The sequence below is a fragment of the Lissotriton vulgaris genome, chromosome 2_1 (genome assembly GCF_964263255.1).
Source record: "Lissotriton vulgaris chromosome 2_1, aLisVul1.2, whole genome shotgun sequence".
NCBI lineage: Eukaryota > Metazoa > Chordata > Amphibia > Caudata > Salamandridae > Lissotriton > Lissotriton vulgaris.
Window position 1 is genome coordinate 430,768,080 of NC_141687.1, and position 144,179 is coordinate 430,912,258.

Sequence of the window (144,179 nt, forward strand, 5' to 3'; positions counted from 1 at the left end):
AGGGCACGGACTCTGAGGAGCAGGGCACGGGGTCGGAGACGGGACTTTCGGAATATGGCAGAGCCAAGGGCCCTATAGTGACGCCTCAAACATCTGGGGAGATAGTCGAAGCATGACCCACTGGACTTGAGGAGCGGCCTGCTGGTCGGACACTGGGGCGCTGTGCCCGTGAGCGCAGTTTGCGACTGTGTGGGACTTCGTGAGTCTGTTATGGGGGGATCATGGGGCGGGATATGCGGGATTGATTTGTTTTAACGTACTCTCTCGGCATCGGCCCGCGCCCTACTGGCCCTTACGGTCATCGCTGTGGAGACTGCGAATAATAGTGCCTTTCTTTGAGGGGTTGGTTGGTTGTGATAGTTTGGATGGGTTTGCTTACAATTGCGGGGGGGCCTGTTCTGGGGGGGTGGGAACCGAGAGTGGTTGGGGATGCTCGGGCTGTTCTTGAGGGGTTGAGGGGTTCACTTGTTTGGAGTGGGAGGGGGGGACGGCACGTTGTTGGCAAAAGCGCATGGTCGATGACTCTTATTGTTCTATCTGTGTGTGCAAGAGGATATGGCTAATACGGGGGCTTTGAAATGTGTGACCTGGAATGTGCGGGGTCTCCATACTATGGTGCGTAGACACAAGGTTCACGCGTATCTAAAGCGTAGGGGAGTGCATATAGCTTTTCTGCAAGAGACGCACCTCACCAAGCAGGAGGGAATAGCGCTGCAAAGGAGGTGGAGGGGGCAGCTCTTTAACACAACGTATTCAGCCTTTGCGAGGGGGGCATTGATTTGGATACGGGCAGGGGTTCCTTTCCAGGTCACTAAAACGGTGGTGGACCCAGAGGGCAGGTTTGTGGCTGTAGAGGGGAGACTCAGGGGCCGGGTGGTATCTCTCTGCAGTGTATACGCCCCAAATGTAGATTTGCCCGCTTTCCTAACAGCTCTTTCGGGCAAACTGGCGAGTTACTTGGCAGGGCCGATGCTCATGGGGGGGGACTTTAACTCGGTGGTGGATACTGATTTGGATAGGTCTCATCCCCCACTGCACGCCTCCCCAGTACACAGGGTAGCGAAGCGCCGATTGGATTGGCAGGAGAGCTGGGACCTGGGGGACGCCTGGAGAGTACGACACCCCACCACGAGGGATTACTCCTTTCATTCAACTTTACACGACCTGCATGTTAGATTGGATGCGTTTCTGTGCTCGTCACATATGCTCCCAACAGTGGGTAGCGCGGAGTATTTGGCCCGCACGCTGTCGGACCACAACCCTTTGTTGTTGTCCCTGAACTGGATGGTGGAAATCAACTGTGTACCAACATGGCGGCTGCAACCTGATACCTTGGATGATTTGCTCTTTAGGGAGGCCTTGGGGGAGTGAGTAGCACATTACTTTGAGGAGAATAGTGGCTCCGCCTCTACCAGAGCTGTGGAGTGGGACGCGTTTAAGGTGGTGGTCAGAGGTCACTGTATTGGGAACACCGCAGGGGCTCGTAAAACTTTGCTGGATGATCTTGAGAGAGCAGAGAGACGATTGAGGGAGAAGGAGAGGGAACGCCCGAATCACCCTGAACAACAGGAGGGGGTTAGAGGCGCCAAGGAAGCGCTAGCGGTGGAGTTAGAGCGGCTGCGTAGCTTCGACCACAAGGCATACATGATGAAGGCACATGCGGAGGGTGATAAGGCGGGGTCGATGCTGGCGTGGCTTGCCAACCCGATCAGGCGGGGCGCTCCGATCATGGTGATTCAGGCGGAAGGTGGGGGGCTTTGCCACACCCAAGCCGGGATCCTGGATAGGTTTAGGGCGTATTATGAGGGTTTATATGAGAGCGGACAGACGGGCGGGGCGGAAGAATTGGGCACCTTTCTCGATGGGTTGCAGCTGCCACAATTAGAGGAATCGGAAGCAGAGGAGCTGGGTCGGCCTATAACGATCGGAGAGATAGGGAGTGCAGTGAAGCAGATGGCTAGAAATAAAACTCCAGGGCTTGACGGTCTCCCGATAGAGTTTTATAGCAAATACTTGGAATATCTGGCTCCGCAACTGCAATTGGTTTATAATGAGGCGCAATCACGAGGTAGACTCCTGAGTTCCATGTGCGAGGCCCTTATGATCCCGTTGCTAAAACCTGGCAGAGTGAGCGAGGCCCTTTCGTCCTACCGTCCGTTATCGATGCTCACGACGGATTACAAGATCCTGAGCAAAATCCTAGCAAATAGATTGTTGACTCACATGACGGGTCTGATTCATAAGGATCAATGCGGCTTTATCCCGACACGTAACACTACCCACAATATCCGCAGGCTGACGAGGCTGATGGGGGCTCAGTTGTCAGAAGCCACTACTCCATTCGTGCTCTCTATAGATATCGAGAAGGCCTTTGATAGTCTTGAATGGGACTATTTGTATGAGGTGATGAGGCGGTTCGGGCTAGGGGACGGTTATATCAACTGGACCAGAGTCCTATACACAGAAGCCACAGCTAGAGTCAGAGTGGGTTCATTGATCTCGAAGCAATATCCGATACGACGTGGCACTAGGCAGGGGTGCTCCCTTTCTCCCCTCTTGTTTGCTTTGGCAATGGAGCCTTTTGCAGCGGAAGCTAGGTCTGGCCGCCATTATAAGGGGCTGGTATACAGGGCCAGGCCGCATGTCATCTCATTATATGCGGATGACCTACTGATGTTCTTGGCCGATGCGGAAGCAGAGTTGCTGGGGGCGAGACGTTTGCTGGAATTGTTCGGGCAGCTATCGGGCTTGAAGGTCAATTGGCCCAAATCTTGCCTATACCCTTTGAGACAGCGAGAGCCGTGCCCGCTCACGGCGCAGGAACTTCGATGGGAACCGCATTGTCTGCACTATCTCGGCGTTTATATCTACCATTCCCCAGCGGATATGCTGGATGGCAAAATTAATCGCTGTATTACTGCCCTGAGAGGGTGTATGGACTTCTGGGCCACTCTCCCACTCTCGCTGGCTGGTCGGGTCTCCCTGCTTAAGATGGTGGCTCTGCCTAGGCTGTTATATTACTTTAGGACTCTTCCGATATGGGTTCCGGGCTCCGTCTTTCGGCGCCTGAGATCATTCTCCATAGCGTTTTTATGGGGCACGGGCAGGCGACGAATCGCGCTGGATACCCTCCTGCGACCCAAGGATGAGGGAGGCATGGCGGTGCCCGATTTCGAAGGCTATTATCTGGCGGCTCAACTGTAGACTTTCACTCAGGAGGTCGCGAGGGTGTATCGAGGCCCGGAGCATTCTAGAGATGAGGGCACCCCGCGGCATGTGCTGGCATACATCACGCTGCATCAGAAGCTATTGCTTAGAGATTTGACAGTAGAGGAACAGACGTTCCCGCTTTGTTGGAACCGGGCGCGCAAACGAGCGGGTGTCCGCCGCATGTATGCTCCGGAAATTCCGCTGGGAATGGTCACAGCCCTGCCTCATGGTGGGGACTGGTCGAGATTACTAGGCTGGGAAGATTCTGGGGTTCAAATGCTAGGCGACATATATGAGGATGGTGCATTGCTTCCGTTTCAGGAGTTGCAGGAGCGGTTCGACCTCCCACAAGGAGATTACTTGTTACATGCGGCGGTAACGAGCGCCATGCAAGACCACTGGGGAGAAGGATTGCAGGAACCTGCGACCTCCATGGCGTGCCGGGACCTTTAAGGCGGTAACCTGTTTGTACTCCAGAATGTTGCGGGAGGCCTTGCAGCTTCTCGCAGCTTTAAAAGCTAAATGGGAACTGGACCTCCAAATGGAGATCCCTGACGTGACTTGGGGTCAATTATTGCAGAGGGCGCGGAAGAGCTCAAGGAACGCTAGTTTCCAACTCATACACTTTTATATTATTCATCAGGCATACCTCACGCCAGGGAAAATACGGCAGTATTTTGGGGTGGAACAGGCGGCCTGTCCCAGATGCAACACAATTGGGGCGGATCTGGGTCACATGTTGTGGGATTGCCCCACCTTGGGGGAATACTGGCAGGAGGTTGGGAGGGCCCTGAATAATGCTACGGATAGGGACATACAGTACACCAAGGCAGTGGGGGTACTGCATTGGTTTCCACACACGTCCAAAAATAAGCATACCAGCCGTTTTATAGATCTGGGGCTGATCCTGGCAAAGAGGGAAATAACAAGGAATTGGAAATCGAAAGTGGGACCCACGTATAAACGATGGTATGGTGAATGTCTGAGGTGGGCAGCCTGTGAAAGCACTTTGAGGTACCAGATGGCTCGGAGGACAGATGATGAGAAAGCCATGGAAAGGGCGACAGCGTGGGAAATGATGGTACAGGCGCTCCGAGATGATAATGACGAGGAGGAAGGGGAGGATGAAGACCCGGTAGCAGCTGACCCCACTAGCACACCTAGGAGCACACCTTAGAGAATGTATAGGTCCTCCTTGCACACACCAGACCTTAATCTCACTGGGATTCTCAAACAGCGCTGCCACGGGTGGGGGGGGAGTTCAGAACTGTGGGAAGTTGGGGGGGGGGGTGTTTGCTAGGGGTGGGGGAGGGGTGAAAATTTCAAAAGCAGTCCACGTCTTCCTGTGAATGTGACTATGGACATTGAACTATGAAGCGGGGAATGGACTGAGTGCGATGGCTGCTTAGTCTTCTACCTGGAGACGTGCTTGGCATGGTGGGGGGAAAGAATTGATAATGTGCCTTCCTGCTATGTTTACTTGATATATCATACAAGTATTGTCTGTATAATTATTTTGGTGCTGCAATAAAAACGATGTTACAAAAAAAAAAATTGAACATGGGATCCGAGGATTTTTATATAGAAGGGAACAAATGTAGAAAATTGTTGGCTAATAAATTCAGAGCTCAGCATCAAGAAGCCACAGTAGAGTCCTTATTGACCACAAAGGGAATCCTTGTTGAAGGGGATGGACCTGTTGCTTCAAGGTTTGGAGAATTCTGTAAAGATCTTTACTCAGCACACACTCTCCCCGCACATAATCCAACTCACTACTTGAGAGGATCATGGGTGACTCGCCTGACTGCAGATCAGGCGTCTGGGCTAGACAGTCCGATTCAACTAGATGAAGTCATATCAGCTATCTCTAGACAAAAACCCCTTAAGTCGCCTGGCCCAGACAGTTTACTAGTGATTTTTATAAGGTTTTTTGCATTTTAATAGCTCCTCTCCACACTAGGGTTTTTAATCCAAGTACGAGTCCCGCTTTGATCCCATCCTCAATGAGGGAGGCTTCAATTGTGGTCATTGTAAAACCCAGCAGTATGGGTCCTACGGACCCATCTCCCTCCTAAATGTCGATGCCAAATTATCCACAGGTATTCTTGCAGCTCAACTTGCTCCCTTGATATGTGGATTGGTGGCCGCCAATCAGCCATGATTTTTCCTCCACAGGGAATGCGCAGACAATATCAAACAAATGTTGCATCTCATAGATAAAGCTAATAAAGCTAATAGCTCCCAGAGAGAAATTATGTTATTCTCCATTGACACCGAAAAGGTTTTCGACCGCGTTCTCTGACCTTACTTGGCCGAGACACTAGCTCATTTTGGCCTTGGGGAGCAGTTTTGTGCATGGATACTCAGCAACTAAGGAGACCCTAAAGCCTTTGTTAGAGTTAATGGTAGAAGTTCTGCCCTATTCCCCATACGTCGAGGTATGAGACAGGGGTGTCCCTTGTCACCCAAGTTTTTTGCGCTCTATATAGAGCCATTGCACAACGGGTGAGAGATAACCCAAAAATTACTGGAGTGTGTTTTGGGTGGGAGGAGCATGTTATCACATTGTATGCTGATGATGTTATTGTAGCACTAGATGATCGTCAAGAGGCTCTGCCAAGCTTTCTGCCAAGCTTTCTAGATGAAGTTAAACAATTTGGAGAAGTAGTAGACTTTCGTATGATTTGCTCTAAATCACAGGAACTTAGCCTTACCGTCTAATCCGCCTCCAGGGCCTACTTAGCCCACAACTATTCGATACAGTTGGCATTGTGGTCTATCCAGGGCCGGGCTGGCCGTAGCTGGCTCCGGGTATATCCGCGAAGGTTGGGGCTGGATTTGGGCCCCTTGGAGGCCGTTTTTGTTACTGGGGTCCAGCAATATTTGCCCCCTGTAACAAAATCGTCCCAAACAGGCCCTAGCAAAAAGCTCATCCGCACTCCCCAACCCCCTCCAGGGGGGCTGGCCGAGCAGTTTGCCAGGGCCGGTTTCTGTTCCCAGCCCAGCCCTGGGTCTATCCCTTACCTGGGTATTCAGCTGACATCAACCCTTGAAGGGGTTGATAATGTCAATTACCATCATTTGACTAAGAGAGTAAAGGCCGATCTAGCCCAATGGCAATTATATCCCTTGTCTTTGCTGGGCTGCGTTGCAGCCCTAAGAATTACTGGCCCACATGCATCATTGTGTCATTTTGCATTTCTTAATTTGCGAAAAATAAGGAATCGCAAATTAAGAAGTGCAAAATGCTATGCATCATTTTTTTCGGTATTTCTTTGTGATTCGGTAAAAATTGCAATTTTTACCGAATCCCAAAGAAATATCGAATTCTTAAGTTAATTTTCGCAATTCCCATTGATTCCTATGGGCCAAAAGGCCCATAGGAGTCAATGCAAATTGCGAGTGGCACTTAGAAAATTTCATGGGTGCAGGGGGGGGGTCCAAAGGACCCCCCCATGCACCCCTGAAATGTATTTTTCGCATCATGTTGCACACACACATGTCCTAAGGACATGTGTGTCCGTAACATGAATGTTGAAAAAAAAGCATTTTCAACATTTTAAACACTTTTTCCAAATTTACCGAGTGGTTCAACCACTCGGTAAATTTGGCCCCCTGTTTGCGAATTTTCACTTTTTAAAATAATGATGCATTGCTTTTAAGAAATCGCACATCTGCGACTTCTTAAAAGCACCCGCAATTTTAGAATTCGCAAACATGTTACGAATTCTAAAATTGCTTCATGCATCCCAAAAAGCACTTTTGCATTCGCAAACGGCCGATTTTAAGAAATCGCACCGTTTGCGACTACAAAAATGCTTGATGCATGTGGGCCACTATCCTTCCAAGAATTCTCTATTTCTTTCTAACCCTCCACTCGCAGCTCCTGTGGGGACGATACATTAATTGCAAGAAGTGGTACAGCACTTTGTGTGGGCAGGCAGAAGGGACCCTTTGAAACACGATCATAGCTGGCACCTTCCTATCGAAGGAGGCTTGGTAGTCCCAAGCTTGCTACATTATTTTCAGGCAACACAGCTCCATTACACGGTCAAGTGGTCTCGGCTGGAGTCGGAGAAGCCATGGTTATTTATGAACAGGGCAACAGCAGAACTTGTGCTGTGGAAGATTCCATTCTTACATCGCATTCATCACCTGGTGGGTCTCTATTTATCCCAGATCACTGTCCACCCTGAAAATATGGGATAGTCGGGCGACCTATAAAGCCTCACATTGTTACCTTCCCCCGTGGAGGAATGTCGATTCATAGGTCATTTCTTTGAGGAGGTAGGCCCCATACCTTTCGAAACTTTAGGTGCTGATTTCGATATCACAGGAAAGGTTTCATTATATACAGATTAGACATTGGCTCACGCAGCATTTGATTAAGGATGCTGCACAAAGACATCTGATGAAATTGTAAAAATTACTTCTTACCAAGACACAGATAAGCATCATATTACTGAGCTGTATGATATAAACTTCTCTTGAAAGGAGAACAATCTATTATTGAAGTAATGATTAGATACAAATAAAGTCCATAGGCAGTCTTGGATGTGTAGAAAACTCCGTAATTTATTTCAGAATCTTCCAGATTATTTAGATCCAAACTATAATAACACATATCAATCAGCTGATGCATTTCGTCCACACTTGGACAACATCAGGGCTGAAAGAAGAAAATGAATACATCAATACATATTTCCATGAATAATTCACTGGTTACTATAAATAAAGAGGGGGGGGGAGAAAGAAGAAGCAATGATCCTTTCAGCTTCCTTAGTAATATTTCAAAATCAATCGGTAATGGATCACTTGTATCTGCGACCAGGGTTCAGGTGGTTCTACCCGTCATTGCTTAAAAAACCCTCATTCACATAGGCAGGTTGGTAGGCGGTATATCTTGGTTCTCCGCCTTAGTCAGATACGTGACAGCATCATCATTGGGTGTCGTTTATGCTTCTTCCACCTGGAGGGAAACACTGGTTATTACAGTAGTGATCAGAAATCAAAAATAAGAAGTGAGGGTGCTCATGTGGAGTGAGTTAAAAACATGCCACCAAAACTAAGACTTTATTCAGTTTGGGGCATGGGTAAAATTAAAAACGATGTTGTGCATAGTTGGACATGTAATGAGTCCGCTGCAGTTGTCAGTCCAGAAAGGTGGTCAACATGTTTCAGCCCTGGGAGGGATCGGGGGGCCTTCGTCAGGACCTGTAAGTGATGAAGGAGATGGAAATTTTCCAAATCCAAAGTTTTTTAATTGAAGGTCAGAAGTACCTATGGTGTGTCATAAAAGAAACACAGAAGACCAATACAGTGATTCCTAAATTTGCAAAACCATGACTATAAGAATGCTGCTCAACTTGAACATGTCAAAAAGGTGTAAAATAAGCAAGTGGGAAAATGGCAAGTCTTTAAAATAAGCAAATAAAAAAATGGCAATTCTTTTATACCCTTAGAGGGGTTGATTCTGCATAAATGGTAAATACTAGGCTCTTAACTGGATGCCACTGGATGTGTTATGTGCAACTTAACTTGTCTGCCAAAAGGGCTGTTACCTTACTGTCTCTTGGAGGGCGCAAATATAATCATAAAAGTTGTTTTGCGAAATAGTGGGTTATTATTCTCATGCCACACATGTCTAAATTTGAATTTGAATTTAAAAGTATTTGTTAAGCGCACGTATACCAGGCGGTTTCTTGGCGCTGAAGGCTGCAGAACCTGAAGGCAGAGGTATGGGGATTAGGACGAGAAAGCTTGCAGGAAGAGAAAAGTTTTTAGCGCCTTGCGGAACTCAGAATACAAGGGTGTAGATCTGATAGTGGGGGGAGGGAGTTCCAGAAAGTGGGGCCAAGAACAGCAAATTTCATGCCCCCATTCTATTCTTCCTGAACCGCGGTACAGACAGGAGAGACTGGGTGGAAGAACGGAGTTCTCTAACAGGCCTGTAGTTTTTGATTTCAGAGTTAATAAAAGCTGGAGCAGTGCCGGCTCGGGCCTGAAACGTTGTGCATCCCAGCTTGAAAAGGGCCCGCTCTCTGATGGGGAGCCAATGCAAGGCCTTTAGTAGAGGAGTGACATGGTGCGACTTGGAAAGACCGTGGATGAGGCGGACAGCTTGGTTCTGGACCAATTGGAGGCGTCGGAGGGCATAGGCGGGAACGCATTGTACAAGATGTTACCATAATCTAGGCGTGATAACACCATTGCCATCAAAATGAGTTTTAAAGCAGAAAAGGAAAAAAATCTGGAGATCTTTCTAATGGTGCGAAGGGTAAAGAATCAAGATGATACCACCATACTGATCTGGGAGTGCAGTGTAAGATGTTGGTTCAGCATGATCCCAAGTGTTTTAACTGAGTGGGAAGGTGAGGGGGGGGGGGGACCAAGGGAAGGGGGTCAGAACGTGGGGGTCCAGGGATTGGATGTACCTCCAGTGAGAACTAACTCATTTTTGTCTGGGTTAAGTTTAAGGTGGTTAGAGTTCATCCAGTCCCAGATGAAAGTCATAACTGATTGAAAACTGTGAATGGTCTCAGGGGAGTGAGAGAGGTTAAAGATGAGCTGGAGGTCATCAGCATAGTTGAAGACCGTGACCTCCAGCTGCTGTAAAGCAAAAATGAGAGGGAAAATGTATAAATTAAACAAAAGGGGGGAGAGGGAGGAGCCCTGAGGGACACCGCACTGCACCTTGCGGGGGGAGGCAGAGAAGTCCGCCAGATGGGCGGCCTGAGTGCGGTCTCTCAGAAAAGATGCGAGCCAAGCCAGGGGGGCCCCCTGATGCCCACCGCCTCGACACGGGTGAGAAGAATGGAATGGTCAACCGTGTCAAAGGCGGCAGACAAATCAAGGAGGACCAAAGCCTGGGGCTGGTTGGCATCCATCTCCTCCCTGAGTTTGTCCATGACTGAAACCACGACTTTCTCTGTAGAGTGGAGCGGCCGAAAGCCAGCCTGGCAAGGGGCTAAACAGCCACTTTCCTCGACAAAAGAGCCAAGGACAGTGGTAATGTGGCACTCCAGGATTTTACCCAGGTATGGGAGAAGGGAAATGGGATGGTAGTTAGAGAGGGAAGAGGGATTGGCACCAGGTTTTTTCAAAATAGGAAGTATTGTTGCCGATTTATGGTGGTCAGGAACAATGCCTTGCTTGAGAGAATCATTGAGGAGAACCAAAGGGGGCATAGGGCAAGCTAGAAAGATCTCTGTCAATACAAAAGCCGGGCAGATATCAGAGGGGGAGCCGGATTTGACCCGGGCCAGCAGGGGAAAGAGGGTTCCCCTGGTCAGAGGAGGTATAGGATCTAAATGGGATCTGTTAGGCGGGAGCTCAGGGGCGACAAAGGAGGAGGAAGGCGGTGGTATGTTAGCCTTAATGACTGCAATTTTCTCACTAAAAAAGTTGTTTAGGGAGTCACAAAGAGATTGAGAGGGGGAAGGTTTGAGGGAAGCTCTATCTGACGAGGCCAACTCATAGACAGTGGAGAAAATTTCCCCAGGCTGATTTTCGGGCGAGAGTATTTTGCCTGAAAAGTAATTCGTCTTGGCAAGAAGGATAGCCTTTTTGTATATGTTAAGTGTGAGGGAATAGTGTGCTTTTTGAGTCGGGCAGTAGGCGCGCCTCCAGGCGCGCTCGGCCTGACGCACGACCAGGTCGCTGGTGAACAATCTGTTGGCATTATGGGCGCGTCTGACTGTGACGCGTCTCAAGGGAGCCACTTGGTCACACACCCTAGAGAGCCAATCATTGATGGCAGCTACCTGAGATGAGGGAGCAAGTCCTCTAGGGTGGGATAAGAATCCTGAAGGGAGGAGCGGAGGGAGGGCATGTCGACCTTATTCCAATTACGAGCCCAGGTGTTCTTAGGGAAGGAGGGGCGTTTAGCAAGGTTAAGGTCGAGGAGAAATGAGATCAGGAAATGATCAGACCAGAGACAAGGCGTGATGATTGGGGATGTGACCGGGACGTTGAGTGACCAGATTTGGTCCAGGATATGCCCCTGGACGTGGGTGGGTGTGTGAACGTGTGACACAAAATTTAAACTGTGGAGGAGGTCGGTAAAATCTTTGGACACCGCGTCTTCTGCGGGGTCAAATGGCCAGAAATTGAAGTCCCCAAGAACTAAGACAGAGGAATTGTTGACTGCTAGCGTGGCGAGCAATTCCTGAAAACCAGCAATAAAGTGGGGTGTTGATTGGGGGGGCCGGTAGACAAGGACGCAGGTAATAAGGATTTGAAAGGAGGCGGATCGCGTCACTAGACAGTCGACTGTCATGATGGGAAGCATGAAGAGAGCACTTGGAAGGGAAGGTCAGAACGGATGATCAGGGCGACACCATCACCTGCCTTGCCTGCCGGTCGGTCGGCCCGCAGGACATAGTAGGAGGAGGGGAGGGCTGCGAGTACATTGGGCAAGGAATATGGGCAGAACCAGGTTTCTGTCAGAAACAGGAGATCAGGCTTGTGGGAGTCAAGGAAGACAAATAATTCGAGGTGATGCTTGACTGCCGATCTGGTATTTAAAAGAAAGGCCGAAACAGTGGACGCCGATCTAGGCAGGAGGGGGGGTTCTAAGGGAGGGGGGGAGGGAAGTGAAGGAGAAGGCAAAGTAGCTGGGAGGGGGGGCAAGGTGAGGCCGGACAAGGCCGAGTTTGGAGATTCTGGCAGTGGTTTCAGGGCTGGTGATCCAAGGGCCCTGGTAAAGGTGGAGTCTTCTGAAGTATAGGTTATAAATTTGACATAGTGCCCCGGGCAGCCGCGGACGGGCGCAGATGGGCTTGCCTTTGGCGTGCCTTCGGCGCGCCGCTGGCGCGCCCGCTGCGCTTGCGCTTGCTCTCCGCCCTAAGTAGTCGGGGGCCGTCGAGAGACTGGAGCGCTACTTGCGGCATCCGCCGGAAGTGAGGATCTGTCTGCTCCCGGTATAGCCCTCCAATCAAACGGCACAGGCCGGGCTGGAACGGGGCCTCGGGGCACAGCAAGAACCAAAGATATTTTAGGTATTTGACTGATGATACAGATTTAAAAATACAGTGCAAGTGAATAAATTTTAAAATAACGTAAGTACAAGCAAGCGGCACCTCTTACATCAGGCAGCTCGCATCCACTTGTCTGCTCCGGTCTCTCCGCCCTAAGTAGTCTGGGGCCGTCGAGAGACTGGAGCGCTACTTGCGGCATCCGCCGGAAGTGAGGATCTGTCTGCTCCCGGTATAGCCCACCAGTCAAACGGCATAGGCCGGGCTGGAACGGGGCCTCGGGGATCAGCAAGAACCAAAGAGATTGCAGGTGTTTGACTGATGATACAGATTTAAAAATACAGTGCAGGTGAATACATTTTAAAATAACGTAAGTACAAGCAAGCGGCACCTCTTACATCAGGCAGCTTGCATCCACTTGTCTGCTCCGGTCTCGCCGCCCTAAGTAGTTTGGGGCCATTGAGAGACTGGAGCGCTACTTGCGGCATCCGCCGAAGTGAGGATCTGTCTGATCCTGGTATAGTCCTCCAGTCAAAAGGGAAAGGCGGGGCTGGAACGGGGTCTCGGGGCACAGCAAGAACCAAAGAGATTGCAGGTGTTTGACTGATGATACAGATTTAAAAATACAGTGCAAGTGAATAAATGTTAAAATAACGTAAATACAAGCAAGCGGCACCTCTTACATCAGGCAGCTCGCAGCTAAACAGTTTAATAAATGTGGTCAGCATATTTTCACGAGTTATTAACAATGGTGATTTGCTCTGAGGCATAGAGGAATAATTGCTGGATATGTTTCCTCAAATTGCTGAGCGTGGATTAATTAACCAGCGTCCGTTCTCGTAATGCGTGTTTGGAGTGTACTTGATACCGCCTTCGTGAAATAGTGTTCTTGTGCCACACATGTCTAAACAGTTTAGTAAATGTGTTCAGTATATTTTCACGTGTTAATAACAATTGTGATTTGCTCGGAGGCATAGAGGAATAATTGCTAGGTATGTTTCCTCAAAATGCTGAGCGCGGGTAAATTAACCAGCGTCTGTTCTTGTAATGGTTGTTTGGAGTGTACTTGATACCGCCTTCATTTATTCATATCAAGTGAAGGTTTGTGTGCGTTAGTCGTCATATTGAAAACGTGATGGTATGTATATGTCACTCTATAGGGGCACTGAACATTTAAAATGTAACACGTTTAGTAAGTGGCTGATTGGGAGGGTGGAGCGCCACGTAGTTGCGCGCTGTTTTAACCTGACATCGAGAGACTAAATTCACGAATTAGCGCACATACCTTCAAAGCCATAATCAGGGCTTCATCTGGAATTGGAGGTGTGAAGCATTACTGTAAGGTCCAAAGAAAGTGGGAGAATATAGTTCAGTTTGGCATAATAAAAAGTTACCTGTCTTCATGCTGTAGTGAAGAGTCAATCCTCATCATACTGAGTACTGTCGCTTTCCACAACTTGTGCTGACAATGCCTTCCGGGTCATGGGTTACCCAAGGCTGGGGCAGGCAGTCATTTCAATAGTGAAGAAAGACTACAGAATGAAGGCGTTTTAGAAACAGTAGGCTCATCATTCTAATTCGGGGGAGAATTTTTTGTGCCTACAATTATGTTGGTTGAGGGAGGGAAGAGCAGAAAAATTTGTTATAAGGCAAAGTTGTGAAACAGAGTTATTGTTCATTCTAGACTAGTGATGGTCGTCTTTGCTTGTGTTGGTATTCAGGTTATACTTAGCCACGGAATATTATCATTCAGTCCATAGGAATTGGTCTTTAAGCGGCACACCTAACTTTGTTCCTTTTCAAAAAGTATTTTTGCCGCATTGTGGGTGATTTCAGTTAAAGCTTCAATGATAATCCAACATAGGTCATCAATGGTGTGTCCCTGTTCAATATAGTGATTACTCATTTTGGTTGTTCCTCTCTTGCACTTCATATTGCTCCTATCCTCACAGATTCTTTGTTTTATTTTGTGGCGGGTCATGCCAACATACCTAAGTTGCAGGGGCATGTAATCATATATATAGATTACATGTGTAGAATTACAATTGGTATGTTGCTTTTTGGTCCATTTTAGTTCCGTTGTTAGGTTGATTTATTTGGTAATGGTGGTTTGTTTGAATACTGAGCAACCTCCACAAGGATAGTGACCTCTCACTGGTTGCATGTCCCAAAGGGTGTTGGTTGTTTCTCTCATTCTAGGTTCTCGCAGTTGTTTGTGGACCAGGATGTCTTTGTAATTTCTTGTTCCTCCTGTTTGTAAACCTTGGTTTTAGCCAGTCCAATGAAGCGGATTTTAGTATTCGCCAACTTTTATTCATAATCTTTTTTACTGTGTTACTTGTGATGCTGTATGTTGTTACGCAGGTTGGAGTCTCAGTCACAGGTGTCTTATGTGTTGTTTCTAGGAGACTTTCTCTGGGTTGGTTTGTGCCCTCTTCTGGCATTTTGCCTGTTTTTGCTGGGTAATCTCATCTGGATAATTTTGAGCTGAGTGTTGGTGGTTATTCACTTTACATCTTAAACCACATGATCATTAATGTCCCAACAATTATGACGTCAACTTCATTTCTAAACATGAAGCCTGCCTATATCCAATCTATCAATCCTCCCTAATACACAGGATGTGAAATATCGTCATCCCAACTTCACCACAATTCTTAATTATACATTCAGTACTGATGACTCTCATGTGAAAGTATACAATCCTCCCACCTTTTTATCATAGTTCCCAACATTTCAATTTCATAGAACAAACCACTTTCAAATCAATCCCCTGGTTCTGGATGAGTCAAATGTATTACATTACATCAAAACTCTATTCATTCCATAGGCAAAGTTACTTTTCCCTGAGCACTAAGACCCACTATACGTGTTAAAATTAAGAGACAAACCTGTTGCCGAATACGCCCCCAATGAAAACTATTGCCAACCAATAAGTTTATTCAAAAATAATTTTTTAAACAAAATAATTTTTTTAAACAAAATAATTTTTTCGTACTCCATCCTGACCAATAGAACCCATAGTGGATGATGATGAAGCCATCCTGCCCCTTAATTTATCACCACGCTCTCACCTGATCCTCAGCACGTTCCCATCTAATGCGTCTGTTTGTCTGGCCTGTTCGATAATTCCCACCATGGGCTAAAACACCCTCAACCTTCTTTTAAAAGACTATTGGACCAATCCGCAAGTGACATTTAAATTTCCCTCATCTACATATTCAATCGTGGTTCCCTCTATGGTCCTCCAAGCTACCAGCCAAGCCTGAGCCTTTCAGTGACTCGCCTCCTTACAGGCGTGGTCTCCGATGCCCTACATGTTTAAATGGTGTTTCCTATCTGGTCCTACCCCTTGACAACCAATCACATAGCCGGTTCAATAATTACCGCCATTGGCTAACCAACACCCTCAACCTTCTTTTAAAAGACTATTGGACCAATCCGCAATTGATATATAAATTCCCCTCATCTACATATTCAATTGTGGTTCCCTCTATGGTCCTTCAAACTACCAGCCAACCACGAGCGATTCAGTGACTAGCCTCATTCTAGGCATGGCCACTGATTGCTAACATGTTTAAACAGTGTTTCCTCTCTGGTTCTATACCTTAACAAACAATCACAGGTACCACCACTCCGTCCTTAGTATTTCCATTTGCCTAATCTGCCTGACCCACGGCATAACCAAGATTCAAGCTTTAATCTTTTGGGGTAAGCACAATGTTTTAACTTAAACAAAATCCTTTGAATCCCTCACTAGTGAAAAATTATTATTACTCATATTAAGGTGCCGCTGTGTAGCCATATCCTCTCTAGTTCTGGCTCAGTGGTATTTTGAATTTCCGTTGCCTGACCCTGGGTGTAACCAAAATTTAAGCTTCTTGTTAAAAATCTATTGGACTAATCCAATAGGGACATTTCAATTCCCCTCATCTACATATTCAATCGAGGTTCACTCTATAGTCCTCCAAGCTAGCAGCCAATCACAAGCTATTAAGTGACTCGTCTCACTCTAGGCATGGCATTCGATTCCTAACATGTTTAAACAGTGTTTCTACTCTGGTTCTAAACCTTAACAACCAATCACAGGTGCCTCCACTCCGTCCTTAGAATTTTCGTTTGCCTAATCTGCCTGACCCAGGGCGTAAACAAGATTCAAGCTTAAATCTTTTGGGGTAAGCGCAATGTTTTAACTTATTAACTTAAACAAAATCCTTTGAATCCCTCACCAGTGAAAAACTATTATTACTCATATTTAGGGGCCACTGTGTAGCCATAACCTCTCTAGTTCTGTCTCAGTGTTATTTTAATCAAATAATATCTCGAAAATATGTTATGTGTACATATTGTGCTCGGACCAAAAATGACATCCCAATTTCTTCAAACATCGTCCATAACCTTCCCATGGGGGAGAAAAATATGTAAAATAAAGTTCCAATATCATTCGGCAGAGTCTCCTAAGTCCCAAAATCCAAATCATTCATATTATATTGGTGCACATTATGTATAATTGCCTGAAAGGGACATCTTAATCATCATTATAGAAAGTAATGTAATTTGTTGTCACTGTTCAATCCATGTGCCACAGATCTACATCTACTGATCCACCTCACCTCCTCTTGCCTCCCTTTCAGTTCCCAGTCTCCCCTTCTTACATTGGGAGTAATTCCCTGGATCAGTGATCTAATATCACTATTTGAAATTGCTCGACAGTGTTCCTGAATCCTGATTTTAAGTGTTCTTTGCATGCTTCCTACATACATTTTGAAACACTCACATTTGATCAAATAAATGACCCCACAGCTATTGCAGTTGATGAACTCATTGATGTAGTACTGTTTACGTGTATTGTACTTAAAATATTTTATGCGATTTATATCCATCTCACAGACATTACATGATCCACAGACGTAAACACCCTTAGGTTGACCTGGAAGCCAGTTCCCCCCAAGGTTACGTATTGGTTCCAAATAATTCCTAGTTATTAGGTTCCTAATAGTGGGACTCCTCCTATAAGTTACCACTGGTTTGTCCGTAATACTATCGGTCAATGCAGGAAGTCCTTTCAGTAAATTCCAATTCCTGTTCAAAATCCTGTATTTCCTGTCATGTTGTTTACTAAAAGTAGAGACAAAGGCTACTCCTTCCCTGACCTGTACCTTCTATTCTTGCATCAATGTCTCTTCCCCTTTTCAGTGTGTGTACCCTTTTTCTCGCTCTCTCCAAACATCTTTCCGTATAACCTCTGGAAGACAATCTTTCCTGCAAATTTTCCAGTCCTTTTTTGAAGTCCCCATCCAAACTACAGTTCCTGCGAGTCTGCACAATCTCCCCAAAGGGAGTACCTCTAATTACTGCAGGAAGATGTGTACTGTCAGCTCTTAAAATGGAATTAGTCGCAGTTTTTTTCCTGAAGAGATTGCTGTGTATTCTAGTATTCACTACAAATAACTGAACATCTAGAAATTTGATCTGGTCACTGTGATGACACATCGTAAATCTAACTTTGTGCTCATTCGTATTAAAAAAATTCAAAATACTCTGCTAGTTCCTGGCCTGTTCCTCTCCAGATTTGTAAAATATCATCTATGAAGCGGCCCCAGAACAAAATTAAGGCCATCCATTTCACTGCATTCTTGCTCCAGGCATGCTCCTTCTCAAACCACCCCATGAAGAGGTTGGCATAAGAAGGAGCAAACCTGGAACCCATGGCCATACCCCTGGTCTGATGGTACCACTCACCCTCAAATAAAAAGAAATTATTCTTTAATATGAGGGCACTCATTTCCAGGGTCATGTTGGAATGCTCATGTAAACTGGCTCTATGACTCCCCATGAAGTGATTCATTGCCCGTTCTCCCCTCTTGTTTTCTATACAAGTGTATAATCCCACTACATCCAGTATCACAAAACTACTTCCACGTTCCCAAACTACGTCTTGTAATTTATTCGGTATGTCCACCGTATCTCTAATATACGAAGGTAGGTTAACAACGAACTCTGAAAGATGTTCAGTCAAACTCCCTTTACTTGAAACAATGGGTCTGCCTGGGGGATTCTGCATAGACTAATGAATCTTTGGCAAAGTGTATATAAAAGGAAAAGTGGGGCTAGTATTATTGAGATACCTAAATTCCTGTTCATCCAGTAACCCCTGCTCCCTTCATGTTTAAAGTTTCTCTGAAATGGATCTCCCTGCTGCTTTAGTGGGATTGCATCTCATTTTCTTATAGCAAGTAGCATCATCGAGCTGTCTCCTAATCTCCTTACTATAGCCTGATCTTCTCATTGCGACGATGTTCTCGCTTTTGTCTGCTTCCCTTATCACTATGTTTTTATCATTCCTAAGGTTTGCTAGGGCTATGGGTTCTTCCTTTGAAATATTCTCCTTTTTGGTGTAATTAGAGTTCCGTCCACCCCCTTGGTCTTCTAATTTATGCAATGCATTCATGGTTATCGTAACAAACAGATCTATTGCTGAAAATTGTTCCCCTTGTGGTACAAATTTAGAAGTGGGTTTCAAACCACTTGTGCAACCATAATCAGTGGGGATATCCAACATGACCGTAACATCTTCCACCCCATACTTTTCCCCCTCGGTCAAAGATACAAGTAATTGTACATTACACATATGTTCAATAGTTAAGTGAGATCCTTTAATTGCACTTTTTTGTACATTCACAGGTTTGTCAACAGTGGGAAAAAAGCTTTCCAGTTTCAATCGTCTTGCAAATTTGAATAAATCAATTTCCAAATCAGTGAAATCACACGTCTTATTCGGACAGAAGGAAAGCCCTCTCTTCAATACAGACAATTCATGCTGGCTCAAAAGCTTGTCAGATAAATTGATAACCTCTAAATCATTTCTTTCTGTTAGAGTTTCCGTGTGCCCCATATTCTCACCTATTTCTTGATCTTGTTCTGGCTGCGCGTACCGATTCTTATATTTTCTGTGCCTCCGCCTGCTCCTTCTTTATCTGTTAGAGCCTTTTTCTTCCCACTTCGCGTCCTTTGTATTTCCTTGGAAAAAGAACTAGTTGCTTTTCTGAGCCCCTCCATATTCGTGGCCCCCTGCTCCTCACTTGAATAAAGATCAGAGCTACTGTAATTAACAGAGCTCTGTTCCCCTTGGGCCTCTACCCCCTGGCGTTTTAGGTTTTTGTACTTCATCAAAACTTTTTCCAAAAGTGAACACCCTCTTTTGTCCCTCCTGATTTTACTAAATTTCTTGTCTTTAATCTGGAGCTGGTGCTTGCTAATCACTTCTTTCAAAATAACATAACCGATTCATATCCTTGATCTCTTTTTCTAGATCTGTAATCTTACCTTTCAATTCTCCACTTTTCTTTCCACCTTTTTTGGTCCAATAGTCTTCTAAAAGAAGGTGAGGGTGTTTGTTAGCCCATGGCGGGAATTATCGAACCGTCCAGGTGAACAGACATGTTAGATGGGAACGCGCTGCTGATCAAGTTAGAGCATGGTGCTGAATTAAGGGCCAGGATGGCTTTGTCTTCATCCACTATGGGTACTATTGGTCAGGATGGAGTATGAAAATATTATTTTGTTTAAAAAAATTCTTTGGTTTAAAAATTTTTTTTTGAATCAACTTATTGGTTGGCAATAGTTTTTATTGGGGGGTGTCTCTGGCAACAGGCTTCTCTCTTAATTTGAACACATATAGTGGGTCTTAGTGCTCAAGGATAAGTAACTTTGGATATGTTATGAATAGAGTGGTATTGTGTAAGGGTGTTGATACTCTCCTATGACTCATGGACGGGAATTACAAAGACATTGGTCTCTGTCACTTGGGAGGGGGATAATGAAATGAAATCCAGGGGTATGTTTTGATGTAATGTAATACATTTGACCAGAACCAGGGGATTGAATAGAAAGTGCTTTGTTCTATAAAATTGAAATGTTGGGAACTATGAAAAAAGGTGGGAGGATTGTGTACTTTCCCACGAGAGTCATCAGTACTGAATGTATAATTGGGAATTGTGGTGAAGTTGGGATGACGATATTTCACATCCTGTGTATTAGGGAGGATAAATAGATTGGATATAGGCAGGCTTCATGTTTAGAAATGAAGTTGACAACATAATTGTAGGGACATTATTGATCACGTGGTTTAAGTTGTACAGTGAATAACCAGTGAATTATTCATGGAAATATTTATTGATATATTCATTTTCTTTTTTTAGCCCTGATGATGTCCAAGTGTGGATGAAACGCGTCGACTGATTAATATGTGTTGTTATTGTTTGGACCTAAATAATCTGGAAGATTAGGAAATAAATTGCAGAGTTTTCTACACATCCAAGACTGCCTATGGACTTTGTTTGTATCTAATCATTACTTCAATAATAGATTGTTGAAATCTTGTGGAATAAGACGCTCCTTTCAAGAGAGGTTTATTTTGAGGATTGTGGCCCAGTGGCGGTGGGACCATTGAAAGTAGAGCGTGGAGTATTTTCTTTAATGGACTGACCTATACTTCACATCAGTGCGCATATCTTGTAGCCCTCACTGCCTTTTTAGTTGGAAGGAGCTGTATGATATGTTGCTCCATGAGGAGACCGGATCGAAAACCCCAGCACAAGTTAGATGGGAGTCAGAACTTGCTAAACAGCTAACCTCTAAGGAGTGGATATATATTATCAAGCATGACATATAGCCAGCAACACATCAAGCAGAGAGACTGCAACAAAAATTGTCATTTACTAGCATATGACCCGACCCACTTACACAGAGGTAGTACAATATGCAGCGATAAGAACTGGAAGCACTGTGTCTCCCTTGGAACCTTATTAAATGTCCTTTGGGAGGGCCCGAGCTTAACTCAATTTTGGGATGAGATTCTGACTGACATAGATACTTACTTAAAAACTCAGATTTCTAGATTGCCCACATACACCATTCTGGGACTCCCCAAAGCACTCATATATCCACTTAAATCACAAATCACAATATTTAAAAAGGAAATAGGTAACATCTAACTGCAGACATTACAAAAACAGAACAAGCTGAAATTATCTATTCATGATGTTTTGCTAGACAAATAAATCAAATCCATGTGAGCAAATAAAGTCCCTCTGGCCCTTCTAAACCATAAAGTGAAAAATTGAGATATTGCCAATATATTCTTTAGTTCAGACTATCTCTTAAATCAGGCTTTTTCGAGACAAGATGATCAAGAATTGAATGTATGTATGCTGTGCTAAACAATCAATGTTTTCAGAAGCTATCTAGAGATTTCAGAATAATCCCTCTGTTTTGTTGATATGTAATTACTTGCAATGCCAACATTTAAAATGGTGACCACATAACAAAATAAACGTAGTGCCTGATTCACCAAAGTAAAATTACACTTTTGTGTAAGTTTAAGATTGTTTTTTATTCACAAAGATATGTTACTAGCAGTATCTTTACGGCTGCAGATTCTCCGCATATACAAAGATAGGCTGGCCATATCTTACTTTTCCCAAAAAAAGCCCTAACAATTCAAGAGTGAAAAACGAATGTTAAAAGTGACAATATAGTTAGTTAAGGTAATAAGATCACTTTAAAAAAAATAAACAAATTCACTGACAGAAACACAGGTTAAAGTGATGGTATACCTAGGTGTTGTAATAATGTCAAAACACATGTCTTAAAACCAAAAAAACACTGACATTTCCAACTGTAGTTTACTGAGCTACCTGTAATATAAAGTATATCACTGGTGGGCCTGCACTCTAAGTTGATTTAGAACTCAGAGAATGACCTCAGATGCCTATGCTTCCAGTTTTATGAGTCACTTGACAATGTGCACCCTTCATCTCCAAGGCTGGGGCACTCTGAATGTGTAGCTGCTGCTTGGAGTTTCTAAGACTCTCATCATCAGATACACACATTTTAAGGGATAGACAAACACAAACTGTAAATCTGGTGGATAGCAATTCCCTCCAGTCACACTCACTTCATTCTGTTCACATGACCCTGAGACTCTTTGTCCTACCTGTGCTGGGCTATGCTTTATTGCTTCACTGGTCACTATAATCCATTCCCCTGGATCTCCTGTTTTTGCAGTATGGTGGAGGAGATATCCACTGCATTTCGACGGAGTACTGTGTTCCGCTGGTTCCACAGATTATGTGGTCTTAACTTTCCTTTGAACTGCACCAAACCCAATCACCTCTTGAAGGGGTACTAGTCTGCGATCTATCGCAACACGGAATTGTGCACTTGTTCAAAAGTCTGTTGTTAAGGTATTTGCCCCCCTCCCTGTCTGCTGATGACACTATACGCTGTCTTTAAATGTGTTTGAGTAGTCAATGTGCTACCTGTGGTTTCTGACTGTGCCATGCATGATGTATACATCCTCGGCGCAGCAACAGCAGTTTCAGCAGTAAACTGCTCAGTTCCCAAGCTTTACCCTGCCCCAGCTTTGTTTGGCTTCCGGTGCACTCTATTTTATCTTCTATCAGAGATTCTGAGTCTGTGAGCCAGAGATCCCTTGTGTGATTATTGCAGTACTCAGAGGGGTTCTCAACAAGCGTGAAGTGTTCTGTCACATGTTTAAAACCTGCAAAGTTACCCGAATTGTCCTCCACAAATTGTAGGACTTTCTGAAAGTTGTGGAGCTGAAACGTATTGCAGACTAATGTAGATAGAATTTGAAGTGTAAATCCACAAACAGGTAGTGTCTTTTAAACTCTGAAAAACTATCCAAGTCACATATGCCTGCTTCCACAATCCAAAAGAAACAGTTAATGGACGGAATACTGGACAATGCAAACATTCAACCCAGTCACAAGGATGTGGTTTAAATCCATCAATATTTTTCTCACCACACCACTCCAGTTTAGACCCAGCCATATGCAAATCAGTCTTGATCCTGTTTCCTTGTGGGACCAGTCCAGCCAGAACTGCCAAGCCAGGTCCTCCCTTGACCAGATGATGGATTTAGCCCAGATCTGTGACTGGGGGGGGGGGGGTGTCTGAAAAGTTTAATCTCTCCATCCATCATCTCCTCGTGTTTGCTTTGTTCACCCTAAATTGGCAGGGTATGCCCAGACGCGGGTCCCTTGCTCACTTTGCAACTGGATTCATGCTAGCCTCGCTGATGAAAGGTGTTACCCAGAAACCGGTCACAGGATGCTTGTTTCTGGTTCAGGGAAGACCTGGCTTGGTAGTTCGGGCTGGACTGTTCCCAGGAGGCACAGGGTCAGGACTGATTTGCATATAGCTTGGTCTGAACTGAGGTGGCGAAGTGAGCTAAAGAATGATGATGGATTTAACCCAGATCTGTGACTGGGTGTGAGTGTCTGAAAAGTTTCAGCGCTCAGTCCATCATCTCCTTGTGTTTTCTTTTTTTGCCCTAAGTTGGCGGGGTATACCCAGATGTGGGTCCCTTGCTCACTTTTCCACTGGATTCAAGCTAGCCTGGCTGATGAAGGGTGTTACCCAGAAACCAGTCCCATGATGCTTGTTACCAGTAGAGGGAAGACCTAGCTTGGCAGTTAGGGCTGGACTTTTTTGCATCTGTCACCCCGAGTGGGACCGGTATGCCCAAACGTGGTTCCTTGCTCTCCATGCCACTGAAGTCAAGCTATTCTGGCTGATGAGGGCTGAAAGCCCAAAACCGGTCCTCGGATGCTTGTTTCCAGTCCAGGGTGGACCTGGTCTTGCAGTTTGGGCAAGACTGTTCCCATTGGGCGCAGGGTCAAGGCTGATTTGCATATGGCTGGGTCCAAACTGGAATGGCATGGTGAGCAAAAAAACAATGGATTTAGGCCCATATCTCTGTACTGGGGTGAATGTATGACATTGTTCTGCATTCTGTCCATCAATTGTTCTTTTTGGACTGCTCCCATGAGGCACAGGGTCAAGACTGATTTACATGTAGCTGGGTCTGAACTGATGTGGCGAAGTCAGCTAAAAAATGATGATGAATTTAACCCAGATCTGTGAATGGGGGTGAGTGTCTGAAAAGTTTCAATGCTCCGTCCATCATCTCCTTGTGTTTGCCCTAAGTTGGCAGGGTATGTCCAGATGTGGTTCCCTTGCTCACTTTGCCACTGGACTCAAGCTAGCCTGGCTGATGAAAGGTGTTACCCAGAAACTAGTCCCAGGATGCTTGTTTCCGGTTCACGGAATACCTGGCTTGGCAGTACGGGCTGGACTGTTCCCATGAGGCACAGGGTCAAGACTGATTTGCATATAGCTGGGTCTGAACTGAGGTGGCGAACTGAGCTAAAGAATGATGGTGGATGTAACCCAGATCTGTGACTGGGGGTGAGTGTCTGAAAAGTTTCATTGCTCTGTGTGTTTGCTTTGTTCGCTTTAAGTTGGCAGGGTTTGCCCAGATGTGGGTCCCTTGATCACTTTGCCACTGGATTCAAGCTAGCCTGGCTGATGAAGTGTGTTACTCAGAAACGAGCCCCAGGATGCTTGTCTCTGGTTCAGGGAAGACCACGCTTGGCTGTTCGGACTCAACTGTTCCCAGTAGGCACAGGGTCAAGACTGATTTGATATAGCTGGGTCTAAACTGAGGTGGGGAAGTGAGCTAAAGAATGATGATGGATTTAACCCAGATTTGCGACTGGGGGTGAGTGTCTGGAAAGTTTCAGTGCTCTGTGTGTTTGCTTTGTTCGCCGTAAGTTGGCAGGGTATGCCCAGACGTGGGTCCCTTGATCACTTTGCCACTGGATTCAAGCTAGCCTGGCTGATGAAGTGTGTTACCCAGAAACGATCCCCAGGATGCTTGTCTCTGGTTAAGGGAAGACCATTCTTGGCAGTTCGGTCTGGACTGTTCCCAGGAGGCACAGGGTCAAGACTGATTTGCATATAGCTGGGTCTGAACTGATGTGGCGAAGTGAGCTACAGAATGATGATGGATTTGTCCCAGATCTGTTACTGGATGTGAGTTTCTGAAAAGTTTAAGCGCTCCGTCCATCATCTCCTTGTGCTTGCTTTGTTTGCCCTAAGTTGGCAGGGTATGCCCAGACGTGGGTCCCTTGCTCACTTTGCCACTGGATTCAAGCTAGCCTGGCTGATGAAGGGTGTTACCCAGAAACCGGTCCCAGGATGCTTGTTTCCGGTTCAGGGAATTCCTGGCTTGGCAGTTCGGGCTTGACTGTACCCATGAGGCACAGGGGCAAGGAAGACTGATTTTTTATAGCTGGGTCTGAACTGTGGTGGCGAAGTGAGCTAAAGAATGATGATGGATTTAACCCAGATCTTTGACTGGGGGTGAGTGTCTGAAAAGTGTCAGCACTCCGTCCATCACCTCCTTGTGTTTTCTTTGTTTGCACTAAGTTGGCAGCGTGTGCCAAGGCGTGGGTCCCTTGCTCACTTTGCCACTGGATTCAAGCTATCCTGGATGATGAAGGGTGTTACCCAGAAACCTGTCCCAGGATGCTTGATTCCGGTTCAGGGAAGACCTGGCTTGGCATTTCGGGCTGGACTGTTCCCATGAGGCACAGGGTCAAGACTGATTTGCATATAGCTGGGTCTGAACTGAGATGGCGAAGTGAGTTAAGAATGATGATGGATTTTTTTTTTTTAAATCTTTATTAACATGAAGGCATAAGGTGCATACACAATATTGCAGTCCAGAAACAATCACATTTTTCATGTAGGTACGTTGCATTAGGTCAGTATAGTCAATGTAAAGTCCAACGCATGCAAATGTTATCCTAACCATGACATGGTTGGTTGCTTCCAGTTGTCTTAATACAAGTGATGAAGCTCAGCATATTGTCTCACATTATATAAGGTATATCCCTCGTACCCTCATAACACAAATAGTAATATGTGAAGAATACAATTCAAAAACAAAGAAAAGTAAACTTAACTCGTGTCATCATTGTCCAGTTTGCCACACACGTCCATAGTCAACCAACATCACCCCCTATGGCCACTCTCTTGATCCATGATAAAGCTACAACAGTGCAACATTGTGTCGTAAACAGGCACCCATCACCCCACCGCCCATCCCCTTACTCATCCTCCTCTTCGGAATCTAGGTCTTCTTCTTCTGGCAAGGGTTCACAGATTTCCCCCTTGTAAATATTTCACGGTGTCCAGACCTTGTTCCATTTACGGGGGCAAGCCCTGAGGACATACACCGCCCTTTCCACCACCATCAGTAAGTCCATATTTCTAGTCCATCTAGCTGCTGTAGGCAGATCCGGAGCCCCCCATTTTTGCGCAATGTCTCGCTTAGCCACTGTTACTGCTAGTGTGGCCCATATCAATCCGTACCTATCCAGGTCATTGGGGTCCCAGATATTCAACAGGCACTTACGGGGTTCAGGTAGGATGGAGATCTTGAGGGTTTGGGAGACAGTGCGCATAACCTGCTTCCAGAATTCTTGAATCTTTGGGCAATCCCAAAGTGTGTGGAATAGCGTTCCCTCCTCCCCGCAACCCCTTAAGCAGAAGGGATGTGTTGCCCTTTGTATCCTGTGAAGTAGTGTTCTAGTCTAGTAAGTGCGGTGCAGAATTTTGAGTTGCACTAATCTAAATTTTGCCGAAATACCTACTTCTTTTGGGGAGGCAAGTGCTGCATTCCATTCTGATTCATCTAACTCACCTATCTCCCCCACCCACTTCTCTTTAAGTTTTAGTGTAGGGTCATCCAGATTATGTACCAGTTTTTTATATGTGAGAGAGGTCGCACTTTGCTGTATAAAGTCTGTTAATAGTCTGTCCTCTAGTGGCAAGGATTCCGGTAACATGGTGTCTGCCGGGATCGCTTGGAGCAGTGAATGACGTATCTGCACATATCTGAACGTCTCGGTGGGGCCTAGACCATATTGTGGTTGAAGTTGGGAAAACGCAACCACCGTGCCCTTGTCCCACAGGTCCCCTACCGTGGAGATCCCTATGCAGTCCCACTGCGCGAACCCTTTGCATGACCTGAGGTTACCTAGTGATTTCGCATCCCACAGCGGTGTCATTTTGGTGATTTTTCCTTTCCATCCCATTCGTGTTTGTGCTAAGTGCTACAGGGCCGCTGTGTGTTGTGTTGGGCCCATCAGTTTTTTGACTTGCGACTTGTTATACAAAACGGAGAGCATGCAATCCATCCCCAGTTGAGACCAGTCCGCCCTGTAAGCTGGGTCTGTTCGCGGGGTGTGGATCCATTGGTTAATAATTTTGAGTTGGGCCGCCCAATAGTATAATTGTACGTTTGGCAGTGCAATCCCCCCCTCATACCAACTTTTCACCAGTTTATCATGTGCGATACGCGCCTGGCCATTGCTCCAGAGTAGACTGGTGACCAGGGCTGTTATATGTTTGAAATATTGTGGCTGAACCATACACGGGGTATTTTCTAACACATAAAGGAATCTAGGGAGCGCCATTATTTTTTATAGAGCCGCTCGCCCAAGGAGGGTCAAGGGCAAGGTCGCCCAGTGTTTGACGTCCGCACGCAGGTGATCCAGAGGTGGCTACAAATTTTTTTCAAAACAGTCTGCGGCGTTTCCCGTGATGACAATACCTAAGTATTTAAAGGAGGTTGTCGTCAGTGCCAGAGGGCAATCCTCCTGCAACAACGGTTCTGGGCCTTTGAGCACGTATACCACCGACTTGGACCAGTTCAGGGTGTAACCTGATGACTTCCCGTGTGTGTTACAGAGATGCAATAAGGCAGGGATCCCGGTGGCAGGGTCAACCATATAGATGAGCATATCGTCTGCGTACAGGGAGATCTTATCTTCCCATCCCTCCTCCCATTTGATACCTCGAAACAGCGGTGTCGTTCTAATCAGGATCGCCAGTGGCTCCAGCACTAGGGCAAAGAGCAGGGGCGACAACGGGCACCCTTGTCTGGTCCCACGTCCCAGTGGGAATGGTGGTGAAATGTGGCCGTTCACCACTACTTGTGCTACTGGTGATGTGTATAAAAGTCTCACCCATGCAATATACTTTGGTCCAAAGCCCATACGTGCAAGTACTGCAAATAAATATTCCCATTCTACGAGATCAAATGCCATTTTGGCATCAAGGGAGAGGATCACTGCCTGTTCAGAGAGGAGGTGTGCACGTGCCATTTCCCCATGGACCCTTCTGAGATTCAGTGCTGTACTTCTGTGAGGCATAAAGCCCGACTGGTCAGGGTGTATCAGTGTGTGTAGGTGTTGCGTCAGGCGGCTAGCTAGGAGCTTCGCCAGGATTTTGGCTTCTACGTTTAGCAGGGAGATGGGGCGATACGAGGTGCTGGCAGTCGGTGGCCTATTTGGCTTTGGAATGGCCACGATCGTGGCTGTACGTTGATCACGCGGTAATTCCGCCTTCTCGAGGCTTTTGGTATACATATCTAGCAGCGGTCTACTCAGTGTCGAAGCCATTGCTTTGTACCATTCCACGGGCAGCCCATTGGGACCAAATGCTTTGCCGGATTGCAGTGCATGTATCGCCAGTTGAATCTCTTCTTCTGACAGATCAGTCTCTAGTTCCTGCTGTGCTTCCTGCGGGAGTCTGGGGATGGTAATGTTTTCGAGTGAGGTTGCCGCTGTCTGTGCAGTGACCTCCCGTTCCGAGGTATATATCTCCTGGAAGTGACGTGCCAGGGTGCGTACTATTTGTTCAGGGTGTGTCTGTAGCTGACCGTCGCGTGTGTAAAGTCTCTGTATACCTCTGCTACTGCCTCCTCTCCCTTCCAACCATGCCAGAATTTTCCCGGCCTTATCACCCACGTCATATATTCTATGTGTTGTGTTTGCGATATAGCCCTTAACGGTCGTTTTGAGGTGGGCCTGGTATTGCTGTTGACGGAGTTGTAGTAGGTGCGTCGTTTCCGGGGTGGGGTCCGACATGTGAGTGGTGTTTGCGCTGTGGAGTGCCAGTTCTAGTTCCGTGAGTTCGCGCCTCGAGTCCCGTTTATGCCCCGTTATCACTGCGATTGCCTACCCCCGGAGGACCGCTTTGTAAGCCTCCCATAGGACCGATGGCGAGGACACCGTCCCACCGTTTTCCTTAAAGTACTGTGTGGTTGCTAATTTAAGTTTCTTCCTGACCTTGGGGACTTTTAAATAGCTTGGATATAATGGGTATATTCTAGCGCATTTCCTTTCTTTGGTGGAGAGCAACAGGAATATTGGTGAGTGGTCAGACACGCCTCTGGGCAGGATATCTATCTTATCCACTGATCCCAGGCCTACTCCCAGAAACAAAAAGTAGTCTATTCGTGAAAGGCTGTTGTGTGTAGCGGAGTAGTACGTGTACTAGTTCGCCGTCGGGTTCAGCTGTCGCCACACGTCTGTAAGTCCCATGGCCTCCAGGAAGCCAGGGAGTGCGGCAGTACTCCTTGGGCGGTTTCTTATGGGAAAGGTGTCCAACGTGGGGTCCACTATTGCATTAAGATCCCCCCCTATGATTGTGTCACCCTCCGGGAGGTCTAGGAGGAATTTGCCTAGTGCCGGCAGTGCCGTTGAGTGGAGCGCCGGGGGAATGGACACAGAGACCACATTGAGAGGCCTCCCTTCCCATTGGCCATGGAGCGCAGCGAATCGACCCTGGTCGTCCGCCTTACGATGTTTGTGGTGATGTTTTTTTCATGAGTATCCCAGTCCCCCTGGAGCCCGTTGTGAATTCCGCATGCACTGCCATCATATACCCACGTCTATCAAGCGCTTTACATGTCGTCCCTGTGAGGTGTGTCTCTTGAATCATCACTAGGTCAGGTCCCTGGCGTTTGATGGCCTGCAGAACCAGCCCTCTCTTAATTTTATCCCCTAAGCCTCTAACGTTCCAAGTAAGCAGGCGCAGGGGGGGCACTTCCGTTGTCGTACGGGGCCCCTCAGTGGGTGCTGCGTGTAGTTGCTGGGCCATTGGATCGTGTTAACAGTGTTGTGGGTGATCGGCAGCCTATCTCAGTGCATATGCTGCCCCGTGTGTTGGTGCTACGGAACCATGTGATATGTGGCGTGTTTGTGTAGTTCGGTACATAAATGATGACAGTCAACAATAACATTAACATTGCAACTCCCCCCCCCAAACCTCCTCCCTGCTCCCCTGCTCCACGGACTGTTCCCCGCCCGCTTCCCCAACTTGGCAGAGTGCTTTTTCCCCCCAATTCGAACTATCTTACTTGCTCGTGGGGTTGGTGAGTCCCCTACAGGCACCGGCTAATGCCCACCCTACTCAGCTTCACCAGCTTCAAGTTCCCTCTTATCGCATTGGTCCTGGAGTAGAAAGAGCCACCTCTACTCCAGGTTTGGTTGTCCGGAGTCAAGTGGGTCCCGTTCCAGATCAGAGTCCACTCTCGCTGCATCCTCCTGGCTTGCAGGATGGCTGGTCGGCGTAGTCGTATGCCTGCTGTCACGATGGTGCGGTCGATCTCTGTGCGGACGTTGGTGTTGGCCCACCTGTCTCCATCCATCCAGCCAGTCCCGTGCAACTTCAGGCTTGTCAAAAAAACACGCTTTTCCATCGGCTACAATCCGTAACTTGGCAGGGAACAGCATAGCGTATGGCAGGCCTTTGTCTCGCAGTGCCTTTTTCACCTCAGTAAACGATTTCTGGCGCCTGGCCACTTCTGCTGTATAGTCCGGAAAGAAGGCTAGAGTTGAGTTCTGGAGCTTGACAGGTGGTGAGACTCTCGCTGCTTGCAAAACCGCGTCCCTGTCTCTAAAATTAAAAAGTCTAGCCAGGACAGGTCGCGGCGCAGCTCCTGGTTTCGGTGCTCCGCCAGGCACCCTGTGGGCCCGTTCTACTGAAAAGAAGTGCGAAAGGCCTTTAGGTTGAAGCTTATTTTTTATGAGGTCCTCAACATACAAGTCCATTGCCTCTTTTCCTTCTGTTTCTGGAAGACCAAGGATGCGTATGTTATTTCTTCGTGAACGCCCTTTCTGGTCATCCAGCTTTTCTTGTAGCATCCTGGTGACTTTCTCCATGGGTTCCATCGCCACTTGCAGTTCCGAGGTGTCCTCAATAAGGGACTTCATAACCACCTCAACCTGAGACACCCTTTCAGTCATTTTCTGAAAGTCCGCTCGCAGCAGAGTAACCTCGGAGGAGATGGAACCCACTGTCGTTTGTACTTCTGAGAGAGTCTTCATAATGTCCTCCAAGGTCACTTTCTTGGTCCCTTCCGTGTCCGGAGCAGCGCCTGTGGAATTACGCCCATTGACCTGGGACTGTCCGGGCTGGCTATATGCAAATTTGTCCAGCCTAGCTTGCGTCGAACCACTCCTGGTCCCTTTACCTGCCTTTTCTCGAGGCGTGCGGTGTTTGTACCCTGTCTCCGACAGCACCGTGGTCTGTACGTGGTGGGGGTCTGAGTGTCTGTGCCGTGGGTTAGGGGTCACGTGGTCTGGTAGAGGTGTCGCCTTTTCTCAGATCCCGGAGTGTGCTCTATGCCGGTAGGTCCAGTGTCCGTTGGTAGAGGTGTCTCGTCCCTCCGGCCTTCTCCGGCCCCCAACGCGTTTGTCGTAGCGCAGCCACTTATGCTCCTTCTCTCTTTCCCTGGTCTCGGAATACCTCTGCGGCGTGCCCCTGGTCAGTAGGTACTGGACTGTGGCTGTGGGGTATCAATTCGCTATGCAGCCCTCCTGCGTCTCACACGCAGCGTCGGTTTCAGTTGATGTATGTGGCCTTGACCCCACCATATGGTTCTTTTCGCTGACCGAATTGCCGCAGCGCCGGTTCTGCGCCACCGCCAGTCCCGCAGGCAGGCAGGTTCCACACGGCTACAGCGCTGGGAGGCTGCCCAGGAGTTCACCGGAGCGGTGGTTACTGGTGCTCTCTCTGTCAATCTGCTCCCGGGTATGGGCGACACTGCCAATGGCTCGGTTCACTATCCCTCTCCTGTGCCAGTATGGTATGTGAGTCTCTTTAGGGCTCCGGGGGCACTTTCCCGCACCGCCGGCCGCTCTGCGTATTGTCCCAAGGGCCGATGTCACATTGAGAGGGTATCTGCCAGGGGTCCCCCGCGTCTCTCACACCGATCAGGTTCAGTCTTTAATATGGCGGCCCCCTATAACATGAAGCGCCTCCCTGTGCTCGGAGACCTTCACCACGTAGCCTCCGCTGTGGCTCCTCCGCGGTATCTTACCGCCTCCGTTAGCTTTGTCCAGCGTCTCACACCTCTTTGACTCCGCAGGGGGCTCTCACTATCGCCGCCGCCGTCGTTGTGTGTCTTCCGCTTCGTCCCCACCAGGGGGCGGCAGCTGCCACCGGACCCCGGCCGGTCAGGCCGCACTTCCGCCGGGCCCGGCAGGTACGCAAGTCCGGTGCTGTCTGGGAGCCGCAGGCCCTTGTGCGTCAGTGGTGGAGTGTGCAGTTCTCGGCCCACGATTTCCACCGGAACTGGATCGGGTGGTGCCGCTTGGGTTCCCGAGCCGGTGCTGCTACTTCAGGCGGGCAATGGAACGGATTAGTTCGTCGGATTTCATGCAAGGCCGTTATGCCGTGGGGAGCTCCCGCTTTACACTGCCGCCATGCTTGGCTGCTAGCCACGCCCCCAATGATGATGGATTTTACCCAGATCTGTGACTGGGGGTGAGTGTCTGAAAAGTTTCATTTCTCCGTCCATCATCTCACTGTATTTGCTGTGTTTGTCCTAAGTTGGGAGAGTATGCCCAGACGAGGGTGTCCTGCTCATTTTGCCTTTTGAATCAAGCTAGCCTGGCTGATGAAAGGTGTTACACAGAAACCGGTCGCAGTTTGCTCGTTTCCGGTTCAGGGAAGACCTGGCTTGGCAGTTCAGGCTGGTCTGTTTCCATGAGGCAAATGATCAAGACTGATTTGCATATAGCTGGGTCTGAACTAAGGTGGCGAAGAGAGCTAAAGAATGATGATGGATTCAACCCAGATCTGTGACTGGGGGTGAGTGTCTGAAAAGTTTCAGCGCTCCGCCCATCATTTCCTTGTGTTTGCTTTGCTTCCACAATCAGACACTTTCAAAAATGTTGGTGTTGAAATATAATCCTGTTCATAGTGTTTGTTGTAGTGTTTGTTGTGCAAATCAACAAATATGCCTTGTTCTGTCACCTGCCTAAGAACCTGCAGAGATACACTCATCTGTCTTTTCAGCTAGTAACACTTCACAAAGGAGATGGTGAAAAGTAATGCTGACATACGCGCCCAAGGAAGCGCTTAGAGCACAAATCCATTGACAAGCAGCGTTCAGCGTATTGACCTGTGAAGTTCCACTCTTCTTCCTCCACAAGCAGTAACACTATCACAAAGTAGTGCTGCAGTGTAGTGTGATAGCATGATCCCTACGTAGTGCTCGTAGTGAAAATCCACAAGCACTAACACGTTTAAGACACGAGCAAACCCCACCTCTTCTAAAACTTGCACATTTCCTCCGAGGTGCTCAGGTAATCAGGTGACTGTAAAGTGTGTTCACTATGGTGTGAGTGGTGCAAAATCCAGAGGCAGATAAATTAAAATCTTTCAAACTTTCAAGAAACAGCATTCTGGTTCTATTCTCTACTCTTTGTCCCAGAGGCTAATCAGAAATTGCAGAAAGTGTGGCATCGAATAGTTTAAAATTAGCCTTTATGTACCCATCGACAGACTCCTTAAAATTTGATGGGGCTTTGTCAAAATCCGTTGCTAGGATGTCTGATGATAGGTGTTTCTGATGAATAATTGCACTCATACCTTGTAACTATGAGTCTCACCACCTTTGTAGAATGCATTTGTAACGAAGCCATTTTACAAACTCTGCCATCTCGTCGCATTAAACTAACAAGCGCCTCACTTACACTCTGTGGTAAAGAGGATGGAAACACCTGAAAAGAAAACAGGAACCACGAAAACACAGGAAGATTAAAAGAAGTTTGTGATGTGAGAAAACGTGTCTTCTCCATTGGTTTCAAGCCTCAAACATCCTCTGGCATAGTCGGATTGACGGATCCCACTTGAAAGGAGTGATTCAGGTGAGGGCTGCTCTCTCTCTCTGCCATGAGGCTCCATGCTCACATGTCACTACACTCCACCTCTACCCAGACTCACCACACCTTAGTTATGGATCCAGTGTGCAGCGCTGCACCACTTCGGTCTTATGATTAAGTCAACTGCAGTTATGTATTCCTCTGCAACTGTTTGTCTTCCAAAGCTTTGTTTTGTGTGGGGGAGGCTGCAGTGGACTCCTCCAAGACATATCGGACAGATGTTGGACAAATTATTACATCTGGACACATCATGTTGCATTTATATCAGGCACATACCTCAAAGACCACACCACTGCACAGACAGGTGAGACCTAAAGCAGACACCACAAGCACACTGAGAAATGTACTCCACATGCGAAATTGCTTTTTGAAGGAATATTAATTTATTGATTTAATAAATATATATTTTAGGGCATGAGAAAGTCAACAGTTTAATAAAAGTCAGCAATGCGCCTAAAAGAGCCGACCCTAGCACTCATGGCATTCCAGTCAGTAAAGCGCCTATACTCCCCGGTCTTCAGGTAGTACTGTCGCCCTCTGTAGTTTGGCTGCTCATAGAAGACCCAGTGGCCCTCCAGCACGTTGCAAGAGTTGATGTCATGGTAGTTGAACTCTTCCTTCACATGAGGACAATCCTCAGTGAACTCCATCATCTGGCCTCGGAAGTCCTCTCTCTCATAGATTCTGATCCGGAAGGAGCCGCGGTGCTGCTGCTGCGGTGGAAAGAGAGATACATAAATATTGTTATAATACTTTCTATGGCATGTCGAACGCTTTGACATTAAGGTCAAAACCAGTTAGACTTATGGGGAAGTTGAAAGAATTCCCAAGAGACATGGCTTTTTGAAAGAATAAGGTATATTAAACATAAAAAAATATACTTCTTCAAGCAGGTCTTGTGGGAAAAATTGGGGGCCAAAGACAAAGTTGTATTTTATCATTTCGTTGCTCTGCTTCTCCCCTAACAACAAGCCAATTTCTCCGACCATTTGTTGCAATTGAGCAAACTCATGTGTCCTTTTCTGTAGCACCCTACGGTATCCATAATGCCCTTAATATAACATTGACCTTCCTTCAAGTGCTTCTAATTTTACTTTTTTGATAGGTCGCAGACTCACTCACTGATCTATACGAAGAGGTTCACTTGAATGAGTATGTTAACGCTCATTGCCAAAAAAAATAAATCCTTTGAAGGCTACCATTGTACAACTTGTCTCAGTTAAAATAGAAATAACAGCTTCCACAAATGTTTTTATATAATCTTCTAGTATCCAATGTTCAAGATTGCATTAAAAAATGCAACAATCTGAGTACTCAGATCGTCGATGAAAAAAAGCTGACCAAGTGTAGACAGTTAATTTCGTGCCTCTCATGTTACTTGATCAACATATTAAATATTAATATATTTATTTATCAACGTCAAGGTTGTTCCCTCTACTCAAGAACTGGTGAAAATGCCTACCACCTATACCCTACCCTCTCTTCAGAGTTCATTACATTCAGCGGCAGAGAATGCTACAGTTGTGTGCCCAGTTAAACAATTTTGGTCACATGAATATTTTGGAATCATTTCCTGTAGTAACATTGGATGTCCTGGTATGAGATACTCACTATCATGTGCAAAGCACTCAAACATATGTTTAAATGATACCTGTATGGACATTTCTGTTTTACATAATCTTGCCACCAATGCAGCTGTAAGGCCTCTCAGATACAGTTGCATTTCTCCAATATTATTATTAATTTTATTACTCTGTATCATTTGCTTGGCTAAAGCAGAGACTTCATTTTTGTAACCTTTATAGCTCTGGAAATATATCTGATGTTAGAATTTGGGTTTCTGGTTGGCTAAGGTATACACCCAAGCGAAGCAGAACCCACCACTCTACACGGGGTAAGCTAGGTACAAACTGCGATAACCTGTGCTCACCCACTGGCAGCCTAGTGCAGAGCAGACAGGCTTATCAAAAGAGGCAATGTGTAAAGTATGTTTGACACTCACACAGATTAACATAATGAATACACCACAAAAAGACTCCACGGCACAGCGGTCTCAGGTCCCGGCGGCACTGAGTCAGGTGCACTTGTGGTGCCGCTTTGGTAGCGGCACGCCAGCTTCTCTCGGCGCTGTGGCATCATCCACTGAAACCAGGCACACACAGAATCCCAGTGGAGCAAAAAGGCACCCGATCTTTCTCCCGACCAAGTGCTTGATAGACCACAGCACATGCTGGTGATCAGTCACAGTCTGCTTGGCTAAAAATGTAGCTACTGGACTCATGATGGCAGAGTCCAACGGAGGTGAGGGGGAAAGCGAAGTCTATGATGGCCCTGAGACTTCAAGAAAAGGAGGCAAGCCAACAAGCTCTAGGAGAACGCTTTAGTTCAGCATAGCGCAGAGGTAGCAGCCACTATGCCAGCACAGCAAGGCAGGTGGCAAAGTGGCAGTCCCTACTGCAGCCTCACAAGCAGGAGGCCAACACTTCAGAGCTGTCAGCAGAATACCAGTCCCTCCTGGAAGCACAGAAGACCTTCTGGCATCGTGTAGATATAAGGCCAGCGATGTCTGGTTACAGGTCCAAAGTGTCTCATTAAATGGTGTCAGGGACCCAATACTTATATGAAAAAAAAATACATTTGATGTGGGGGGGAGGACTTCAAAGGAGTCCTCTGAAGTATACAATGATCCCTTTTAACCCAGTCCTGTCTGCCAGGGTATTGGTGGGGGTTAATCAGCATGGACAGGAAACTACCTATCGAAGTGTCCCGCTCATTCCTCCCTGTCTTTGAAGACCCATCAGCATGCAGATGAATGCAGATGCAGTTGACTTTCCTGTGTTGTGGCTGTTTAGAGGGAATGAACAAAGGTAACTGTCACCTAGCCCAAACATAGATTGGAGACAGTCTGTCAGGAATGTAGAGCAGTAAGTGCAGAGCAATGTCCACTTTCTAAAACTGTCATTTCTAAATCAGTAAGGTTAAATCCAGTAGGAAGGATTTATCGTTACCAATCCAAAGATATTAAACAGGAAAACGCTACTTCTCTCTGATCAGGAATTACCACTTAAACAGGTATAAGCAAATTCCCATGGCTAACCTAGAGAGGGGTAAGCCTCACAGTAGTGACAAATGAATTTAGCCTTCCAGGACATGCTAAACCTAACAGTACATTTGAAAAAAAAAAACTTTTATTGGTGACTGCATAATACAATATACATACTTCTTAAGTCGTTGCAATATCCCAGTCAGTTTTCTGTTTTCTCCCAACATACCTTTACCCTCTTCCGTCACGTCTCATGTGTCTCAGCTTCTTCATCAAGCTACATTTTCAAGTGCATGGAAATCTAAGAAATTTCCACTATTCTTCCAATGATAATCATTCTCTTATACATCACACACATGGGGTATTACAAACCACAAGTATATGCATTATTAAATTACTAAAACTTTACTTCTAACAGTCCCCCCTCCCGTAACCCACCCTCCCCTGGTCGCTTCTGGCTGGAACTAATAATATACGTAGGGCATATCTCCCAGCAGGCAATAAGCTGCTACTAAAGAACTACAGTATGCATGCAGCATTCTGTAGAGAGAGGGGGCAGTTCCTTGACCGTCTTCTACTATTCTAAGCAGACTATTGAGAATCATCCACTCGAGAGGCAATTAAATCTATTCCCTCCAGCTGCAATACCATCCCATCCCACTCCAATGCTATGGGTTGTTTCCTATGTCTTCCTATCTCCATAAAGCCGCTCCCTCCGCCTTACTCCATTGCAGTAGGTCTGATTGCAATCTAGAACTCCTGGGGCTTCTGGGGGATTTCCACCTCATTGTAATACAGCTAATCATCAAAACCAAGGCGAGGTCTAAGAATTAAATTTTGACCTTCAGTGCCTTAGATCTCCTACGTAATCCTACTAGACAGTACAGGGCGACGGTCGGAATGGTCATTTGAGTGATCGTATGTAGCGTCTGACATATCTCTACCCAATAACCTGCTAATCGAGGACAGGACCACAGCATGTGAATAAAGTTGGCTTCATCACTGTGGCAGCGTGGGCAGCAATGTGGGGAGTCAGGGAACATACGATGTAATCGTGTGGGCGTTAGATACGCTCTGTGAAGCACCATCGTCTGGATAAACCTGAATTTGGCGTTACGAGAGACTCTTCTTGGGTGCTCTAATAACAACTGCCAGGTCTTATCAGACATATCTCAGCTATGATCCTGTGTCCAGGTCGCCCTAAGGGCTGTAAGTGGTAGTGCAGCATGTTCCCTGATTTCGGTGTAAAGCCAATGTACCAAATGAGCCCCATCACCCATATATTACAACAAGTGAACTAATTCGTGTTGTGTGGGTTTTGTTCTTTGAGGTGCCCGTGTGTTTTTAATATAATATGAGACCGCGGCAATCAGTAAATACAATCTTGGTGGGGATCCTGTGATCTGTAGGATGGTGTTATGATCCAATAGTGTGTCATCTCCAAAAAAGGCCCCTATATCCTCTACCCCGTTGTCCGCCCAAGTCCGCAGCGCATTGCGTGTGAGTCGACCCTGCGGCGTCGGAATACCTAGCAATGGAATGTTCGCCGCATAAGGGAGTATCGTGGACGTGTAGACTATTGCTTTCTTCCAACGTTAAAGCCGTGTGTAAAAGGGAAGAGCAATGTGGGGGGATCCGAGTTTTTGGCAGCAACAAAGAGTGGAGGTCTCCCTGATCGAAGCGTTCCTTCGTGAAGGCAATCTCGTTCAGGTTCTTACCCGCTGTCCAATACGATAGCCATTGCAGTTGACTAGCGAAATAATAGCCCCTGAAATCCGGCACTCCTAGCCCACCCATCGAGCTACCCAGTTGAAGTTTCCGTAGACTGATACGTTGTTGCCCAGTGCCCCATATCAATATAATCAGGAGAGTGTTAATGGAGCTAAAAACCTGTTGAGGGAGAATCACAGGTGTGTTCACAAAATAATATAAGAGGCGAGGGAGCATCATTTTCGAGAGAGCGATTCTTGCCATTACAGATAATGGCAGTGAAGTCCAGAATCCTACGCTACCACGGAGTTGCGCAATCGCCCTCTTGATGTTCCCATCAATTTGAACCTCAGTCTGTCTATATATTTTTATACCCAAATATTTAAATGACACAGGGGCCACCAGGATCAAATATGTTCCAAAAGGGATATGGAAGGGGCGCAATCCTTCCTGAAAAAAGAATCCTACGATTTGTCCGGATTAATCGCCAGACCCGATAATGTCTCAAATTGCTGGAAGACCCGGTATATTGCCACGTGGCTCGCTTCTAAATCACTGAAATACAATAATATGTCATCAGCGTATATGGATATCAGATGGTATACTCCTCCCACCAGAATACCGGACTGTTCGAAGGCACCTCTGAGCGCTAGTGCAAGAGGTTCTAGTGCCAAAACAAATAAAATCGGGGATAAGGGGCACCCCTGTCGAGTGCCCCTATGCACTGTATAGCTGTCCGAAATATACCTGCCTGTGCGTGCCCGAGCCGTAGGGTTGGTATACAGTAAACGTATCCAACGCAAAAGGGCATCTGGAAAGCCGAAACGTTGCAGCGATGTAAACATGAAAGACCAGGACAAAGAGTCGAATGCCTGTTTCAAATCAAGCGCTATGCAGCCGGCCCTTGGAAGGTCCGGAAGCGACTCCGACATAAGGGCATGTAATCTACGCGTATTCGATGAGGTACTGCGCCCAGGGAGAAATCCGCACTGATCCGGATGAATCAGTGTCTTCGATTGGGGTTGAACACGCAAGGCTAAGGCTTTACTGAGGATCTTGTACTCCGTCAAAAGTAATGAGAGAGGTCGTAATTGGCCATGTCTAGAGTATCCCTAAGTATAGAGGGGACCAGTGCTTGCCTGGTAGAATCGGGTAGCTGCTCTTCCTCAAATGCTATTGTATATACCTTCTCAAGGACAGGTACTAGGATATCTGCATAGTTTGAATAAAATTCCACAGGTAACCCGTCTAAGCCGGGTGTTTTAATATGATTGAGACTCTTTATTGCCACACGTATCTCATGCTGTGTGATCGGGCCCTCCAGCAACTTTTGTGTGTCTTCCGACAATACTGGGAATACAAGATCATTCAAAAAGTCAGCTATTTGCACAGGGTCGTCGAGGCCCCTGGATGCAAAGAGGTCACGTAGGTGGGTATAAAAGGCATGATTTACTTCCGTTTGCGTGCGAACCAAGGCCCCGGTCGGGTCACGTATTTGAGTAATAGTTGGTGGATCTGACCGATCACACACCAATCTTGCCAAAAGCGCTCCAGACTTGTCCGCTTCCGTGTGCTGTTGATGTAAGTATTCTCTATAATCTATCGTCCGCAGTGTTTCCAGTACCTCTGCGTGGTCAATGTATCCTAATGGTAGGTCTTTCTTCCTTTCCGGATCCACGCCTGCTGCTTGCTCTAGGGTTTTTAAACGAGCCTCCACGTCGCATAACTTCTTATGAATCTCCCGTCTGGCTCCCCCCACTTGTCCTATGGCTACACACCTGATCACAACTTTCATAGCATCCCAGACCACACGATTGGAGGAGGCAGAGACCCAATTTAATCGGGAATAGTCAGCAAGGGCATCAGACAAAATTCCCCGAAATGGGGGATCTTCTAAAAGGGAAGGATTGAGTCTCCAGGTGGGAACCGGAGTCGGTAGTCTACCCCAGTGATGTGTAAGAGACAAGGGCCTGTGGTCCCAAAACGTCTTTGCTAAATATTCTGATCTCTCCACTTTAGTGATCAATGATCTGAAACATAGGAACCAGTCAATTCTAGTGTGCAGGTTATGAAGTGGTGAATAGAAAGAGTATTCCCTATGTGTGGGATATGGCTCCCGCCATAAATCGGACAACCTCCAACCCTCAACCCAGGAAGCAAAGAAGTCAGTCAATCTAGCAACTCCAGCAGCCTGTCCATGTCCAAATTTAAGACCGCATTCCAATCCCCTCCCAGCACCCAAGGTATCTCCGCCCAGTCCAATAACGCCGAGCCCAGCTTAAGCAAAAAACGTTCCTGATCAAAATTGGGCGCATACACACTACCCAACACTATCAAGCTCCTGTCCAGTGTTCCTTTAACTAAGATGTACCTGCCTTGGCCGTCTGTCTGAGTAATATGTGGAGTAGATCGACCCTCTCCATTTCCTCCTCAGTTTCTGTGATTCGGCAGTAGTGAGGTGAGACTCTTGTATAAAGGCGATCTGTGTGTGATTGCGAAGGAGGAATGAGTGGATTCGATGACGTTTTTGTACAGCCCCGAGCCCTCGCACATTCCAGGTGAGTAATTGGTACTTCCCCTTAATCTCAGCCATGTGTATCTTCTATCTCATGTAAGAGCAACCATTGCCCTATGGCGACATCTATTTCCATTGGCGACCAGGAGTCCCTATTCCCCAGAACTAACTCTAAAACCCAACTAAACTCGGCACAGCCATTGAACAGCGCTGGGCCCTACAATAAAACAATCAACATTTCAAACCAGTACATGGTGCATATGCCATTGGGGGGGTGGTTATCCCGTAGCACCATTGATGTAATAGTCCAATCAAGCTCCACCTGCTCGACAGCAGGTCTGCCCGGGGTACAATGATGTAGAATGTCCAACAGCGAAGGAACAGGGTAGAGGTCTTAGAGAATTTAAGTGACCCTAAAGGAAACCAACATGCATCTGTACTCGGTGGCTTTCGCTTAACAGCACCTAGGAAAGCAGTTCAAGGTGTATAATTTACCGCCACCCGCCCATAAACAATCAGCTTACATTGCATCATACCAATATCACCTTAAAGAACGTAAGTCCTTTTGATTAATAACAAAGAAAGGATACCACTGCTATTGTCGTCTCGTGTCCCATTCAAACTGAGTCTTCAATGTTCCTAATTATCAATAAAGTCATCAGCTGCTCTAGGTGTAACGGTGGGGAATAGCACCACACTGTGGTCTGAATCAGAATGTACCGTGCTGTCCTCTGAGTCCGTGCCAATCTTGTCTGTGTCCTCTCGGAAGGCTCCCACCGCCGCCAGCGCCCCCCCAGTTGGTCTTTCTTCTGTTGTTGTCATGATGGGCCAGGTCGAACGCTCCTTTCACCGAAGCCAAGGGATCTTCTCGCAGTCTGCTCAGGTCGTCCTCCGGCATCGGATCTGACTGCCCTTGGGCAGGGTCCAGGACATCTTCCAGATCCATCACATCTAGCCATTCCTCGACATCTGAAGGGCTTTCAAAAAGGTGTGTCTTTTGAGCGTGTATCACCTTCAAGCGCGCTGGGAATAAAAAAGCATATTTCAGGCTGGCCTTCCGCAGTCTTCTCTTCATGAGTTGGAATGACGAGCGTTGCTTTTGGACCAGAGCAGTATAATCCGGATACAGGGATATCTTGTGGTTTTCAAATAGAATGGTCGGTTTCTCACAAGCTTTTTGTAATAGGAAATCCCGATCCCTGTAATTCAGAATTCGTACTATCAGCGGCCGGGGTGGCCGGCCAGGCCGAGGTTGTCCGGACGGGATCCTGTACCCTCTCCACACAGAAGTACGGAGAGAGACCTTCAGTAGCCACATTGTCTGGGAACCAGCTCTCCATTAAATCCGCTGCACGATTCCCTTCACATCGTTCCGGAAGGCCTATCACCCATATGTTGTTGCGTCAGTTTCTTCCTTCTGCATCCTCCACTCAGTCTATCAACGAAGTCACTTGCGTCTGGAGCTGTTGAATGGAGGAAGAGTGGTCCGCCACTGTCGGCGTGAGCTCCGCAAGGACAAGCCCTTGGTCCTTAACCTTGTCTGCAAGCTTACCATGGTCGGCCTTCTGGAGGGACAAATTGGTAGTTAAGGCCCCTAGCTGCTGTTCCATCGCTGTTCTGGAGTCCCTTATTTCCTTTAAGATCAGGTCCAACTTATCTGTTGATAGTTCACCCCGGCGTCCATGGTCCCCGGTCGTCCTTTTCCAGCCCCCGTCTCAGTCTGCGTCATCTCCGGGCCACCAGGAGGTTCTAGACCCTTGGCCCCTTTCCGGACCATGCTGGAATCCCTCACTAGCTCGTGGCACTTCTCACCCTGCAACCAGCCTCGAGAATGCCCCACTAAGAAAGGGGAGATGTCCTGGTAATAGACACTGTGTTCCAGACAAAGAAGGATAGTCCCGTAATTCCAGGGTCCCCAGGGCGAATGTAGATACGCAGGAGAACGATCAGAGAAACTCCCCTCGGGAATCAACTAGGCTCAAGAATGCTGCACCAATGGATCTCGCTTGAATTCCTTGTCTAACAAAGGGGCATTTATTTATTTATTTATTTATTTTTAAGGTTTTATATAGCGCGAACAAGATCTTTGCAGATATCAGAGCACTTTACAGAAACAGTAGCTAGGGTAAACAAAACTCTTGAAACAATATAAAATTCAGTAGTCAGTGAGTTGCAAAATAGGGTAGCAATCACACAAGAGTATGCAGACTAATAACAATCAAGAAACAATAATATGGAAGCAGTACAATGTCTAATCGGGTAAGATTATAGCACCACAGAGGGTGAGTAAACACAATGTGAAAGCAGAGTAGTAGTCAGTAATGGGTGCGTTGCAAGTTAGTGAGGCACTCAAGTCATAGTGTACAACCCAATAGCCAAGTTGGAAACCAATAATATAGCATCCGTGCGATGATTTAGATCCGAAAGCAGTCAAAAAAGAGACTCGCATAGGTAAGCAATCAGAAGGCCGATAATGTAGGAGCCAAGTACTGTCATTGTTCCAGTATCATTAGTATTCAGGTGAATTTAGCCTGAAGGATGGCCTTCACCTCTTTCTTGAAGAGTACAGTGGAAGGGATAAGCCTAGTTTCTGGCGGGAGTGTATTCCAGATCCTAGGCGCCATTACTGAGAAGGAGCATTTGTATGTTTTTTCCTTCCGGAATCTCCGTGGTTTCAGGAGGAGGGTTTTTGTGCTTCTGTTGGATCTTGAGCCTCCTGAAATGGTCAGCTTTTGAGTGAGGTAGTTGGGTGACTTGTGGTGTATGGCCGAGTGCGTCATACAGGCAATTTTCAGCTGAATTCTGGCTTCAATAGGCAGCCAGTTTAGGGCTTTTAAGTCAGGGGATATATGCGAGTGTTTTCTTGAGCCAGTGATGAGTCTCGCGGCCGCGTTCAGGGAGGCTCTTAGGGGAGCCGTTGTTGTAAGGGGGAGCCCGCTGAGAGCCGCAATACCGTAGTCTATCCGAGGAATGACTAAGGCTTGAACAACAGTTTGGAAGTCCTTGGGTGGAAGAAAGGGTTTGAGTTTTCTCAGCGTGTTGATTTGGAAGTTGGCTCCTTTAGTTGCTTTGCTAATATGCTGCTGCATGTCGAGATTGCAGTCCAGTGTGATGCCACGGGATTTCGCGGAGTCCACGATGGTGGGCTGGACATTGAGTGCGGTTAGATGATTGAGCCATGTTTGGGTGATGGCCTTTTTCGTAGGAGGAGAGATCAGAAGGAACTCAGTTTTCAGAGCATTTAGTTTGAGGTGATTGTCGGCCAGCCAAGCTTGGGTATTCAACAGTTTGATGTCTTCAGGGGATTGAAGCTTGAGGTAGAGCTGAGTGTCATCGGCGTACATATGGAAGTGTACCTTTGAAGATTGAAGCAAGGTGGTGAGTGGTTCCATGACGAGGTTGAACAGTGTGGGGGATAGGGAGGAACCTTGTGGGACGCCTAGTGTTACTGGCACAGGCGAGGACAGAGCGTTGTTGATCTTGAACTTCTGAGACCGGTTGTGCAGAAAGGATGTGAACCATTTGAGAACAGTCCCGGATATGCCCATTCTGGTGTTTAGGAGCTCCAGTAGTTTCTCCTGTTTGACCGTATCAAATGCTGAGGAGAGGTCAAGAAGGATGAGGAGGCAAGACTCATTGTGATCAAGGATTTGGAGGGCGTCATCAATTATGTGTGTCATGGCCGTTTCCGTGTTATGCTTTGCTCTGAATCCTGATTGGTGAGAGTTGAGGAGCTCAAACTGCTCAATGTGTTTTGTCAGTTGGAGTTGTACGCATTTTTCTAACAGTTTTGCCAGAGTGGGGATATTGGTGATAGGACGATAGTTGTTTAGGTCGGTCGGGTCAGCTGTGGGTTTCTTGAGCATAGGCGTGACTTGCCCAATCTTGAGGGAGTCTGGGATGAGCCCTTGTTGCAAGGAACAGTTGATGATTTTAGTCCAGAGTGGGAGGAGCAGGGGGGTGAGGACTTTAACAGCATTGGCAGGTAGGGGGTCTGTGTGGTGATTGGCGGGTTTCAAGGTGACAAGCAGCTTGTGAATTGATTCTTCAGAATAGGTGTCGAAGGACGACCATGAAGCGTTGTTTTTAGGTTGAGTGTTAGTTATGCATATGGAGCCGGAGTATCGACTTACATCCTTGAGGACATCACTTCTTATAGTGTCGTTCTTTTGCTTGAAGAAAGCAGAAAAGTCTTCACAACTTGGAATAGCCTTTGTTGAGTTGTTAGGTTGTGGAGGTTGCGTTTTGGTTTGGGTTTTGACTAACTCGAACAGTTTTTTAGGTCAGTTTTTAGCTTGATCCAGCTGTTGGCTAAAGAAGACTGATTTCGAGCGTTTGATTTTTCTGAAGTAAGCGTTTCTCTTACTCTTAAGCGCTCTAAGGTGCAGTGCTGAGGGGTCAGATCTCCACGAGCGCTCAGCCATGCGCATAGCACGTCTGCCATCGTACCATGGGTTCGAGTTCTTGGTGGCTGCTCTCTTCAGTTGCAGGGGTGCGGCTTCATTGATTATGGCAGACATGGTGTCTAGGTAGTGGTCCGTCAATGAGTGCACATCAGAGACGCCCATCGGGGGAAGGAGGAGACTGCCTGTGTGGGCAGGCAAGGAGTTTGGGTTGAGATTCTTCATGTCCCTCTTCCAGATCTTGGTTTTGGCAGGTTGAGCTGGGTTAAGTTTGACCTTTCCGTTGATGAAGAAGGTGATGATGTGGTGGTCTGACCAGTCACATGGTTCGATTGCCAACAGCTGGGTAGAGTCTTCTTTGGCGATGATAAGGTCAAGGATAGAGCCTTTTTCATGTGTTTGACCGTTGCAGATTTGGATGAGGTCAGGCGCGTTGAGGAAACTCTTAAGGCTCTTCACCACTGCGTCTTTCTGGTCGTTCCAGTGGAGGTTGAAGTCTCCCAGGTAAATTTGATTGAGCTGTCGACCGGCGTTGGTGGATATCGTGTCCATTAGTTGTTGGGAGAAGGGGAAGTTGTCCCCGGGTGGGTGGTAAATAACATGAAGGGAGAACACAGGTTTGCCCTCACTAGTAATATCAAGGGAGATGAGTTCGCAGGAGGAGAGGGAGGGGGAGGGGCCTTCAGTGATAGCGAGGTTGCTCCTGTAGATGCATGCGATTCCCCCACCCGTCTTGCCATTCCTGTCGAGTCTAATAATGAGATAGTTCGGGGGGACTAATATGTCCATTATAGGTGTGGATGCTTCAGTTAGCCACGTTTCAGTCAGAATGGCTAGGTCAAGGTCCCTTGATAAGATGAGATCCGCGATGCCAGGGGAGTGTCTCCGGGCCGATCTGCAGTTGAGCAGGATACACTTTAGTCTAGGGGTGAGGAGAGTGGGTGAATGTTCTAAGGAGAGGGGGATTTTTTTGAGATTACAGGGGACAGAGCTTCTGTTGCTCAGTGTGGGGGGCCTGAGGGGATTTGTGGGAATCGTGGGTATGGGGAGGTGTGTGGTGGGTGGGCGTTTTGTGGGACCTGGGCCATATGAGCAGAGTAGATTGTGTAAGTCTCGGCCCGAGAGGGGGTTTGGGGTGCGACGGGGACGGCCGGTGGCCTTGCGATCAGGGATAGAGGGCCAGCGCGGGGAGAGATGCGTGGAATGGTTTGAGGGGCGAGTGGAGTCCTTGTTGGGCGGGGAAGTGTAGGGTAGGGGGTGCCTGGGGTGTGTGAGAAGAAGTTCTTTGATGGTATGGAGCTCTTCTTTGACTTGTAGGAGGGTGGAGATGATCATGTCCAGAGTTGGGTTGGGGATGGAATTGGAGGTGAGAGCAGTGGGTGCGTGTTTGAGTAAGGTAATGGGGTTGGCACTGGATCGAATGGGGCAGGAAGTGCGCGCGATGGAGCAAGGCTCTGAGGTCCTAGTAGGTGGGATAGCATTCGATGGAAGAGAGAGTTTGTGAGCCAGGGGCGAGGATGAGGACAAGGGGAGGTTGATAGTGTGGGTGATGGCGCTTGTGGAATGCGGAGCAAGTGAGTTGAGGGATGAGTGTAGGCTGGAGAAGGAAGTAGTGACAATAGGATGGTGGGGGCTAAGAATGGGAGGGGATAGAGGATAAGGGGTTAGGTTGAGAGAGGTGGTGCGTTACGTGAGTCTGGCCGATGGAGTGGGGTAGTGGGGAGTGAGAGTGGGGGGGAGAAAGGGTGAGGGTTGGTTATGTCGCGGGACGTGGGAGATATGCTCAAGGCGGTGGGGGTGGGTTCTGCGGATGGGTGATTGATTACAGAAGGATCTGCGACGTTCGCAGGGGTCGTGTGGTGGGGGGTGAGGAGGGTGGGGGTAAAGGGAATGAACGCGGGGGGTGATCTTCGCAAGTGCATGGGGGAATTTGGGAAATATGAACGGGTGGTATGAATTGGGCAGTATGATAGGGTGGGTGACTGGTTACCGCGCAGGGGGGAGGGGAGAGGTGTGAGATGTTCCTCTGCTGTGATGGTGTGCGGCTGGTGTATATGGGGGAGAGGTCTATGTCTGTGATTGAGAGGTGTGGGGTACCTACAGTAGGTGGGTGAGTGACTAAGGTGCTGGGAGTAACGGGGGAGAGATCTATGTCTGTGATTGAGAAGTGTGGGGAAGGTACAGTAGGTGAGTGAGTGACTAAGGTGCTGGGGGTAGAGGAGAGGTGCGAGTCGTTTTGGGGCTGACCTCTGTTAGACGGGTTGTGATTGAAGGCTGTGTGGTCAGGGCTGAGAGGGCTGGGGGTGCTATGAGTGGGGGTCCGTGGATTGGAGAGGTGCTGTTTGAAGGTGGGGAACAGGTTGTCTAGTAGTTCCAGGTTCCTGTCTGAGGATTGAATTAGGACAATCCCGTTATTGTAGATAGTGATGGTGGTTCTGCCTGGGAAGAGTTGAGATGGTGTGATGGAGAGTGTTAAGCCATGAGCGGATTTCCTGGTAGAGGAGACGGTGAGTAAGGTGCGGAACGCTTTTCTCTATTGGGCTCTTCGTGTGGTGTGGAAGATGATGTCAATATTCATGGATCCATTCACCGATGAGAAGTAGGTGTCGACAAAGGGGGTTTCAGGGTGGGTCCTAAGGAAGTTATGTTTAAAGCGCTTAGCGGCTTTTTTGTTGAGTAATGATGGGTAGTTGATTTTATATGTGTGTTTGCCGATGGGATCCATGTTGGGATGTCTGTAAAGGTAGGCGCAGGAGGGTGTACAATAATGATATACAGGAGCCAAATACAAGTGCAAACAACAAATTACAAGTAACGAAAGTGACACTGGTGAGCAGACTGAATATATGATGTAGCAATCAGAATCAAGATGACATTAGTGATCTTAGTGAGCAATCAAAATATATGAGGTAGCAATCGGTGCGACCCAAGATAAAGTGAACTGGGTGCAGGTTACAAAAGTGAACAAAATACAGGTAAAAATATAATATTGATATAGGAGGTAGCATTGACATTAGTGTGCAATCAAAGTATATGAGGTAGCAATCAAAGTATATGAGGTAGTATATGAGGTAGCAGTCGGTGCGTCCCAAAGAGAAAGTGAACTGGGTGCAGGTTACAAGGTGTACAAGATACAAATGCAAATATAATATAGCAAAACATAGTCTATCTCTATCACAAGTAGTAGTTGAAACATTTAGGTATGACCCCAAATATAAGAGGTAGCAGTCTCTGTGTTACATGGGAAAGTGAACAGAGTGCCGGTTACAAAAAGGTATAATACTGCAGAAATGTTTATAATACAGATAGAGGTATAATCCTGCAAAAGAGACCGACATTCTGTCAAAAGTGAACAAAATACAAGTAAAAATATAGTGTTGCCACAAAAAAGGTAGCCACTCTATCAAGGCAGTAAGAATATATTGTTGCCACAAAAAAAGGTAGACACTCTATCAGGGAAGTGGTAGATACACCTAGGTGTAAACCCACGAATAAGCGGTAGCCGGTGTTGAGTTCTTAGTGTAAGTTCAGATAGTGTGAATGAATGAATGATAGCCCAGCTACAATGACTAGTCCAAGATGGCCACCCGAGAGAGAGCTTGGGCAAAAAATGGCCGCCCCATATGGGAGAAAGAGACAGTAGTCCTCTTTTTATTGTTGTTGCTTTGTGAGCAGGGAGGGCAGTTTCGCTTTCAGCTAGCCCAGTTTCTAAGTTGCTGTGAGGGAGTCTTATCTTGCAGGAGCCTCGTGGGCATCTGAAGGCACAGGTGATTTATTGCCTTAGTTTCTAGACCCCGCCATTTTGGACAAAGGGTTTTACCATCATAAAAAGCGAGTTCAAGAAAATACCTTTTTTGTCACAAACCCTGTGAAGTAGCTCTCGCGGGTCCTCTGCGGGAAAGTTGAGACACCCTTGTTTCAGCAATTATAGGAGGGAGGGAGGGCATCCACAGCCGCCCGTGGTCTGCAGGTCTCCCCAAGCCCCTCACAGCCCTCAAGACCGCCAGGAGTCCTCCGCTGCGGAGCGGGACGAGAGGGGGGGGGGGGGGGGGGTTGAGTTCCGAAGTTGTCGCCTCGTTCCTCGCTGGTCCGGGCTGTCACCGACGTCCTCTGCTGTCGGTAGGCTGTAGGATTCCTTCTGCTGCAGAGGGAGGGGGTGTTCCGTTGTCCCGCGCTGGTCCCGGTGCTCTGCTGTCCTCTGTTGCCGTTGGGAGGGGGTCCTCTGCTGCCGTTGTCGTCGTAGTTGCCTCGACCCTCTTCAGCCTCCGCTTCTGCTCCGGAGCGGGGGAAGGGTCCGGCGCTAGCTCCGCTCTGGTCCAGGTTCTGGTCCTAGCCGCTACAGTTTCGGGGCAGCAGCTCCCAGCGTCACAAGCCGCTTTCAGCCCTCCGACGCCGCTGCAGTATTCCTTCTGCTGCGGGAGGAGGGAGGGGGTGTTCCGTTGTCCCACGCTGGTCCCGGTGCTCTGCTGTCCTCTGTTGCCGTTGGGAGGGGGTCCTCTGCCGCCGCAGTTGTCGTTGCCTCGACCCTCTACAGCCTGCGCTTCTGTTCTGGAGTTCCGGAGTGGGGAGAGGGTCCGGTGCTAGCTCCGCTCTGGTCCCGGTTCTGGTTTCGGGGCAGCAGCTACCAGCGTCTCGAGCTCGCCCAGCCCTCCGACGCCTCTGTTGTCTCCGAGGTACCACTCCTGCGTAGACGCAAAGGGCAATTACGTCAGCCTTCGTCTGATCTTCCAAAGCCCAACTGTCGCCGCTACCCTCGGGGGGAGGGGGGGCCCTTCATCTCCTCTTCGGGGTCACATGTCCGAATGCCACGTCAGTTTGTTACATTGGTGTTCCTCAAAGGGTCCAATCCTGGCTCCTCGCTGGATCGTCGAACCCCTCACCGCTCTTCCGCACCGGGGCCGTCCAAGTGCTTCAGGTGCACTCTCGCCAGACCCTGGGGCCTAGTTCCTCAGATCGGGGCCTATCCTCCCACAAGAAACAACCGGCCAGCAGCGCTGGGCTCGTCGCTCTCACCCAAGGGAGGGGGGAAAAGAGGCGTCCTTAAACGAAGGGACAGCAATTCACAACCCCCCCCCCCCAGATCTCACCGCCACTTCCCGCGTCATGTCCGGCATCCTAGGCATCATCCTCGTTCGGGCAAACACCGCCGTTCTCAGGGGTAATGCCGGGCTCTGGAGTAGGTGCAGCCGCGTCGCAGTCCGTTCTGGGTTCGAACTGTCCGTCAGCCGATCCGATGTTGTGCCACCGCAGGGCGGGATGGCAATCTTAGGACTCCACCTCGGCAATGAGTACCTCTCGGGCGGCTTTCCCGGGCACTTCCGGTCGGGCAGGCCGGGTCGTAGCTCATTTCCTGTGACACTCGAGTGCCCGGTTGATGGTTGCGGAAGCCCGCGGCAGGCCGCACTCAGTGACCACCATCGTGTGACAAACAACAGGAACTCCCGGGTCTCCAGTCCGGTTCAGGAGACGCTCACCTCACTCCGCCTCACTATTCTACAGAACTGAAATCCCATCAGAGTCCAGCAGCAGGATTTAGACCCCGGGCACCTCCGGAGCACTATCGAGAGCCGACCGCCATCGTGGCAGGTTAGCCACGCCCCTAAACCTAACAGTACATGTCCTACCTATTACTTACTTAGGGGTGACTTATATGTACTAAAGGGGAGTTTAAGGCTTGGCAAGTAGTTTGAAATGCCAAGTCGTAGTGTGGCAGTAGACTTGCAGACACAGGCACTGCAGTGGCAGGCCTGAGACAAGTTAAAAAGGCCACTTCTGTGGGTGGAACAATCAGTGCTGCGGCCCACTAGTAACATTTAACTTTCCGGCCCCTTGGTATACAGTATACCACTTTACAAGGGACTTATAAGTAAGATAAATATGTCAATCATGTATACACCAATTACACACACGTTTATGGGAGATAGGGCATGTACTTTAGCACTGGTCAGCAGTGGTAATGTGCCCAAAGTCCTAAAGCCAACAAAAAGAAGGCCAGAAAAAGAGGAGGAGAAAAGTTTAAAGTTTGGTATGACCCTTCATAGAGCGCCATTTTCCAACATCTGCATAATGGGGAAAAATAATAGGCCTTTTTATTTGTTAATGTAGTAATGGTGTGTCCAAGAGCTCCATAATGAAGCAAAATGTGCAATGGCAGTGCTTGAGTCACCGCTGCACAAGATTGCTGTGTGGCCTGTTGTTCCTCTGGTAAACATAGAATCCAGAGGATGTTTGAGGCATTTGGATACAGACCCACGGTGGGCCGGAGATGACTGAGACAGCGCCATTTTCAGGAGTTTTGAGGCCCCGGGAATTACATTTTGGGATCCCCTGTTCGGAACAATATTGAATTTCATAACCCATTTTGTCTTAATTGAAACCTGCAAGACGCCTAAAAGTATTAATATATGTATTAAACTTTCAGAAATGGGATGACATGAAATAGCTCCTGCCTGAGATCCCAAAATCCTGAAGATGGAGCGGAGAGGTGAAAAAGGCACATGCCCATTTTGGCTCTGCCTTAAGACGTCACTGAGGGAACATTGAATTTCCCCTGTTTGTACTAATAAAATGCTGGAAGGATAATGAGAGGTGGACGGGGCAAAGAGATCAGCATAAGTTACATTATAAAGGATAAGTGGTAACGGGTACAATGTTGGACAATGGCTTTTCTTCAGATTTGCGCCCCATGAAACATTCTAGCAGCGAGGAGTGGATGAGGTAAGGGGATCTGCAAATGTTAAGAAGGCGCTGAAGGAGAGGTGATTATTGGTATACAGAGACAACTATAAGAGCTAACTGGGATGTTCCCCAATTTTGCAAGTTCATAAGGGAAGACAAAGCAAACGGCTAAAGGAGGGTGGTAGATGCACGGGAGAGTCTAGAATATTATGAATGTCTTTGTAAACGAGGTGTTCCAGGAAAAGTAGGCCATGAGCTCATGCATGTGCAAACAAACCCCCAAATGAATCAGCGCTGCTTATGGACGTGTTAGCTTAAAATGAAAAATAAAATGTATCTAACATTAATAGACTTTCGATATTTATTCTTGCAAGCTCCTTCAATGAATCCAAATCTTTTTACATGCATTTGCTCAAATGTATTTTTCAAGCGTAATGCTTTTCTCACTCTTCCATATTGATTAGTAATATTAACAATAATAATAATTATCCACCTGCATCTCTGTATAACTCTGACACAGGAAATCTTTCTGGCTGGACTGCAGAACCTGCCTTCTTGTAGCAAGAGAGATGCATGTGAGGAACTACGTGATATAACTAGGTTTTATACGTTCAATTTCGTAATATTTAGTTAGAGAGATAAATTAGCTCAGTTTTAAAATCCCAGGGTTACTCTTCGCAAGAACTGAATCTACACTTTTCTTCCTCAACTGACTGCATCCTTGACCCTGCTTCCAGGCAGGTCGCTCCCCACACCGCGTAGCTCCACCTTACTGCGCCTGTGGTACTACCCAGCTGCTGCTGAGTTCGAGACCCGCCTGGTAGGCCTTGGTCTGCTCTGAATGCTCTGTACTTTGTGACTGTCATTCAGTTAGGATTTAAAAACTGTTCTTTAGTATTTTGTGCTGTTTTTCCTGCCTTTGCCTGTGCTTTGTGTTTTGCCTTCTCCTGTGCCCCTTCGCCTTCTGCCCCCTCACCGGTCCCGCTTCCCGCCACTGCGTCCCCTGCACCCCGCCCCCCGGGTCTCATTCATCCGTTTCCCCCCACCCAGCTGCTCCTCTCATTCTTATGGCGGCCGCTATGCGGCCGCGCATAAGGCAAACCAGTCTGCGCCCGTCCGCACCAGAACCCCTTGCCCCTGTGAACGCAACAACATCCGACTGAGTTACGAGGCCAGCACCCTCCACGCACTCAACACCGGGCGAGAACACACCTGCTACCGGGACACCCAGTAGCACACCCAAGGACCCTTCATCTATCGGCGCTGCAGCTTCACCAGCATCCGGCCAGCCAAACCACCAACCAAGGAACCCAACTACCTCAACTGCCTCCTCCCCAACACCCGCTCTGTCTGCAAACACGCCATCGAAATCTGGGATCTTCTTGACTCCACCACACCCGACATTGAGTTCCTGACAGAGACCTGGCTGAATCCCACCTCAGCACCCGACCTCGCCATAGCCATCCCGGAAGGTTACAAGATCACCCGCAGAGACCGTACCAACGGAGTAGGAGGTGGAATCACCATCGTCCACAGGAGCACTCTCAAAGTCTCGACCAACACTGACGACACCCTCAGCACTGCCGAAAACATGCACTTCCAGATCCACACCAACCCCAACACCACCCTCAGAGGAACCCTCATCTACAGACCCCCGGACCCTGACCACAGTTCAGTGACTCCATTGCCGACTTCATCAGCACGCACACCGTCCCCTCCACAGACTACATCCTCCTAGGAGACCTGAACTTCCAGCTCGAGAACAACAACAAAGCCAAATCCACCACCCTCATCGACAAACTCGCCAACCTCAGACTCAGACAGCTGGTGACAACCCCCACCCACGCAGCCGAACACACGCACAACCCCATATTTACCGCAAGCTCCGACTTCTCCTTCAACCACACCACCGAACCCCACTGGACCGACCACCACTGCATCCACTTCACCTTCAGGAAGCCCACCACGCACCATCGCACTCAACAGATGCCTCGACGCTGCTGGAGCAAAGTCACCGAAGACCAGCTAACCACCACCCTCACCCAGAACCCACCTGCTGACTCCACCGATCCCGACACCGCCGCCCGCAACCTCAGACAATGGGTCGACAACTGCGCCAACACCCTCGCCCTACTCAAGTCACCCTCCAACAACCACACCAGCATGAAAGCCACCTGGTTCACCCAAGATCTCCAGGCCTCCTGAGGTTCTTTGAAATCCTGTCTGGACTCGTGAGGTCATGGTTACGTCACAATTTTGGTGATGTTGTACCGTATTTAGTGAGTGCGGCTAATATGGAGTGAATTCGTCATGTTAACTAGCGAGTTTATTACGTATTCAGAGACTTCGTTTTCGAACATGGGTTCCATTTTGTTTGTGACTCCATTTTGTGTTGCCATCACGTAGGCCCGTGGGCCCGTGGAGGTAATCGAACGAACGAAGTTGCATGAGCTTCGCTGTTCATACACTTATTAACTAGGCCTTTTCTTGACTTTAAGGTGCATTGTACGAAACTGACCTCGCTAAGCCAATTTCCTTGGTTGATTGTTGTCTGAGATTGTGAACCAAGGTTCAGGACATCGTTAACTTTTCGGTTCCTTACACATGCTTTATCATGCTTGTTATCTGTCATTGTTTCCTTTCCTATGCTCTTTCATTACATGCATTGTGCTTTCAATTATGGGTTTGTCCGGCTTGTGGAGATTGGATTTGGGACATTCCTAATAATTAACTTGTGGATTGGGGCAATGTAAACTGAGAGTTTTTGCTATGTGATACTTTGTTTGAGAATGTACCCCATTGGTTAGAATTTTGCGTAGTGGGTGTATGTTCTAAATGTGAATATTGTGTATAAAAGGAGATATCTTGCTCTACGAATTTGAGCAGTCTCCTGAAATACTACCATGCTGTATTTTTAGGATCACTGTTACTAGCTGCAGCTAATAAATTTGGTCTCTGACGCCACCCAGAAGTATTCCGTGTCTCTGTATACCAAGACAGGTGAATCCGAAGACTTTGGGTGTGCCCCTGGCGCCGCTGGGTTTATAAACCCGGTTCTTCAACTGGCGCCAAACGTGGGGCGACTTCAGCTGTACCGGTCCAAGCCTGAAGATCGTGAGGAGCTTCGTGAGGAAATACTGGAGGAGGGCCCCCACTTCATCGACCCCTGCATGTCGACTGTGGACCGAAGGTCTTTGCTGCGAGGTTTCCCCTTTCCGACGACTACGAAGGACTGCTGACCTGACTGTCGCCCTGTCTTGGACCCGTTTGTGAAGATTTGTAAAGCGAGATAATAGACGGTCTTCTTGTGGCGTGACAGACATTTTGGTTAAGTACAAGTGGGTCGCTCCCCTGACTTTGGTTTCTTGGCTTTCTTTGATTTGGCTGTTGCAACTACCAAAGCCTCATATATTTGCGAGTATATCCTGTTGATAACCCCTTGAAGTTTAAAGCTAGATTAGTGAGCTATAAGATGCCTGATCTTTGCAAATTTAGGAAATGGTTTTGTTGTAGTTCTAAAAGGAATTCCCGATTGGAGGATTCGTGTCCGATACCTCCGATTGGAACTCCAAATTATGAGCTCTATTCAAAGCATGGCGTGGGTCCAATTACGTATAATGAAGTATGGATCCGCTGTACTAGGAAAGATGGTGTCTTACGATGGCTCCAACATGGTAGTTTCGAATCAGAGGTTTTAGATAACCTAGAAGTTGCGCTATTTAGGAAGAAAGCCTGGCCGGCGATGTTTGACTCTTTCCGCCTCTGGCGTAAGGAAGCCAAACAGTGAGAAATTAAGCAAGCGAAGAAAGATAGGAAAGAGAAGAATATATCGATTATGTAAGCTGCTAGTCTGTTTAAAGAAGATGAAGAAGATCGTGCGATTGAGGTGTCAGATAGACAACATTGCATGGCCATTGACAAATGTTATCCAGCTTTGCCACCTCTTCTTTCGAATGCGACAAATGACCCTGAAAAGGATCCTTTGATGTCGCATCTGTTGAGATTACCTCCCCCTTATGTGCAGAGTGCTACAGCACCTCCGCAACCCCCAGTTGTTCAACCCCCTGGTGTTGTTCAGCCGCCAGCTGTTCTTCCACAGTTGGTTCTTCCTCCATTGGCGCAGCCTTCTTTAGGGCCGCCAGCTTTGCTACCAGTCCTGCCTCAAACTCCTTTGCCTTCTTCTCCTGTGCCTTTGACTCCCTTTTCTACTGACCCTATGTCTTTGTCTCCTCAAAACACTTTGTCCCCTGTTCTTTTGTCAACTTCTTCTCCTTCTGCTCGGAAACGGATGTCTGAGACTGTTGTTAGTCTTTTGTCTCCATTCTTTGGGTCACTGAATATGACCCCGGTTTCGGAACGTGAGCAGAGTCGTAGTCAGCTTCCTGGTCCCGAAGAGCGGGCAGTGTTGGATCTTTTGGCTCGTAGATGGGTTTTGAATGCTTCTAGGTATGATTTGCAAGTGGTTATGGATGTTTTCTTGCAGTGGAATCCGCCAAAGCAAAGGTATGTTTTTGATGTGATGTGTACTTTCCTTCGTGAAGAAAGGGAAAATAATGAGTTGGGTCTGATTCCGCAGGAAGTGCTTGATATTCAGTCTGAATTTGCTAAAGGGACGATAGTGGGTCCCAATGTTGAAGAAGCGGTAGAGAGGCTTCTTGCGTTTAGGTGTAGACTTCCTTCTCAGTTGTTGTTTGAACCTGATCCTTCTGTTAGGAGGAAGGTGAAGCAGTATCCTATGAGAGAAGTTCCCACAGTATGGCGTGAAGCAGTAGCTGATGGTGCCAATAATAATCCCCTAGGAGTACCGGCGCATTTTCAGCGTGTATGGGTACATGTTCCTTGGATGAGAACAGAGGTCTTGGCTCTTAAGCAGACTTTTCCTGACCCCCGTAAGAATCCTGCTGGTTACTACAAGGAGTTGTCCCAAACAGTTGATGCGTGTGTTATGAATTTAGCTGATGTGGATATGTTGTTGGGTAATGTCAACCTTTGTGGGTGAAGATCCGTCATGAGGATCATGCACAAGAGTAAGGAGATACATGGGTTAACATTGCTGCTGCAGATGGTCGACAGGTAGGAGGTGCTAAACCTAAGCCTTTAGTTGCAGAATTACCTGGTAGGATTATTAATCTAATGAAAACTTTGATGCCTCCTATGCGAGTGAATTGGGACAAGTTAGCAGCATGCAAACAAAAGAAAGACGAGAGTGTGTCTGATTTCTTCACTAGGTTTGAAGAAACATTCATTGATCACAGTGGTCAGAACATGAGTACTGAAGGTGGCCAACGATTGTTTGTGGATAAGTTTGTTTTTAATTTGCTTCCCGAACTTTGTAATAAGTTGAAGGACTCTGAGAGTTCATGGGCTGGTTCTTCTTCGGCCCAGATATTGGCCACTGCACAATACTACGAGAATAGAGATAAAGAAGAGAAGGATAAAGCAGAGAAGAAGACTAAAGAATTAAAGACAAAGGTTCTTTTACAGCAGGCGTATCCGCCTCGCTCGAATCAGCATCAGCAACCTTCCCAGTTTCAGCAGCCCCCACAGTTTCAGAGGTTGCTGCAGAAGCCTGAGTTTTTTCCTCAGCGACTTTCGCTAGGTCCTAATCAGTGTGCTTACTGTAGGGAAGAGGGTCACTTTAAGAATAGTTGTCCGGTTTTGCTACAACGTACTAATGGTGTGTCTGGTCAGAGAGGTCGTGGTGGTTTTCAACAAGCGTCTAAGGGTAGAGGAAGTGGTACGTTTTCTCAGAATGAACTTTCCTTTCCCCCTCAGAATTCTTTGAATTATTTTGATCAACAGAACGTTCCGTCTGTTCAATCTGCTCAATACTACACGGATGATTATTATGTTGAAGGTGAGAGTGCTGGCTTTAATGATAGCTAGGACAGCCATGGACAAAGAGAGGGAGTAGTGTCAATTCCAGTAGACCAGAGTGGACCTTATGTTGAAGTAATTACATCAGGTGTGTCAGAACCTTTTCTTTTGGATACTGGTGCGGCCAAGAGTTCTATCATGCACTCTAAACTCCCTAGCGCACCTTTGTCTGGCTTGACGAATGTCTTGGTAGGATTTTCTGGTGCCCCAGTTCGTAATGCGGTTTCTAGTCCTTTGTCTCTTTCTATTGGTCCTTGTGAATTGGAAGCACCCCTTATTCTAACGACAGGTTGTGGTGAGAATCTTTCGGGTTTGGATTTGTTGAAAAGATTGTATGCGAGATTACATTGTTCTCCTTCAGGAGTACATCTTACGTTGGGTAAGAGAGTGATCTCTCCGATGTATTTGTCTAAAGATCGGCTTCCACTGGAATTGTGTTTGCTTTCTGATACTTTGTGAGCTACAGGTCTGAATGATGTTGGCCTTTTGCAGATTCCACCCTATGTTGTTACTCTCAAGTCGAATGCTAAGCTACCTCGCATTCCCCAATATAAGATCTCTAGTGATGGTAAGAGCGCTCTTTTAGCGATTATCTATGATTTGGTTGAGAAAGACGTGATTGAAGAAACAAGAGGTAATGTGTGCAACAGTCCTGGTCTGCCTGTCCTTAAGCGTACTGACTCTTCTCAGCCACCTGTGTATCGGTTTGTGATTGACCTTCGAGAGGTCAACAAAATTGTTGTGCCACAGTTTCCTGTTGTTCCGGACATTACTGCCTTATTGACTATGATCCCTGCTTCGGCTGCTTGGTTTTCTGTTATAGGTCTGAAGAATGCTTTCTTTAGTATTCCGATTGCTGAAGAAAGTAGAGATATTTTTATTTTCTCTTTAGGAGGTCGAAGCTTCCGGTTTAAGCGCGCTCCTCAAGGTTATTCGTAGAGTCCCTCCATCTATAGTCAGGCTTTGAAAACTCAGCTCGATGCTTTTGTTTTACCTCCTGGTGCGACTCTTATACAGTACGTGGATGATTTGTTGGTCGCTGCTGATGATGAAGAGATTTATAAAGCAGCTACGCTTTCTTTGTTGCGACATTTGTCTGACCTTTACCATAAAGTGTTGCCTTCGAAGTTGCAATATTGCCGCCAAGAAGTGACCTACTTAGGTCATCTCTTGTCGAAGGAGGGAAGACGATTGACCCCAGAGCGTATTCAAGCGATTGCTCAGATGACTGTGCCATCCACACAAAGAGAGGTGCGTGCGTTTTTGGGTATCACCTTGAATTGTAGGCAGTGGATTCCGAATTTTTCCTTATTGGCGAAACCTTTGTTGGCACTTACCCTTAAGGATACGCCAAATCCTATTCCTTGGTCTGACGAATGTCAGAAGAGTTTTTCTGAGTTGCGTGATGCATTGTGTTCTGCTCCGGTGTTGGGTACTCCCGATTACAGGCCTTTCACACTCTATGTACACGAGAGAGAGGGTTGTGCGTTGTCAGTATTGACGCAACAATTCAGAGACAAGCAGCGCCCATGTGCGTATTTCTCATCTACTTTAGATCCGGTAGCTAGAGCGTTGCCAAGTTGTTTGAGGTCTACAGCGGCAGCGGCTGTTTCTATCCGACAGTCTGCTGGTTTGGTATTGGATAATACGTTGATTGTGATGGTCCCACATGCAGTGGATACCTTATTGAATAAAACTAGAACTCAGCACCATACTAGTGCACGTTTGTCAGGTTATGAGTTGACGCTTTTGGCTAGTCATGTGCACATTAAGTGGTGCTACATGTTGAATCCAGCTACATTGTTGCCGATTTTTGTAGGGACAGATGCTCATGAACAGCATGATTGTTTTCTTCGGACAGAGGAGGAAACGAAGGGTGGAATTGATTTGAAAGATACTCCTCTTGAGAAACCAGATGGTACCCTATGGGTAGATGGTTCATGCTTTAAGCTCCCGAATGGCGATACGACTGCAGCGTATGCGGTTACGACTTTGCACACAATTGTTGAAACTGCACGTATTGCAGAGAATTCAGCTCAAGCAGCAGCGTTGATTGCACTGATAAGAGCATGTGTATTGTCGAAAGGAAAGAGAGTGAATGTGTATACTGATAGCCAGTATGCATTTGGTGTTGCCCATAGTTTTGGACGTTTTTGGAGAGTAAGAGGTTTTATTACCTCTCATGGTACGAAAATTCAGCATGGGCAATTGGTGAATAAACTTCTTGAGTCACTTACTTTGCTGACACAAGTTGCGATTGTGAAATGCAGTGCACATACGAAGGTTACGGATATGTTGGTCGTGGTAATGCGTTTGTGGATGAAGTAGCGAGAGAAACGGTGAAAGATGTGACGAGTTGTTTGTATGTTGCAGGCCCTGCTAGATGGGTTATGGCAGGAGGAATGTGTGAAGACACGATAGAAATTGTGAAATCAATTCAGGCAGAAGCTACTGAGAAAGAATTGAATGTGTGGAGAGAGACTACGGGAATGTTGGACTCGACTGGCTGTTGGGTTGAGTTGTCGGACCACCAGCGATGGTTGTTGCCTGATGCGTATGTGCTCCCAGTGGTTACAATGGCTTATGGATTGGCTCACATCAGTTCGAAAGGGATATGTAAGTTGTTGGCTCCGGTATGGCAGAATGCTAGAATTCCTAAATGTGCTGAGAATTTGGTTAAAAACTGCATGATTTGTTTGACGCATAATCCTGGCAAGGGAACCCCAACTCCAGCTGGTCATTTTGCTCCTCCAACGTATCCGTTTGAGGTGTTGCAGTTGGATTTTATTCACATGGTGAGATGCAACAACCTAAAGTATGTCCTTGTGGTTGTTTGTGCCTTTTCCTGATGGATAGAGGCCTACCCCCTAAAGGATAATACTGCTTAATCTACAGCTAAGGTTTTTTCTGAAGGAATATTTCCCTAGGTATGGTTTGCCGAGAATGGTATGGAGTGACAATGGAAGTGAATTTGTGGGCCAGATTATGAAGAAAGTGTGTGCGGGTTTGGGAATCAAACAGAAATTTCATGCTGCGAATCACCCCCAGTCAGCTGGTTTGGTCGAATGCTACAAAGGCACTCTTAAGCTTAAATTGGCCAAGATACAAGCGAGCACTGGTCATACATGGCCCGATGCTTTGCCGTTGGCACTTTTGTCAACGAGGACAACAGCACATTCTCGTGTGGGACTTAGCCCATACAAGATTGTTTTTGGTCGCCCGGCAAATGTTTGGAGTGTGCCGAGGCCGAATGAATATAGCAACATCGAGTAGCCTATGTTGGTTGATTACTTACATGACTTGACTGCTAAATTGCGTATTCTTCACCAACAGGTGCACGATACTCTACCTTCAGCTTCTGTGGATCCAGGTCATTCAATACAACCTGGCGACTGGACCTTAGTGAGGAATTTCCAGAGGACAAAGAATCTGGAACCGAGATGGGTAGGACCATTCCAGGTTCTACTTACAACCAGGACGGCTGTTAAAGTGTTTGGCAAGAAAAACTGGGTGCATGCCACCCATTGTAAAAGTATTCCTTTGCCCTTACCATATGACCAATGGGTGAGGGAAGGAATTGCTGATTCAGAAACTGAAAAGGTCACAAACTTTGTGCCTTTTAGTGATGCATGTTTGACGTGGACTCAGTCGGAACGTGCGGATGACAAAGTTCTACAAGAAGCTGTGCCTCCTCAACTGAAGCTTGATACTACCCAACCAGAGTTGCTTTTCAAGGATCAGACGGTGTCTGGTAAAGAACGCAACAATCTGAGATCTAACATGGACAAATAAATTAAACTTTTTGGGAACTATACTCTTTCAGACAAGAAACTTTTTTGTTCTATTTTTCTTTTTTGAGCTACCATCCGAGCTCAGCTGTAGGGTCACGGTATAAAGACTTAAGGTTGTGAGCCGTGTGGATACAAGGTCAGTGGTTCTGGTTTGTTCTAGGGCGTTCCCTGTACTTACAGATGCACACTTGAGCGAAGAGAAACAACTGCCGCGAACAGCACGGTTGGAAGATGGTTTTTTTTGTAACTGAGAGAGTTGTTGATAAAATGAATTTTAAAATGAGATTCTGTACATTGATGCGTAACAAATGTTTTATAATATTGGACTATCATAGGACAAGATATAGTAGAGGTGTCTTTGATCAGGAAGATACCGCAGCACAGGAAGTAGGACACTTTTTCGAGGGTTTCCTACCGTTTTGGGGTCCTATGGCCAATAGCAGGATTATACGACACCTTACGAGAGTGGTTGAGGCCACTATCAATGACACTGCAGGTGCCCTTAGTAATGTCACCTCTGAGCTTCAAGAGGATCGTCTTATGACGTTACAAAACCTTATGGTTTTAGACATTATACTTGCAGATAGAGAAGTATGCAAATTGATCCAATCTAGTTGCTGTGTTTTCATACCAGACAATGCCCCTACTGTATACCAGGCCATTTCTAGACTGCATAAGGTTTCCGAGTCTATTCATGTGGATGAAGGAGACTGGTCATTGACTGGATGGTTTTGGGGACTACTGTCCAAATGGGGATGGAAGATTCTGATATTCTTTGGTATGGTGTTAGCTGTTCTCTTCTCTTGTTGTCTTTGCATTCAGTCTGCTCCCGCCATTTGTAGTCTTTGTACTACCTTGTGTGTGCGGAGACCAGTCTCGAGAGAAGTAGAGAATGGTAGGATAATGCTCCAGCAACATCTTGATGATCTGATGAATATTGATATAGACCTAGATTCAGATTAACGTGAGTTTGGGTTATTGCCTACGTAATGGCAAAAGGAGGGTATGAGGTTCTGTGAAATCCTGTCTGGACTCATGAGGTCATGGTTCCGTCACGATTTTGGTGATGTTGTACCGTATTTAATGAGTGCGGCTAATATGGAGTGAATTCGTCATGTTAACTAGCGAGTTCATTACGTATTCAGAGACTTCGTTTTCGAACATTGGTTCCATTTTGTTTGTGACTCCATTTTGTGTTGCCATCACGTAGGCCCGTGGGCCCGTGGAGGTAACCGAACGAACGAAGTTGCATGAGCTCTGCTGTTCATACACTTATTAACTAGGCCTTTTCTTGACTTTAAGGTGCATTGTAAGAAACTGACCTCGCTAAGCCAATTTCCTTGGTTGATTGTTGTCTGAAATTGCGAACCAAGGTTCAGGACATCGTTAACTTTTAGGTTCCTTACACATGTTTTATCGTGCTTGTTATCTGTCATTGTTTCCTTTCCTATGCTCTTTCATTACATGCATTGTGCTTTCAATTATGGGTTTGTCCGGCTTGTGGAGATTGGATTTGGGACATTCCTAATAATAAACTTGTGGATTGGGGCAATGTAAACTGAGAGTTTTTGCTATGTGATACTTTGTTTGAGAATGTACCCCATTGGTTAGAATTTTGCGCAGTGGGTGTATGTTCTAAATGTGAAAATTGTGTATAAAAGGAGATGTTTTGCTCTACGAATTTGAGCAGTCTCCTGAAATACTACCATGCTGTATTTTTAGGATCACTGTTACTAGCTGCAGCTAATAAATTTGGTCTCTGACGCCACCCAGAAGTATTCTGTGTCTCTGTATACCAAGACAGGTGAATCTGAAGACTTTGGGCATGCCCCTGGTGCCGCTGGATTTATAAACCCGATTCTTCAACTGGCTCCCAACGTGGAGCGACTTCAGCGGTACCGGTCCAAGCCTGAAGATCGTGAGCAGCTTCGTGAGGAAATACTGGAGGAGGGCCCCCACTTCATCGACCCCTGCATGTCGACTGTGGATCAAAGGTCTTTGCTGTGAGGCTTCCCCTTTCCGATGGCTACGAAGGACTGCTGCCCTGACTCTCGCCCTGTCTTGGACCCGTTTGTGAAGATTTGTAAAGCGAGATGATAGACGGTCTTCTGGTGGCGTGACAGACATTTTGGTTAAGTACAAGTGGGTCGCTCCCCTGACTTTGTTTGGTTTCTTGGCATTCTTTGATTTGGTTGTTGCAACTACCAAAGCCGAGGGGCTCATATATTTGCGAGTATATCGTGTTGATAACCCTTTGAAATTTGAAGCTAGATTAGTGAGCTATATGATGCCTGATCTTAGCAAATTTAGGAGATGGTTTTGTTGTAGTTCTAAAAGGGATTCCCGATTGGAGGATTCGTGTCCGATACCTCCGATTGGAACTCCAACTTATGAGCTCTATTCAAAGCATGGCGTGGGTCCAATTACGTACAATGAAGTATAGATCCGCTGTACTAGGAAAGATGGTGTCTTACGATGGCCCCAACATGGTAGTTTCGAATCAGAGGTTTTAGGTAACCTAGAAGTTGCGCTATTTAGGAAGAAAGCCCGGCCGGCGATGTTTGACTCTTTCCGCCTCTGGCATAAGGAAGCCAAACAGCGAGAAATTAAGCAAGCGAAGAAAGATAGGAAAGAGAAGAATATATCGATTATGTAAGCTGCTAGTCAGTTTAAAGAAGATCATGCGATTGAGGTGTCAGATAGACAACATTGCATGGCCATTGACAAATGTTATCCGGCTTTGCCACCTCTTCTTTCGAATGCGACAAATGACCCTGAAAAGGATCCTTTGATGTCGCATCTGTTGAGATTACCACCAGCTTATGTGCAGAGTGCTACAGCACCTCCGCAACCCCCAGTTGTTGAACCCCCTGGTGTTGTTCAGTCGCCAGCTGTTCTTCCACAGTTGGTTCTTCCTCCATTGGCGCAGCCTTCTTTAGGGCCGCCAGCTTTGCTACCAGTCCTGCCTCAAACTCCTTTGCCTTCTTCTCCTGTGCCTTTGACTCCCTTTTCTACTGACCCTATGTCTTTGTCTCCTCAAAACACTTTGTCTCCTGTTCTTATGTCAACTTCTTCTCCTTCTGCTCGGAAACGGATGTCTGAGACTGTTGTTAGTCTTTTGTCTCCATTCTTTGGGTCACTGAATATGACCCCGGTTTCGGAACGTAAGCAGAGTCGTAGTCAGCTTCCTGGTCCCGAAGAGCGGGCAGTGTTGGATCTTTTGGCTCGTAGATGGGTTTTGAATGCTTCTAGGTATGATTTGCAAGTGGTTATGGATGTTTTCTTGCAGTGGGATCCGCCAAAGCAAAGGTATGTTTTTGATGTGATGTGTACTTTCCTTCGTGAAGAATGGGAAAATAATGAGTTGGGTCTGATTCCGCAGAAAGTGCTTGATGTTCAGTCTGAATTTGCTGAAGGGACGATAGTGGGTCCCGATGTTGAGGAAGCGGTAGAGACACTTCTTGCGTTTAGGTGTAGACTTCCTTCTCAGTTGTTGTTTGAACCTGATCCTTCTGTTAGGAGGAAAGTGAAGGAGTATCCTATGAGAGAAGTTCCCCCAGTATGGCGTGAAGCGGTAGCTGCTGGTGCCAATAATAATTCCCCAGGAGTACCAGGGCATTTTCAGCGTGTATGGGTACATGTACCTTGGAAGAGAACAGAGGTCTTGGCTCCAAAGCAGACTTTGCCTGACCCCCGTAACAATCCTGCTGGTTACTACAAGGAGTTGTCCCAAACAGTTGATGCATGTGTTATGAATTTAGCTGGTGTGGATATGTTGTTGGGTAATGTAGTTCCTCAACCTTTGTGGGCGAAGATCCGTCATGAGGATCATGCACAAGAGTAAGGAGATACTTGGGTTAACATTGCTGCTGCAGATGGTCGACAGGTAGGAGGTGCTAAACCTGAGCCCTTAGTTGCAGAATTACCTGGTAGGATTATTAATCTAATGAAAACTTTGATGCCTCCTATGCGAGTGAATTGGGACAAGTTAGCAGCATGCAAACAAAAGAAAGACGAGAGTGTGTCTGATTTCTTCACTAGGTTAGAAGAAACATATATTGATCACAGTGGTCAGGAAATGAGTACTGAAGGTGGCTAACGATTGTTTGTGGATAAGTTTGTTTTTAATTTGCTTCCCGAACTTTGTAATAAGTTGAAGGACTCTGAGAGTTCATGGGCTGTTTCTTCTTCGGCCCAGATATTGGCCACTGCACAATACTACGAGAATAGAGATAAATAAGAGAAGGATAAAGCAGAGAAGAAGACTAAAGAATTAAAGACAAAGGTTCTTTTACAGCAGGCGTATCCGCCTCGCTCGAATCAGCGTCAGCAACCTTCCCAGTTTCAGCAGCCCCCACAGTTTCAGAGGTTGTTGCAGAAGCCTGAGTTTTTTCCTCCGCGACTTCCGCTAGGTCCTAATCAGTGTGCTTACTGTAGGGAAGAGGGCCACTTCAAGAATAGTTGTCCGGTTTTGCTACAATGTACGAATGGTGTGTCTGGTCAAAGAGGTTATGGTGGTTTTCAACAAGCGTCTAGGGGTAGAGGACGTGGTACGTTTTCTCAGAATGAACGTTCCTTTCCCCTAAGAATTCTATGAATTATTTTGATTAACAGAACGTTCCGTCTGTTCAGTCTGCTCAATACTACACGGATGATTATTATGTTGAAGGTGAGAGTGCTGGCTTTATTGATAGCTAGGACAGCCATAGACAAAGAGAGGGAGTAGTGTCAGTTCCAGTAGGTCAGAGTGGACCTTATGTTGAAGTAATTACATCAGGTGTGTCAGAACCTTTTCTTTTGGATACTGGTGCGGCTAAGAGTTCTATCATGCACTCTAAACTCTCTGGCGCACCTTTGTCTGGCTTGACGAATGTCTCAGTATGATTTTCTGGCGCCCCAGTTCGTAATCCGGTTTCTAGTCCTTTGTCTCTTTCTATTGGTCCTTGTGAATTGGAAGCACCCCTTATTCTAACGACAGGTTGTGGTGAGAATCTGTTGGGTTTGGATTTGTTGAAAAGATTGTATGGGACATTACATTGTTCTCCTTCAGGAGCACATCTTACGTTGGGTAAGAGAGTGATCTCTCCGATGTATTTGTCTAAAGATCGGCTTCCACTGGAATTGCGTTCGCTTACTGATACTTTGTGGGCTACAGGTCCGAATGATGTTGGCCTTTTGCAGATTCCACCTTATGTTGTTACTCTCAAGATGAATGCTAAGCTACCTCGCATTCCCCAATATAAGATCTCTAGTGATGGTAAGAGAGCTCTTTTAGCGATTATCTATGATTTGGTTGAGAAAGATGTGATTGAAGAAACGAGAGGTAATGTGTGTAACAGTCCTGTTCTGCCTGTCCTTAAGCGTACTGACTCTTCTTAGCCACCTGTGTATCGGTTTGTGATTGACCTTCGAGAGGTCAACAAAATTGTTGTGCCACAGTTTCATGTTGTTCCGGACATTACTGCCTTATTGACTATGATCCCTGCTTCGGCTGCTTGGTTTTCTGTTATAGATCTGAAGAATGCTTTCTTTAGTATTCCGATTGCTGAAGAAAGTAGAGATATTTTTGGTTTCTCTTTAGGAGGTCGAAGCTTCCGGTTTAAGCGCGCTCCTCAAGGTTATTGTGAGAGTCCCTCCATCTATAGTCAGGCTTTGAAAACTCAGCTCGATGCTTTTGTTTTTCCTCCTGGTGTGACTCTTATCCAGTACGTGGATGATTTGTTGGTCGCTGCTGATGATGAAGAGATTTGTAAAGCAGCTACGCTTTCTTTGTTGCGACATTTGTCTGACCTTCACCATAACGTGTCGCCTTCGAAGTTGCAATATTGCCGCCAAGAAGTGACCTACTTAGGTAATCTCTTGTCGAAGGAGGGAAGACGATTGACCCCAGAGTGTATTCAAGCGATTGCTCAGATAACTGTGCCATCCACACAAAGAGAGGTGCGTGCGTTTTTGGGTATTACCTTGTATTGTAGGCAGTGGATTCCGAATTTTTCCTTCTTGGGGAACCCTTTGTTGGCACTTACCCTTAAGGATACGCCAAATCCTATTCCTTGGTCTGACGAATGTCAGAAGAGTTTTTCTGAGTTGCGTGATGCATTGTGTTCTGCTCCGGTGTTGGGTACCCTGATTACAGTAAGCCTTTCACACTCTATGTACACGAGAGAGAGGGTTGTGGGTTGTCAGTATTGACGCAACAATTCGGAGACAAGCAGCGCCCATGTGCGTATTTCTCTTCTACTTTAGATCCGGTAGCTAGAGCGTTGCCGAGTTGTTTGAGGGCTACAGCGGCAGCGGCTGTTTCTATCCGACAGTCTGTTGGTTTGGTATTGGATAATACGTTGATTGTGATGGTCCCACATGCAGTGGATACCTTATTTAATAAAACTAGAACTCAGCACCTTACTAGTGCACGTTTGTAAGGTTATGAGTTGACGCTTTTGGCTAGTCATGTGCACATTAAGCGGTGCTACACGTTGAATCCAGCTACATTGTTGCTGATTTCTGTAGAGACAGATGCTCAGGAACAGCATGATTGTTTTCTTCGGACAGAGGAGGAAACGAAGGGTAGAATTGATTTGATAGATACTCCTCTTGAGAAACCAGATGGTACCCTATGGGTAGATGGTTCATGCTTTAAGCTCCCGAATGGCGATACGACTGCAGCGTATGCGGTTACGACTTTGCACACGATTGTTGAAACTGCACGTATTGCAGAGAATTCAGCTCAAGCAGCAGATTTGATTGCACTGATGAGAGCGTGTGTATTGTCGAAAGGAAAGAGAGTGAATGTGTTTACTGATAGCCAGTATGCATTTGGTGTTGCCCATAGTTTTGGACGTTTGTGGAAAGAAAGAGGTTTTATTACCTCTCATGGTATGAAAATTCAGCATGGGCAATTGGTGAATGAACTTCTTGAGTCACTTACTTTGCTGACACCAGTTGCGATTGTGAAATGCAGTGCACATAGGAAGGTTACGGATGATGTTGGTCGTGGTAATGCGTTTGCGGATGAAGTAGCGAGAGAAACGGCGAAAGATGTGACGAGTCGTTTGTATGTTGCAGGCCCTGCTAGATGGGTTATGGCAGGAGGAATGTGTGAAGACACGATAGAAATTGTGAAATCAATTCAGGCAGACGCTACTGAGAAAGAATTGAATGTGTGGAGATAGACTACAGGAATGTTGGACTCGACTGGCTGTTGGGTTGAGTTGTCAGAGCACCAGCGATGCTTGTTGCCTGAAGAGTATGTGCTCCCAGTGGTTACAATGGCTCATGGATTGGCTCACATCAGTTCAAAAGGGATATGTAAGTTATGTTATGTTATGTTATGTTAGTGCTATTTGTATTGCGCACGGCTGCTCCAGCGAAGGAGCGTCCCGGCGCACCGACAAGGTGGCGAACACAACACAACTGGGGAACAGAAATAATTATTAAGAAATTGGGGAGTGAAGGATTTAACAAAGCTCAGAAAATAAATGAGTTTTAGCGGCCTTGCGGAAGGAGAGCAGGTCACCAAAGGTCCGGAGTTTCAAAGGGAGAGCGTTCCAGAGTGCGGCTGCCCGCACCTTTAAAGAGCGACCCCCTACCCGACTGAGTTTGAACCGAGGGGCTACCGCTAATTCTTGGTCTAGCGAGCGCAGAGTGCGGCCCGGGATGTAAGGGCGCAAGAGTTGGTGCAGTAAGGGAGGTGATAGGCCCTTCAGAATTTTGAAGGAAAGGCACAAAACTTTAAAGTGGATCCGCTGCCTAACGGGTAACCAATGCAAGGCTCGCAAAGATGGACCGGCCGAGCAAAACCTAGGAAGACCTACGATCGCTCTGGCCGCAGCGTTCTGCACTCTTTGAAGTCGGGTTAACTCAGCCTGGTTTAATCCTATAAAAAGGGAGCTGGCATAGTCCAACCGCGCCAAAACCGTTGCTTGCACCACCAATTGACGAGTTGCGGCATCGAAGTATTTAAGGGCAGGGCGCAGATTGCGCAGTATGCCGAAGCAGCAAGCCGCCGTCCTTTTGGTGTGGCCAACGAAGTTGAGGGAAGGGTCCAGCCAAACACCAAGGTTTTTGATCTCCGCAACCGGAGTGGGGGTCGGCCCCAGCTCAGAGGGCCACCAAGTATCTCCCCATAGGTCCGTCCGCTTCCCAAAGATCATCACCTCCGTTTTTTTGGCGTTTAGTTGGAGACAGTTGGACGTCATCCAACCAGCCACCGCCCTGAGTCCTTCTCTGAATCTTGGGGCATCCACCCCAGAGTCCCCGCTGATCGTGACCGCTAGCTGGGTGTCATCTGCGTACGACACCATGGTCATACCACAGAGCTTCACAACCTCAGCCAGCGCCCTCACGTAGATGTTAAACAACGTGGGGCTCAGTGAGGAACCCTGTGGGACCCAAAGAGACAGAGGATGACATTTGGACTGGTAGGGCGGGGACGCCACACAGAAGGAACGATCCCTGAGAAACGAACGGAACCACTGGTGTGCAGTGCCGATCACCCCTATCTCCTCAAGACGTTGCAGGAGAATGTCATGGGAGACCGTGTCAAAGGCGGCGCTTAGGTCTAATAAAACAAGCGCCGCCGTTTGACCTGCATCCAGAACTACCCGAAGGTGCTCGACCATAGATAACAGTGCTGTCTCCGTACTGTGGCCAGCCCGAAAACCATTCTGGGTGTCGTCCAGAATGTTGGCACGCGACAGATGACCAGTGAGGGCGGTGTTGACATGCGCCTCCGCAAGTTTGGCTGGCCACGGGAGAAGCGAAATCGGGCGGTAGTTCTCCGATTTTGTAGGGTCAAGAGATGGTTTTTTCAAAATGGGCATTACAACCGCATGCTTCCATTTCAAAGGCACCTGGCCTGATGATAGCAACGTGTTGATTAAGTCGCAAACCGGGCGAGCAAAAACCTGGTCTCTGAACATAGGTGGCTTGAGCGGGTCGTCCGGCGACCCCGACTTAACTCGGAGAGCCAAGGCCGTGTAAGACTCCAAAGAGAGAGAGGGGAGAGAGTCTAGCACCACCTGATCCAACCGGATGGGAGGCCCCATACTGGTTTGTGCAGTGGAGGAGGGGAAGGCCCTATATATGGTCTGGACCTTCTCCAGGAAGAAAGCCGCCAGCGCTTCACAATGAGTATTGGAGCTGATGGAGTTACCGGCCGGCTTCCTTGCCACAAGGTCGTTAAGGGCCTTAAAGATGGTTTTAACAGGATTCCCACTATTGCGAAACTCCAGAGCGTAGTATTCAGCCCGGGTTCTACAAACCGCGCGGTGATAAGACTTGACCGCAGCCATATACAGGGTTTTTTTGCTGCTGTCATACCTCTTCCTCCAGTCTCTCTCTGCACGTCTGCAGACACTTTTCAGAGCCCTCAGATTGCCCTCATACCAGGGACTGGGGGCGCGGGAGCCACACTTACTGGAAACCATCGGGATAAGGGAGTCGAGGGCCCTGGTTACCCATCCGCAGAAATGGTCATAACCAGACTCCACGTTCTCCACTGCACCCAGTGGGTTGTCAGTGAGAAGGCGGTGGAGATCTTCCGCCTTTAATTTGCTCCAGCGCCGTCTGGGCATGGCTCTCAGTGGCACCTTAAGTGGGGCTTCATCAAGAGGACAGTGAATGGTCACGAGTGAGTGGTCTGACCAGGTCAGGGGGAGGGGGGGGGCACTGTAACCCCTTCTAAGTTAGAAAAAAAGGGGTCCAGAGTGTGGCCACCACTATGAGTGGGGCCCGAGACCAGCTGGAACAATTGAAGGTCCTCAAGGTCCGCCACCATCCCTCCCACAGAAGAAAGACACAAAGTGTCAAAATGGAGATTCAAGTCACCAATGATAGAAAAATTGGCAGACCCTACTGCTAGTGAACTAACCGCCTCAGGGAGAGCCTCTCGAAATGCCACTGAGCTACCAGGTGGACGGTAAATCAGCAATCCTGACAAGGTAAAATGCAGAGTAACCGCAACCTTGAACAGGGCGCTTTCGCAGCCCGTGATGTTCTGCACACTCCAGGCGCAAGAATAGCACGATTTAACAGCCTGAGCGACGCCACCCCCTCTCGAACAGCGGTTGAGCGTGTAGATGGAATACTCAACGGGGAACGCCAGATTCAATACCGTAGAATCGGTGTCTTGCAGCCATGTCTCTGTCATGGCTCCGGTATGGCAGAATGCTGGAATTCCTAAATGTGCTAAGAATTTGGTTAAAAACTGCATGATTTGTTTGATGCATAATCCTGGCAAGGGAACCCCAACTCCAGCTGGTCATTTTGCTCCTCCAACATATCCGTTTGAGGTGTTGCAGTTGGATTTTATTCACATGGAGAGATGCAACAACCTAAAGTATGTCCTTGTGGCTGTTTGTGCCTTTTCCCGATGGATAGAGGCCTACCCCCTAAAGGATAATACTGCTTAATCTACAGCTAAGGTTTTGCTGAAGGAATATTTCCCTAGGTATGGTTTGCCGAGAATGGTATGGAGTGACAATGGAAGTGAATTTGTGGGCCAGATTATGAAGAAAGTGTGTGCGGGTTTGGGAATCAAACAGAAATTTCATGCTGCGAATCACCCCCAGTCAGCTGGTTTGGTCGAATGCTACAATGGCACTCTTAAGCTTAAATTGGCCAAGATACAAGCGAGCACTGGTCTTACATGGCCTGATGCTTTGCCGATGGCACTTTTGTCAACGAGGACGACAGCACATTCTCATGTGGGACTTAGCCCATACGAGATTGTTTTTGGTCGCCCGGCAAATGTTTGGAGTGTGCCGAGGCCGAAAGAATATAGCAACATCGAGTATCTTATGTTGGTTGATTACTTACATGACTTGACTGCTAAATTGCGTATTCTTCACCAACAGGTGCACAATACTCTACCTTCAGCTTCTGTGGATCCAAGTCATTCAATACAACCTGGCGACTGGATCTTAGTGAGGAATTTCCAGCAGACAAAGAATCTGGAACAGAGATGGGTAAGACCATTCCAGGTTCTACTTACAACCAGGACTGCTGTTAAAGTGTTTGGCAAGAAAAACTGGGTGCATGCCACCCATTGTAAATGGATTCCTTTGCCCTTACCATATGACCAATGGGTGAGGGAAGGAATTGCTGATTCAGAAACTGAAAAGGTCCCAAACTTTGTGCCTTTTAGTGATGCATGTTTGACGTGGACTCAGTCGGAACGTGCGGATGACAAAGTTCTACAAGAAGCTGTGCCTCCTCAACTGAAGCTTGATACTACCCAACCAGAGTTGCTTTTCAAGGATCAGACGGTGTCTGGTAAAGAACACTACAATCTGATATCTAACATGGACAAATAAATTAAGCTTTTTGGGAACTATACTCTTTTCAGACAAGAAACATTTTTGTTCTATTTTTCTTTTTTGAGCTACCATCCGAGCTCAGCTATAGGGTCACGGTATAAAGATGCGTAACAAATGTTTTATAATATTGTGTTCTTTTATGTTTTTAAGTATCACATTAGCTTTTGTGGGTTGGATGACAGTGGGATGACAGTTTGTCCTTTGCCTCGCACATCCAGCAAGTAGTTAGCTGCTGTCTGTGTAAACTGAGGAATCTTCGTAAGATTCTGCGACTTTTACCAAAGAGCTGCTGAAAAACAGTAATCCATGCCACAGTGACATCTAGGCTGGACTACGCAAACGGCCTGTATCTGGGCCTACCAAAGTACCTAATTCAGCGGCTGCAACTGGTCCAAAACGAGGCTGCAAGACTATTAATGCGGATCCCTTTCAAGCATTCGGTCTCTCCGCACCTTCTCTCACTTCATTGGTTACCAGTAGCTAGCAGAATCAAATTCAAGGCACTTACGCTGGCCTTCAGATCGCTGTATGGCACCTGCCCAAATTATCTGAAAACCCGGTTGCCGAGATACACCCAGGCTCGCTCTCTCCGTTCCAACGGCTGCGTTCAGCTTACAGTTCCACGAGTAAAAAGGGCTCGGATGGGAGGACGTACTTTCTCGGCCAATGTGGCGGCACTCTGGAACACCCTGCCCCCAGCACTTCAGCAGGCCCGTTCCGAGCTCTGCTTTAAGCGGATGTTGAAAACTTGGCTTTTCACTCAACCGCGCTAGGCGCTAACCCCCCAGTCCTCGTGGTCAAACCAGTTTTCTTAGCGCCGGGACACCTCCCTGTGAGGTAGCTGTTCGCGCTCTATAAAATGCCGTATTATTATTAATATTATTAATTATTATTCATGCTACCCCACTGAATTCTGCACCCACGTCCCAACCTATGCTTTCTTTTTCTACTGTTTCTTCGCCCCAATTTTACACGTTGCCTGTACATGAACAGATAAGGAGATCAGAATTTGTTAACAATTCTTTTATACAGCTGTTGCATCAGCATCAGTTGGTAGTGAATACCACTTATTGCTGGGTTTGTGGTCTCGTGCCTCACACGACAGATAGAGGTATGCCTTATTTGGTTTTGCCTTTTTCTTTTAATGGGTCTGTATGGGTTTTTCAGACTATGTTTATCTATGCGAATGAGGTATATCCTTTACGTTCCATGAAAGACAATCCGAGAAATAGTGCCTTGATAAAGGGAATAGTAGATATGTTCCGAGATATTGATGCATATAATGCTATCCCTAAGGATGAGGTGCAGGCTTACGTTGGCTGGAACGTGACTGGATATAGTACTAGTCTGACAGAGAAGGAGAGGCGAAAAAGGTCTCCACCGATTTGGATTGTACCACATCGAGGCCACTTTTGTTTGCAAGGTAGTGGTCGAAATCCGAGAGCTCAGTTAGGTAAGAGTGTGTGTGCTCACACCTATGCTTATTCATCCCAGACTTCTCCTCCGTTCGTGCCAGCTAAAGGCACATATTTTGTTTGTCATGACAGAGCCTACACATGATTGCTACCTGATTTTTCGGGAACTTGTTATGTGCCCTTAGTAATGTAACCGCAGAGCTTCAAGCGGATCGTGTTATGACGTTACAAAACCGTATGGTTTTAGACATTATACTTGCAGATAGAGGAGGAGTATGCAAATTGATCCAATCTAGTTGCTGTGTTTTCATACCAGACAATGCCCCTACGGTATACCAGGCCATTTCTAGACTACATAAGGTTTCCGAGTCTATTCATGTGGATGAAGGAGACTGGTCATTGACTGGATGGTTTGGGGGACTACTGTCCAAATGGGGATGGAAGATTCTGATATTCTTTGGTATGGTTAATGCTCCAGCAACATCTTGATGATCTGATGAATATTGATATAGACCAAGATTCAGATTAACGTGAGTTTGGGTTATTGCCTACGTAATGGCAAAAGGAGGGTCTGAGGTTCTGTGAAATCCTGTCTGGACTCGTGAGGTCATGGTTCCGTCACGATTTTGGTGATGTTGTACCGTATTTAATGAGTGCGGCTAATAAGGAGTGAATTCGTCATGTTAACTAGCGAGTTCATTACGTATTCAGAGACTTTGTTTTCGAACATGGGTTCCATTTTGTTTGTGACTCCATTTTGTGTTGCCATCACGTAGGCCCGTGGGCCCGTGGAGGTAACCGAATGAACGAAGTTGCATGAGCTTCACTGTTCATACACTTATTAACTACGCCTTTTCTTGACTTTAAGGTGCATTGTAAGAAACTGACCTCGCTAAGCCAATTTCCTTGGTTGATTGTTGTCTGAGATTGTGAACCAAGGTTCAGTACATCGTTACCTTTTAGGTTCCTTACACATGCTTTATCTTGCTCGTTATCTGTCATTGTTTCCTTTCCTATGCTCTTTCATTACATGCATTGTGCTTTCAATTATGGGTTTGTCCGGCTTGTGGAGATTGGATTTGGGACATTCCTAATAATTAACTTGTGGATTGGGGCAATGTAAACTGAGAGTTTTGGCTATGTGATACTTTGTTTGAGAGTGTACCCCATTGGTTAGAATTTTACGCAGTGGGTGTATGTTCTAAATGTGAATATGGTGTATAAAAGGAGATGTCTTGCTCTACGAATTTGAGCAGTCTCCTGAAATACTACCATGCTGTATTTTTAGGATCACTGTTACTAGCTGCAGCTAATAAATTTGGTCTCTGACGCCACCCAGAAGTATTCCGTGTCTCTGTATACCAAGACAGGTGAATCCGAAGACTTTGGCCGTGCCCCTGGCGCCGCTGGGTTTAGAAACACGGTTCTTCACTCCAAACGAACATGCCAAAAATTGCAGAAGAACTGGCTCTGCAAACGATCACCGGACAGCTAAACAGCTCACAAGAATGCCACCCACAGACACCATCAACTCATCAGAGCCGCCAAGAGGACATCCTTCAAGAACCGCCTAGATAACAACGCACACAACAGCAAAGAGCTCTTCAACATTGTTAAGGAACTCTCCAACCCCAGCTTCAACACCAAGGACATCCCGCCTTCCCAAGACCTGTGCGACTCACTGGCCACCTTCTTCCACCGCAAGATCGCCGACATCTACAGCAGCTTCAGCACCACGACAACCCCGAAAACCACCACCCCCATGACCACCACCCGCACCAACCGCCTTTTCTCCTGGACCAGCGTCAATGACGAGGACACCAGCAAGATCATGAACACCATCCACTCCGGATCACCGTTAGACCCATGCCCTCACCACATCTTCAGCAAAGCCAGCACAGCCATCGCACCCCATTTCCAGGGAGTAATCAACATCTCCTTCGAGACAGCAATCTTCTCGGAGAGCTGGAAGCATGCCAAGATCAGCGCCTTACTCAAGAAATCCAAGGCGGACTCCAAGGACCTCAAGATCTTCCGACCCATCTCCCTGCTTCCTTTCCCAGCAAACAGCAGCCCTCATCCTCCTGGACCTGTCAGCCGCCATGAACACAGTATGCCACTCACACTACAAACGCACTAACACAACGCCGGACTCCAAGAAAAGGCCCTGGACTGGGCCACATCCTTCCTCTCCGGCAGAACTCAGAGCGTCCGTCTCACCCCATTCTGCTCCATGGCCACCGAGATCATCTGCGGAGTACCCCAGGGCTCATCCCTCAGCCCAACGCCATTCAACATCTACATGGCACCCCTTGCGACGCTATTCAAAATCTACATGGCACCCCTCGCCCACGTCGCCCGACAGCACGACCTCAACATCATCTCCTACGCTGACGACACCCAGCTGATCATCTCCCTCACCAAAGACCCGCACACCGCCATAACCACAAAGGAATGAAGGATGTCGCCGAATGGATGAAAAGCAGCCGACTGAAGCTGAACTCAGGCAAGACGGAGGTCCTCATCCTCGGCCCCACTCCCTCAGCCTGGGAAGACTGCTGCTGGCCGACAACACTGGGAACAGCACCAACACCCACTGAACTTGCACCTAGGGGTCATCCCCGACGCCATCCTCTCCATGACTAAGCAGGTCAACGCCGACTCCTCATCCTGCTTCAACACCCTACGAATGCTCTGCAGGATCTTCAAGTGGATCCCCACAGAAACGAGAAAAACAGTCACCCAGGCCCTCGTCACCAGCAGGCTGGAGTACGGAAACGCCCTCTACGCAGGAACGTCGGCCAAGCTCCTGAGACGGCTGCAATGCATCCAGAACGCCTCGGCACGTCTGATCCTCGACATCCCCCACCGCAGCCATATCACACCCCACCTGAGAGACCTGCACTGGCTCCCCGTCAACAAGAGGGTAACCTTCAAGCTCCTCCTCCACGCGCACAAAGCTCTCCACAACACCAGCCCAGCATACCTCAACAGACGACTCAGCTTCTACACACCCACCCCCCAGCTCCGCTCCGCCGGCCTCGCCTTCGCCACAGTCCCTCGCATCCGAAAAACGACCGCCGGCGGCAGAACCTTCTCCCACCTCACCGCCAAGACCTGGACCACCCTCCCCACCATTCTACGGCAGGCCCAAGACTTACTGGCCTTCAGAAGACTCCTCAAGACCTGGCTCTTCGATCAGTAGCAGCAACCCCCCTCACCTCACACTACATACCCTACCGGATATGTAGTGTGCTTTATAAATGGCTTGATTGATTGATTTTTTGTCAGAACAAAAGGAAAAACCAAATCCTACCTGTGGAATCAAGCGGCAAGACCTGATGGAGTCCCCGAGGCCCATCCAGTGCTGGCAGTCAGGATACTCGCCTCTTTTCACAAAGTACTGGTGGCCCGTGTAGTTGGGTCGCTCGTAGACCATCCAGTTCCCGTTCTCCACCCGGATGGAGTTGCAGCGGTTGAAGTAGGACTGTAGTTCAGATGAGTCTGTGCTGGACTCATAGGAGTGCCCTTGGAAGTTCCTGTCCTCATAGAAGACTATCTGAAAGCAACACAAAACATTATGTCAGAACAGTGCTTTACCGACTTGCATTAGCAAATTGATGTGCAGTGGGTGCGAACAGAGCATGCATAGGGACAGTTCATCAGAGAGCATTGAACACATTGGAGGATTAACTATCACTGTATGGCGTGGCCTAGCAGATTGTATCGACATTATTCCTCAAATGTGTTGGAACCCTTCTGGCCTTATTCTAAGTGCCAAAGATATACCGATACAGGCGCAAATAGGAATACACCCACTTGTGTTTGCTAACAAGATTATTTTCCCACATGAAATGTATTGCAAATTCAGCAAATTTGTAGAACCGAGGAATGCTGTATTAACACTGTGGAATCCTATTAGCACGAAAATCTCATTAAAGGTGGCTAAAACCCATAATGACGTGGTACTTATATACCAGGTAATTACACACTCTGAAGAAAAAGTTTACCAGGTGTGAAGTTACTGACAACAATTGTCGTGCACTCGTAAGGAATATAAATCATGGCACCAAATGAGCCATCTGAGAATTGGTTAATACATTTGAGTGCAAGATTTACTACCATTAATCAACTCTCTACAATAATGTTTGTAGGATGGTTTATTAAGTAAGAAATATGACATGTTTTCACTGGTTAAAACTCTAGGATGCTATGTCACTGACATTTATTTCTTTACTTTGTTAAGATGCTTTTATATAGGGCCTTCTTGTCACCTCTGTGTCACTTTCCATAGTTGAATGTGTCCTGTTTTACTAAGACAGGGCATTGCTATCAGAATAGGAAGCAGGATCTGACTGCAAATCAAAAGCGGCACGTGGAAAAACTATGTTGCTTATTTGCTTTATGACTCCAATCGAGTGTAACGAATCCTGGAGGGCCCCACTGCAAAGCATTAAAAGGGAGCGCCCCTAGCCCCACATTATGGGCTCGATTCACAGAAATAACTTAAGACAAAATTCTAAACTTACTACCATTTTGGTATTCACAGAAGGCACTTACTCATTTTGGTATTCACAGAAGGCACATACTCATTTCAGTATTCACAGAAGTTAGGAGTCCTGACTTTAAGATTCCTAAATGCCTTCGGTCAATACCGAAAGTCTTAAAGTTAGAATTTTTCTCAGTTTAGGAGTAGTAAAGTTAGGACTCGTAACTTCTGTGAATACGGAAATGAGTAAGTGCCTTCTGTGAATACCAAAATGAGTAAGTGCCTCTTGTGAATACCAAAATCGTAGTAAGTTTAGGATTATGTCTTAAGTTAGTTCTGTGAATCGGGCCCTATGTCTCTCTGGGCCTGCTAGAAATCATATATTTAAAAAACAAATTCTAAACCAGTAACCTTAAATTATATAGCTTATTATTTCTTTGCTCACTTCACAGACAAACTCGGAATTTTTAAACCTTCAAAATGCTTGGACAGCAGCACCTCTGGTGATAAATATTATCTATATTAAAAAAATGTGACCCAATAAAAAGCAAGGGGCAGTACCCTCCTGTTGAAGGTCAATGGTTTCAGAGACCAGGAGAGGATCAGCAACACATTGAGTAAAAACAAGGAGAATTGCCGTGTGATGGCCACAAACCCTTATTTCTCCAAATGTGGCACTGATACTGCAAGAAGAAGGCTCTAAGGCTGGGTTCTGGACAGGGCCGGACTGGGAACCAGAACCGGCCCAGGCAAAGTGCTCGGCCGGCCCCCCTCCCCTCTCCGGGAGGAGAGGGGAGGGGGGGGGGGGGAGAGGTGCGACCGCGCTCTGTGACAGGGCCGATTTTCGGCCGTTTTTGTAACGGGCCGTTTTTGCAGCATAACGGCCCTGTAACAAAAATGGCCCCAGGGGCCCAAAACCGGCCCCCAACCATGCGGCCCACCGGGGAATTGCCCGGTGCCCTCAATGGCCAGTCCGGGCCTGGTTCTGGAGTTCGAGGAGGCACAGGAGGGGAACACAGTCTGTGAGGCACCTGTCCTGCCCACATCATGGTGCAGAATGGCAGCCGCGGCCCGTGGAGGGAATTGCGGTGGGGCAGAGAGGCGGGGCGGGGGAGGGGCAGGGTGGGGGGTGCTAAAAACCGGCATATGGATAATTGGAGGTAAGTAAACAATTTAATAAATAAAACGAACTTCGTAGCGTGCCCTGCATTGCAAAATGTGATGCAGCGCACGCTACGAAATTCGTTTTATTAATTACATTGTTTACCTCCAATTATCCATATTCCGGTTTTTAGCACCCCCTACCCTGCCCCTCCCCCGCCCTGCCTCTCTGCCCCACCGCAACTCCCTCCACGGGCCGCGGCTGCAGAATGGTTCACCCACTGTGAATGAGGATGGGCTGCTTCAGGGCTTCCTCATCAACTGACAGAAGATTTAGTATAGGATTTTTAGGTTTAGCAGATGGGCAGACAGCAGTTTACCAAACAAAACTCTTAATACAGCTCTATGTTGCTTTTCTCTTGCAATCTCCAAGACTGACTCCAAGTGACAAGCAGGTAGGGGCCACCTAATTGCAACATGGGGCCTACCCATATAGCCAACCTAGTCCACCTCAAAGGGACAGGTGCTTAATTTGCAAAAATAAAATAAATAAATATAAGCGCAGGTACCCAAAACATTTTCCTAGGAGCTCACCCCTCACTTCCCCATCCTATGTAACCCACTTTCACTGCTAACGCCAACCACTGCTTCTATGGACAATGCTCAAAAACAGATTCCTTCAAGAGAATACTGAGCTGGAGTCTCATTTTTAAAAATACAGTCAAATAGTAAATTTTACTGTCCAATGTTTGCTTAAATATTCTATAAAGTCATTGTAGCTGAAAAGGCAGTCTGAAAGGACACTCATGAAATAGTTCAGTACTTTTGTGGCATGGTTTCAAAGCTTGTTGGGTCCTTGCTCATGAAGTGTTGACGTTTCCATAGGTGTGGAAGGTTGGTGTTGCCATGTCGATACAGCTTGAGGCAAGGGGACAGTTGTAGTTATTCAGTAATGGTTGTGGTTGGGTCACTGGTCCTGGTGTGTACTGTACACTGTAATACAGTCCTACCATGACTACATGACATCGGTGTCCGGGGACCAGCACTCAAATGGATAACCTCCTTCCTCACAGGGAGAACCCAGTGGATAAGACTGCCTCCTTATTCCTCCGAACACAAGAATGTCAAATGTGGAGTCCAACAGGGATCATCACCCAGTCCCACCTCATTCAAAATATAGAAGACACCGCTTTCAAACATCATCAGATCACACAGAACTACCTTCATCTCTGACTCGGACATGGTTCATCCTATCCCTCTCAGATGATACCACCTCAACCAAAACCAATTTCAACAACTGCATGACTAACGTGGGAGACTGGGTGAGAAGAAGCTGCCTAAAGCTCAACACCAACAACCCAGAGTTGCTATTATTCGGGAACAAGAGCTCACCCTGGCACTCCTGCTGGTGGCCATCGGAGCTAGGCCACACACCAGTGCCAACGAACCACACAGGAAACCTGGGAATCATCCTAGATGACAAACTTATCATGTCATCACAGGTCAGTGCAGTATCATCCTCACACTTCTTCATCCTACATATGCTACTCAAGATCTTCAAATGGCTCTACCAGAACATTAGACACACCCTCAAACAAGCTCTCATCATGTGAAGATTGGATTATGGCAACACACTGTATGGAGGAAAATCCACTCACCCCCCCACAGGCTCCAGACAACCTAGAACTCCGTCTGCAGACTCATCCTTGACCTTCCACGACACACCCACATCACACCACACCTCAGAGAGTTCCATTGGCTCCTAGTACAGCCTCTTCAAACTCCTTACACATATCACAACACCGGTCCCTCATAACCGAAACACCATCTGAACTTCCACCAACCTACCAGACCACTCCAATCTGCAGCACTCTCCCTAGCACAAATTGACCACATCCCCCAAAGTAGAGCTAGAGGCTGCTCATTCTCAAATATCGCAGCCAAATATATGACGTTATGATGCATGCAATTACAACGCATGCTTTTACAACATAGTCTTTACATCGCAACTACCATTACATTGCGTGATTTTACAACATTTTTTTTAAAAACTACCATTACAACTCATTCCATTACAATGCATACCATTCCAATGCATACCAATACAACGCATAATACTTTTAGGGCAACAGTAAGGTAAGTGTTGGAATAGTCTAGGGGTTAAAATTACTGTTCCCACTCCAGTGAGTGCAACAGTAGGGAAAGTGTTGGATAGTGTAGGGGTAATAATTACTGTTCCCATGTACACCAAAACCCATAACCAAATAATACAAAAAAATCTCCATTACTTACCTTATAATGCATTGTAATAGCATGCGTTGTAATGGTATGCGTTGTATTGGCATGCGTTGTCATGGCATGCGTTGTAATGGCATGCATTGTAATGGCATGTGATGTAAAGGCATTTGCATTGTAACAGTTGCATTGTAAAGGTTGCTCGTTGTAATTACTGCATTGTAATGGATGTTTACCTTCGCAGCCAAGTCCTGGAATGGACTCCAGTATCACATAAGGGTCTCAACCCCAATCCTCTAATTCCAGAAAAAGCTCAAGACCTGGCTCTTCTGATCTACTTCAAGGAACCGCCAGAGCCAGGTTGTTCAGCCTGACCCCTGAATCAGATCCCCATACCACAGCACTGGGAAACCCTCACAGGTGATAAGCCATGTTGAAAAAATCCTCTTAACATATCAATCATAAGTAACATAATAGACATGGATAGCGGCATGGCATCCATCTCCTGACCCCCACCTCTCAACAAGAGGCACTGCATGATGTCTGGATGTGGATGTATATTCACTTCACAGGGAGCATTTGGGTAAACAGAAAACATGGCCAGCTTGTACAGAAGACACTTACAAAATACCTTCTTATCACAGAACCATGCAGTGTTCAGTTGAGAAAGTGTAAGAGTCTGTGTCATCTGTTTTGGCAGACTTTGAATGGAATATGTTAGGAATCAACCAGGCCACTTGTTCCATAATGTTGACCAGAATATAGGTCATCTAGTGCATGCAATGTATAAAGAGAATCTCTCTTTTGAGGGACTCCCTTACTATACTCCTTGAGATTGGGTGCTGCATTTATCCTCACCCCCTTGAGGGTTCAAACGCCGCGTCATTGGAACAAGCCTTCATTTGGCTTCCTGTTCCTGACTGGTTCCACGCCCCTTTTTAGAGCCCTTGATTTGCCTGTTTGATTCCCTCCGGACGCAAGACTATTGCAACATTATTTCTCTCTGGACTTGACACTCTTGCTACCTAGTGTTCCTGAATGCCACATTTTTTCACAACGCCAAATGCGAGAAAACTGGATACTTTGTTTTCCTGCCAACTAACGCGGACTGTGGCTACTTTGTTTCAAACCGCTGACTGTTGCTACATGTTTCAAGCTGCAGGCTTTTGCTACGTTTTTTCAAGACAACTGACGCCAGTCAACACAGAATCCCTGTAACACAAGCTCTTTTCCCAGCCGTGTTTGTTTATTTTTGGCAGATCTCATTCAGTCCTTCGGTTGGCTGGCACCCATTCTGAATGCAGTCAGACCTCAATACCCCGGAGCCCCAATCAAGTCTCTCCTCTATGCACATGCTCCAGATTCCTTTTTTAGGTCTCGGCTAGAAACGCGCAAAGCGCGTTCTCGCCAGAGAACTATTGGCGGGGTCTCAGCCGTCTCAGAACGACGAAGGGAGACAAGACCTGGCCGCGCGCAGCGTTTCCCCATAGGATAACGTTGTGCGCGCGGCCAGGTCTTGTCTCCACAGCATGGCATGGCAGACCGGATTGCGACGCGCGCCTCTCTGGAATGCAGGGGGAGTCTGCATACCAGAGTGCGGGGCTGATAACACACACTACAGAATGTCAGGTAATCGACTCTGCTGCAGGCGGCTTCAAGTGTCGCCTACGCCCATGGGTGTAATCACACTACTAATGAATAAAAGCGCTGTAAAAAATGCCTAAACATATTTAGATAATGAGCCACTAAGTGCCTACGATGTTGTACTTTGTTACAGTCAGTATTGTCACACATGTCCTATAACGTGAGCCCATATCTAAAGCGCCCCTCGCTCCAGACAGCCCATGTAAATCCCAGGGCGGCTCCTGCAGGAAGGGGGTCCTAATCCCGGCCCCCAGACACTTTCTTCTTTAACCGCCGTGTTTGTGGTGTCTGCCCCCACCTTACCAGCTTCAGATTTCACAGGAGAGGCCCGGGTGTCAGCTGGTTCCTGCTTCGCCACTTCACCTCCGAAAGAGTTAACTGGAGGTGGGAGGGGCCAGGTTTGGGGAAAAAAAGGAGCGTGGCCAGTTGTGAGTCACTCACTCACCTTTCTTCGTTGGCTGCCGCTCACCTTTGCTGGAGCTCACTTGCCTGAGATCACACACGAAGACTGAGACGTGCTATTTGGATTGTCTCTGTCAGACAGAAAGGATTTGACGAACCGTCGCACTTGGACAAGTGTTGGATCTGAACACGAACCCGATGCAATCACGTGGAAGGCGGCGACACTAGCCTCTCCTCAGGTATTTATATTTTTAAATTCGTTCTTTTTTATTTTTTATTTACAAGACGCCTTGTGAGAAGCGAGCGCGGTTTAAGGTAATCGAGTTGGTGTAAAGTACCGTCGTTCTGGAAATAACATTGAAAACATCTTTCTAGAAGAGCCTCGCCGACTGGAGGGCGCAGGGACCGGACTGTGTTTTGATTTTTTTATTATTTTGGCAGCAAGCGCTTTGCCTAAAGTTTTGTCAGAATATCTTCACAGGATCAGCGTGGTTTTGTATTGCGCCTAGAGTGCGTGCTTGCAGAACGCCACGCTGTGACAAAATAAGCAGAACTCAAAAGCTCACATGGTTTCACTATAAATGAGTCACCGCGACAACGAGAGCCGGTGACCTGAAACATTCCGAGGGTGACAGAGCGCCGATCAGGTGGGTGTGGTTTGTGTATTATTTCTGGGGTGCAATAAGGGACGTTAGAGTATTGAGAACACCACCGTGCATCTTTTCTTGGGTGAAAGTCCTGCAGGTGGCTGTATGGGGTACCAGGGATCGCAAGGAACGACTCTTCTGATAGTCATTGGCCGTGGTGGTGAGGGTGGGGTTTGAGTGTCCATTAGTGCAACAGGTGCAGTAATACCGCGACCCAGAGGCCTGAGGGCTCCGACTGAACCCTGAGTATTGATCTATCTTATGGTTCAAATAGCAGCCAGGGGGACATTTCCTCTCTTGCACCAGGGCCCATGACACCCGGCCACACCCCCAGCTGCAGGGCGGTCTGTCCTGTGTTGGTAACTGCAGGGTGGTGTGTAGCGGGCTACAGGAGATATCTCTGTTTTGGGGTGTAACCTCCTAACAGCATGCACTGCAGTTGACTGTGGTGTGTAGATAATTCGGGGGTAATGTCTGTTTGGAGTACCAGTGGCTTCAAGGTGGTGGTGCTGTGTGCACGAGAAACAGAGGCTTCAAGGTGGTGGTGCAGTGTACACGAGGACCTGTGGCTTCAAGGTGGTGGTGCTTTGTGCACAAGGACCAGTTGATTCAAGGTGGAGGTGCTGTGTGCGCGAGGACCAGATGCTTCATGGTGGTGGTGCTGTGTGCACGAGAACCAGTTTTTCAAGGTGGTGGTGCTGTGTGCGCGAGGACCAGATGCTTCATGGTGGTGGTGCTGTGTGCATGAGAACCAGTGCCTTCAAGGTGGCGGTGCTGTGTGCACGCGAACCAGAGACTTAAAGGTGGTGGTGCTGTGTGCACGTGGAATGGTGGCTTCAAGGTGGTGGTGCTGTGCGCACGATGAACGGTGGCTTAAAGGGTGGTGATGTGAGAGTGGCTGGAGCTTGTTAATGTGAGAGTGGCTGGATCTTGGGAATGCGAGAGTGCCTAGAGCCTGGTGATGTGAGAGTGCCTACAGCCTGGTGATGTGAGAGTGCCTACAGCCTGGTGATGTGAGAGTGCCTACAGCCTAGTGATGTGAGAGTGCCTAGAGCCTGGTGATGTGAGAGTGCTTGGAGCCTGGTGATGTGAGACTGCTTTGAGCCTGATGAATTGAGACTGCTTGGAGCCTGGAAATGTTACAGTACTTGGAGCCTGGTGTTGTGAGAGTACTTGGAGCCTGGTGATGTGAGAGTGTTTAAAGGGTGGTGATGTGAGAGTGCTTGGAGCCTGGTAATGTGAGAGTGCTTGGAGCCTGGTAATGTGAGAGTGCTTAGAGCCAGGTGATATGAGAGTGCCTTGGCCCTGTGTATGTGTACTTGCTTAGTGTATTTGCCTTTGTGCTTCTTGCCTCTGCACTTATACTTCTTAATTGGGTTTCTATGCCTACTGTATTTGCCCTCATGCCTCTTGTTTATGTTGTTATGCCCCTTGTGTACATGCCTTTGTGCTACCTTTCTGTGAACGTATGCATATTGATTGTGTTTCCATGTCTCCTGTATTAGCCCTTATGTCTGTTGTTTGTACCGTTATGCTTCTTGAATGTATCTTTATGTGTGTTGTATTTAAGGTTGTGCTTCATGTCTGTTGACTTATGGCTTACCATTGTGTCTGCATGCCTCTTATTTGTACACTAATGCCACTGGCTTTTCACTTATGGCTCACCATTGGCCCTCATGCCACCACAACATCACTATGCGCTACCAAAATGCTTATAAGTACAACAGTAACTTACAATATTATTATTATATAATATTATTGCCAACATTGCTTCATCTTGCAAATCATCTTCATATACCAATACAGACTTTGCTAAAAATGTAATGCAACACATTGTCATATACAATGCCAATAACTCAAACTTTAATGCTGCGAGAACTATTGCATTACAAATGCTTGTTTTAATAGTGCTTTTTGGAGTGTTGACTTCCCCTAAACCTCCTGATTCCTTAGTATCCTCAAGGCTGCTTATTTCTGCTGACTAGAAGATTATTTTTTGTACATCTATAGAAGGTCTACTCCAATACTACGCCTCATTGAACTTGAACAATGTCACGCGTTGGTAAAGAATTATTTACCAGCCCCTTGATCTAGAGTGCTGTCATCTCTACGAAATCTCTACAACACCCAGGGGGATACATAACTGATAAGAGGAATCACTGTTTATACAGGACATGCACTGAAACAGTTCTAATTCTCTGGTAGAAGACTGCCTCCTCCTGTGAATGGCACCTACATAGCTGTCAAGGATTCATATCGCTAGGTGTGACATTTTTATGATTTCTATGTAATTATGATTGTCATTTCAACAACTAGGAGTGACACTTTCCCGCAAGCAAAATCAAACACTGAAGATGAGCTAAACATATAATTATCAGAAATTACACCCATTTGAGGATTTCTAGGTAGATCTTAAAACTAGTGCAAAGCACCGGAAATGGAAGGGCAATAACCTAGCCATTGTAACCTGATCGGTCAGCTGCCACAGACATTCAGCATTGGGCAAGCCTCAGGGGAGTGACGCTGAGGCACATAGGTTGCAGCCAGTCAGGGCACTGTTAGCATCTCAAACATGTATATCAACAAGACTAAGGAACGAGCAAGAGAAAGATTTTGGCAAGATAGTTTTATTCATCCAATTAGTAATCTACAGCCCTAAAATAACAAAAGTAAAAAGTACTTGCAAAATGTAACTAGCACCTATGCCCACTTTCAGCAACAAGTTAAACTGGAACGAAAGGAGAAGAGCTATGAATGTGGCCCGAGGGGCAGAGTTTTAGAACACAAGTTTCACAATACCACATGAAGAAAAAAAAGCATAAGTCAATGGCCAATGTACTTCCGGGTCAGACTGCCGAGTTGAAGTGGAAATGCACACAAACATAGACATCATCTTGGAATGGAAAAGTTTTCAGATTTGTTCTGTTAAAATTAACCTAATCCAAACTGTTCCAATGAACCGCTCTCAATATAAAATCAGCACTTTAATGATTTAAATGTAGCACTTATTCTGTGACGTTCTGTTCGGGGCTGGGCAAAACATGAATGTATATACTTAAAAAACGTAACTGGGGGTTTCCTTTCAGAGCTTCCAAACATATTTTAATGGTTTAAATGTAGCAGTTATTCTTTATTCTTGGAAGTAGTGTTCAGGGCTAACAAAACATGAGTGCATATACTTATGACTTCTGCCCTTTCAGAAGCTCAGCTCTACCAGAGCATGAAGACGCAAGGATACGTGAGGACGCGTGGGTATTCAGCAAAATAAACGCAACGCTGCAAGGGAACTGCAGCCAAAACATGTACAGGAATCCGACGGCATAATACACGGCAGAAAGAGTTTGATGAGCGATGCTGTTAGTACAAGCACCACTGTAAGTATAGGTTGTTCCCGCCAAGCCAAAAAGAAATGAATGTATTCTTGTCCTACATACCTGTGTAAAAACAGAGCTCCCATTACCTCCTCGTCCGTCTTCCTCGCCACAGTAATCACCCATGAGCCTCTGGCTCCCAGAGAAACTCCAAGCATAAATCTTTCGCTCTAGTCTCCCTCTCCCTCCTCCAAGATGGCCCCCAGTGGCTACAGCCAATCCCAAAAAGGGATACAGAAACCACAAAACGACCTGTTCTTTTTTTCTGCACTACTCCGAGTGCTGTCTCTCTGGTGTACAGGTGAGTGGGGCTGGGGTCTTGCTTGAGCAGCCCCTTGTGGCCTTTGGTATTACGTCAGGGGGAAGTAGTGTTTTTTGTACTATCTTGTTGTTTTTTGGACCTCGCTCTGGGTGGGGGCACCTGGGGTCCTGCTGTGCGGGCCGTATCGGGTTTTGCTCTCTTTCCTGGCCTTGCGTCCTGCTAAGGGGACATGGCGCGGCCGGGTGCGCTTGTTCAAGGGGCCAGAGGTTCCCTTTCCCTCCCGCTTACTTGCTGCCGCATCAGGGAATTCGAGGGCGGCAGTGGACGCGCCTTCGAGTGTGTGAATGCCTCTGATGTTTGATGTGGCTTCCACACGCTGGGGTTTCCATGCCGTTTTTGGCAGTATCCGTGCGGGTCTTCCTGCGCTCATATGCTCTTTGGGGGCGTGTGTTAGGTGGTTTGTATGGTTGCCTAGCAACCTCAGGATCTTTTTTTATCGGGCGTGTTGGTTTTCTCCTTTGCCTGTGTTTTGTTCACTTGTGTCTGGAGGTCATGGAGCGTTGTTCTTCTGTCATACCTGCTCTTGGTTCCTTGGCAGAAGCTTCTGGTTTAGGGGTGACGATTCCTTCTATGGAATTATTACAACAAATGTTTAATTCAGCTGTGGCTGCTGCATTACAGGGTCAGGGGCCAGTTCCTGCGGACAAGAGGGCCAGATGTGTTGACGCTCCTGCTCTTGATTCAGTCGCAGAGGAGGATTTTAACATGAAGGGTCGCTTTGTGCAGGGGGCCAATCTTAAGTTGGTCCTTGGACACATTCGCAAAAATTTGGTGTTTCCTGATTCTGTGGCCCCTCTAGAGGATGATTTATTCTCTCAGTATCAGCGTCCTGAGCCTGAGTCTTTGCTCATTCATTCTTCAGTGTTGAAGGTTTTGGAGACAGAATGGAAGTATGTGGACAAGGTATCTTTCCCGCATTTTCTGTATAATTGTGATTTTCCCGTGAAGTTTCCTTCCTCGGTCAAGGTGGATTCCTTGATGGGCAGTATGTCCTCTCATGGGGCGGTTGTTTCTGAGGATTCCTCTCCTGCTGACCCTGTAGATCGTAAGGTGGATGGTGAGGTATAGCGCACTTTTGCAGCGGCTGATTTCTCCATCGGGCTGGCGGAGTTGTTGGACCAAGGGGAAGATGTCTCTTCTACTCTGGCGATGATGGAACAACAGGTTCAGCTGCTGTATGATGTTTCTTCTGATTTGTTGGGGGCAGCTGCTTCTGCTGCTGGGTCTTCTATCGCTGCAAGAAGGCAGTTGTGACTCCGGTCATGGAAGGCTGATGCTACGCAGAATGGTCTACTGATGAAGATCCCATTCTCTGGTGTGAAACTGTTTGGCTCTCGATTTGGAGGATATGGTAAAGAAGACAGTGGAAGGCCGTAGGCTTCTGGCTCCTGAGCGTTCTGGCCGCTTCCGGGCTTTTGGTTCCCAGAGGGCTTTTGGTCCTTGGCGGAGGGGCCGTGTTGGTCAGCCCTTTCGTCGAAGGGGGTGTGGCCGGTGTGCTCCTTCCTTTGACCCCGGTTCTCAGGTGCTTCTACCTCCTCTGCTACCGCTTTAAAATCCTGACGGGATCGCTCCTGGAGTGGGTCCGGTTAGGGGTCGCCTCACTTGCTTCATGGACTCTTGGCGCGAGCCTGTGTCAGATCAGTGGGTGCTACAGGTGGTGTCCGAAGGTGTGCATCTTGGATTTACCCTGAATGCCCCAGACTGTTTCAGGTCCACTCCATGTCCCAGGGACGCTCTAAAGTGGGTGGCTCTTTTGGAGGTTGTCGAGTCCCTTGTTGTGAAGAAGGCCGTGATTCCCGTGCCCGAAGGTCAATTGGGGTTGGGGGTTTATTCCATCTTCTTCCTGGTGTCAATACGCACAGGGGATCTCGTGTTCACCCGGATTCTCAGAGGTTTCTCCGTTTCTGCATCCTGGGTCGTCACTATCAGTTGCAGGTGTTGCCTTTTGGCCTCTGCTCTTCACCCAGGGTTTTTACTAAGGTTATGGCTCCTCTTGTTGGCCATTTACATGGGGAGGGCATTAGTGTTTTTCCTTATCTGGACGATATTTTGATTTCTGCTTCTTCTCTTTTTAAGGCGGGGTTACATGTCCGGAGGGTGTGCCATGTCCTGAAGCATCACGGATTCCTGGTGAATGTTCCGAAGTCCTCCCTGGTTCCTATGCAGGAATTGACTTTCATTGGGACTCTGTTCAAGACTCAGTTGGGAATGGTGTACCTGCCCCCTGCTCGGATTCTGTCCCTGATGTCTGCTGTGCGGTCCCTGTTGTCGGGACCTTCTCGTCCTGTGTGCCTGTGATTGAGGGTTCAGGGGCTGATGTCTGCATCATTGTTGGCCGTACCATGGGCTCGCCTTCACATGTATCCAGTGGTGTCCCACGTTTTGTTGCATTGGGACCCCTGTTCCCTAGATATGAGCGTTTTGATCCCTATGTCCGCGGATGTTCGGGTGGTCCTGGATTGGTGGTTGGACGAGGGTTATCTGTCCAGGGGCCGCCCATTTCTGGTTGTACCCAGGACCGGTGACTGGGTGTGAGTATTTGATTGGTTCAGATGCTCCGTCCATCACCACCCCCCTTTGTACCGCTTTGTTCGCCATAAGTTGGCAGGGTATGCTCAGACATGAGTCCCTTGCTCACTTTGCGTTACACCCTGCAACATTACTACTGTGGAGATTAGGGGGGTCAGAGCTGGGAAAGGGGAAAGAACTTTGAAGAGAGAGGAAAGGAAGGGACACGATATCAGGAATAATGGTAATGATAAAGGAGCCTTCATGGGAAGTGTTGTAATTCATAATACTAATTTCTTGCCAGCTACAGCGCTAATGTGTTTTGAGTGGCAGTTCTTATTCATTAAAAAAGCAAACATAAATGGATATTTAGCTGCGCAAAGCTGCATATAACTCAGCTAACAAGACGCCACGTATGCATACTCTGTTACTGGGCCAGCCACACTTTTGCTGCCATGTGGGTGGTGTAAGATGTTGAGTCTCACTGGTTTAGGTCTTTTGTTTGTAATCTCCACAGTGAGATATTGCAAAGAGGAAGAGTTTTTTGAGGTAATCAATTTCTATTTTAAAGTTCGCCTTGTCAAGATTTGCAACCTTCCACTAGCTTTTTTTCTGTCCTGTAAAGGGCGCATGATTTTGTATTTTAGTGGTAAGTGGGGAAAATAATCAGAATCAGGCAATGTGGCAGCCGGCACTGCTTGCATGTGGTGGAGCATGTGGTGGAGCAGGCAATGAGAGGGGCAGCGGGGGGAGGGGAAGTTGGTGGATCACATTTTTTAATTTTAAAGAAGCGCATTCACCTTGTCGCCGGGTCCTGCATTTACGATCCCCTCCGTCTCGTACTCCAGCTAGGCTACCTGACCAAGCACAACACTGCAATGCAGCATTGTGATTGGTATGCACCCAGTCTCCCCAGTCTCCCTTGACCAATCAAAACACTGCAATGCAGCATTGTGTTTGGTCTGAGTGCCACAGTTTGGCACTCAGCCAGGGACTGGGTTCCTGGGCATGTTCTCCATGCAGGCTGTAATGCAGCCTGCATGGAGAACAAGGAAAATGCGCATACCTGTTTTGGGTGGCCTGAGAGGGTCGACCAAACAGTCATTGCACACTCAGGAGGGTTCTACCACTCTTCCCCTACTCTGCAGCCCACCCCTCACGCTAAGCTCCAACAGCATGTTTTACTGCTGCAAGGCAGTGGGGAGACGCTCCTCTGCCTTAGCAGAGGAGCAGCCCCTGATCAGGCAGCCATAAGTGCAATTTTTCAGGATCAGGATGGTAGCTTTCATGGGATCCATAGGATATGGAATTACTAAGTTGAAAAGTTGATTTTTCGGAAGTTGTCCAGGCACATTGGTCTTTTGTTGTGCTTAGGATACCTAACTGTGAAGACTGTGGTAGCAGGATGTGTTGTGGGGTCTGCAACTTCAGCGTATTCAAGTGAGTTAGCTGGTTTGAGGTAGTATGCATGGAGGAATTCTCTGAAGCATTGGTGTTCATATGCATGTTGTGATCTTCAGCAGTAAGTGGATCGATTGAGGTGTAATAGGGTTGGGGGCTTAGGAGAGCAGTCCATGGGAGGATAGAGTTTGTGAAATAGAAATGGAGAGCTTGGTTTGACGACTTTGTATGATCTTATGCTGGCGAGATAACTTAAATTTGATGTCAAGCAGTTTACCTATGGGACTAGACAAGAGATTTGTGCTCTTTTTGGAAGTAAGAGGCAATACTGAAATATAACAGGAGTGGCCATATTATCTGAAGTGAATAAAGCCTATGCGTGATTGAGTCCTTCTGTGGAGAGTCAATTTGTTTTGGTGTAGCTTGACCTGACTGGGAGCTTGCACGCGCATAGGGTGGCTGTATCCAATGGTAGTGGTGGCTACTGGATGGCTGTTGCATTAGTCATTTGATCTGTGTTAGAAGTAGCTTTTTAACAGGTTATCATCCATATTACCATGATTTATGCTGTCTGCATTAATTTCCCAAGAGTTTGTGGGTGATAATGAGAAGAAGCGTGAATGAGGGTTATTTGGTGTTGTCATAATCAGTTGACAGAGGAGGTAACTATCAGTGCTAACATTGCTTGCCATAGTGGAAACTGATAGGGCCTTCAGGATATCAAACAATGCGGTGGAAGTGTGGACTTTGACACCCCTGTTGGCTTATGACCTTTAAACTTTCATACAAGATGTTGTGTGGCTCATATAATGGTTATGGCAACCTGAGATAGTACGTTCTATGCACATATGTCTTTGAGACTATAAAGAAAAAAACATTGCATAAGTCCAGGAATAATATCATTTGTAAAAAAGAAAAAAAAAAAGAAATGTAGGTCAATTTTAATGGAGCACATTCGGAGACTATGATGTATGCCTTGATTATAGTTCCTTCCAAGCTTTCATAAGACAGTTAAGAACAGGGTGTCTGAGGTGTTGTTATACGCATCCTGGAGTCTGATCTGACAACAAACTCTCTATGTTTTGTGCTCGTTGGCCAAAATATGACCACAAAAACATGTTTAGGAAACCGACCTTGAGATAATCATTCAGTACGGGGCCATGGAAATACTTAGACTTGTGGTATCACTTAGCACAACGACAAATGAAGTAGTAAGATATATTTACAAATGTGTTATTTATATAGCCAAAACCTAGACAAAAACCATCTAAGCATTGTACAAGGTCAAATCAAAGATACAATCAACATCTGATGGGAGGGGTAGCTGGTTTTTGGACTGTTAATGCATTATAATTAAGGTTCCCGGTTGTATGGTGTTTATTTTTTTGACATTTCCGTCTGTATTTATCCATATTTATGTTTTGCTAATTTTATCTGTAATTATCTATATTTGTTTCAGGATTTATAGAAAAATGAAGCTGAAATGCTATCCTTCCAGGTTTCAATGCTGTGAACACCCGCAGAAGATAAATCAATGCACTTATAAGAAAATATGCAAAATTCAATATCAACCTTGTGCATATCTATTGCTGTTAAAGCTTCTTTAATAAACATACTTTCTTTTTTAACCACCAAACCTATCAATCCACACAGCTATTGGCCAGGCAGTCATGACAGACAGCATTAGAATTACTAAAAAGGCAACCAGATTTCCGTTTTTATCCACATTTAAAAATAATTATAGGCATGAAAATTAATGTTTTCTGTCTGTACATATCTGTAAAAATCTGTAAAAATGGAAAAGAGGGAACCTTAATCATAATGTAGTGTACTTTAAAGTGTTATTACACTAAATGGTGTTAGAAATGAAGTCTCTAGTTGGCAGAGGTGTGCACCCTGTCAAAGTAGAGACCACCACTCTAGGGTAAGCCATATGCACACTAAAAGATAACGTGTGCTCAGCCTCTGGTAGCTTGGCACAGAGCAGACTGGCTTCCCTAAAGAGGCAATGAGTAAAATATTTCCCCCTCACAATGTTTCACAATGTTTCAGACCTTTCAACCCTACCCAGTTCACCAGGGTACCCTGCCATCTTACCCTTTCATTCATAGTTTGTTCCAGTTTTCACCAATGATGGCAATGTTTGAAGTCTCACATGCATTGGAGGGAATTTACCCTATGTTGTTCTACCATTATTTGACAATTGATGCCCTGATATTCTCACTGGTGGGGGGACAATTAACAAATGTGCAGTAGCGGCTGGCACAGTTCGAGGGTGGCAGGGTAGAGGGTAGGGGGGATAAGGGGATTATTAAAAAAAGAAAAAACATACCTTACCACTGCCTGTCTCTGTCGTCTCTCCTCGGGAATGAAACCGGAAGCAGGCAGCCAGGTTGCCATGACCAGTCACAATGCTGCAACGCATTGTTGTAATTGGTTTGAGCGTCATGATTTTGGTGCTCAGCCAGAGACTGGGGGCCTGGACATGTTCTCCATGCAGGCTGTAATGTAGCATGCATGGAGAACATGCGAAGTGCGCGTGAGCGGGCCGGCCAAACAGACATTGCGCACTTAGGAGAGTGCTACCACTGCTCAACTCTGAGCAGAGCAGCCCACCCCACAAACCTGCCGCAGCACGACAAAATAAAATAATAATAATATTACTTTAATATCATTTAATTTTCCTTTCTTTCACTGCTTCAAAGCAGTGGTGTTACTCTTCTCCACCTTAGCGGAGGAGCTCCCACTGCAAATGTGCACCCTGAATCCTTTTTGCAGGTACCTATTTATTCCAGGGTGATATCTCCCCTCCAGCTACTGATGTATCGTTTGTTCTCTGATTATAAGCTGTTGCTGTTGATATTAAAATTTTAAAAAGTTACAAAATGCATGTAGTGTACTCTAAAGAAGTGTATCTTCAGCTCTTTCCTAAGCTGGTACAAGTGTGTGGTAGTCTGATCGATATTGAGGATATTGTACCAGATCTTAGGTGCACAGATGGAGACGGCCTGTTGCCTTGTCACATTAAGTGCCCACAGTTTGCATTAGTAAGACCTCACATTTTTCACATTTAATACAAGACTAACTTGAGGCTGGGATAGATTTAACAGCACTAATCACATTCATGTTCACTATCACATCTACGGATGCAAAATCAACGTTAGTGTAAAGTAAGCAATATATTTTGAATTCCAAATCTGAGCAAAATCGTATTTATTGCAAAATCCTATTTAGGCATAAAATCACATTTAGGTGCAAAGTCACTACTGGGGCAACATCAGCAGAAAAACGTTTAGAAGCACAAAATTCGATTAAAAGCAAAACAAAGTTAGGTGCAAAATGATTGGTGCAGAACCAACAGGCGTCGGTAAGCACTTGAAGGGCACAAATTTTCCTCCATTGCTGCGGTTTGTAACCCAGACAGGTTACAAACCACTGATGCATTTCCTTATAGAACACACAGAAAGAGGTCAACTATTCTATGCTGCCTCATAGCCCTACCCTCTCCCCCACACTCAAGCCTGTCCACGTCCTTGTGCTTCATAAGGAATTGCAATGTTTCAATGAAGAGTCACATTATAATTTTAATGCATTGTTGACATTTCCTCCTCACACAACCTGCTACTTTAATAAGTGAAGGCTTGGCAAGGGTGAAAATCCTTCTAAAGATCGCGCCCCACATGTCCAAACTCAATTTTAGATTCACAAATATTTGATTTTTGTGAAAATTCAGAGGTAAACCTCTCCTACGTCAAGAATATGTCACACCTGCCCACAAATGTGAATTGGGCCCTCACTCTCTGAACCTCTACCCAGGAGCTATATCTTGGCAGACAGAGGAATAGTCAAAGATTAAAAAATATTTCGCCTTCAATAGGACTACAAATATACTGATTACAACGATCTACTTTGTACAGCTATCCTTTTCGAGACTGAGCCTGCTTAGCTGTCAGATACGTGTCCTGGAATAGTAGAGGGCTAGAGAAAACATATACAATATTATTTATATAACCCACTGTCGCAAAGAGGTTAGTTAAAATACCTCTTTAACCGGATGGATTTCAATCGTGAAGCCAAGGCAAGCTCGTGTAGAAAAAAAGATAACATCAACAAGAGTTAGTGGCATTAGGATTACTGCATTACCTTTCCCATGGTGAGGTGGTGGTGGTTGCCCAGCTGCTGTGCTACGGTACCGAGCGCTGGTTGTTCTACTGTATTTATCCAGGTCAGCAGCACACGTGCAGTTTGCATAACAAAGTCTGATTTAAATAGAACCTACTTAGGTAAGCAACTTTCGCAGCTCTCCTCTCTCCCAAACCTCCATCGACGCATAGTGCACAGATAAACAAATGAAATCAAACAAATAAAAGCACGCGCTGCTGCAGTTTCACTGGGGTCCCCATCATCCTGCATGTTCTGTGTTTGGCTGAGAGCGATCACCATTCATTGCTAAATGTCCGTGCTTTGCTGAGGCATTTGAGGCCTGGCTCTGACTGATACGTCACCCACCTCTCAAAGGTTAAAATTCACAAAGCAAGTGGGTTTATGACAGACGTGTGTTTCACGGTGGGACTGAGGCTCAAGTACACGAGTGAAAAGAAAGGTTTACGTTGTAGTAACGTACCTTTATTTTGTTTCAGTTTATAAAAAATGCTTAGATTATCTTTGTCAGTGTGTGTTCTTTGGGGCACATCTGTGTATGCGTACAAGAAAACGTGCACAGTGCATTGGTCACTGTTCACTTGTATGAAATAAACTCCTGACGCAGGACCTGATATACATTTTTCGGATTTATATTTCGCTGGACGGGATATACATCATCGTATTGAAAGAAGGAGCAACCTGTCCCCCGAAATCTAAATCAGGCCAAAAGGCATCAAGTAGACCACATAGACTAAGGGGAGGAAGATCACTTACCAAGCAGATTGCTGTGACCTAGGTCCTGATCAAGAACTTACTTTACTCTGTTGATCAGTATGTCAGGAAATAAAGGGGCAGAGTTGATATTGTCCTTCTTATTGGCTTGAAATAGCTGTGCTTGCAGTTAGTGGGCACATTTTCTAATAATGAGATGCTCACTGTTAGACCTGGCATCCTTGGCGTGGGTTTGCCGTGTATTTTTGCCTTTGCCTCCTGTGTTTTTTCTGTGTTTCTGACTTCGTTTTTGCTGATCTAGATGCTTTGGGCACTTTGCCACTGCTGTTCAGTGCCAAAGTGCAAGGGCTCCCTCTGTAAATTGTTGTCATGGATTATTGTTTCCATAATTGGCTTATTTGGTTTACTGTTCAGTCCCTATCACAGTGCACTGTGTGAGACCAAGGCCTATAAACCAAATGCTACTAGTGGGCTTGCAGCACTGATTGTGCCATCCACACAAGCAGCCCTGCAAAAGGGTCTCAGATGTGCCATTGCAGTGTCTGTGTACAGTTCAGTACTGCCATGTCGACCTGGCAAGGGCACCCTCTTGCCAGGCCCTAACCTTCCCTTTTCTTGCATGTGAGTCACCCCTAAGGTAGGCCCAAGTTACCCCAGTGGGTAGGGTGCAGAGTATGTGAAAGGTAGGACATGCCCTTATGTGTGTGGCAGGTCCTGATAGTGAAATACTGCCAATTTTGTTTTTCCCCATTGAAAGGCTATCTATCTAATAGGATAGAATGGGAGTTTATTTACAACATCTTATAAATATAACTTTCCATGGGGACAAGATGGGAAGGTAAACTTTAGTATGCCTGAACTCAGATGTAAAGATGCATCTCTTAGTGAGGATGATTTTTAGATCGAGCTAATATATCCCGCAGGGATTAATAGCTTGAGGATATAGTAGGGGAAACAAACTCTTGAACAAGGGCGGATTACGTCTAGTTCATGTGGTGCACTCGTGTGAGACGCTCACGCACAAACCCATCAGCCTCGCTCCCATTTGCTCCCGAGCCAGGCATCTAAAGCTTCCCCAGCGCGCGCTCGGCCTCACTTCTCCTCACACACCATCAGCCATAAACACCATCTGCCTCGTGTAAGACTTCAGAGGAATCCATCTCACAACAGCCCATGCCCATCCCCCTCCCCCACTACAGAGCGTGTCTCACGGCTGTGCTTTCACTTTCACGGCCGCGAGGCCATGTCTCTTTCATGGCCAATGCTTGTTTTGTGAGTACTTGTGAAGCGGATTGTACTTCTCCGGTGGTTTACACGGGTTGAGTGCTTTGGAGATTTAAAAGTTTCCTTCATCTATTCAGCCTAACGACGGTTTTATGACATTAAAAAAAAGTGAACTTGTACCTTAAGAAAGTGTTGGAAGTAGGCTGGGACTTTATGCATTTTCACTTCTTTCTTTTAATAGTGTTTCGGTTTTGCCACTGAAAGTTAAAGTAGCGTTAATAAAACTTTGAGCAATAACGTGCTATGGTTGGAGCTCCAGACCATATTAACATTGTGAAGAACCTTTTATTCGTTCGCGCTGCTAGTCTGCCCCCTGCTGGGGAGCCGCTTATTTGCATGCTCATTCTCCTGTGAGGTGGATTGTAGGCGTGGGTGAGGAGTTTGAAGGTGACTCTCTTCTTGATGGGGAGCCAGGGGAGGTCTCCAAGATGATGGGACATGTGTTTGTGATGCGGTGTCCCAAGCATGAGTCTGGCTGCTGCGTTCTGGATGGTTTGGAGTTTGTGTAGAAGGGTTCTGTTGATTCCAGCTTATAGTGCTTTACCCTAGTCTAGTCTGCTGGTTATGAGTGCATTGTGGGAAAAGGTAGGGCTAGGACCTTTCTCAAGATTTGCCCGGCGCTAACCGCCCTTGTACCATTCAAATTTACCAAGCAATGAGGCAGGCGCCGGAGACCAGAAGGCAGGAAACAGAAGTTTTATTCCGACGGAGCAGAACACATCAGATCAGACAACAAGGTATCATCTCGAGGTGCTCTAACAGCCTCTCGGAGGCCTGGCCTCTTATACACTGGTTTATGGCATGTGACCTTTCTTTATTATAATCAGAACATTGTGAAGCCCGGAAAAAGACATCCCCGCAATCCTCGTGTCAATCCCACCCCCATATACCTTCACAATAGAGGTCCTCAACCTACTGATAAGAGGAGGGGGTCATCACGCAGCTGAGTGTTCTGCCGAGTCTTAGGATGTGTGCACCTGATCATATCACAGGGGGTGGGGAGGCCTGGATCAATAGAGGGTCCTTTGAAGGAGAGCGACCTCATACAATAAGGGGCAGTAAATGATATCTCCCGGTTTAGGCGATGGCTTCGGACCTGTGTGGACAGCTGGACACGGGGTGAGGGGTCATCAAAGGAGTGGTATTCATGCCTCGTGGACAATCCAGTGCGGAGGGAAGGTTGGTCAACAGAGGGGCATTCATCGGAGGAGAGGAGGTGTTGGTCAGGCGCTGGCGTGACTCCCAAGGACAGGGTCATGCAGAAGGGTTATGTTCATGGGGGGAGGGAGGGGGAGCCAGGGTGCGCGGAGGATGCTTGCTGGGTCAGAGGGGCGCGCTGGCGATCGATCGTGGACAGGGAGACCATGATGCCTAAAATGGTGATCGTGCACGTTGTACGTGGGTGACAAGTGGGCGCAGATAATGTTTAGCTCACAAACTAGAATTCCACAGTCCTCCCTTTTAACATATCTCGCCAACTTGTCAGTTTGGATTTATCCCCATAAGGCCACGTATTTCCACTTCATAGAGGGGACTCATGTGCTCATTTCGGAAGTCCAAAGTCTTTGGGCACATACAGTTGGAAACAAGGCCGCACAAAGATGGTAGACATTGGATACCTAAGCAACACCCACATAAGATCACAACAGGTATCAGCACGAAGGAAAACAACCTCCAACCCCAGTTCCTCAAAGTGTCCCAAAACCAGCTCCCAAGCGACCATCCTTCCTGCTCCTGGTGAACCTCCGAGGAGAGTCTGTGGAGGTGTTCAATGGCTTTGTAGACTGAAGGCGAGTTGTCTGGCACGTAGGTGCAGCAGCTAGATCCGATGATGCGGCATGCTCCTCCTCGGTCGGCTAGGACCACATCCAGGACATGGCGATTTTGAAGGGTCACAAGGCGGACCGCCTGAAGCTCCGCAGTGTTGTTGGCGAGGATGCCAGCCGTGATGTTGATCGTTGTTTCTACTGCCTGGGTCAGGTGTCGGATAGCGCGGCTGTTTGCCATTGGGCCCCACAGAGGAACAAGTCCCTTTGCTGCATCTAGGAACTGTGCTCCGGTGGAGTCGGTTTGTCCAATGTCATCTGCACGCCTCTGCCGGTGATGGTTGGCAGGGGCTACATATGTGGGTGGAAGAACGAAGGCAATGTAACATGCGCCCTTCCAACCTCTCGAGAGCCAGGTGTAAGCTTTGGTGCCACACACAAAGTACATATTCGGAGAAGCAACAAAGGAAGGGGGGTCAACTGAGTCCAATGTTCTGGTGATTCGGCAGGCACTGTGACCCACCAGCTGCGTTCCATGGCATTCGAGACACACAAGACCTGTGACATTGATAACAGACAGGGCCACAGTCAGAGTAGCGGTAGTTTGTTTTTGCAGATGAGAGAAGGTGGTCCTGGCTGGGTTGTGGAGCACCTGTACTTCGACTCGTTCTTTGGCAGGAATGTCTTTAAGGAAGGTGGCGCCCGTAAGCGCTGGGCACAGAGCAACAGAGGTTTTTTCGGCTTTGTTCAGCCAGAACCCAGAGTAGAAGTGCGACACTGTCCGGCTGGAGGTGGCGTTGTCCTTGTGGCTCTCTTGCATGAGGATCAGCCAGGCGAGGCAGGAGCCGTGAACTGAGAAAGGAGAAGGGATGAAGGGGATGGAGTGTCCTGTAGCATGCGGGAGCAACCCGCAGATCCAGCAGTTCGTAGCATTTGCAGCAAGGTTGTGTTGGTGCAACAGTTGCACGAAGGAATTGTTCCAAAATTCCCTGCGCCTTTCTCGGAGCTGAGGCGACAGAGAGATTAGGTGATGCTCTTTCAGGGGTGTCGGTCGTGCAGTAGGCAGCAATGCCTCATGAGCCGGTGTGCTTTCCTCCAGAATCCAGAAGGAGGTCATGAGGAGGAGGCAGAAGAGGAAGACAATGAAGAGTGTGATTGTCTTTGATTTGTGCAAGTTGTCAGTCTTTGGATTTCTATACTGGGTATTTCCTGTTGCTTCCATCATCTTCTTATCTGGCGCTTCCATCATCTTCTTATCTGGCGCTTCCATCACCTTCAAGGGGGCTCGGTAGCGGGCAGAACCACAGACTTCGTTTAGCTTCTCTCCCGGTAACCCTTGATTGTGTTTAGGTTACCGTTCTGAGATTTTAACTTAGTCCGTGGCCTACTTAGCCGAAACTCCCTCCTTTCGACGCAGGAAATACCCTTCTCTGGATGGCACAGTGGGATCAGAGAATTTTGCAAGTTCGAGTGCCTCAGTATCGGGATAACAGTCCAATATCGGTCGGTCTTTGCTCAGGAGCTCTTCTTGGGCGCTGACGTTTTCTGTCGTGGTTAGGTTTGCAGAGACCTTCCGGCAATGATGCGCGTGCAGCCAGTGCTTCTTCCCCTCCACTCGGAGCGCCGTTCGGGTGGTGATCAGCACTTGCCAGGGGCCCGTCCACCGAGGTTCCAGACTCTTGGTTCGCTGGAAATTTCGTATCAGCACGAAATCTCCCGGTTGGATGTCATGGCCGGGGCCCCTGGAAGCATCGGGGATGGCTTGCTGCACCTGTTGATGAATGACAGACAACGTTTTGGTTAACTTGCACAAATAATCAGATAGTAGGACGTCTGGGACGTCATGAATGGAGGTCGGTTTGGGAGCAGTCCAGAGATTCATCGGTCGCCCAAACACGACCTCGTAGGGGGTTAAATGGTGCTTGGTGGGAGTGGAGCGCATCGATAACAAAGCCAGCGGGAGGGCATCCGGCCAGTTAAGTCCAGTGGTGGCCACTATTTTTGCCAGTTTCAGCTTCAGTGTGGCATTATGGCGTTCCACTAGACCGGCGGATTGGGGGTGGAAGACCGCATGAAACCGTTGCTTCACCCCCAACCCCTTTAGGATTAGTTGGATAACCTCAGCTATGAAGTGGGGGCCATTGTCGCTCCATAAAATTCGACAAAGGCCATAGCGAGGGAAGAATTCCTTCAGTAGTACTTTGGCAGTAGTCATGGCAGTGTTGTCACGGGTTGGATAGGCCTCCACCCATTTGCTGAAGGCACATACGATGACTAGTACATACTTCAGGTTTTGGCATCTCTCTAGTTGGATGTAGTCCATCTGAAGGACCTCAAAGGGGTGATTGGGGGTCCCAAACCCTCCCCGGGGTACTACAGTTCCTTTCCCGGGGTTGTGTTGCAGACAGATAAGGCACTGCTGAACTAGGCGTCTGGCTGAGTCGGGGATTTTGTCATTGTGCCAGACTTTGGAAATGAGTTCGATCATGGGTGCAGATCCTATGTGTGCGGGGGAATGTGCCATTGTCAGTATGGGGATCAGGTATGAGTCGGGCAGTAACCACTTATTTGCATCCTTCGTTCGCCAGCAACCCTCTTCGTCCTTCAAACCCACCCTTGCCCACTTAGTCAGTTCGTGAGGGGTGCCGGCCGACTGTATGTCTCTGATCATTTCCCTTGTGTCACTCCATTTTTCTGCTTGCGACCTGGTCACATATATGCGTGTCACCGTCCTATTCTCAGCTGTGGTTCGTGCAGTGATGTCGGCTAATGCATTCCCTTGTCCGACTAAGTCTGTCACTCTTTTGTGTGCCTGACATTTGATCACCGCTAATCGTTTGGGGAGGAAAACTGCCTCAATCAGAGCGGAGACTAAATCTCCGTGGAGGATTGGGGTGCCGTGGGACGTCAGGAATCCCCTCTCCCTCCACAAGAGCCCAAAATGGTGGACCACTCTGAAGGCATACTGGCTGTCTGTATATACGTTCGCGGTGGTCCCTGCGGCTATGATGCATGCTCGGGTGAGGGCTATCAGTTCTGCTGCCTGGGCAGATCGTTGTGTGATGCAGGCTGTCTCAATTACTGTTCGGGCTGTCGTTACTGCATAGGCAGCTGAAGTGGTACCATCTGGGAGTTTGATGCATGAGCCGTCTACCCATAGCTCTCCATCGGGGTCAGGAAAAGCAGTGTCTCGGAGGTCAACCCTACTCCTAGTCTGTTCGTCTGTGAGGGTCACACAGTCGTGTATGGGAGGAACGTCGGGGTCGTTTTCAGGCAGGGGTAACAATGTGGCAGGATTCAAAGTCGTGCATCTCTTTAGTGTGATGTGGGGTGCAAGCAGAGTCAACTCGTACCCTGTCAGTCGTGCGCTAGTCAGGTGTTGGGTCTTTGTCTGGTTCAAAAGGGTGTCAACTGCATGGGGCACTAATACAGTGAGGGAGTTGGAAAGTACGATTCCCTCGCTCTGACGGATGGAGACAGCAGCGGCAGCTACTGCTCGAAGGCAGGCAGGTAAAGCTCTGGCTACAGGATCAAGAGTGGCGGAGAAGTAGGCACAAGGGCGCTGCTTAGGGCCAATCGATTGAGTCAGGACAGACAATGCGCATCCCTCCCTTTCGTGGGTGAAGAGGGAGAAGGGTTTGGAGTAATCCGGCGTTCCGAGGACGGGTGCCGAGCAGAGTGCATCCCGTAATTCCTTAAAGGAGGCTTGACACTCAGTGGTCCAAGGAAGCGGGGAGGGGACATCTTTGGTCAGCAGGGCAAGTAATGGTGTCACAATGAGGCTGTAGTTAGGCAACCACTGTCTGCAAAAAGAGGTTAGGCCAACCAAAGAGCGGACCTGTTTTTGTGTTTTTGGGATGGGGGTGTCTAGGATGGTTTGGATTCGGTCAGGGGTAAGTTTCCTCCCTTCTTTGGACAGAAGATGGCCTAGGTAAGTCACTTGTGGCTGGCAGAACTGTAACTTCTTTTTGGAGACTTTATGGCCATTTTCTGCAAGGAAGTGTAGGAGTTGGACGGTGGCTGTCGTTGCAAGCGGGGTGGTGTCGGCCGCCAAAAGGATATCATCGACATATTGGATCAACACCACTCCCTCTGGTAGCTGGAAGGCATCCAGCTGTCTTTTGAGGGCCTGGCTGTAAATGCTGGGACTTTCAGTGTACCCCTGGGGAGCTCTACAAAATCGGTACGAGCGGGATTTTAATGTGAAGCCGAAGAGATAACGGCTGTCTGGATGGATGGGGATAGAGAAAAACGCGTTCTTAAGGTCGATAACAGTGAAGGTGGTGGCGGTGGACGGGATGAGGGTCAAAATGGTGGTGATATCAGAGACTACGGGATATTGGGGTACAACCACTTTGTTAATCTCTCGTAAGTCGATGATGAAGCGGTACGCTTTCTCATCTCCTTCACCTTGCTTCTTAACAATAGGTAGGATTGGGCTGTTGCAGACGTTGCTAACCACCTCTTCGACCACTCCTGCATCTACCAGAGACTGAATGATCGCTACCAGTGCCTTCTCACCCTCTGGGGATATCCGATATTGCGGGAGTTTCGGGAGCATAGCGTCCTGTCGTACAGTTATGTGGATAGGATCAATCATCATTCGCCCCACATCAGAGTCGTTTTTGGCCCACAGGTACGGGGGCAGGGTGTCAAGCAAGGACATGTCAGCGTCAGTTATGGGGCACATGTGTCGTGGGGGACGGGATCTGGGCATGTCTGGGTTGTCGTATAGGATGACTCGTATTCCATCTGGGGAACACCTAATGGTAGCTCGAAAATGTTTCAGTAAGTCAATGCCCATAATGGCGTCAGGGGAGTTGGAGGAAAGCAGGAATGTCGCGTCAGTGGTGTTGTTTTCTAGATCAAAGGAAATAGGTACGGACAGGGGGTTAGTGGAGGGCGTTCCATCGAAACCTATCGACGTTATGTGTGAGCCAGACAAGGGTGCCCTTGGAATCAGTCGTTTTGATAACACACTACGTGTCGCCCCAGTGTCTACCAAGAATGGAGACTCTGTACCCAGGACCTTAGCGGTGACATAAGGACCTTGCTGGTCAACACAGAGCTCGACTGGATCCCTCCCTTGCCCCTGGCAGTCCTATGCAAAGTCGGGGGCATGTTCACCTTCGGACAGCTGATATTGGTTCTGCCGGGGACGGTCAAATGTGTTCAGTCTCCCTGATCTGTCATTGTTGGTGCCGTTGGCGTGCCCTCGTCCTTGTACCCCATTTCTTGGACCACTTGCCACATCCCTGGAGTCCCTATTTCTATTCATCTCTAGCATAACCGGACACTGGTATTTCCAATGGCCAAACCCTTTGCAGAAGGCGCATTGGTCGTTGCTAATGTCTCTACGTCCAGGGTGGGGTGTGGGAGTGTGATCTTTAGGAGGTAGATCTCTGGGGGCGGCTGGTTGGTAGTTCCCTCTTTGATGTTCCCGTCCTATCGTTATACCTTGTATCTGGGCTATCATTACCCTTTCTTTTAAATCTTTCTTCTTTTTCTCGGACGCCCTATCATTCTCATTCTTTTGGTGCTCGTAATACTGAGCCATCTGAAGGATAGCTGCAGGTTTGGAGGCCCCCCAACTACTCTCACTCGTCTGCAGCTTTTGGGAGACCTCTTGCGTTAGACCCTTTACGTAATTTTGTACAAACAGGTGCTGTCCGGTTGCGGTGGTCATGTCTTGGCCACTGTAGTCGGAGAACACTGTCTCGAATCGGGAGAAGTATTCTGACACATCTTCCTGCGGTTTCTGTCGACAGGCCGTGACTATTGACCAGTCTACCTTTCTTTCTGGGATCAGTGTCTTTAATTTTAGAACTATTTTGTCTGGGAGTTCTAGTATGTCTTTCACTGGTTTCCTTCCAGGTTCTCGTTGTCTATCTAATTTACCGAGTTGGTCCCAGGTATGCCCAAACAGATCCGTGTGGTCAGCCTTCCGGATTTGCTTCCACACGTCAGCTGGCAGGCATAACCCGAAGAACAAGTCAATGTCTGCTAAAGTCATTATCGTCGAACCCAAGGCTGTGCCTAATTCGGTATAAAATGCTGTCGGGTTCTTTCTTAAGTCGGGCAGGGTTTGCTTAAAGGTTAGGATATCTTGTCGGTCCCATGGTTGGTAAACCCAATTGTACACAACCCTTCCCTTTGCATTTTCATTATTAATATCATCGCTCGTTCCCTGGCCCCGTGGCGGGATCCAGTAAGGGGCTGCTTCTCTGATAGGCATCATAGTATTGGCTACCTCTACCGAGTTCGTTTCAGGGACTGTAGCCTTGGCTTCTGGTTTCTGTTCCGTGAGGTGGCGGAAGACCTCAAGCATCTGCATGAAGAGCTCCGTCGCCTCACGTTCAGTCCCATCTCCAACATCAATTTTCCTATACAGTGTTGTCAGTTTAGCGGGACCCTTACTCTGATACCTATCTTCATACGCGTTCAGGGTGTAGTAGCTGAATCGCAAGATGAAATGCCGTCTGTGGCTGTCGGCATGTGAATTATATACGCTCATTGTATAGTCTTCGCACCCCCTTCGTTATACTAATGTCTTTGCTATTTTGTCGATCCCATCCCGCTCATCTTTGCTCAACCTATTTAGTCTGGCTGATGATTGTTTGCTAGACTCGGGGTCGTCTGATGAGGTTGGTAATGTGGCTGGTGCAAAGGCCGTGAGGGCTGGTGCACTAGCACTGAGATCGCTTTCGCTCACACTCGGAGCGTGAAAGCTTTGTCGGCAGGGGGCATATGGAGGGGGCATGTAGATGATTGGGGGACCTAGTAGTAACTCATCGTTCGCCCGTTGTTTGGAGGGCAATTCAGGGTAGAGCGCAGAGGGGGTCCTAACAGGACATTGGCCTGTCGACCCTGATTCTTGGTTTTGCATAGTATCTTTTCTTTCTTTTATTTCTTCTTCTAGTTGCTTCGCGGCTAGGTGGGCTGCCTTTCGTAATTCTTTCCCTATTTTTGCTTCTTCTCTTTTCTTTCGTTGTTCCGTTTCTTTGCGCCACATGCCGATACTGTCGAGCATAGTGGGCGTGGTCTTATTCTTCTGGAGCGCTATTTCTAATGTTTTTATTTTGTTTTCGTCAAAGGAACCTATCAGTGGCGACATTGACTTTCAGGGTTCTTTTTCGTATATTTATGCCATAGTTTAGTGTAAGCTATAGCGACTAGTCCATACTTAGTGAACATGTCCTTATTAGGTGTGCCCTCCAGTGGAGCTGGATGGTTCATCTCTAATAAGCGGTCCGGGCTAAACAGGCTACCAACCAGTGGGGAGAAGACAGGCATGACGGATTACAACGGGGACAAAAGTCTGCACTACCTATCTTATCACGGCGGACAAAGACTAGACAGAATATTTATATTCTACGTTATTTGGAGGCCGTGAATACCTCAAAAGAACCAATACCGAATAATCGGCCAATCAAACAATTCAGTGGGGAGAATAAGTGGGCACGAAAAGTTATCGTTACCCACTCTTTCTCTACCTGCAAAGAGAGACCTTGTTCTTCCCTGTTTGCAGACAAAGAATCTCCAGACAATAATCCACGAACGACAGTTCGGGAAACAGTGGGGGAGGAAGATAGGCACGACGGATTACAACGGGGACAAAAGTCTGCGTTACCTATCCTTCACTGCTTGCAAAGAGAGAGCCTGTGTGTTTTTCCCCGTTTGCAGACAGTGAATCTCCAGAGGGTTTCAACAAAGCGTAATACTAGTATTATCCAAACAAAACAATATTTTTTTTTCAATCTGTCGTGTTTACACGACCTTACCCGGACCGCATGGACGGTTTCCTGTCTTCTGGATCCAGCGCCCGATCGTCCTCTCTTCTTCGTGATGTTCGTGGCACTCCTGATGGTTCCCAGTCAGGACCGTAGATCACTCGAGAGAGGTCTGTTCAGAACTAGTGAAGGTCGGATGATCGGCTGTCAGACGAGGGTCTATCGGACACGAGCTCTTCCCGATCGTTGCAGTCGTTCACTCTGTCATCGGGACCTCTCCCACTGGATCCACGTGTCGCTGATGGGCCCCACGCTTTGGGACGCCAATTGTGGGAAAAGGTAGGGCTAGGACCTTTCTCAAGATTTGCCCGGCGCTAACCGCCCTTGTACCATTCAAATTTACCAAGCAATGAGGCAGGCGCCGGAGACCAGAAGGCAGGAAACAGAAGTTTTATTCCGACGGAGCAGAACACATCAGATCAGACAACAAGGTATCATCTCGAGGTGCTCTAACAGCCTCTCGGAGGCCTGGCCTCTTATACACTGGTTTATGGCATGTGACCTTTCTTTATTATAATCAGAACATTGTGAAGCCCGGAAAAAGACATCCCCGCAATCCTCGTGTCAATCCCACCCCCATATACCTTCACAATAGAGGTCCTCAACCTACTGATAAGAGGAGGGGGTCATCACGCAGCTGAGTGTTCTGCCGAGTCTTAGGATGTGTGCGCCTGATCATATCACAGGGGGTGGGGAGGCCTGGATCAATAGAGGGTCCTTTGAAGGAGAGCGACCTCATACAATAAGGGGCAGTAAATGATATCTCCCGGTTTAGGCGATGGCTTCGGACCTGTGTGGACAGCTGGACACGGGGTGAGGGGTCATCAAAGGAGTGGTATTCATGCCTCGTGGACAATCCAGTGCGGAGGGAAGGTTGGTCAACAGAGGGGCATTCATCGGAGGAGAGGAGGTGTTGGTCAGGCGCTGGCGTGACTCCCAAGGACAGGGTCATGCAGAAGGGTTATGTTCATGGGGGGAGGGAGGGGGAGCCAGGGTGCGCGGAGGATGCTTGCTGGGTCAGAGGGGCGCGCTGGCGATCGATCGTGGACAGGGAGACCATGATGCCTAAAATGGTGATCGTGCACGTTGTACGTGGGTGACAAGTGGGCGCAGATAATGTTTAGCTCACAAACTAGAATTCCACAGCATGAGTGACGGTCCTTCTGCAGTCGGGGGAACCACTTGAAGGTCTTGTAGAGGATGCATAGGCAGTTGAAACTGGTGGAGGCAACGGCGTTAATCATGATGGATTGGCAGGAGTCGAGGGTGATGCTGAGGTTTTGGGCCTAGTCTGTAGGGGTGGGTGGATTCCAGAGGGCGGAGGGCCGCCAGGCGTTGTCCCAGGCAAAGATACAGGGTCCGAGGATAAGGACTTCGGCCTTCTCTGAGTTGAGTTTCAAACAGCTGTCCTTCATCCAGGATGCTACGTTTTTCATTCCTTCCTGGAAACAGAGTCTGGTGTCTTCAGGATTCTTCGTGAGTGAGAGGTTGAGCTGGGTGTCATCGGCGTAAGATGCACTGCTGAGCCCATGCTGTCTGACGATGGTTGCGAGGGGGGCCATGTAGATGTTGAAGAGCGTGGGGCTGAGCGATGATCCTTGGGGTACTCCCCAGTTGATATCGTGGGTTCAGAGATGAAGGGAGGGAGTCTGAAAGGATTGTATCCAGTCGAGGGCGGCTCTTTGTATCCCCACGTCGTGAAGTCTGTCTGGGAGCGTGCGATGTGAAACGGTGTCGAAGGCTGCGGAGAGGTCCAGAAGGATGCTGTAGATTTTGAACCCTAGCTGTGCAGGCACCTAGGGAAACCTAGGGCACCTAAGGAAACCTAGCAAATCTATATATTTTTGAAAACTAGACATCTAGGATGGGGTGACTTGTGTAGCTCTCAACAGGTTCTGTTACCCAGAATCCCTCGCAAACCTCAAACTTAGTTTTAAAAAAAACATATTTTCCCCGCATTTCTGTGATGGAAACTTCTGGAATCTGCATGGAACCACAAACTTACACCCACCCCACATTCTCCTAAGGCTCGCAATAAAAATGGTACCTCAATTGTGTGGGTGGGTCAAGTACCCGCGACAGGTAAGGGCCCAAAACGTACTGTGGAGACATCAAAAAGACCTTTCACAAAACTGCCTTGTTTTGCAAGGGAGGGGGAGCACCTGGGTTTTGGCCCCAGGCTCAGCAGCCATCTAGGGAAACCTACTAAACCCACACATTTCAAGAAACTAGATACCCTGGAGAGTTCAGTGAGGTATGGCTTGCATGGATCCCTCAATTATTCCCTATCCAGAAGCCCATGCAAACCTCAAATTTAGGTGAAAAACATTACATTTCCTTCACTTTTCTGTGTGGGAAAGTTGTGGGATCACTGGGCTGACACCAATTTCCTACCACCTAGCATTCCCCCAGGTCTCCTATTAAAAGTGGTACCCCACTTGTGTGGGTAGACATAGCGGTTGCAACAGGAAATGGCCCAAATAGTACTGTGGAGTCCTCAATATTACCTATCATAAAACTACCTGGTTTTGCTTGGGTCACCCGTGTTTTTGGCCCCAGCAGCCATCCTGGGAAACTACCAAACCCACACATTTCTGAAAACTAGACACCCTGGGGAGTCTAGTGAGGTATGGCTTGCATGGATTCCCCAATGTTTTCCTACCCAGAATCCCCTGCAAGCCTCAAACCTAGCTGAAAAGAGCACTTTTTCCACACATTTTTGTGTGGGATCACTGTCCCTGCACAAATGTTGTACCACATAGAGTTCCCCTTGGCCTACCGAATAAAATGAAACCTCACTTGTACTTGTACTTGACCTACCCACATGAGTGAGGTACCATTTTTATCAGGAGACCTGGGGGAATGCTGGGTGGTAATCAGCCCAGTGATCCTACAACTTTCCCACACAGAAATTTGAGGACAATTACATTTTGTCATCAACATTTGAGGTTTGCAGGTGATTCTGGGTAAAGAAATATTGGGGGATCCACACAAGCCATACCTCCCTGGACTCTCCTAGTCTCTAGTTTTCAGAAATGTGTGGGATTGGTAGGTTTCCCTAGATGGCCGCCAAGCCCTGTACCAAAAATGAATGTGATCCCCATTGCAAAAGCAGATCGTTTTGTGATAGGTAATTTTGATGTCTTCACAATACGTTTTGGGCCCTTGCCTGTCACGGGTACTTGACCGACCCACAAAAGTAAGGTACCATTTTTATCGAGAAACCTGGGGGAATGCTGGGTGGTAAGAAATTTTTGTCAGCCCAGTGATCCTGCAACTTTCCCACACAGAAAATTGAGAAAAATTTGATTTTTTCATCAAAATATGAGATTTGCTGTGGATTCTGGGTAACCCTGGGCATAGTACTATGCTACGCTTGCAGAGCGTGCAAAGTTTGCGCTTCGCAAATTACACGTAGCACTGTACAAAAATGCATAGCGGGCATTTTTTGCATGCTCGCGGTCATCAACTTGAAGTTGGCAACCGCAAGTGAGCAAAATCAACATCTCACCAAGACTTTTTCCTCTTTGGCGATCAGATTGCGGATCACAAGCATGGAAAATAAACCTCCCAGCGAGATTCTCAATGTGGAGAGGTCAGGTTTCTCATTGCGAGTGGTCACGTATGCTCGCGACCGCTCGCGATGAGAAACTACCAGTCCGCGTTGAGAAAGCTGCCTCTCGAGTACAAATCTACTCCAGCGGCAGAAAACAACTGCTTGCACTCAACAAGATGCCGTTTACAATGATTGCACAGTGTAGACAAGCATCCGGCACTGTGCAATCAGTGCAAACAGCATTTTCCCTACTGCACTACGCAGTTCACGTAGCTACGCATAGCTTGCGTAGTGCGAAGTGCACTTCCCGTAGCTAATTGTAGCACTTCTACACAAACTACGGCCAGGTTTAATTTTGGGTAGGGAAACGTTAGGGGATACATCCAAGCCAGACCTTCCTGGACTCCCCCGGGTCTCTAGTTTTCATAAATGTATGGGTTGTGTTGGTTTCCTTAAATGGCAGCCAAGCCCAGGACCAAAAACTCATGTGACCTCCCCTTGCAAAACCAAGTCATTTTCAGACACATAGGGGGCATCTGCGTTTATGGTCACTGGGTCGGCAGCCATCTAGGGAAACCTACCAAACCTACACATTTCTGAACACTAGAGACCCAGAAGAGTCCACCGAGGTATGGCTTGCGTGGATCCCCCAACGTTTCCATACCCTGAATCCCCTGCAAACCTCAACTTTGATGAAAAAAATAAATATTTTCTCAAATTTCTGTGTGGGAAAGTTGTGGGATCACTGGTCTGACTCAAATTTCCTACCTTGGTACCTCACTCATGTAGGTGGGTCAAGTACCCGTGACAGGCAAGGGCCTAAAACATATTGAGGAGACATCAAAATTACCTATCATAAAACAGACTGGTTTTGCAAGGGGGGTCACATGAGTTTTTGGCCGTTGCTCGTGGCCATCTTTGGAAACCTACCACACCCACAAATTTCTGAAAACTAGACACCCGGGGGAGTCCAGCGAGGTACGGCTTGTGTGGATCCCCCAACGTTTTCCTACCCAGAATCCACAGCTTGGAACTTTGCCAAAAAGGGTCAGTTTCACTGTGAAAATATGATGTGTCCACATTGCATTTTGGGCAGATTCCTGCCACGGGCACTAGGCCTACCCACACAAGTGAGGTACCATTTTTCTCTGAAGGCTTTGGGGAATAGGGGGTGGGTGGAATTTTGTGGATCTACGCAGATTCTAGAAACGTTCCACCACAGAAATGTGAGGAAAATGTGTTTTTATTTTTGCAAAGTTTGAGGTTTGCAAGGGATTCTGGGTAACAGAACCTGGTGAGAGCCAGACAAGTCACCCTATCCTGTATTCCCTTGGGTGTCTAGTTTTCAAAAATGTTTAGGTTTGCTAGGTTTCCATAGGTGCTGGTCAGAGCTAGGGTTCAAAATCTACAGCTAGACACTTTGGAAAAAAAGGGTACGTTTTCACTGTGATAATGTGGTGTGTCCACGTTGCATTTTGGGCCGTTTTCCTGCTGCGGGCACTAGGCCTTCCCACACAAGTGAGGGACCATTTTTCTCGGAAGACTTTGGGGAATGTGGGGTGGGTGGAATTTTATGGATCCACGCAGATTCCAGACTTTTCCACCACAGAAATGTGTGGATTTTCTTTTTTTTTACAAAGTTTGAGTTTGCAAGGGATTCTGGGTTACAGAACCTTGTGAGAGCCAGACAAGTCACCCCCATTCTGGATTCCCCTGGGTGTCTAGTTTTCAAAAATGTATTGTTTTGCTAGTTTCCCTAGGTGCCGGCAGACACCAACGTTTTCCTATCAAGAATCCACAGCTTGGAACTTTGCCAAAAAGGGGCCGTTTCACTGTCAAAATATGATGTGTCCACATTGCATTTTGGGCAGATTCCTGCCACGGGCACTAGGCCTACCCACACAAGTGAGGTACCATTTTTCTCTGAAGACTTTGGGGAATAGGGGGTGGGTGGAATTTTGTGGATCTACGCAGATTCTAAAAACGTTCCACCACAGAAATGTGAGGAAAATGTGTTTTTATTTTTGCAAAGTTTGAGGTTTGCAGGGGATTCTGAGTAACAGAACCTGGTGAGAGCCAGAAAAGTGACCCCATCCTGTATTCCCTTGGGTGTCTAGTTTTACAAAATGTATAGGTTTGCTAGGTTTCCATAGGTGCTGGTCAAAATCTACAGCTAGACACTTTGGAAAAAAGGGTACGTTTTCACTGTGAAAATGTGGTGTGTCCACGTTGCATTTTGGGCCGTTTTCCTGTTGCGGGCACTAGGCCATCCCACACAAGTGAGGGACCATTTTTCTCGGAAGACTTTGGGGAATGCGGGGTGGGTGGAATGTTATGGATCCACGCAGATTCCAGACTTTTCCACCACAGAAATGTGAGGATTTTGTAATTTTTTTTACAAAGTTTGAGTTTGCAAGGGATTCTGGGTTAAAGAACTTGATGAGAGCCAAACAAGTCACCCCATCCTGGATTCCCCTAGGTGTCTATTTTTCAGAAATGTATAGGTTTGCTAGTTTCCCTAGGTGCCGGCAGAGCTAGGGTTGAAAATCTACAGCTATGCACCTTGCAAAAAAACGTCTGTTTTCACTGTAAAAATGAAGTGTGTCCACATTGCGTTTTGAGCCGTTTCCTGTCGCGGGGCCTAGGCCTACCCACACAAGTGAGGTACCATTTTTATCAGGAGATTTAGGGTAACACAGAAATGTAGAGAAACTGTTATTACCTTTTGACGTTTGATGCATTTCTGCCTTCCAAATGAAAGACAATGTGTAAAAAAGAAGTCACTTTGAAAAATATCCTACAATTTTCATGCTAGTATGGGTATTCACAATTTCGGAAATGTGCAAATAGCTACTGTTTCTAAACTCTATATTTGGTCCAGTTTCAGAAATACATAGGTGTCTTTCATCCTGATTTTCCACTGTATATATTTTCCCAAATGAATTGTATATACCTGGTACATAATAAAAAACCATTGCAAGACCCTGCTCAGTTATCAGCTTTGGTTCGTCGGGTTCTTGGTGAACCTAAAGGTCCTATATATCCCCACAACTAGAAAGGTCAAGCGGATGTAAAGGTATATTGCTGTTAAACATCTGTCATAATTAGAAGAAGCTACAGGTGAAAACGTTGGCACACATGGCTGTTTTTTTCAACTTATGTGCAATTTGTCCTATTTTCAACTGTTAGTTTCTATAAAGAAACCTTGAAGGATCTACACAAATGACCCCTTGCTGAATTAAAAATGTTGTCTACATTAATAAATGTATAGCTTTCCAGGATCCATTATTGCTTTCATAACCGTTTATATCATTAACAGGAGCAAGGTTAAAAGCACAAAAAATTGCAAAAATAAGCTATGGCCCAGTAAAATGCCAAAACTGTGTAAAAAATGTTGATTTTCTGACAAAAGTATGTCAGTCTCTGAAAGCTGGGAAAATGGTGATTTCAGCCCCACAAACCCTTTGTTGATACAATTTGCAGGGAAAAAAACAGACGCTTTCATTTGCAGCACTTTTTTCCCATTTAAAAAATTTAACTGTATTTTGGCTATTTTCTGGGTCCCCTCTAGGGGAATCAACTAACTCTGGGTACCTTTAGAATCCCCATGATGCTGGAAGAAAAGGAAGCAAATTGGGTGTGGATACCTTATGTGGTCAAAACGTTACAGGGGCCTAAGCGCAAACTACCCCAAATACCTAAAAAAAGGCTTAGCACTGGGGGTGAGAATGGCCTAGCAGCGAAGGGGTTAAAGAATAGCTTGTTTACCTGTGCTACAATTGGCGCAACAGAAATGCCTCCTTCAAAGAAGAATGCGTGTCCCAAATACACCTAATCTACATTGTAGTTAAGAAAAAAAAACACAAATATAAAAGAATGATTGACACAAAAAAAAGTCACTGTAATCATTGTACTCAATTAGTTGTGGCAGAATGGGACCCAGGCAACCGCTATGGCCAATTGGTGATGGAGCGCTGTTGAATAGAAATTGGAGGCACGTTCCAGATTATTATGATGTACTGGGATCTAGGAATCCAACTATGGTGCAGTAAAAGAGGGAAAGATACAGAGGGTTACATTGGTAAAAGTTTAAGCCAGAATTTTTCAGGAGTTTTGAAAACATTCAGTGAAGCAACAATCACATTCATAGCCAAATACGGTGCTACACAGTCATATATTCTTTTACACAGTCCTGTGGTAGATTCAATTTTCATGTTCAAAAGCAGAGAGCAGGACAAATGTTCAAAATGTGACCACTAAGGTTTTGTGATATTTTGCTAGATTTAACATGTTGGCCAGTACTCATCATCCAATTTTGCTTTACACATTGAATTGCTACGTCTAGGGTAATACCCCATGATTTTAGAAGAAATTCAACCAAATGAACATAAAACTAAAGCACACTGAAAAGTGTATTTTATTCTTTCCATAAATTACATTGATCGATGTATCAATGTATCAATGATGAGAGAAAGGAACTTACAGACTTTAGTAGAGACTTTCCATAACTATAACACTGGTGATAAAATGTGAGGGCATAGTGATCCATTGTGCCATAAACTGTGAGAAAAAAATGTGAACGCACAGTAAAGATTTGTTTAATAATAAGCCTTATTTTGGATAAATAGGTAACTATTTAGTGTGAGAAATATACTCCTTTCTAGTCCCCATGCTTAAAATGCATCAGTTGAAGGGTGGGTTGGCCAATGTAAAGCCACAATTTAAAAACATTTTTTTTTTTATTGAACGTTCAAGTGATTGCGCATACCATCCATCATGGCATGACTAGAATCTGGCATGCATATCTAATGAGCTATATTTCAATACATAGTAAATGGCAATACATAAATATTACATACATGAATATTCTCACAAAGAACCAATCAGTAGTACAGCTTCTCGCGTATGGTGATGCTTCCCACCCTACCCTACTCTATTTATACCGCAACCATGGGAGAAAAATCTCCCTTTCCTCGAAAGTTGTGCCCTGACCTGCTCCGTTATCACTAGATGATTGAAGCATCCACATTTCTGAATAGGTGGCTCTATGTAGGCATGGAGTGCCACCAAGATCTCAATGGTTTGCCATTATCTCATGCCACTCATATGGAATCCCATAGGTAACTCTAGCCTCTAGTACTCCTACAATTGCTAGGGGGCACCAGGAGGCTCTTCGGGGGAAGGTGGGGTCTGGGTGTTGGCGCTCAGCTACCAATACCTCCAATTCCCTGGCAGCATCCTGTGACTAGAGGCCTCGCTTGGCCTCTAGGAGCAATTCAGCACTCTCATAACCTGCCCATCTCAGCAAATCCTTTTTCCAGACTGCCTCCCCGGGTACTCTCTGGGCTTTCCCATTCCTAGTAAGTTCTCTCTTTGCGATGAGAAAGGCCAGGTCTTGAAACCTACTCATGACCTTATTTTTGGCCGAGTGTGGGAACCAGCTCAACAGGCAGTGCCCTTTAATGCACATGGCATCCTTCTCAGTTAGATCGGCTACCACTCCAATGATTTCTCCCAAGTAATCTCGGAGCCCCGTGCATTCCCAAAGCATATGAAGGAACTCGGCCCCCACCTCTCCACACTGCAGGAATTTTGCTTCTTCCACTGCAAAATATCTATAAATCTGCCCAGTGGTGAGGTATTTCCTATGTAACACATATTTCAAGAGACCTTGGATATGAGTTCCACAATGGACTCCTAGTCTCTCACTTTAGCCTCTGTGAGAACTTTTCCTGAAGTTTTTTTTTCTTTTGATAACAACAATGAAATTACTTTTGATTAAGCAATATTTTTGACAGAAATGTATCAATATTATTGCAAACCCCAGGGAGAGAGCCAAGGAATGGACAGACTGTGAGTAAAGTGAAGTTTTCTTACTTCAATGGAAAGGATAAAACATAATACATTTGGAACTTGATGAATTTGCAAAAGGATTAATTAATGCTTCCGGATTACCTAGTGAGGTTCTGATCACACCATGAGAAGCCCACCATCAGCAACCCATGGAAACCTTATGGGCTGATGGGAAAGATTCTTTGTGTGTGTAAACCATGAACTTTGAGAAGTTTAATTGCCCCTTGGAGGAGGAGTCAGGGCCTGCTGTCATTTTCCATTTTCCCACCTGGCCTGCTGTCGGACTGACCTTTCATTTTCCCTCAATGTCAAACCTTTTGAACTGAACTTCACTGACTGTTCTGAGCCTGCACTTTGCCGGCTGGTAAAGTTGAGCAGTAAATAACCTTTCGGCTGATGGATTAACTGCCTTCTTCTGTGGCACGCTGTCTTGCCCAGATCCATATCAAAGTCGGCCTATACCTCAACCATATTTTGGGTTGTATGATCTAACAGCTGAATCTCAAATTTCCTTTTTTTTTCTCTCTCTCACTCTCCCTACTTGAGCACCCAGAGTATAAAATACCCCCATGATTTAACCAGAAATGCAGCTAAGAAGTTCAAACACGACTCCCTGAGGAAAAACCCGGACATACTATTCGCAGACCTATACTTTAATGTCACTAATGGTACGAAAATGAATGACCTCATATTCTACACAAATAGAACAGCTAAATGGCGCAATGCCTTCACTAGGATGCTTACCATAAAAACTACGAAAAACATCCCGCATGGCATAAAAATGTCAACCTCACCTTCAGAAAGATGCAGAGCGGAACTTAGCATCACGATATATAAATCTGGAATGGTGCTGATACAAGCAGCAAATCGAGATCTAGAGAGATTTGCCAAGATTTTCCAATCGGTAAAAGACTCACTGGAAGACCCGAGTCATCAACTTCTCCTGACCCCACCAGTAGACACTCTAGATATTCACGATGTCACCAACAGAGGCGCCAATAGAACCAGGAACCATCATGCTCAAAGCCCTAACCAGGTAGATATAACTGAACTAGTAATGTCAGTACCGGAGAACACGACTGAAAGAACTGAGAGGTCTACCTATCAGGCAAACAAAGAACAATATCAGCGCCAAAGAGAAGAGTCGTCCCTACTCCGAACTACGAGGTCCCTCACGTAGAACATACATTGGCATCGAGGGTAGTACCATATAACAACCAGGAACTTGATGGGACAGAAGACATCAGCCTTCCTACATCCTATACCCTCTCTAGCACAATACCAACGTCGTACACACCTCCACCAACAAACGAACTCCCAACAACACAGGACTTATCTAACACCATCAACCTTCCTATACCTCTCGCTAGTACAACACCAGCGACATGCAGACCTTCACCCACAAACATACTCCTAGCAACTCAGAACATATCCAGCACCGACGACACAGCCAATAGATACGGAACCGACAATTAAAAAGAGGAGAGAAAGAAAATGGCAGCGGAACTAAGAACTGATCCAAAAAAGAGAAGAGTAGAGCGGATAAACAGATCTGCCATCCCTAAGAAATCTCATCAGAACAAGAAGGACATTAATAAGCTTCAGAAACTAGTGGGCAAGCTAGCACAAGCCACTATTAATACCTTACAGGCGATAGAAAAAATTGAAGAGATGACGGTGAACATTCACTCTAAAGTCACGGATATCCAAAACCTTGTACATTCTTCACATAGAAAGAGTAACGAGACGGACACACGTTTAAAACAGAGAGACAACCGACCAGACAGGACTAAATCATTATCAAAAGAGGAAACTCTGGCCTTAATCCGAACATATGATCTATCGGACGGCAAGGAAGAGGAGAGAATCAAAACAATACCACTAGACTCTAACAGAACATCGAGAAAAAACAATAGAACATCCAACCCCCACAACTTACAGCACATACAGCTAACACCAAACAAAGCCGAAAATGCGACCCCTAGTAACAAATAAAAACCTCTGACCTGTCTACTACTCAACTGTCGATCGGCAACCAAACATGCATCGGACATAGTGGACCTCATCATCAACAAGGACATTGACCTGGCAATCCTTACAGAAACATGGCTTACGGAATCTTCATCCCCAACCATGGATCTTTTAGTATCACTGCAATTCAACATTTTGAGACTTGATAGACACAAAAAGCTAGGGGGAGGGATAGCCTGTATTTATCGATCTGACATAGAGGTTAAACAAATTCAGGCCGACCCGCTAGAATCCTGTGAGTATCTTGGTCTTAACATAAGATCAATTAACATTCAACGATGCAACTTGCATACATTTTACCACCCACCAGGAGATAACGCAAAGTTTATAGAAGAGGTAATGGAGATCATAACAGCCAACTCTAACAATGCTGCCAATAACATATTTCTAGGCGATTTCAACCTTCACTGGGAGGACCGCAATGACAAACTGGTCAACACGCTTAAATTTGTCCTCACTGAACTAAACCTCACACAAGCGTGCACACTACCCACACACTCTAAAGGAGCGACGTTAGACTGGATTATCTCAAGAAACAAAGATGCAACAATCCACTCCATAACGCCATGTGACTGGTCTGATCATCACGCCATAACATTTGTGTTACCCACAATGGGAAAAGGCAGGACCAGGCAACCCTTCAAGGCCAAAAAATGGACTCGAGACACAAAAGAAGCAAATATGGAACTACTGGTCGAAAGCTGCAAAAGAGACTTAAAGCCACCCAACAACCTGGAAAAAGTCAACGAGCTGACGGATCACTACATAGCAGCTGTCAAAAATATCGTCAATAACACCATGCCATTAACATTGAAAAGAATCTCAAAGAAGACTAAAAACCCGTGGTTTAACGAAGCACTAAACGAAGAAAGACACAAATTGAGAATGGCTGAAAGAAAATGGAGGCATCACCCATCATCTCCTGAACTGGAAGCCCTCAGAAAAATCAGGAACCAATATAATAAAAAGATCATCAACTCAAAAAAGGAATTTATAAGAGCAGAACAGGATAATGCCAAAAACAGACCACGAAAACTCTTTGAAATCCTAAAGGAGCAATCAAACAAACTAGCCAAATCAGTGCAAGAAAATTCAAAAACACCTCTAAGCTGTGATGAATTTTCCACATTTTTCACGGAAAAGGCCAAATCACTCGAAGTAGAGCTTAGAAACGCTGCGTTGAACCTTCCCAACGAACCTCGGTTTACGAACGATACCGACTCTACAACGGATTGCACTATGACAAAAAACAAGGCAAGTTGGGAATCATTCGACCAGCACATGATTGCCAAGACGCTCTCAGAAATCAAACCAAACAACCACTACCAAGATCCCCTGCCTGCAAAATGCGTAAAAGAAATCAATCACATCTTGATTCCAATATGGACCGAAATAATAAATGCTTCGCTTTCACAAGGGATCCTTCCCAACTGCCTAAAAACAGGTCAAGTCGTTCCCATAATCAAAAAACCCACAGCAGATGCATCAGATCCAAATAACTTTCGCCCAGTGACCAACATCCCTTTACTGACCAAGCTGACTGAGAAATGTGTGGAGAACCAACTGAGCCAACACATCACTAATTCTCCTTGCTAGATGAATGCCAATCAGGATTCAGAGCAGGGCACAGCACGGAAACAGCGATCCTCCATATTATTGATGATGCGCTACAGGCCCTTGACCAAAATCAAGCATGCTTACTGATTCTCCTTGACCTGTCATCGGCATTTGACACGGTAAATCATGAAGCATTACTGACCAGGCTACGGGACAGGATGGGATTGTCGGGAATTGTGCTGAAATGGTTTGATTCCTTTTTATAGAAAAGAACGCAGCGCTTCCTGGTTAACCAATCAATCTCACTTTCGTGCCCTATCTCAATAGGAGTCCCTCAAGGATCGACACTATCCCCAGATCTGTTTAACCTATACGTCGAACCACTCACAGAAATTCTCCAAAAATCTCAAATATCCCATCACATGTATGCTGACGACACGCAAATATACTTAAAGATCGCATCCCTAAAAGATTTGGAACTAATGAATGAGACACTAAAAAAGGCACTTCAATGGTTAACCACAAACCACCTGAAGCTGAACGCACATAAAACAGAGTTCCTACTAATCTCACCACCAAGGAGCCATACAGAAATAAAGGAATGGACGAAAGTCGTGACTGCTCTAAACTGCACCCCAACCCTTGTCAACTCAGCTAAATCTCTAGGAATCACCTTAGACGAGAATCTAGACATGAAAGCCCACATTAACTCAATGGCGAAAAGTGCCCGCTTTCACTTGAACTACTTAAGAAAATTGAAACCATTCATCTCAGAGGCGGACCTCAAATTGGCAATCCAATCCTTAGTTATCACGAGGATTGAATATGGCTGCACCACCTTGGCTGGCTTACCAAAAATGTCTACAGCACCACTGAAAGCCTGCCTTAACGATGCGACAAGACTTATCACCGGAACCAGCAAATATGATCATATATCCCCGCACCTGAAAGTACTAAACTGGCTACCTTACGAAGCAAGAATCCAAATGAAGATAGCATGTATCACACACAAAGCACTTCACGACAACACCCCAAGATATCTAGCCAAGAAAATCCAGCTGTCTGGTGGCAACCGACCTGCTAGGAGTGCTGAGGAGTTGCTGCTACCACCAGCCATCTTCCGAAAGAAAAAAACCTATGACAGAGCGTTCGCAGGAGCTGCCCCCAGAATATGGAACTCACTCCCTCCAAACATCAGGAAGATCCAGAATCTGGTAACATTCAAGCGGGAAGTGAAGAGCCTGCTGATGAATAGATACATTACTTAGTGAAGATCACGGTTCATGGTTCTGATATACTACTGCCCTAGTACAGATCATGTATGCCATGAGAAAGGGAATCATAGTCAATACTATAAGGAACACGTATCCTATGATATGAGAACAACCTAAAGGCCACCAGTAATGGTTATTTTGTCTGAACATGAGAACAGCATCTCTCATGAACCTATACCGAGCTACCTCATATTTGTTATATATACCTGTTTTTGTTATTAATTTAGTCATAGCATATTATTTACGCTAACGTCACATGTGTTACGAATATATATATCATCTACCTCACAGCGGTTGTACTTTAACTGTTTATATATATGTTAACCCTTTTCCTCTCTTATGTTAAGCGCTCTGATACCCACGGGTCTTGTTCGCGCTATACAAAACTTTATAATAAATAAATAAATAAAATAAATAAACCAGCAAATGTTCATTATTGAATCTGCATTGTTTTGTGTGGCTATTTGTACTAATTATCTGGTATTAAATGTGATATGAAATGCGATTTCATGATCTGTCCATTCGAATTGAGGTTTTAGATAAATGTTTTCCATAAGTAATATTTACCGTATGTGTGTCATTTCAATGGGTCAAAACTTTGGTATGTGGATTTAATGACCCTGAGTAAGGTAATGAAATAGGCACGAATTTGTAATTACTTTATTTCAGGTCCTTGGAAGGAAATTGCCTCACGCTCTCCAAACATCCAAGTCCCTGTTAGCTCAACAAAACGATCCAGTGGATGACCAAGGTTTGATAATTAGGATGGTGAATAGTTTGTAAAGGAAATGAAAATATACGTTTATGGGCCCAGTTGGTGATGATAAATTGTATTGTTGTAGAGAAATGACATTTGGTAAGCTTTCCGCTGCAATACTACATTACTGAAACCATTGTAAATATGTAAGCACAATAAATCTACTTTTTCAGCAAATTCAACCATTGATCTTTTTGGTTCTCCCGCACATTCACCATATATTTCTCAAGTGATATAAATGGAACCACTTTCATTATTTCCATGTACCAACCTTAATATTGCATGACTGTGTTGTGAAATCGTGTTGCAATAAAAGATGTGCCCTTCCACCTACGTTTTTTGTTTTTTTTCAACACCCCCGTCCTGCTTCAGAGATTACCCCGCTCTGTCCTTCCCTCCTGTCCAGCCGTGTCTACGTGTCCTTGTGCTCTCCATAATGTGGATTGAAGTGCAAGAGTTCTATGTCTACTGATGTGTTGTGAAACATTATTACCTTTTTCAATAGGCTGTGATACTGGGAAATAAGCCGGTTGGTCCTCTAAAAATTACTCAGTATTTTAATGTATGTTGTCATCTTCCTTTCTGCCTTTTCTGCCTGCACTGGTCATGTCACTGCAAATAAGCAAAACATTATTAATTTATCCTATGTGTACGTGGTAACTTTAGCTTCAGCTGTAATACAGCTCAAGCCACTGAAAATATCATTCATAACTTAAAAACAAAGTAATTTAACAAAATTGTACCCCAACCTTGCTTCACAAGGCGTCACCCCAAACCAGCTATAAGACAGTACCGCAGCCTAATTTCACTTTATGTATTAGGAAGATACCAAACTTTATTTAATACTGCATTCGCCTACTACATTATATAACTCCGAGAGCCTATTGCTTTGGTTTGAAATTCATTTTCAGTATTTTTTAACTTTTAATACAAAAAGCTTAAAATGCAACAGATACAATAAATTATTCAATTTGACTTTTAAAATAAATTAATGTGACTATGTACGTTTTGCTATTATTCCTATTGTTGTTCGCGCTGAAGCAGCTACTTCATTCACACCACTAATATTTTCAGTTACAATAGTGCTTTCAATTGCCTTCTCAAGTGGGGCTGAAGGTGGCTCAGGAGATGGTCCGCACCTAGTGCCAGGTGCCTCCTGTCTGTCACTTGTAAGCTTTTCCTTAGTTCTGGAGTGCATGTCATACCACCTTTTATATATCTCTTCGATACATTGGGCTGCAAGTCCTATTCATGTGTTCCTGTATTCCCCAAATTAGCCTTTATGTTAAATCAGGAACAGTAAGTACATTTTTCCTAAATAGTGTGTTGTTGTTAGCTGCACATTCCTCAACAAGGATTTCTAATGCAGTCTCAGAAAGTTCCTTTTCCCTTTCTTTGCCACTTCAACTCTCTATGGAGCCTCACTGGCCATTCTGCGGGTTAGGATTCTCCACTCTTTGTCAAAAAAGTAACTCAAGAACTCTTGAAAATTCGCACAATCCTTCTGAGACCCACTGTGACCTCTGCAGTGTAAAGGGTGGTTCACTTCTTACTTATGATATCAACAATCCAATCCAATCCAAAAATTCTTTATTTCGGTCGTATAGACCATAAAAGATACAATACAATACAAAATAAGCATACATTTTAAAAAACATAATTCATGCAGTTCTTTAAATTGATTTCCCACCTAGTCAAGACAAGGAGGTTAAAAGCAGATCATAGCAGTGTCCACACATTAGAGGATATTTTTCTTCCTGACCAGCCAGACTGCCATTAGGAATTTGGCTATTGCAAACACAATATGGCCAAGAGTGCTGGTTTTCATTACTCTATATGCCTGTGAATAGTTTCTAAAACCCAAATTTCTGCAGAGAGGCGCTATCCAATATTTTCTAGATCTGTGATAGGCAGGGCAGACAAACATAATGTGGAGTTCGTCTTCCTCATGGATGTTACAGCATGGACACATTTTGCCACCACCCCTAATCCATTTATGAGTAAATGTTCTGGTGGGCAGTGTACCTAGCCTCCATTGTACAAACAGTTTCCTCGCGAGGATGGGAAAAATAAAATCCATAAAACTTTCAAATACGTAAGAATTCTTGGATTCCAGAAATCGCTCTGTAAGAGTGCCGCTGTTTTGTGCATTCAGCAAGAGTAGTAATCTATTATCTTTGTACATTCGGACCAGGCTTTTGCGTGAAACCCTTTGGCAACCTTGTTCGGGGTCCTCCCACAGCTCAGATAAATTCATGGAGTGCAGTTCGTTTTTTACAAAAGCGAGCCAAGGGATTTTGATGCTTCGGTTCAGGCTCATGACATGGATAAGGTCCTGCCTGTAGTGATGCAATTCATTAGTGGACCATAGCCTGTGCCAAAACCTCACCGGCTTTGACTCTAACTCCTCAGCAATAGAGGGGAGGCCCTTATCTAATCTCAGTGGCAGGAGTGGTGTGCCTCGAGGGAGAGCCAGGAGGCGTCTAAGAAAATTATTTTCCACTCTTGCCAGTTCTTGGCCTGCTTTGTGCCCCCACAATTCACTCCCATATGTAGCTGCTGCCTTAGCTTGGGTTTGGTACATTCCAAGTGCTGGACTGATGGGCTTAAAGGTTGAAGCATTAGCCACCTTCAGAATTGCACCCGACAGCTGAGACAATTTAAGCCGTGATCTTGCTATCTGGGGGTCCCATAATAGATTTTCCTGCAGTGTTACACCCAGGTACGTAAAGGTGGTTACCCTCTCAAGACTGGCAGTACCCAGGGTGGGATTGGGCCTGGCTTTCTTTGGAGGATTGAATATCATGAATTTGGTCTTTTCTGTGTTTATCTCTAGACCATGTTGTCTACAGAAAAGACCAAATCCATCCAGAATCCTCTGGATCCCCATCGGGGATTTGGAAAGCAGGAGGGTGTCGTCGGCAAACATAATTCCCGGGACCCGCCTGCCTGCCAGATGTGGGGCGTCATTGTCCTTAACTTTTTCTAGATGGGATATGACGTTGTTGATAAAAAGACAAAACAGGGTTGGTGCCAAGACGCAACCCTGCCTCACCCCTCTTCGGACAGGGAACCTTGATGACAGGCTACCATCCCTCCCACACCTAACTAGCGCATAGTTGTTATCATGCAGCCTAATTATGATGCTGAGTATCTGAGCGGGAACCCCTAACTTTTCCAGGACCTCCCAAAGTTTCTTACGCGGGACTAGGTCAAAGGCTGACTTCAGGTCCACGAACACCATGTACAGCCTTTCCCCCTCTAACCTTACCGTCTTCCAGTAAAGCAAAACGAGGCGGAAAATCTGATCCATGGTAGACGTATTTTTCCTGAAGCCAGCCTGAAGGGGACTCAGGCTATCATTTGCCTCCACCCAGTCTAACAGGTGGTTCAGGATGAGGCGCGCGAATAGCTTTTGGGGGACATCTATAAGGCTGATCGGCCTGTAATTGGCCGGGAGCAGAGGAGAACCCTTCTTGTATATGGGCACAATCTCTGCCCCCAGCCAAGAACAGGGGATCGCCATACCTCCTAAGATGGCATTAAAAAGAATAAGGAGGTACGGGCCCCAGATTTCAGGATGGTGTCTGAAGAGATCCCCAGGTAGTCTGTCTAAACCAGGGGCCTTTCCTATCGCTAATCGCTCCATTGCGATCACCACCTCACCTAGGGTGAATTCCAGGGCCGCTTCCGAGGAAACAGAGACCTCAAGCGCCACACCATCGGACAATAAAATGGCGTCTTGGTAGAGTGACCCAAAGTGGGCCTCCCAGACAGAGGAGGCAATATTAGGCTCCACTGGTGGTTTGAGTTCACCTGTCCCAGTATTCACCAGGGCCCAGAATTTCCTAGAGTCTTTAGCGTTTAGGGCATCAGATAAGTCATGCCAACGGTCCCAGTCCCACTCGGCCCTTGCCTTATTCATTGCCGCTTTGTACTCCCTCCTGAGTTCTGCAACCTTACCCTTGTTTGAGCCATCTTTTATGGTAGCAATTAACTCAGACTTAATCTTCCTACAGGAAGAGTTGTACCAGGTCGGGGTTCGTGTCTTTTTCATGCGTGACGGTACCACTGGATAGAAAACCTCAACGAGACCCCTCACTAGTTCTTCGTGAATTTGAGCTAGTTTCATATTGCAGTCAATGGGTCTTGATTGATTTATGAGATCATCCACTTCTTTGAACTTGGGGAGTGCTATTCGATATAGCTTATTTATGCCATCTTCTGTATTTAGCAACTTCCCCCATTTTACGCGACGCCTATTTGTGGTAAGAACCAGGTTCCCTGGGTCGTCGCCAGTAGAAGAGGTAGAAGACCCGTCTACAGGTGCGGGGTGTTGTATCTCCAGTTGGAGGGCATTGTGATCGCTATCTATTCTGGCTACCACCCTAAAATCCTGGACTTTGGGCCACATGCTAATGTCAATGAATATATAGTCTAGCCTTGACTCGTGGTCTTTTCTGTTAAAAGTGCACAGTGAGGGGGTATCGGACGGGGTACGTTTATTGCAGGCTCTTATTGCAAAGTTCAAAGTGAGGGACATGAGCTGAACTGCCAGCGGGGACCAGGTTTTGGGGTGGGGGGATGAAGATGGTGGAACTCCCCAGTAGTCGTCCTCAGTGGTGAGGGCGCCATCCTTTAATCCTTCTAGGGGTTCGAAGTGGCAATTGAAATCCCCACCCATCACTATCTTGTAGTCACCTGGCAGTTGTCCCAAAAAAGATGAATGGTCATCTACAGTGGATGATTCCTTGGGCACAGCGACTGGGCGCGAGTAAACGTTGATAATTGCCCATGTTGTTATGCCAGGCCATCTGAGCAGCAGACACTGGATGACCTGCGAAAACGTAGCCATATTTTCCGCCTGACATCCAATATGACTTGCTACCCAGATCGCCAAGCCACCCGAGGGCTTCCCCTTGCCATTCCACTGAGCCGGAATTTCAAAGATTTCATGGCCCGTTCTGCTCTGGGGTTCCCTCGCCCATGCCTCCTGAAAAAGGCAGACATCACTGCCATTTATCAGGAGATCCCAGTCTGGTGTATCCACCTTATTTGTAATCCCCGCTACGTTCCAAGAAAGGACCCTCAAACCTAGACTGCGTGGTGGTCCTACCCAATCAGATGTAGTTGATGCAGTGACTATGAAAGGGTCAGGATTTTCCAGGGCAATTAGGGCAACTGGTGTGGGAGGCGGGACACAAACAGCTACCGATGTCGGGTTGGTGCCCGTCAAAATTTTTGGTGGATTCTGTACTTGACCCCTGGTACTTTCAGGTAATACCCTTCTCCCCTTAGGGGAATCCTGCACCCTGGTATTAATCTTGGAAGCAGCTCTCACCACCCCCCTGCCTGAATCCCCATTGACAGTTTTTTCCGGGACCTGATGGGTAGCACCCTTTTGTGGTCAGTCTACCTGGTGGAGGCAGGAAAATCTATTCGGGTGGAAGAAATTACCATGAGTGGGGAAAGCATTGTGCTTGGGCCTATAACGTGAGCCATCCACTGCAAAGCCGACTCTAGTCCAGCCCTCTTCCCTCCTCATAGCTGGGTTGCATGCATTTGGGTAAAAATATGAAAGAGACACCAATTCAATAGAGGTATTACCAGCCCTGCCAAGCCAGTTGCAAATATATGGGGCAACCTGCAGATTTTTAAATACTAACAATTATGCAGTCCTCCACTCTATTCTTAGGGGTAGACCCAATCCATGGGACCCTTCTAACCATCAGGACGTCTCCTTTTAAGTTGGGTGGGAGTGGCCTATGGATATTTAGCCAGCTGATTACCTTGTTGCGCAAGGAGTCCTGCAGTTCCATTGCTCCACCGGTAAGCTCTGGTACACCCACCATGATCGCAGTATAGACTACTGCCTCAGGGGGCAAATTAACCGTCCTACGCCTGGTGTTAGGTCTGGTAGGGAGGCCAATTTGCCCATTAACTGGTCTCTCCTGTCTCGATTGTTCAGACGGGACAGGTAGTTTTGACCTTCTGGGAGCAGGTACCGGGGGCCTCGTCATTTGGGATGTCGATGGGACCGGTTGGGGGACAGATGCAATGTTGATGCTAGAAGCCTCCCCTGACTGGGCTAGTGGAGCATTTGGGACCTGGGTAGTTGATACAGGGGTCGGAAGACTAATCCTAGCGCTCTGTGCATTTGCGCCCAACCCCGGGTCAAGACCGTTGGTCGTGTAGAAGTTTTCTACGGACATCAATCTGGCCTCTATAGAGTCCAATTTAACAGACAGAGGATTCAGAAGATTTCTAAAAATGTCCGTGAGTGAGCTAATGAGCAAATCTGTGGTGTTAGAAGGAGCCCCACCAAAAATAAATGGTCCAATACACACCGGTAGGGATGAGGCTAGTGGGGGACTGGGAAGTTCCGTCCTATTCCCCGGGGATGTAGCCCCAGGCGAGGCCACAATATTTATGTTATCATCCTGAGTGGGCATTATTAAGTCAACTTTAGCCCTTTTGGCACCTTTTGGCTTCCTTGACCTCTTCCTTTTGGATGGATGATCCCTTCTACTGCTTGCATGTTCATTTGAAGCTACAACCGGTCCCACCTCCTGCGTCTCTATTTCTACACAATCCGCGTTGGGGGAGGGTTCTACAACCCCAGAGAAGCGTAGTGAGTCTCTGTCCCTCTGGGAAGTTGAAGGTGTCCTCAGTTGTTGTAGGACTGACTCAATAGTCTGATCAATGCTGTCCATAAGCGACAGGTGGGTGGCGTCAAGCAATAACGGTGTGCTGGCATTGATTGAAGAACCCGGAGAGTCCAGCGGCAAGTTATCTATACCCTCCTCCGATTGATTTTCTAGCACAGTTAGTCCTTTATTAACCACAGCGTTAGCCTTGGTGAGAAATTTCTCCATAGTGCCAGTAAACTGTTGGGCAGCCTTGCTTCTGGATACTCTGGTGGCCATGTTATAAAGGGCGACTAGAAAACGAAAACCATAACCCAGAGGAGATGAGTGATAAGAGAAGCAGGGCGTCAGAGGGATGGCCCGGTCCGGTCTCTTACGGCCTCTAACGGCCTAGAACGGCCCGCCCTTTGCCCGGGCTTAGCCCGGCGCCCGCCCGCGCGCGTCCCGCGATGCGCGTCAGTGGGCGTGATGATATAGATGCTCAGGGTATGGGGGCATGGCCAGGCGGGAAGAATCTCCAGGTGCGGCGTCTCAGCCAGCCGCTTGGAAACCTGGGACTCGCAGTCCCGCTGGTCCGCTGGTAGCACAGTCTCTGCCTTCAAGCCCCTCCGCAGCCTTCCTTCCTCAAAGGGCACACAATCCCGGTTCCTGCTGTCTCGATATCAACAGTACCTTGGCGACTCTGCATAAAACAGCAATTTGCAATTTACGGATTTGCTAGAGTGCCACTACTAAGAAATCACATTTTTAGAGTTCCCTATTTCGAAGAGTGGTTTAAAAAAACCAAAAAAACCTCTTTCAAGCGACACAATATGATATGTTCATTTTTTTGTCAATAACACATAATTCTATATGCATGGCATCATGTGGAGGGGTGGGGGGGGGGGGGGGGGTCGGCGCCTAAAGTGAGTATGATCAGATATGTCTTTCTTAAGTTCCTTACTTCTTCTACCTAGAATTTGTTTAGTGCTTTATTTCTTGCCAGTAATCCAGCTTCAAACACTCAGGATCACTTTCTAACGGCGATGGATGTACCTATTTGCCTTTTACATTATAAAGCATTTAGAAGCAGTGGCAGCAGGTCCTCGGGTTTCCATGGAATACTTTGCCTTTGATTAAATGATAGGCATGCTGAAAGAGCACAATGGCTGCCATGAAACCACCGGGAGGCAGAAAGGAAACCTGCCAGCAAAATGACAAAACTCAGCGAATGTGACACAAACAAAGGGCACGATATAAACTAAATCAAACAGTAAATCCCTTTTTCTGGACAGAAGACAATCAATCCATTATTTCTGAGCGCCCAGTAGCAGCGCAGGGTGTGATGTATTTAAGGGCAGCTGAGCCCACCGAAGCTCTGCTGCTTGAGACTACAACCCGACCAAATATGGAACAGGTAAGGCGTGATTTAACCAGACTGCGTTCTCTACACATAACAAACATCACAAATTGTTATGTGATTAAAACCAATATCCATCAATAATATCATTCGGATATTGGTTTATTCAAAATTCTTCTTTCTCCAAGAATTTTGTAAACTTGGCTGGGGTGAATTAGAATGCAAAAAAATTAGGGTAAGATGATTTATCTTGCAGAAAAATATGGATTGGAAGCTATGATGATCGTGCCCATAAATATACAGTAACATTAAAAATGATTAAATAAACAGAAACTCCATACGTGTGGACATAGAGACGTTTTAAGGAAAAGAGGGCAATTGCCTAGGGACCATGTTTTCAAACGGGCTTCCAAGTAGAGTGATGGGAAAGATAAAAGTTCCACTATAGTAACTGTGGATAAAAAGAGATGTTTTTTATTTGACGGGTGAGAATCCTTCACAGAAGAGAAGTCTGCATTCCCAGCCGCTCAGTTTTAACCCTCCAACCCTCACGCAAATGGTGGCAGTTAAATTAAAAATAATTTTTGTCTTGCGTCTTTCTCCTTATTTCACCTGTCTTCTTACATCTCACTTCTCTCTCTTTTTTCCAGTTCGCTCCAACTATTCTACATCCCTCTTAGTATGTAACCTCTTTTTATTTTAGCTGTCTCTAACTCAACTATATCTACCTCATCTCCCTCTCAGTAAACATTTTGCTGCCTCACCTGTCACAATCTCACTTCTCTGTATCTATCTGTGGCTACCTCGACCTGTCTAACTTTTTACCCTTTCCCTTTAGTTCATTACTTTATTGCTCTGTTCCCAACTTACCTCCCTGTATCTCTTCTTTATCTGTCACATCTCTCTCAACCTCATCTTTCTTTACTTCCCCTCCATCTCTATATACCTTAACTCTCTCTGCCTCTCTCTCACTCTTTCTCTCTCACACTCATTGCTCTCTCAAATCTCTCACAACTTACCTCCCCTCTTTCTTTCTCACTACTTTACCTCTCGGTTTACCTCACCATTCACACAGTACTTGACCTCTCCACCACCCTGCCTTTATTAATGTTTCTCTTCCAATCATGTCCCTCACTACTTTCCTTTATGCCTACTTCTATTGTACCTCCACTCAATCATCTTTTTCTGCATTCCTTCAATTTCAATTTACCCTCTCTACCTCACCTCTATCTCTATCTCTCAATGTATCTTTCGCCCTCATTTCTGTATCTAATACTTTATACTTCACCTTTTTTCTTTACATCTATTTCTCTACTTCACCTTTGTCTACTTCACCTCTTTTCTTCCTCTCTACCTCATTAACTCTCACTGCTTCTACTTTTATTTAGTACACCTCTCTTTTCTGTCTCTCCATCTCAGCACTAATTGTATGTCATCTCCCTCCCTCTCTCTACCTTTCCTTCTCCCTATCGCTATCTTTCTGTTCCTCTCTATGTCATCTAAAACCTTATTTACCCTCTCTACCTCTCTTTCTCTACCTACCTCTTACTCTTTATACTTATATCTGCTTCTTTTTGGCTGCTTCAGCTTTCTGTATGTTACAACTTTCCCTACCTCCCCGATCTCTCTGTAGGCCCAGGTGAAATTGTATTTATGCTGGTGTAATTTGAGTAATTGCATGAATTTTATGTTAGGTTTGTTGAATGAAATTCCTGAAATGACACAATGTCACATGAGTACGCAACATTCACAGTAATATGTCAGCTCAAGCATGCAGGAATACTGCAAGCGGCCTGAATGCCAGTGGCGATTGCTTGCACCACTTGTGCTTTTCACACTATTTTGTACCACAAAATGTGTCCTCACGGCAAAAACTGATCTGAGGACACATTTCATGCTAAAACGCGATGGTAAAAGATGGATTTGTACTTTGTGTAATTTTGCACATTTCACAAAATGTTCCCAAATTTCTCTGAATTACGCAATAGTAATGGTACAATAATCCCTTATTCTCTCAGTCCTGCTCCTGTCTCCCGGTTCCAGCTTTTTCTGTGACTCACCAAAGCTGGAGGTGAAAATCTAAACAAAGAACTGTGCACAGAGCTAGTGGAGAAAAGAGACAACAAGATCCCGCAGAACTCACTGCTCCTAAGAGTAGAAGGATAGAGAGAGAGAGACTATGGTCGTTCTAATACTGTGGTTGTTAGGGACAGTGTGTCCTGTTCGTGGTGCCCTCACACACCCCAAAGGATGTCATGCTTCATCATTGGGCGGTGCTTCTCGTAAGGCCGGCGCTAGATTTTAAAGCACTATGTGAAAATGTCTTATATTATAATATTGTGCTCTAGTCAACTAAACATCTAACTAATTACCCATTCTATGTCTTTCCTAAAACTGGAGTAACTGGCATTTTCAATACTGAATTCCTCATAAAATATTGTTATACTGCAAGATATAGTTTAAAAACATATATCGAAGCACTCAATTAACACCTTGGCCGTGGCGGTAATTCCGCCCCCGGCGCTGGAGGGGGAGGGAGGATGCGTGGCGCCGCCATGCTGATGACGGAACCACTCCGTCACCAGCCTCGGGTGCGCTGTGCTTGGGACAGAGTGGTTCAGTCATGGCCCCGCCCGCTCAATGGAACGCTCAGCGCAGGCGCAGACTTAATGCCGCACAGGCGCGGCGGCCGGGCCGTGACGGAACCACTCCGTCACCAGCACAGCGCGTCCGTGGCTGGTGACGGAGTAGTTCCATCACCAGCATTCAAGGGGTTAAATGGTTTCATATGGTTTTCTTTGACACTGGCTAGTGACTGTTGGGCAGTTTGAGCTCTTACCTGGTTTAGAGTTACCTTCTGTCTGCATAGTTTAACTTACAATTCAATGTTTTTAGGCATCAGGACGGTCGAATTTATTGAAAAAGGGTAATGCCCTCAAAATTGTTCCGAACAGTGATCCCCAAAATCTTTCTTGCTCTGGGCTCCATAATATTTAAGTCTTGACAGATACATGTTAGCGCTTTAGGAGATTGATAACATTTGAGGTACATTGTATATTATTAACATAGCTGCTATTCATAGGTTCCAGTGTGTAACAAAATATTGGGTCAGTGTTTTCATTCTCAACAGTGATTGCTTCTGTAAGTAAAGAGGATACATTTGGGATCTTGGAACGTTACTTTTAATTTAGAGACTCTAAACGCTTATGTCTGTTAAAACATGGCACGTGGTGAACCTTGCTCTGGTGCAGTATTTACACCTACCTGATACATCAGTTGGAGGAGGATTGGGCAATGCACTCTCCTCACAAAAGAGTTTCTGCTTCCTCCACTGACCTTTTGCTTCGAGTTCAAGAAAAGAGGTCAGGCCTTTTTTTACAAGGGAGCAATGTTTTTGCATTTATTTATAAATATAAGTGAAATGCAATACGAATGATAAAGTATAAAAATATATAAAATGAAGGAGTGGGCCAGCAGACTAGGCACACCTGCCCAGGCACTAAAGTGTACTTATATTAGGGGGGTGCCATATGTGATCAGGTAAAATACCATCAAGCACAATGCAGGACAGCCAATGCATGAAGTGGGCAAGTCCATCGATTGTTGCTGTGTACTGTAGAGGGTAGCTGTAAAATATGAAGGACATACCAGTGGGTGAAGATGGCTGGCTGAAAGCTTCTGTTATGTATGAATATGTGTAAACATGTGTATACATTTACATTAAGAACTTTTAGAACAGGGATCTCCAATTCCTTTCCCGGAGGGCGGGTACCATGCCAGCTTTTTAGCATATCCGCATCTAGATAAATGTAGTTATCATGAACATCTGGCATGGATTAGGCCCTCCAGGACCAACATTGGAGAACCCTGTTTCAGAAAAGAGGAAGCTGGCAACACTGCTGGGGCTGTCTCTTGGCATCAAAAAAGTCCAGGCATGGATTGGTGACTGATTCAACCAAGTGTTTGGTACGTGCCTCAGAGAGATCATAATTGTTTAAAAAATTTGAATTTTAGAATGCTTTTAGTTGTCATACAAAGAGGCAGCTTGAGGGCCCATGATATGGGATTTTGTTGCCCTTGTGCCACTTCTTGGAACTGCCAACCAGTGCAAATAGATTTTTATTCAACAAAGGAATAAGTAGATAAACCCCCGGCTTCTTGCTGAGATTGCCTACAATGGCACATTTAGAGAGTTTTTGGAATTACAAATGTTAAGCACTCACTTGAGATCATGAAAAGAGATTTAAATTCCCCTTGATATAATGAAGTGAAATACTACAGGTCCCAAATACCTGATATTCTACCCAGATCTCTTGTAAGTTCATCAAACTTAAAAGACATGCTTGTTCTTGATGCTATAAATTACGAAGGAAGAGACTGTGAGAATTGAGTTAGTGGATAATTAGTCAATTACAAATGTTTTTAATTTCGTTGATGACATTTCAACCTAAACCTTTTTAATTTGTTCCTTTTTTACAAGATTACTTTCTTTGAGGATAAGAATTTTGAGGGACGGTCTTTTGAGTGCAGCTGTGACTGTAGAGATCTGCAAGCACACCTCAGCCGCTGCAACTCCATTAAGGTGCAAAGTGGCACTTGGATAATCTATGAGCGGCCCAACTACCTTGGCTACCAGTATATCCTGAGCAGAGGGGAATATCCCGACTTTCAGCACTGGCTGGGCTTCAACGACTCAGTAAGGTCTTGCCACTTTGTCTCAACGGTAAGTAAAGCTTTGCCCGGAAAGGTGGTAGGCCTAAGGGTGCATAAAATAATAGCTCCATCTTGACCCATTTTGCTGAGAACATATGACTCCCGAGCATCTAGAAAATTTGAAAAAGATTATCTGTCTAAATAGCCCACTATATTTAATTGCTTTCATCCGCTTGTAGTCTGTATTTGAAAAACGCTCTTCTGTCCAATCAATAATTAAATTGTAAGCCTGCTGCAGATCAGTTGCTAAATTAATGAGCTTGTCAATTGTTCGTTCAAGTTGTAGAAAGCCTAGAAACGCATATACAACATTTAGCCGGGTTGCCAGATTCATTCTGGGTCTCCAGGATAACCAGTAGGTCTGTAAAAATATTTATAGTTTAGTACTCATATGCAAATATATGTTAAATGGATATTCTGAAATCCTAACATTGATCATTGATTCTTGGCCCTCTGCTTGACATGCCTGGTCTAGAACCAGCTGAAAATCAGGATAAGTCAGTTTAAAATAATTGGAATCTATTCATTTTGCCTCAATTTGAGTCTAGTTTTCTCAGGTCTACTACATGTTTTGTGTTTGTTGTCACAGTACAAGGGCCCATTTAAGATGAAGGTATTTGAGAGAGAAGATTTTAAAGGCAAGGCTGTGGAATTCACCGAGGACTGCCCATCTATCTTCGACTGGTATCACCAACATGACATCCACTCCTGCAAGGTCGTTGAGGGCCATTGGGTCTTCTATGAGTTACCCAACTACAAAGGGCGCCAGTACTTCCTGAGAGCCGGAGAATACGAGCGTTGTACCGACTGGGGGGCAGTCGACACCCGTGTGGGCTCCTTTAGGCGTGTGATGGACGTGCAGTAAAAAAAGTGATGTATTTCACAGTATTTCGTTTTTTGTGAGACACATGGCTTAGCCTGATATGGTTTATGATGGACAAAGGGGCATTTAAAAGCCTTTGTTAATACAAAACATTTAATTTACTTTGCAAATTAAGAATATCACTTCATAAAAACGGCTACAAATAAAAAAAAGCATATCAGCCTCATTTTCCAAAGTTATCACGAAAATTAAAACAACTTCACATTGCAATGTTGTTTTTTGTTACTGTTGTTTAATGGTGTGTTGAGGTATTACATGAAAGGACACTTCATCACAACATTGGGGAAACAACCACAAACAATCTCACTTGACATTATTGAATACATGTTCTTGGGAAATTGAAATGTCATTACTTTGCACAGAATATTAAAATCAGGCAATTAAATTCAGGGGTAGCTCTCTCACATGCAGAAGGGCCTGTAATTGGCCATCATTTTTTTTAACACTGTAACTAAGATGATAATATGCACCCCCACAGACAAGGGGCCATGAACCAGTAGGAGACCGGCCCTACACCAGGAAGTACTTGCCTTAAAGCTTTTAATACATCCCCGCTCATTTGGCATTTTCCAGAGTAATTTAATGATGATCCTACTCCTGGATAAATTCAATCTTGGATAATAGCTGGAATGCTTTATGTTTAGTATTGTGGTGAAACAGCTCGGTATTGCAATATAATTTCGGTCCTTATACAGTACAACATCTAGGAAGAGATGGCGTCCTGTGGATAACCGAAGCAGTCGATGTCATGAGAAAATGTAAAGAGCTGGTGCTCAAATTAACATCCTGCAAAAATAGAAGTGTCAATCAAGTGTATTGCGATTTTTAAGGAATGTTAGATGTGCGGGAATGCGGCCCCGAAAAAGGAACTTTATATAGAATTAGGTAAGGAACAGGCCTCATGGCTGGAGCCTGTCTATTCACTCTTTCTGCAGGTCGGTTTATCACTACATCTAGTAGACCGTATGGTTGGATGATGGCTGGGAGGGATGGGCGGTTCCCAAAGGTCCAACCAAACATCATCTCTCATTGTGAGGTAGTAGATACATCCTGAAACCAGTGGAGCTCTTGACACCCGATGTGCAGATGAGTGGGTCCTAAAGTTCAAACGTTATGCATCAGAGAGGGAATAAAAACAAGAGCTACTAAAATAGCCACTGATGAATTAAACACTTTATTTAGGTTCCAGTTGGTAGATTAAAAATGTAAGGGAAATCTGTGACCCTGTTAAGCAGTCAAGATGTTTTTGCCCTCCAAGTGTCGCAGGGCATTTTGCGGACATGGAATCTCTTTGCCTATATTTCTATCATAAAATGATTAAAACTTCATATTGCAGTTTCAAGATAATAAAAAAAGGTTTGGCAAATAATGGTGAGGGGTGGAAGGGGCACCCATACTCCCTAGTTCACCTGTTAGAAAAATAATACAAAATGCTAATTATGAATTTGTTAGATCATAATTCGTGTCACAGTATAGTTCTGTGATACCACATTCACTTATGTTTGCATACACTGCAAATCAAATTGTGAGTCGAACCATGCCACAGTTGTGAAAACACACATAAATCAAAATTATTTTCACTATTTAGGGTATTTCTGTTTTCAAAGAAAGTGGCCAGACAGTAGCTAAGTCTAATGGTGATATATTTGTTGCTAATTATAAGATTATTTCGACACCAAAACTGATCAACTCGAAAGCAAGTGTACATACATCTAAAAACATTTAGTAAAGATATCACCATTACATTTAGCTACTGTCTGACCATCGCAATGCTCTGTACCAATACCTGTGGAGGTAATTCCGTCCCAGTGATGGCAGCAAGTACACCTGACGGCTTCCTGACCGCTCCTACTGAGGTAAGAAATACATTCCCATTTGTATCAAATGCACCTGGCAGCTTCGTGGCCACACCTACTAAGGGTGGAGACACATTCATATTTGTAATATGAATTCGCATTTTGGTGCAAAGTAGTAGAGGGGTTCGGAGGGTCGGCAGGAGTCAATCATTGTCTATATATTGCTAAAGCGCTGCACATTGGTTTTCTATAGAAATGAGGTAGGGGAGCCCAAAATGGCCTCGATCTAATGTAACCCTTAGGGGCTCTGGGAGGAGTTGGCGATAAAAGAAACCTAATGGTAGAAGCATAATTGTACCAGAAAAAAATGAAACACTGTCCAATGGAAAATAGAATTTCCTTGATAATACAATCAAACAAAAAATTTATGATGATTCAATCAGTGTTATAGCAGTTAGTCATGGGCCCCACCCAAGCAACTCTCATTACAATATTGTGAGCAGCCACCAGAGAAAAGTTGTCAATTCTGTGGAGCCAGTGAAGGACCTTGTTAGGTCTCGGCTAGTAACGCACTGAAAGCGCGTTCTCGCCAGAGAACTATAGTCGGCGTCTCAGCAGTCTGAGAACGCTGAAGTGAGACAAGACCTGGCCGCGCGCAGCGTTTCCCCATAGGATAACGTTGTGCGCGTGGCCAGGTCTTGTCTCCACAGCATTGCAATGCAGACCGGATCACGTCGCGCTGATAACAGCACTGTCTTGTTTAAAAGTGAGGCTGTGCGTATTATTTCAAAGCCCTTGTGAGGCTAGTGCCCTGTGGCTGCAAGGGACTACGCTGTATTGTGTTTATTTGTTCGGCCTTTGCTAGCATCCAAAAATCTTGCTGTCGTAATGTCCTTCTAAGACAAACTGGCCAAATATTGTCTATGTGTTTCAAACTATTAAGCCAGACGTTTGCGCACACCAGCCAATCACATGGTTTTTGAAAGCAAGCCATTGATACTTGAGACTCCGGTAGTTGGGTAGTAAATGACGAACTCGATTTTTTCACAATTGTGAAGCTTTAGTGGCTGTTTTTTGTAAGAGAAGGAGCATGGTGTGCGTTCTTTTTAGTGCAGGTTTGGTAGTAAGGTTTGTTCTGCCACTTCATGGAGCGCGACGTGCTACTTTGTTTACAAAACCTTGAACTGTGTAGACAACACTCATAAAAGCGGTGGCTCTAGACAGTGGATTGGGGTTATATTGTACACTTTCTGGGCTGCTAGAAAAAGAGATTTCCGCAAAGTGCAATAAAGCAGAGAGAACAGGAAAGGGCGCTGTTTACACCGACAAGAGCAATGCTGCTGCTTACCCTCGATAGACTAAAGAAAGTCAGGGAGTTAACAATAGAGAAAAACAGGGCCGAATCAGTTTCCAGAATCGAAAAGTGGCATTTTAAGTCACGAAAAAATGCATTCTTTATGTACAGAGAAAAGAATTTGCAATTCTCCTTTGAACTTCCAAAATGTCATGGTCATCACCTTTAACCTTTCAGAATAATCGGGCGCTTTAAAGCAGCCCTGTTATTCTTCAACACCACCCAGAATCGCCCGCACATTTATGACTCGGCGACCAAAGGAAAGGGAAGAAGAGCGGCATAATCGGCCCACTCCGGAATGTGTCCTAAATCGTGCTTACTTGTAGCCACCTCTGCTAACGAACAATCAAAATGTTTAAGTGGATGGACTGCAAGGTGAACATGGTCTGGGAGCTGCAGCTGATACAATACCGACCCAGCGTGATCGAACTGCAAGTCAGAGCAGGCTGCTACTGACAAGAAAGAAGCAGGGACAACGCCAAAAACAGACAGGGGGTATTCGTGGAAGTGGACTGTTCCAGTGTCCGGCAACTCTCACACCAAACGCAGGGACAAAGAGTAATCGTATTTCGATATTATTTACCGTGATACATCAATATCAAACTTGACATGAAGTGTGATGGTGTCAGAATGAAGAATTTAAAATATTTCTGGGGACAGTACAAATGAAATATGTATAGTAGTGTAAAAAAGACACAACTCAGCAATAATAAATTAGGCATCATGACGTGATGAATTTCGCAACAGAATCATTTCAAAAGAGAGTAAAACATAATAAGCTATTGAGTGCACGTGGTGCAAAAGGAACACAGCTAAATTGACAACATGAAAAATGTTTCCCCTTTCAGCCGAACGTTACCTCACATTCCACATGAGGGCGCTTGTGTCAACGAAAAGCAGCAATGATTATTCTGGTGCTGCTCATTATCTCTTTGAATTAGCATATGAACTGTAAGTGTTCGGACAAGGAACACATTCTTCGTAGGTTTTTTTTTAAATAAACAAAACCCAAGTATTTTTTAAAGACATTGATGCTACTGGGTCTAAATAGTAAAGTAAACATTTTTCAAACACTTTGCGGGACATTTTAAATCGCTGCTTTGAACATTGTGTGTGAGTGTATGTTTACATAAAAGCTATTGGTCACGGTTTCCAGTCTCTGTAATGTTTTTTGAGTGGCGCATCCAAACCCCCCCCCCCCCCCCCGCACCCCCCCTCCGGGCTCGGGGCATTAATTGCCATGTTTTAAAAGTAATTATTCCTCCCTTTTAATGAGAGCGAGCACCGTGGGCCTTATTTATGAAGGCAGCAATGTTTTCTTTGCTGCACATGGAAGTGCAGTCTTTCTCATGGAGTGCGAGTTGTTGTTTGCTGTGTTCAAATATCACCCTTCGCCTCAGTTAATAATGTTAGGATGTGTTCATAGTGTGCATAATTATGCGCATGTATTATTCGCAACCAGGAAAACAACCATTTGCAATGCAATAGGTGTCGCATTATTAAAGTTTGAGCTATTGGCATTGCTAAATAATGCAACACCAATAGTTTTTGTTGCAGTTGGTGTTGCAATATTTAGCAATGGCAATAGCTCAAACTTAATTAACTCGAGACCTACTGCATTGCAAATGCTTTTTTTAATTGGTCAAAGGATTCAGACCCTTTAAATAGGAGGTAAGAGTGGGGCGTTGGCCTAGACAACAAGCTAGGCGCAAACTGCTTGGCTAAGGAAAAAAAAGGTGTATCACAAAAGGTAGGCTTTCACCCTAGCCAGCAAAAGTTGCAGAGCCCTCAAGGTCCCTCCTCCCTCCAGTAAAACTGATTGTAGATAAACCAACCTCAGGAGGGTCATTTTGATTTATTTTAATTTTAATTTTATTTATGAAGTTTTATATAGCGCGAACAAGATCCTGAGGGATAACAGAGCGCTTTACAATATGAATGAGAGGAATAACAAAAATGCAGTATCAACATTCTAGCAGGTGAAAGTATCTCTCTTAGGGTAAGAATGTGTTCATAGGAATCGTTTAGCTTCCAATTTGAAAGCCTTCGTTGAAGATATTCGGTGTACTTCTGGTGGAAGAGAGTTCCAAATCCTTGGTGCAGCGCCGGAGAAGGCTCAGTGACAAGTTCTTTTTTTTCAGGATAAGTGATTTCAGGAGAAAGGTGGTGGCACTTCTTGACGCTCTAGAACCACAGGATAGTTCAAGTTTTTGCGCAAGGTAACTGGGAGTATTGAGGTGAAGGGCTTCGTGAGCCAGAACAGCAATCTTTAACTAAATTCGAGCTTCGTGGGGTAGCCAATTAAGAGATTTTAGGACTGGGGATATATGATCGTATCTTTTGGTGCCTGTGACCAATCTAGCCACTGCATTCAGAGTTGACCTTAGAGGAGCCAGGGTGTTTTTGGGAAGTCCACTGAGAGTAGCGCAGCCGTAGTCAAGCCTCGGCGAGACAAGCGCTTGGACTACCTGCTTGAAATCCTTTAGTGGAAGGAAAGGTTTGATATTTCTGAGGGACCTCAACAAATGGTTTGCTCCCCTACATACATCACTGATATGATTTTTCATATTCAGGTGCTTGTCCGTGGCGACTCCGAGGGATTTTGCTGAGTCAATGATGAGAGGAGTGCAATTGAAAGCAGTATAGGTCTATCTTGGGGGTGTGGTTCGGGGGGGGGGAGATGAGCAGGAATTCTGTTTTGGAAGTGTTAAGCAGGAGATGGTTCTCAGTTAACCAGTTTTGAGTTGACGTTAGAGTACTGTTGAGGGAGATGATGTTATCCAAGGATGAGATTTTCAAATAGAGTTGCGTGTCATCTGCATACATCTGAAAGAGAATGTTCATAGAGTTTAATGAGTTAGTGGAGAGGTTCCAGGAAAAGGTTGAATAGGATGGGAGATAGGACGGACCCTTGAGGGACCCCCATGAGTACAGGAGAGGGCTGAGAGAGGGAGTGGTTTGCCTTGACTCTTTGTGATCTGTGCTGAAGGAACGACGAGAACCATTTCAACACCTGATCAGCAAAACTAATTTTATTTTGCAGGATGGATAGAAGGTTGTTATGATTAACCGTATTAAAAGCGGAGGAAAGGTCAAGGAGAATCAGGAGGCAGGATTCGTTTTTGTCAAGCATTTTTAAAATGTCATCCATAACGTGGGTGAGAGCCGTTTCAGTGCTATGTCCCTTCCTGATACTAGAAGTTGATAGTTCTCTATTATCGCAAAGTTGATATTGAACGCATTTTTCTTGAAGTTTCGCTAGGGTGGGGATGTTGGAAATGGGGCGGAAATTATTGAAATCAGATTTGAATTTTTTTTTAAATCGGTGAAACCTGAGATGCTTTTAGGCAACTGGGGATCATGCCTTATGAGAGAGAAGCATTTACTATCCATGTCCATGTGGGGATGAGTGAATTCTTGATTTCCTTGAAGATAGCCGTGGGCAACGGGTCGGTGAAGTGGTAGAGGGGTTGATATTATGAAGAATCTTGTGGATGTCATTTTCACTAAAAGGGGTAAGGTACCCCACAAGCCTTGTTCTTAGTGTTCATGGTGGTCAGTTTGTCCTTTTCCAAGGGGTCAAGGGGGGAGGCAGTACCTGAGGGAGGTAATAGAGCCTTCTTAGAGGCGAGGTCAGCAGAGATGAGTCTAGATTTTTCGGAGAAGAAAGCAGCAAGATCATCGCATGAGGGTGGGCAGCCATAAAGTTCAGAGTGGTTTGGACCAATGACTGATTGCTGTTTTACCAATTCA

At 46.3% G+C, this 144,179-nt stretch overlaps 1 protein-coding gene across 2 annotated transcripts; it reads right to left on the minus strand.

Moving 5' to 3' along the window:
* Nucleotides 1-34,441: 34,441 nt before the first annotated feature.
* On the minus strand, nucleotides 34,442-97,164 carry LOC147730521 (gamma-crystallin B-like). 2 transcript variants are annotated; one of them, XM_086958568.1, is made up of 3 exons: nucleotides 97,095-97,164; nucleotides 78,148-78,390; nucleotides 34,442-34,791 (listed from the first exon to the last, which is right to left on the minus strand). In XM_086958568.1, the coding sequence occupies exons 1-3, from the start codon at nucleotides 97,101-97,103 to the stop codon at nucleotides 34,513-34,515; spliced, it is 531 nt and encodes a 176-aa protein (XP_086814694.1). In that variant the 5' UTR covers nucleotides 97,104-97,164; the 3' UTR covers nucleotides 34,442-34,512. The 2 variants fall into 2 exon arrangements, with proteins under 2 accessions (XP_086814694.1, XP_086814693.1); XM_086958567.1 differs by having other exon boundaries at nucleotides 34,442-34,794.
* Between the last annotated feature and the right edge of the window lie 47,015 nt (nucleotides 97,165-144,179).

What these genes read in the sequence shown, in the direction of transcription:
- LOC147730521 (XM_086958567.1), bottom strand. An exon ending in CTTGCCGCTTGATTCCACAG is followed by an intron (nt 34,795 to 78,147) that starts GTAGGATTTGGT and finishes TTTCCACCGCAG; the next exon opens with CAGCAGCACCGCGGCTCCTT.